The sequence below is a fragment of the Lissotriton vulgaris genome, unplaced genomic scaffold (genome assembly GCF_964263255.1).
Source record: "Lissotriton vulgaris unplaced genomic scaffold, aLisVul1.2 SCAFFOLD_1834, whole genome shotgun sequence".
Classification (NCBI taxonomy): Eukaryota; Metazoa; Chordata; class Amphibia; order Caudata; family Salamandridae; genus Lissotriton; species Lissotriton vulgaris.
This window is the reverse complement of record NW_028255546.1, coordinates 354941-499119: the sequence shown is the minus strand read 5'-3', so window position 1 is coordinate 499119 and position 144179 is coordinate 354941. Positions and strand designations below refer to the sequence as shown.

The window sequence follows — 144179 nt, the reverse complement described above, 5'->3', positions numbered from 1 at the left end:
CACAAGAGCGGGGGGCACTCAGGGATGGCCGCAGCATCACTCTGTGCGGTGGCGGCTCCCCCTGCACGACTCCGCTCTGCTCTGTGCAGTGGCTACGATGGCAAGATTGCAAGCCGGACACTCCTCTCCTTGCCGGTTTGCCGGTTTGCCGGTTTGCCTCGCCGCTGGCTCAGTCCCAGGACCAGTTTTCCCGGGTCGACTCCCAGGGACACTCTGCCAGTGTCACACGCTCGACCCCCACCGCCTCAGCCCGCAGGCTCCTGACCTCGGCGTCAGTGTTGATGTTCACTGGTTTTTGGGTCTGGCGGGTTTTGCCGTTTTTCGTTTTTCTGCGCTTCGTTTCGTCTCGTACGCTCGCTCAGCTGTGACTGCTGAGGCTCCTCTCTCAGTTCTGGCGGCTCTCTGCTGCTCTCTGCTCCATTACATTTACTTTTAATATTTTTAAAATTAATTATATACTACATTACCTAAAATAATACAACAAATATTAAATATCAGATGGAATAATACTACTATTCCAAATCCGAAAAAAAACAACAGTAGGTAAAGTGTTGGATAGCGTAGGGGTAAAAATTACTATTCCCACTCCAGAGAGTGCCACAGTAGGGAAAGTGTTGGATAACGAAATCGCTGGATGGATGCAAAAAAACTTCCTGAAATTAAACGGTGAAAAAACCGAACTTATTATTTTAGGAAGAAATAAAGAACTCTGGGGACCCCAGCACTGGCCCTCGGAAATGGGCCCTCCTCCAATTCCAACCAACCAGGCCCGGAACCTAGGCTTTGTTGTTGATGACACACTCAGTATGCACCAGCAAGCCATTAAAACATTAGCCACCTGCTTTGTCATCCTGAAGTGGCTAAAGAAAATCTGCTGGATGCTACCGGATCATACTAAAAAAACTGTCATTAACGCCCTAATAACATCAAGGTTAGACTACTACGCTAATGCGTTATATTTAGGGTCCAACAAAGCTACAGTCCGCAAACTGCAAACTGTGCAGAATGCAGCCGCAAGACTGTTAGGTAAAATTCCAATCCACGCGCCCACCACCAAACTCATACGTGAGTTGCACTGGTTAAAAATTGAGAACAGAATTAGATTCAAATCTTTATGCTTCATGCACAAAATCTCAACAAACAAAGCCCCTAAATACCTAGGAAATCTTGTACAATGCTACTTTCCATCTAGGACGCTGAGATCTGCAACAGCTAATAAATTTGTTGTTCCCAAAATAAAACTATCACGCATGGGAGGCAAATCCTTCGCATACCTTGGTCCCTCCTTGTGGAATTCCATGCCACAAGCTCTGCGCTCAGAGGCTAATTACATCAAATTCAGAAAAGCCTTAAAAACCTGGCTATTCAACATCTAAGTCAGCTGTCCGATTACTCAACACTGAATCACAGCGCCGGGAAACCCTTTGTTGGGTAGCTATTTGCGCTATACAAGATAAATAAATAAATAAAGATAAATAAATAAATAGCGTAGGGGTAAAAATTACTATTCCAACTCCAGAGAGTGCTACAGTAGGGAACGTGTTGGATAGCGTAGGGGTAAAAATTACTATTCCAACTCCATAGAGTGCAACAGTAGGGAAAATGTTGGATAGCGTAGAAGTTAAAAATAACATACTTATAAATAAAATGATTTTTTTATTAATTAATGAATTAATTATTAAATAACTCTAAACTATTTACAAATACCAATAAATAATTATGAAAAACATAATTACCAATGAATAACTAATTACCAATACATTAATATAAAACACCAATAAATAATAATTAATAAATAATAATGACCAAATCATACATATTGAACAATAACATATTTTAATAACAGAAACATATTAATTATTAAAAAGTAATTACCAATTAACAAATATTGAACAATTAGATAATTTTTTATACCCTAAAATAATAATTAGTAAACATTAATTACCAATTAATAATTACTGATTAATATATTAATTACAAATATCAATAAATAATATTTAATGATATTTAAGAACCAATTGATGATAATACAACAATAAATTAATTTTCATAATAAAATAATTATAATGTAAAATAATTACCAATTAATATTAATATCCAATAATTTAATAATCAATACCCAACGATAAATGTATTAATTACTTAATTAGATTTCAATTACTTCCAACACTATTCCCCTATAAACACACAACACACTCCAATAATGAAATAATACACTTAACATAATTATCAATTCATCAATTAATAAAAATGAATTACCAATTATTAATTAATTAACAATAATATAATTATCAATACCAATTAATGAACATAAATTATAACTTAATTACAATTAAATTAGTTCCCACCCTATTCCCCTATAAACCCACAACCTGCTACAGAACTTAAACGCAAACATTAATTTAAATTAATTTATAGTTCCTAAAAATTAATAATTAGTGAAGTATAATTAAATTACTTACCACCCTATTACCCTATAAATCCACAACCCGCTACGGTTCTAAAACACAAAATTAACTTTAAAAAACATTATTTACATATAAAAATTGTATACATATATTTTTAAACCAGTATAACACTTAACAAAACATATATAACACATACATATTAAATACATAATAACATGTATACCAATGATATAAATATCGATATTAGTAACATCGATATTAGTAACATCGATATTACTAACTTCAATATTACTTACATTGATATAAAAAAATCGATATTACTTACCTTAGGGTCGATATTCTGTCCATTGATATTCTTTACATCGATATTCCGTCCGTTCGATATAGTCACCTCGATATTAGTGTAGGTCGATATTTTAATTTCGATATTTTGACTGCTCACCGTGTGTGCTGCATTGTGGAGAGTCGCCCCTGCAGCTGTGATTTTGCTGCCCCTTATTCTTTGAGACGTGTGCCTTTGACTTCTGTGCTTCTAAAGTGCTGAGATGTTGCAGACTTGGCTAATGTTGGCTCTTGTTCTGATTTTGGACTCTTGGGCATGGTTTATCCGCAGATGTGTTGTTGACGTCAGGGGTTGTTTGTGCACGGATGTGTTCCGCACTCAGCCACCTCAGTGTCGTGGTGTGCACCATGTCTTGATAATTGGACTGCAGCCATGCTATTGGTCATGCAGTGTCACTTGCATTGTCAGTGTGGCTCACAGACATGCAGCTTTGCTGGTTTTAAAACGTGTGCATGAGTTGGTTGTGAGATTGGTGCTGTGTGGGGAGGGAGCCCTTGGTGCCCATAGTGAACGGGGGCCTACTTGCTGGTTGTATGTGTGCTGCAGTGTGTCAAGGGGATCAGGGACATGATCCAGAGTCATTGTGGGTGTGTAGTGTGCTCTACTTAATTGTGCATTCGTGCCATTGTGCCCATCTCTCCCTTCCCCCAAGTCCCTGTTCGGTATACTCACCCTGGTGCTGTTGTGTCAGGTCATGTCAAGCAGTGTCTGGACCCCCAACTCCTGCCACTGTCTCCCCACTGATGACTGTGGACACCATTTCCTCCATCTCATCCAGCTCCTGGTGTTCCGTTGGACTGCCACCTCCAGTCTGCATTGCTGCCTGATGGTTGTCAGCGAGTTTCTTCTTGGTTTTGCGCTTCGCATCATTCCAGCGCCTCTTGACCTCTCCAATTGTCCTCCTCCTCACTGCGATTGCATTCACCTTGTCCAGGATGGACTGCCATATTGCATTTTTATTTGCCAATGACACGTTGGAGGTGACGAACAGTTGTTGGTGGTGTTCTATCACCTCCGTGATGATGATCCTGTTTTCCTGTGGACTGAACCTCGTCTTCCTCGTCTTCTTCTCCTTACCCTTCTGTGACCCCAAGGTCCCAGGCTGGTCCTCCTCGGGGTTTGTGGGGTTCTGGTCATCCTCTGTACTTGCTCTGTCGTCCTCCATGGTGCTATGCAGTTTAAATTATTTTGTTTGTGATTCTCTGTGCTTTTATAGTGCCTTTTCCCTAATAATGCATGGAAATTGCAGGTCTGTCACTGGTTATCACAGATTTTTTTATCACGATTGGCCACATCGCAATTTTTTCCGCTTTCGTGTTTTGCTGTTTTTTGCCTTCACAGTAATTTTATTATGGTCATTTGACGCGTTAGCGTGAGACTATCGCATGGTACTGCTGTGTTGAGAATACAACGTTAACACTGCGTTAGTTTCCCGCAATGGACTGTGATGTAAAGTTGCGGTAAGCTAATTTTGCGTTAATTATCACATGTTCTTGAGAATATCCCCCTATTAGTGTAGAGCTTCAGCGTAGAAAGTTTTATTAATCTAAATGAAAGCATTTACATTTTGCACCAGCTTTTCAATGTCTATAGTGCATCACAATGGATGCAGGAAAAGGTGGTTCACATTCATCATAATAGCCTATAAATTGTAAATGAGGGTCAATAAAGCATAATAATGAATTGCCATACATTCATTTCATACTAATTTGTATGAATGCAGAAAAAGCATTTTATAAGTTTAATTTACCATTGTTTTAATCTTATATGAAAATCGATTGTTAGGCATGCTTGCACACAGTATATGAATTTCTTCTACGTCTAGAACACTAAGCACTCTTTTACGGTGCTGGTGCTATGTTTTTCTCAAAATCGTTGTCATTGTCTGAAACGTGTGCAAGGTGCACATTCATTTAGGTGTGTGTTTTCGTTCTCATTATTTGATTTTCGTGTCCTGTGAAGAATAAACAGCATATAAGCTGCAACACCATCTTGTGCGTTTTCTTTAGCTTGCTCTGGGCGAAAGTCAAATTGGGAAAAAATAAGTGTCTGTCCCCAAAATGAGTGGCGACTTCCTAAATGAATAAGTAAATAATACTTAGGCATATTGAAATTCAATTAAGCATTTGTGTCAAATACTCAAGGCATGGATTATTTCACGGAAATGTTTACACTCAGGTATGGATTATTGCCACAATTTCAAAGTACACACATATAAAATAGTCTTACAAAGAAATTAAGAATTGCTTTACATTCATTTCATACTAATTTGCATGAATGCAAAAATACATTTTATAAGTTCCATCCAACAGTGTTTAAATCTTATATAAAAATAAATTGTTAGGCATGTTTGCACACGGTATGTGAATTTCTTCTACTTCTAGAACACTGAGGGGTATATTCACAAGAAGGTGTGATAACTACCGCAAGAGTAGCGTAACGCACCTTTCAACATCGCAGCCCATCGCGGGAAAATAACCCAGTGTCAACGTGGAATTCACAACAAGGTGGTAGCATGTGATAGACACCAGACAACGGGGCAAATGTCAGCGTGAAATTCAACGCCACGCTGCAAAAATGCGATACACGAATGCAAAAAAAACATGCGGCCAACCGCGGTACAAAAAGTAGCAAAAACCAGCCACAGGCCTGCAAATCCCACGCGTCAGGCGGGACAATGTACCATAAAAACCACAGAAAAAAAACACCAGAGACAAGCCAAAGCATGCAGCAACATGGATGCACCCTGACCCAGCGCAGAGCCCAACTTGAACCCCACATCCCCCGCAGACTACCAGCAAGGAACAACTAGGTCGGGTAAGGCCAAGGAGAAGAGGGAGAGGAAGACGGGGTGCAGACCGCAAAAAAACAGGACTAGCTTCACAGAGGTGACAGAACACCACCAGCAACTGACCCACAAGCAGACCACCTGGAATGCAGTCGGAGTGCCGAGAAGGCCAATCCAGGAGGCCAATAGGCGACGGCATGGCATGACAACCTATACCGCGCACCAAACCGCTGCCAACGGGAAGGCATATTTACAACAAGGGGTGGTGAGGGACAGAGTCTCTGAATTAAACAGAAAGCTCTCACCCAGTCAAGAGATCAGGGCTAGATCCAACACCGTTTTTTAGCTCACTGCACCATCCCAGTTTCAGAACCTGGCTGTATGCAAATTAGTCAGTTCCTGTCCCAGTGCATGATGGGAACAGGGCAAACCAAACTACAAAAGCCAATTCTTACACTGGGAAGGAAACAAGCTCCCGGGGACCGGTTTCTGGCATTACAGCCGTCTTCGGCCCGGTTTGCTTGAATCCTGATGGTGAACGGGAAGGCAGCAACAGCGACAGAAGGTGGCACTCCAGCGCCACCGGAGAAGTTGGAGGAAACCCAGCCCACAGCCATAAGTGTGGAGGTGGTGCAAGGAGTAGGGAGTACGGACACAGCTCGAGAGGACCTGACACAACACCAAAAGGGAATGCAACGAACAGGGCCTTGGGGGGCGGGGGAGATGGGCACAATGGCACACATGCATAACGAGGAGTAGCACACTGCACACCCACAAACACCCAGGAGCATGTCCCAGATCCCCTTGGCACACTGCAGCACACACACATAGCATGAACAGCACACCCACATTGATGACGACGTGGAACTACGCCATAGCCGACACTGCAGAACAGAGGACACAACTGCCTCGGCACATGCACACAAACATGCCCACACCAGCTGACAGAGCCAGTAACAGTGAAATTGAGTGGGTGACGACGAAGCTACATGTCCAAGCCCCAACCCGCTGCCTCCGGTGACATGTCTGCATCCGATGTACACAGCATAATGTAAAGTTGTAGGGCCCAGGGCCCACATGCATACTACAAGACTACAGGGACACACGCAGAGATCATGTTGAACTAGCTAAGGGGACATGCGCCCGGCCACTTTATTGGCAGGGCCACATGTACAGTGACGCATGTGCTGGATGTGTGTGGAGTGAGTGTAAGCCAACCCGCACGGAATGTCTGGTGTTGGCAGCCACTTGTATATTGGACACCAGTGCAATGGATTCAGAAAACACATGCAACACAGGGACAACTGCTGAGCAACATGGGGTGAGCCAGATGAAGTCCAGAGGACAGCCAGAATGCAAACAGAAGTGTCCTTGAATTGCAGTGCACTGGCCTGTGGACACTAGAGGTGGGCGTGATCATGTGCAGTAAAAATCTTGGATTACGTCCCTTCGATACATTCCTGATGCAGATGCAGTGGAGTGTCAGACCTGCATCACCCTCACCATCAATGTCTCAGGGTCCCCACACTGTTCTAGGCGACATACCTGTGGAACGGATCCACAGCACAAAACACAAACAGCAACGGACAATGGCCTGTGGTGCACTGAGTCACTGGCACCTGTAGTGTTGAGCAGGGAATCAGGCCGATGATGGTATTTGGAGGTGGTCCTTGCGGTGGTGGCATGTGCCTCCTGCGGTGATGCGTCGTCCGGGCCATTCTGGACTCGCTTTGGTGTGTGAGCCCTGGTGGGACGCATTTGGGCACGAAGGCAGCGTACAGCGCAAGGCCACAGAGTCATGGCATTGATGACCCCAAGGCCTACACCTCAGGGGCCAGACTTTCAGCTAGATTCATCAAAGAGCCGTTTTGCGAGTCCTTAATAGCGATTATTAAGGAATCGCTATTAAGGACTTGCAAAACGGGATTCATGTAGGAATCGCTAAATAAATTGCGATTCCTACACATTCCTTATTTGCGATTAGCAAATTGCTAATCGCAAATAAGGAATAACTCCCCATTCATTCCTATGGGCCTAAAGGCCCATAGGAATGAAAGGGGAGTATTCCTTATTTGCGATTAGCAATTTGCTAATCGCAAATAAGATAGCGATTTCAAGGGTGCCAGGGGTGTCCAAAGGACACCCTGTAGCACCCCTGAAATGCAAATTTACACAGGTGTTTGTGTGTGTAACATGCAACAGAGAAAAATGCACTAAAGTGCATTTTTCTATTTTTTCGCTATTTACCACAAAGTCAGACTTCGTGGTAAATAGCAGCCAAATATTGCGAATTCGCAATTTAAAATTGGTTAATGAATTGCATTTAAGGAATCTCTAATAGAGATTCCTTAAATGCAATTCCTCGCAAATATGCGATTTCGCAAATAGCGATTTTTGCTTTTGGGATGATGAATCCCAGATGCAAAAATTGCGCTCGCAAAGGGCCAGATTCTCAGAATCTGGCCCTTTGCAAGCGCAATTTCCTTTCATGAATCTAGCTGTATGTCCCCAGAGAAAGGGTCCTGGACTTGACCAGCACAGAGTTGGTGGCCCTGGATGTACTGCGGCCGGCACAGGCACCCAGCCATGGGACGGTGACTTGGGGATTGTAGATATAAAAACAGATGAATTTATTTAAAAAAAACACATTACTTATTTATACATATATCATTGATAGCATTCCTCCCATTTTAGGTTAGATGTTAGATGTTAAAGGATTTCTAAAGCGCATGGCTGCCTGTAAGCGTCCCAGCGCTGACAGAATTACAGGCGAGATCAAGAGGGGAAGTTTACAGGAACAGCCAGGTCTTTAGAGATTTTCGGAATGCCAGAAGGTTGGGTTGTGCGCGGAGATCAGAGGGGAGGGAGTTCCACAATTTGGAAGCGTTGTAGGAAAAACGCCGGCCTCCCGAACACGCCTTCTTGATCCTAGGTGGCAGGGTTAGGTAGGCATTGGAGGATCGGAGGGTTCTAGAGGTGGTGTAGGGAGTGACCAGATCTTTGAGGATAGGGGGGGCACAGCTTTAATATACCATTAGAGGTATATTAAAAAATCCCTCAGAGATTTCCTAAATAGGCCCCATTAACGAGGCAATAACAGTGGTGAGATATTTAACCTCCACAGATTATGTAATTGATTAAACATAATCCACCCAAATAAAAAGATTTTATGAAACATTTCCATCCTGATGAAGGTGAAAATATAGAATTAACACCGAAACGCTGCATCGACTCTTTTTTAAAAATTGCTTTTTAAAGTTTTTTTATACACACAAATAGATTGTAACCTAAAATGGGAGGAATGCTATTAATGATATATGTATAAATACATAATGTGTTTTTTAAATAAATTCATCTTTTTTTTATGTCTACAATCTGATAGAAGAGTTTTTGAGAAACTGTATGCTGTACTGTAATACTGTAAATTGTGGTGAGATATAATGTGTTTTAGAAATAGATAATGTCAGAGTCATTGATATTTCAATAAGAGAGAATACCATAATAGCCCTTGTGGTTAGAGAGGGATTTGCCCTTTTAAATACCACGCTACAGGGATTTTGAGTCTTTCTGGCTTACTTGTATACCCTGATCCTGTGTAAATCATATAGGTATCTCCCTCCTTTTTTACGTTAAATAAGGCCACTAACACATGATAGGACCCAGCATAGGTCTTAGAAAATTATTCCTATGCTCAACCCTTGGTAACGTGGCTGCGAGCAGACAGGCTTAACTTCAAAGACAGGTATGTAAAGCATTTAAAACCACAATTTCAATAAATATTTAAGGCACAACACATAATAAAAATCCAACACCAATTTATGAAAATAGGAAATATGTGTATCTTTACAATGACACCAAAACAACAAAATTCCAATGTAGGGAACCAGAGATATGAATTTTTAAAGATTTAATAAAATATAGCACTTAGAATATTATAGCACCATATTGTGATACCTGCTCGCGATAGACCGGGGCAAAGTCAAAGTTTCAGGCTGGGCGCAATGAAGCCCTGAGTGGCTACAGCCCCCGGCAGGTCCCGGTCCAAGTTTCTACCTTCACACTTAGAAACTTTTCTGTAGCTTTTTCTCTCGAGGCCCCTTGAAGCTCCCAGGCAATCTGGATTCAGTGAGGGTTCGCCGGCTTGACTTGTGATGAGGTCCCTGTGAACTTCCCTGGAGAGGACGTAGAAAAATTTCAAGTTTTCTTCAGCTGGCCAAACCAGGAATCCAGACCCACACATGATGGAAGGCAGGCGGCTTGGCTCTCGCGGTTACTCCCGGTCGACTTTTCTACGAGCGGACTTAGAAACTTTTCTGGAGCTTTTTCTCGCGGGGTCTCTCGATGCTCCTCATGTAGCCAGATCTGGTGAGCGTTCGCCAGCTTCAGATTTTCTCTAGTCCCGGTCAATCTCTGGAAGTCAATGCTATGGAGACTTTAGCGAGACGAACCTGGATAGCTTGGCAGGCTTGCAGTTGAAGGCAGGCGGTCTTTTTTCAAAGTTAGTCCAAACTTCTTGAACTTCTTCCTGAAGTTCCTCAAGAGGTCCCAAAGTGTCTCAAACTTACTCCAAGGATCTGGAAGCTCCAAGATGGTCCTTGAAAGTTGAGGACTTCAGTTCCCGCAATCCACTGGTACAAAACCTTTACAAATCCACTGATATGCCTCCAAGGTGTAGATTTAGTTGGTGGTGTTCCAGTTGAGCTTTTTTTAACCGGTAGCTTTCAGGGAGTCCACTCTTTAGTTATTTTCCAGCAAGATAATCCAAGGGCTGCAGTTTCAGATGGTTCAGTCTTCATAGGTCAGGCCTTAGAGTTCCTTGCACAGTAAAATCTTCTCAGCAGGGCACTTCCTGCTTCATTCAGTTTCAAGCAGCAGATCTGGAGGGGTCTGCCCCTCTCAGATACGTATTCAAAATTCTCTAGGTCAAGTAGCAGGTCACTTTTGACCAATGAGAGCAGGGTAACTCCTCAAGGCGATGAGCACATCCTGTAGAGTTTGGCATTATTTTGTCCCAGAATGCATCAAATCTTCCAAATCCATAATGGCTGATTTTCCAGCAGAGAGTCAAGACCTGGCTAAACACACCCCAGGGATGAACATCACAAGAGGGCGGATTTGCTAACCAGATCTGCACATTAAAATTTGTCTCTTTCCTTTAAAAAAAAACGATACACCTGTTTATACAATTTAAATTCTCAACAATGAGTGCAACTATGGTGTGAAATGCTTATCCACCTCAAGCATTAAAGAGTGACCATCAGCCCACCAACGGTGTAGCAGATTGCTGCATCAACAAAGAACAAAAACACCTGCACGCATCTCTTAAAATCACTATTATCCTTCAGCAATCCACAAATTTATCCAACGCGTCTCATGTATGACAAAGTAGAGACCGAAACGTCGACCTACATCTTTTCTTCCATAACTTGTCGTAATTTGTAATAAGAGGAAAGGTGTCTACAAATGTTACAGTGAAGGTGCTCAATTGCCAATGTCACCTCTCTGTCACATTGTGCATTGAATGTTTACAAAAGTACCCTTTTTTTGAATAAGATAAAATCAAATATTTTTCTATATACATCCTCTCATTGTTTTTATTGATATCTGTTTTTTTTATTTCTACATTGATGATTTGAATCATATGTGAAAAGTTATGATTTCCTGATTTGTTGTCACTATCAAATTAAGGTATAAAATAGCTGGAATTTATTACCACCCAAGGTTATCATTTATTTGACCCCACCAACTTAGTATACCAATAATTTAAATCATAATACGTGAATAAATCCCTTGACGAACAGGGTTTGTGGCAGCATGGCTCGCCGGATGGCGTTGGACATGGTTTGTGGCAGGTTGGGTCCCAAGAAGCGCATATGGGACTATGCCTCACTGATCAAAGGGAGTTTGGTGCTGTGGCCGCTGTCCCGGATTTGGGGTCACTGCCATTCAGGAGCCAGGACACAGTCTCACAAATGGGACCCAGTAGGCCACAGAGGTCACAGGTAGGATATGTTAACAAGAAAGGAGTAATGTGGGCCAGCGTCGGAGGGACAGCGGTGGTCTGAAAGGTTGGCCGGGTCGCGGGCCTCGGGCTTGGAGCTTACACTGGCACGTGGTGGGCCCTCCATGACACATGCTGGTGTCGGATGCTGATCAGTGTGGCCTGGCTGCTTAGGGTCTGCCCTGACAGGTTTGTGGTCCAGCGGGCCGGGGTATGGCAGGCGCACAGGATCGCAGGCCACTCCGCTAATGAGGACGGCATCGGCCTCGTGGTGGGGTGGGAGGCACCACCCTGGCAGAGACGTTGGGCTTTCCGAAAGAGGACCATACCCAGGGCTACGTGCTTTTTATTCACACGCTTCACTGGCCTGAGGTACGCTGGAGCATCCCCCTCTGCACACGCTTACAGGGGGCGTAACAGGTAACTTTTCCACAAGCACCCCCACTGGCTGGGGTGACATGGTTGCGTCCACTGCACTCCATTCACCAGAGGTGTATGTCGCCGTGGAAATGGGTGTGTTCTGCATACTGCGGTTTGTTCTGTACTTCGCCGCCAGTCTTGGCATTGTGTACTTCCCAATCATGGTTCTACTGCATCCTTCACATATGCCTGGTTGCCAACTCTCCCAACATTCGTCTATTGTGTGGCTGAGGTGCCATGCCGTAGATTGGTCATGTTCACGGCTTGCCCAGGTTACCATTGTGAGTTGTTCTATCGTGTCTTGTGGGTGAGCATGTTGTTGTGCATCTTGGTGGTGGACTTGTGACGTGTGCATTGCCAGAGTTGTGGATTGCATGGTTGTGGATTTGAGGTGTGTGGATGTTAATTGGGAAGTTGCCATGGGGCTGTGCATTTCCCTTAATCCCATCCTAGGACGGCAGGTTGCTGTCGGACTGTCCGAGGGAGAATTTTCTGAGGCGACATTGATGAAGGTCCCACGGTGTTCGGATGTTACCTACACATTGATGTGTGACGTGTGCTTCCTGTTGCGCAGATTGCGTGCTGTGTCACCAGGGGGCACAGGTGGGACATGTGTGCACTGGATTGCCCCCTACACGTGCAGGCATCCGGCTGTGGCGTGTGGTCTTTGCTTATTCTCCAGCGGTTCCTGCGCATTGTGTTGGATGTACGGGGACTGGGGTGCCAGGATGATGGTGATGTCCAGGACAGACGTGGGGGTCTTGGATGTGGCTGGCTGCGAGACTCCGCCGACTCTGGCGGATGTTGTTTGGAGTGTGCCAGGGGCAAACAGGTGGTGCACGGCCAGCAGCTTGGTGTGGGGTGGGATGTTGGTCATCCGCTTTGTTGGTGCCGTTGGCCTGTTAGGCGATGATGGCCAGGATGCGTGGGATGGTTTTCCCATTCAGCCTGTAGTGGACAGTGACATTGTCAGATGTTGTGCCTGTGAGGCAGGTGCGTTTCCTGGGGGGGCCGCTGTAATTGTCTGCACTGCCCCTGTGGTGGTCCATGGGGGGGGCCGGGTGGGTGTTGCGGCCCTCTTGGGTGTCCGTGCTGCATGTCCAGTTGCTCCATGGCATCTGTTGCCCTTCCGATGGCTCCCTGGGCAGGGCTCCCTATTATGGTACAGGCTGCCGTCCGACTTTACACCAGGTCAGAGCAGGTGTAAAGTTCCTACTGCTAACACGCCTTATCGCGTGTTTTCTGTTCTTATCGCCGTTCTGTCTGGTCATTGTGAATGTTGAGGTATGGTGTTGTCGCAGCTTTTGTCATGGGATCTCCTACTCTGCATCTCATTAGCAATAGTTGCGGGGGGGTCCTCTGGGGCGATGTTTTTGTGGCTACCATCGCGGGAAAAGTGATCCTGTGGGCTGTTAGCACCTGCTTGTGAATGGTGGGGTAAATTTATCACGACTTTGGCTGCGATAAAGTGCAGTTAATTCTGCAATAGCTCCTTGTGAATATGCCCCTAAGCATTCTTTTACTGTGATTGTGGTATGCTTTTCTCAAAATCCCTGAAACACATGCAATGTGCATCTTGATTTTCGTGTGTTTTTTAATTCTTATTATTGGATTTTCCAGTTGTGTAAAGAATAAACAACATTTAAGCTGCAACACCATCTTGTGTGTTTTGTTTTGCTTGTTCTGGGCCAAAGTCAAGTTGGGAAAAATAAGTGTCAGTCCCCAAAAATGACTGTCGAAGGGCCCACCTGCAAGCACCAGCTCAAATTAAGCACTGTAGACACGCTTTTTTGTTGGATTGGTATTAACCTACCGCTGAATACGAAAATCTTGACTGTTAGCCACCTTTCATTGTTGTATGATGGATTTTGCTGCATACGTGTTTTCTTACAGAAGCCACATTTACCGCCGATGTACTTTACAGTAGCGCATGCTTCGTCAATAGTGACACCAGTCTCTGAAGTACAAACAGCAAGGTTGTGGCTGCTGCAAGTGCGCCACAAAAAACAAAGGGGCAGATTTATGTTAACTGGCGCATCCCCAGGGATGCGCCAGTTAACATGCGCCACAGTGTGCCACAGCTCCGCCAGCCATGGTGCGCCGCATTTATAATACGGCGCACCATGGTGCAAAAACGGCACAGATGCGTGACGCATCTGTGCCGGAAATGTGTCGCATTGCTGGAGTTGCGTCGCAAGCGCGACGCAGCTCCAGCAAGGCTCGGGGGGTGCCCCATTTTAACAATGCTGCGTCAAGACCTACGCCTGCTTCAAGCAGGCGCAGGCTTTTGACACAGCATTGGCTTAAAAGTGACTGAGTGAAATCTCATAGATTTCACTCAGCCACTTTTGCGAGGCGCACCTGCCCCGGAACGCCCACCCTGCGCCGGAACGCCCACAAGCGGCGCAGGGCTTTACAACGTGACGCATCTGCTTAGATGCGTCACGTTGTAAATCGTTCGTAGGGATGCGCCACGTTTACGCCGCCTTGCGTGACGCAACAGCGGCGTAAACGTGGCGCAAGGGCCTCATAAATCTGCCCCAAAGTACTGTGGGGCACATTATCAACAAATAGCGATATTTATTGGTAAGTAGGGTTAGCGGCAATTTTTTTATCGCCGCGCATCACAGGATTTTATCGCTGAGATAACGTGCTATTAGCAACGTTTATCTCAAAAGCGATAAAATTCCCGGCGACAGCGGCAAAATCCGTGAATATCGCTGAAAATAGAGCGATATTCACACATTATCCCTAACAGGGTCTTAGCCATTATATCCACCTCCCATTGGATATAATGGCTAAGAATTGGTCTGAGCAAGTGTTAGTTTTTGGAGATATTCGCGCTTAGCGCAAATATTTCCATCGCTACGCCTGTGTTGCTAATAGCGATAGCGATGTTAGCGACTGCTTTCAGTCGCTAACAGGTTGGGTACTCCCACTTTGCATGTCATTAGCGATAAATATCGCTGACATGCAAAGCGGGCTCCAAACTGCTCGCTATCACCTACAAGCTGTCGCTAACTGCTGTTAGCGACAGCTTGCTAATAGGGCGATAGTATTATCGCCGCTTAGCTAAAGCGGCGAAAATTACCTATCGCCCCCCTTGATAATATGCCCCTGTATTATTTATTATTCGCAACATTAACATCATCAGTGGCTATTTGCCTCCTCCTTCCCTTCGGTGTCTTCTGAAAGTGCCCTGAAGAGGCATTGCCTCTTAAATTGTAAAACTGCACTAATTCCCCGGTATTTTGAGATAATTCCATGCTGTTTGAAACATTCTTGTCATTCCTTCTCCGCTTTCCCAAACCAGAGTAAACCACTTTTTCTGGCGCGTGTTTCTTTTGCTTTTTCGGCTGTCAGCACAAAGTACCTGCCTCGGTGCCTCTTCAAATGAAGCGGAAACCGAGAGGAATTCTGCAGTCACATGGCTACCAGTACCAAACCGAAGAGAGGTGAGGGTATGAGGGCAAAGAGGGAGAGAAAAAGCGATGCCAGGATGGGGGAGGTGAACATGTTAAGTGAAAGAAGGGAAGAACATAAAGAGGGAAAGAAATTCTAGAATAGGGAAGAAAAAAAAGAGAGATAAGGTGGGGCAGATGCATTTACAGAAAACGAAAGACAAAGGGGAATAACGCGGAAATACAGGCGAAAAAGGTCGAAAGAAGAAGTACATGAAAGAAGAAAATTGCAAAATACAAGAATAATGAAAAGAAAGTAGACGAGAACAGTATAGACACGGACAGACCTAGAAAAATGGTGAAACGGTAAGGGATTAACTGCCAGATTCATCAAAGACCCGTTTTGCGAGTCTTTAATAGCGATTCATAAGGAATCGCTATTACAGACTCGCAAAACGGGATTCATGTAGGAATCGCAAAATAAAATGCGATTCCTACACATTCCTTATTTGCGATTAGCAAATTGCTAATCGCAAATAAGGAATAACTCCCCATTCATTCCTATGGGCCATAGGAATGAATGGGGAGTTATTCCTTATTTGCGATTAGCAATTTGCTAATCGCAAATAAGGATGCGATTTCAAGGGTGCTAGGGGTGTCCAAAGGACACCCTGTAGCACCCCTGAAATGTAATCTACATTGGTGTTGCGCACACACATGTCCAAAGGACATGTGTGTGAGCAACATGCAACTTAGAGAAATGCTTTTAAAAGCATTTTTCTAAGTTTTCGCTATTTACCACGAGGTTTGACCTCGCGGTAAATAGCGGCCCGAAATTGCGAATTCGCAATTTATAAATGGTTAATGAATTGCATTTAAGGAATCTCAAATAGAGATTCCTTAAATGTAATTCCTCGCAATTTAGCGAAATCGCATTTACCGATTTTTGCATTTGGGATGATGAATCCCAAATGCAAAAAGTGCGCTCGCAAAGGGCCAGATTCTCAGAAACTGGCCTTTTGCGAGCGCAATTAAGCTTCATGAATCTGGCTGTTAGGGGCATATTTATCAATCTTTCACGCAGTGCAAAGCAGCAAGCCACCTGGCTGCTCTGCGTGAAAGGGCAGGAATGCGACGCATTTTAAATTATTCAGCGCATTCCTGTCCTTTCCTAGCGCTAGCGCACTTTGTGTTGCAAGAGTGTCTGTGTTGGAGGCAGGATTGTTTCTGTGCAGGAAGGGACACCTTCCCGCACAGAAACAATCCTGAGAGGCGTGTACCTCTTTCTATGTGTGCTGCAGAATGAGGAGAAATAAACATATTTCTCCTTCTTACGCCACCCCGTGGGAGCGGTAGCATTTTGACGCATTCCCAGGTCTACCACTAATGGTAAATCTGGGAATGCGCCAAAATCCATGGGTGGATGCGTGGGAACACCCATGGAACGCTTCCCTGCCAAAGAGTAACACAAGATAGCAACTTGCCTTATTGGCATTACTCTAGATTTATCAAGCCATGCAGGGCCATGCAAGGTGGCCTTTTGTGTCACCCTTGCTACCCCTTGCGTGGCGCAAGGGCGATGCAAAGCCTTGATAAATGTGCCCCTTCATGATTAACGGAGAGAGCAAAGGAGAAGGATGGAAAGAAATACGGAAGCAGAAAGAGGAGTCGGGAAAACCAGATGGGGAAGAGAAGAGCAACAGGCACAAGGAGAGGTGGAGAAGCAGTGGAAGAAATAAAAGTGGGAAAACGAGGGCAAGAGGAATGAAAAAGAGAGGGGGAGAGTGACAATTGAAGGAAGAAAAAGAAAGACAACAAGCATTGGCAAAGCTAGTACGTCTCAGCTATGTGAGAGCTGATAGCTTTGCCAGTGTTTTTTAGCCATGTTGTAGAGCAGCATGGCAGCTGTATAGCTTGTCTAAAAGTTAAAAAGCGCTATAATAAAAAAAGCCACACAAAGAGAAACAGAACAAGCACTGGCGTTGCCAATAGGTCTCGCAGTAGGAAAGTTGGAGCTATTACAATTGCAAATAACAATGCCTTTTATTTTTGTTTTCATTTTAAAAACATAAAGGGCTTTGTCATTTACAAAACTAATAGCTTCAACTTTCCTACTGCGAGACCTATTGTGCACTGCACAGTGTGGGTGAAAGTGGCACTGCGTGGGTGTGAGTGGCTTTGAGTGAGTGGCGTTGGGTGGGTGAGTGGCGTTGCATGTGTGAGTGTTGTTGCGTGGGTGAGTGGCGTTGCGTGGGTGAGTGGCGTTGCGTGGGTGAGTGGCGTTGCGTTGGTGAGTGGCGTTGCGTGTGTGAGTTGCGTTGCGTGTGTGAGTGGCATTGCATGGGTGAGTGTGGCGTTGTGTGGGTGAGAGTGGGCTTGCGTGGGTGTGAGTGGCGTTGTGTGTCTGAAAGTGGTGCTGTGTGGGTAAAAGTGGCACTGCGTGGGTGTGAGTGGCGTTGCGTGGGTGAGTGGCGTTGCGTGGGTGAGTGAGTGGTGTTGCATGGGTGAGTGAGTGGCATTGCGTGGGTGAGTGGCGTTGCGTGTGTGAGTGGCGTTGCGTGTGTGAGTGGCGTTGCATGTGTGAGTGGCGTTGCATGTGTGAGTGGCGTTGCATGTGTGAGTGGTGTTGCATGTGTGAGTGGCATTGCGTGTGTGAATGGCGTTGCGTGTGTGAGTGGTGTTGCGTGGATGAGTGGCGTTGCGTGGGTGAGTGGCGTTGCGTGGGTGAGTGGCGTTGCGTGGGTGAGTGGCGTTGCGTGTGTGAGTGGCGTTGCATGTGTGAGTGGCGTTGCGTGTGTGAGTGGCGTTGCGTGTGTGAGTGGTGTTGCGTGTGTGAGTGGCGTTGCTTTGAGTGAGTGGCGTTGCATGTGTGAGTGGCGTTGCATGTGTGAGTGGTGTTGCATGTGTGAGTGGCATTGCATGTGTGAGTGGCGTTGCATGTGTGAGTGGCGTTGCATGTGTGAGTGGCGTTGCATGTGTGAGTGGCGTTGCATGTGTGAGTGGCGTTGCGTGGATGAGTGGTGTTGCGTGGATTAGTGACGTTGCGTGTGTGAGTGGCGTTGCGTGTGTTAGTTGCTTTTCATGTGTGAGTGGCATTGCTTTGAGTGAGTGGCGTTGCGTGGGTGAGTGGCGTTGCATGTGTGAGTTTTGTTGCGTGGGTGAGTGGCATTGCGTGGGTGAGTGGCGTTGCGTGGGTGAGTGGCGTTGCGTGGATGAGTGGTGTTGCGTGTGTTAGTAGCGTTGCATGTGTGAGTTGCGTTGCGTGTGTGAGTGGCGTTGCTTTGAGTGAGTGGCGTTGCGTGGGTGAGTGGCGTTGCATGTGTGAGTGTTGTTGCGTGGGTGAGTGGCATTGCGTGGGTGAGTGGCGTTGCGTAGGTGAGTGGCGTTGCGTGGGTGAGTGGCGTTGCATGGGTGAGTGGGGTTGCGTGGGTGAGTGGGGTTGCGTGTGTGAGTGGTGTTGCTTAGGTGAGTGGCATTGCGTGGGTGATAGTGGGCTTGCGTGGGTGAGTGTGGCATTGCGTGGGTGATAGTGGGCTTGCGTGGGTGTGAGTGGCGTTGCGTGGGTGTGAGTGGCGTTGCGTGTCTGAAAGTGGTGCTGTGTGGGTGAAAGTGGCACTGCGTGGGTGTGAGTGGCTTTGCGTGAGTGAGTGAGTGAGTGGCGTTGCGTGTGTGAGTGGCGTTGCATGTGTGAGTGGCGTTGCATGTGTGAGTGGCATTGCATGTGTGAGTGGCGTTGCATGTGTGAGTGGCGTTGCGTGGGTGAGTGGCGTTGCGTGGGTGAGTGGCGTTGCGTGGGTGAGTGGCGTTGCATGTGTGAGTGGCGTTGCATGTGTGAGTGGCCTTGCATGTGTGAGTGGCATTGCATGTGTGAGTGGCATTGCGTGGATGAGTGGGGTTGCGTGGGTGAGTTGCGTTGCATGTGTGAGTGGCGTTGCATGTGTGAGTGGTGTTGTGTGGATGAGTGGTGTTGCATGTGTGAGTGGTGTTGCGTGGGTGAGTGGCGTTGCGTGGGTGCCTTGCGTGTGTGAGTGGCATTGCATGGGTGAGTGTGGAGTTGCGTGTGTGAGAGTGGGCTTGCGTGGGTGTGAGTGGCGTTGTGTGTCTGAAAGTGGCACTGCGTGGATGTGAGTGGATTTGCGTGAGTGAGTGGCGTTGCGTGGGTGAGTGGCATTGCGTAGGTGAGTGGCGTTGCGTGGGTGAGTGGTGTTGCGTGGGTGAGTGGCGTTGCATGTGTGAGTGGTGTTGCGTGGATGAGTGGCGTTTCATGTGTGAGTGGTGTTGCGTGGGTGAGTGGCGTTGCGTGGGTGCGTTGCATGTGTGAGTGGCATTGCATGGGTGAGTGTGGAGTTGCGTGTGTGAGAGTGGGCTTGCGTGGGTGTGAGTGGCGTTGTGTGTCTGAAAGTGGTGCTGTGTGGGTAAAAGTGGCAATGCGTGGGTGTGAGTGGATTTGCGTGAGTGAGTGGCGTTGCGTGGGTGAGTGGCATTGTGTGGGTGAGTGGCGTTGCGTGGGTGAGTGGCGTTGCATGGGTGAGTGGCGTTGCGTGGGTGAGTGGCGTTGCGTGGGTGAATGGTGTTGCGTGGGAGAGTGGCGTTGCATGTGTGAGTGGTGTTGCGTGGGTGAGTGGCGTTGCGTGGGTGCGTTGCGTGTGTGAGTGGCATTGCATGGGTGAGTGTGGAGTTGCATGTGTGAGAGTGGGCTTGCATGGGTGTGAGTGGCGTTGTGTGTCTGAAAGTGGTGCTGTGTGGGTAAAAGTGGCACTGCGTGGGTGTGAGTGGATTTGCGTGAGTGAGTGGCATTGCGTGGGTGAGTGGCGTTGCGTGGATGAGTGGCGTTGCGTGGGTGAGTGGCGTTGCGTGGGTGAGTGGCGTTGCATGTGTGAGTGGCGTTGCATGTGTTAGTGGCGTTGCATTTGTGAGTGGCATTGCATGTGTGAGTGGCGTTGCGTGGATGAGTGGCGTTGCGTGGATGAGTGGCGTTGCGTGATGAGTGGCGTTGCGTGGATGAGTGGCGTTGCATGGATGAGTGGCGTTGCGTGGATGAGTGGGGTTGCGTGGATGAGTGGGGTTGCGTGGATGAGTGGGGTTGCGTGGGTGAGTTGTGTTGCGTGTGTGAGTGGTGTTGCTTGGGTGAGTGGCGTTGCTTGGGTGAGTGTGGCATTGCGTGGGTGATAGTGGGCTTGCGTGGGTGTGAGTGGCGTTGTGTTGCGTGTCTCAAAGTGGTGCTGTGTGGGTGAAAGTGGCACTGCGTGGGTGTGAGTGGCTTTGCGTGAGTGAGTGAGTGAGTGAGTGGCGTTGTGTGGGTGAGTGGCGTTGCATGTGTGAGTGGTGTTGCGTGGGTGAGTGGCGTTGCATGTGTGAGTGGCGTTGCGTGGATGAGTGGGGTTGCGTGGATGAGTGGGGTTGCGTGGATGAGTGGGGTTGCGTGGATGAGTGGGGTTGCGTGGATGAGTGGTGTTGCTTGGGTGAGTGGCATTGCGTGGGTGAGTGTGGTGTTGCATGGGTGATAGTGGGCTTGCGTGGGTGTGAGTGGCGTTGCGTGTCTGAAAGTGGTGCTGTGTGGGTGAAAGTGGCACAGAGCCTTTGATGTGGCCTGGCGCAGGAGAAATGCTGTTGCTGCTAATTAAATATAAAAAGTGTTTAGGGAGTCACGGCTGCTGAGAGTAACAAGGCAGTGCTGGGAGGGGGGCTGCGCACCAACTGAAGTGCTCTGGTTGTGTGAAGTGATAAGCCTTTGAAGTACACAGGCATGCTGTGAGGGAGGTGTGAGAGGTCTGGCAGGGAACAGATGGCCTGGCCGTGAAGCAGGGGGCGGGGCAGCGCTGGGGAAGCCTGTGGGAAGGTGATTGATGCCTTTGATGTGGGGAGGGAGGAGAGCCTTTTGCGAGCCTTGTGCAGGAGAAATGCTGCCGATGCGCGTGCATGTTTAATCACGGGATTCACGTGAACTTAAAGAAAACCGCGGCTGAAAGCCCGTGGTTTGAAGAGGATTTTGCCGACATGAGTTCTCGCTCCGCTCAATGCGCTTGCGCGCATTGATAGGTCGCGAGACCTAAAAACAAATAGTACCTCAATTATAGCGCAAGCAGCGGAAAGACCCAAATCAAGAAGAGGCTAAGTGTACTTGGTCCATGCTCCCCAGGAGAGAAGAGGAAGTGATGCCGGGGTGCGCTGCCCAATTAGGAGGCAGAAAATAAGAGTGATAATGAGGCCAACGAGTGATAAACAATAGTATGGCTCCAAGCCCCTTGTTGTATACAATATCTCTCGCAAGTGAGAGCGCATGCAGCAAATGCGATGTTGCAGGCAAGACCTACAAACTGAAAAAAAGTCACAGTGGCAGAACTGCAACAAAATGATTGAGAAAGGGAGATAAAGTGGCATTATTATTATTTCATTAAAAGGTATAGATGTTATTTCAAGCAATTAAGCTTGGGGTGATGGTATAATGGAGTAAGAGGTTCCCCAAGATGCGAAATGGCTCCTATTTGCCATTACAAGAGAGACAACATTGCCAATGTACCAGAAGATATGGCTAGTGTTGGTGGCAGGGAGGCCAAGCGCAATATAGTACGCATTTGGGGCGCAAACGAGCCCCCTCGAGTTGAAGACTGGGAATCAGAAATGGATTGGTGCCAGAGGGCGTAAGAAGTGATTTATAAAAGCTATGTCTGCCCTGGGAAATGGGAAAAGACGTGGGGCAACTGGAGCATATGCTGGGGATATTGATGTTGAAGGAGTGGGGGCGATAGGGGATGGGGTGGAAATTGATGTTGTATGGTATCAATGGCGGGCTTGACATTTTTGACAGTCACACCAAATATATCTTTATTTGCTGTCAATGTCATGTATTTGATGCTGCCCGCTCTTACTACGTGTATTGAACACTTTCTTCAACAACTATCATCACTGTACAATGAGCGCAGTTTAATAAAAAATATTTTAAACAAATTAGAATGCCTCTTTATAAATTACTACTACAGAAGGAAATTACTTCAATTCCCTTATTTTCACTTTATAATGATGCTTTTTTTCCTTAGACAACCTTAGTTTTAGCATGCAGGAATTGCCTTCGGGTGACTCTCCAATATGTATTGAGATGGTGGAGTCTTTCATTGCCCCCTTTTCTTTCTCCGATTTTATTTCTATACTAACAAAAACCTGTTTCTTTAGCTTCACCAATTTACAAACATATGTGTAGAATATATCAAACTTTTGTTTCTAACAATAAACTAGGTAATAATTATGTACTTATTTTCTCAACTATCTGGAACGATAAGTATAGTAATTTGAAGGGTAGAACTATTTTAACGGATGTTTGGCTGAAAGAGGTATGTTTGGGTACATCATCTCTTTGATAACAATGAGCTGCTCCATTATGCTCAATTACAAAATAAGTAATGTTTACTAAAATCCTGCTCAAAACAACAGAACACATTAAAATAAATGATTTCTAACTTTTTAGAAAGTGTAACTATATCAATGTTAACTAGGACTTATTAACTTATGCGTGTTTAACAGAGCTCCTATAGCTTCTGTAATGTATTTGTTATTGAATGGTAATAAGGTTGATGAAGTTAAGTGCAAAATAAAGATGAAATTGGAAAAAGGAGCTTAAAAGGTATTTTCACCATTAATATGGAATAAAATATGGACAGAGATTTTATCTACAAAGGGTGCCACCAGTGTCACCCAAATTAATTTTTTTCTTTATAGTCAAGCTTGTTTTACTGTTGTTTTCATTAATGAATGTAATGCTCTAAAACCCTCTTATTGTTGGTCGTGTCATTTGTTCCTTGTACATGTCAACATATTATCTACGACTGCAGTCTTGCTCATGGTTTTTGGAAGCCGGTTCGGAAAATATTCATTATATTTCAAACTAATGTTCCCCTATCTCTGCAAAATATTTTCCTTGGAAGCATAACTAAAGAATTTCGACTGCCCTTAAGGAAAGGTATATTACTGAATATATTTACTGAAAATGCATTACAATAAAATTCATTGAATTCGAAAGACAGTTCAAAACTTTGCTATTATGCATTTTGGAACGGCATATGTAAAGCGCAGTAATGTTAATACTATAAATTATTTGTCATTTCAATTGCTTATGAAGCATAATACCTTTGAAAGAATACGTAACAAAAACATCTATGTATTATATTTCACATACTAATATGAATAATGAAGTTGCAAAACCTCCTTGAAACCACCGTTATTTCATGTTAGCTTTGTTCATGATTAAGAAAAATTTGATGTATTGTCTCGCTGCATTGCTATTGTGATGTTGATATTGTCTTTCATTGGATTGCATGCTTTAATGGCATATCGTATTTTTTCCCTTTTTCCTGCTTTAATTCCTTTTTCTTTCTACTGCATGTAACTTGTTGCATCTTGATATTATTTAGTCTATTCTTCCATACACATATTACCGCTTTTGCACACATTCAGCGTTGGAGCAGGTGCTCCGCTGTAAATCCCCTTGCTGCCTGCTGCCTGGGACTCTTGCTACAACCTTGCCTTGCTGCCGCTGGCTCTGCCCTGTAGTCCCCCCGCCGCCGCAATTACAACCAAGCGGCCGCCGAGTGGGGGACTACCTTTCCCAGCGGGCTTAGCGGCGGACACGTCAGGCACGGGCCAGGAGGCGCTTTAAATCGCCGTCATCACCCGCGCGGGAGCGCCCGGGGCTAAGCCCGGGACAAGGGCGGGCCCGTTTAAGTCCGTTAAAGACCGGGTAAGACTGAACTGGGCCACCCTATTGACAATTGTACTTTGATCATCCACCTAGTTCTTTCTTAACCCCCTTTGTACTGTTGTTTGTTCGGAGTTATCCAGTAATTCTCCAATCCTAGCAGCATCATTCTGAGTATGTCGCCTAGAAATACTAGAAGTAGCAAGCCATCACATGCCGCCCAGACTATCAGTCCTATTGACCAATTTATTTCCAGGGCCAACGACGCAATTAATCAAGGCGTCCTTTTGCTGGAACGGAGGGTCTCTCAAGAACTGGCCATGGCCAAACGTTCTTCGTTGGGCCTTTTGGCTGCAGTTAGAACTCCTCAGCGCCTTTCAGAACATGGCGCACCAACGGACTCCCATACCGTTCCAGGCACCGTGGATTTGTCAGTATCTATTGATCTATCAGCCACCCAGCTATCCCAATCCCCCCTATCATTGGAGAGAACCCCGACTCTGTTTACAAGCCCGAGAAGGGATGACTCCAATACAACCACTGACAGGGGTCTGAGGGAGGGTGCGATACCGAAGAAAAAAGGGAAAAATAAGAAACCTCAGAAACACAACTCTCGTGTTCAGACACAAACCTTGAATCAATCTGGATCACAAATTCCATCTGCTATACAAAGTACCAGCCAACTAGCTTCACTCCAGCAAGAGCCAAATCCCTTACCACCCGATATAATAAATCTCTCCACCACTATGCCTAACCTTAGCCTTAGTAGTAACGTGGGAAGAGGGTGTGATACCTGCAGCTCAGACATCCAGCTATTGGATAGACTAGAGGCATTAATTAAGTTGTATGTGCAACCTATCGGGCTTTCCCTGGCCAAAGTTGAAAAGATGGTGGAAATGCTAATTTTAGAACTTAAATCAACCAAGGGTTCTGTTTCTACTTACCCTGCGGCCCAAAAACCCAACCCAAAAAACACCAAAGCAGGGGTGGTAGCAGCTAAACAAGCACCCAAACTGGTTACTACATCTGCAGTTGTCCACCAAAAACCATCAACCACAGCTGTGCAACAAAAATCACCACCCACAGCAGCGAAGAAAGGCCCTGTTATACCATCAGTTTCAGCCTCAGCCCCTATTACCTCCCAGGCTCCCATTCAAGCAAAAACTCTAGGGATCCAAAATGCCACCTATAAGACGAGACGGAAAGGTGGTCGTTCCTTCCACCTTCCCCCAGAAGCCACCCCGTTCGTTGTTATCATGACCCGGGTCCCTGAGTTGAATCCAAACTCAGAGGAACCAGGTTGGTCCCTAAAAAATAAAGTGTTACACTGGCTATCCGCCAATAGGCCCCTTCCTCCTTACTCTAATAATAGAGTTACAATGGTCCGTAGGGTCCCCTGGTTAGGTAAAGAGCCAAAAACAATTCAGGGTGACTGTGTCATCATCAACTTCGAAGATCCCCATACAGTTGAGCACATTTGCTCTTGGGGTTCCCACCTCACACCTGACGGAATAGGCACTAAAAGACTGTCATACTTCTACCCTCCATTAAACCACTATGCTTCAGGTCCAGAATGGAATTGGACCCAGGTTGGTAATTGGAACAGAAGACCGGACTGGTTAGACTGGGCGGGTCATGGGGGTAGAGATCCCGCGCCAGTCTTCGGTTGGAGGGGCGTCTCATTGTCTAATAGATATGACTGCCTGGAGATGGTGGTTTGACCACCATCTGATAACATCCAGGAAATCATAAATCCCCTTTACCCTGGGTCAAAATCACCAAAATTACCGATATCACTGAATTTATTTTTCAGTTCCCCGATGTCACCCAACACGGAAGGTATACCCGTTCTAGCGGAAGTGCCTCCTTCTCCACCCACAGAAGCACAATTCGCTATTGTTACCAATGATGACCATATCACATCTTATACCTCTCCCCGACCAGGAACCCCAGCTACCAACACCTTGATGAATGTCAGAAATTCAACTTCCCCTACTCTGACGCTTTCCGCACTATATTGGAACGTGGCAGGTCTCCGATCAAAGATCAATCTTAAACCATGGCTGGATTTAGTAAACACCCACCAGATAGTCTGCCTTCAGGAGACCTGGGCAATAGACCCAATACACTTAGAGGGCTATAAAACATACCATACTCCAGCCAGCATTACCACGCATGGCAGATCTAAGGGAGGTCTAGCAGTGTACATCTCAAACAATTTGCCAGTAAAGAAAATTATTGTTCTTCACACCACTATGAATTTCCAAATCATAATGGTTACTTTTAACAAATGTATGTCATACTGTTTTATTCATTTTTATAATAATCTATCCCCTGTAGACTGTGTGAAAACTGTATCTGAAATTTCTTCGCTTATTAATGAGCAACGTAATAGGCAACCATCACTTGTTTGTAACGTGATCTGGGGGGGGGGATTTCATTGTTCCCTTGTGTATTAATCATGAGAAAGGCATCTGTGGGCTTCTAGACGAAGATGATTGTCCTCTGACTCACTTTTCAAATACCCATCTAAGCGATACCCTGAACGATAGTCTTTTCTCACTAGAATTGATGTATGCAAATGATCTTGTGGACCCCCCCCGTTGAATTCAGACCTACATTCCACGGTAGGGGTTTCTCAAGTACCATTGACTTTATTTTATGTTCACATATTTTAAAGGGCAAACTCCAAAAGTTTACCACGGGTACAGACATTTCAAGTGACCACTTCCCAAACAGTATTACTCTCTTGGTTGCTACGGATGATTTTCATCCTAATAGGATTAGTTTATTGTCCCAGCAATCTTTGGCCATGGATAAAACCAATGGCTTTTCTGTGAAATGGTCAAAAATTGATCCTACAATAATCACTAACAAGGTTATATCCAAGGCTCTTCCTTGGATCAATATCTGTTTGGCAGATGAGTCCCCACCTGAGCTGATTTTATCTAGTTTTCAGGAGATCTTAAAAGTTATGAGGGCTGAATTACTCCGTCATCAAAAACCTGGTAATCAGATATCTCCCCGATGGTTCAATTCGGCCTGTCGTAAAGCGCTATCCGCCCTAAAAAAGGCATTACATAACCCAATCAGAGACAAAGCTCAGATAGCCAAACTCAGAATAGAGTATAAAAAGGGTCAACATAACTGTAAAAAGGATCTAAAGAAAAATCTATGGGCCCAATTACATGCGAGTTGCCGAAGTAAAGACGGCTCTCAGTTTTGGCGCATAGTCAAATCACCTTTTCTGGCCGACGTAAATACCCCCTAGCACCTAGATGTGGCTGTGACGGCGGATGAGTGGGTGACCCATTTCTCGAGGATCTTTGGTGGTAGCCCTGTGGACATCACAGCACGGGCCACGTCGACAGCCGACCACTCTAAGATACAAGTATACCCTATTGACCTCCATTTCAGCTTAAGCGAGGTCATATATGCTTCAACGTCCTCGAAAACCGAAGAGGCCCCAGGCCCTGACGGAGTCCCTCTTGACATCTTTGTTACCAAAATGGAACTGTGGTCTCCCATTGTCACACAGGTGATGGCGGCGGTTTCCAAAGTTGGCCTATTAGACTCCTGGTCCTCTTCCATCCTGCTCCCTATTTTTAAAAAGGGCGAACGAAAAAACCCAGCCTGTTACAGGCCCATCTCCCTCCTGGACTACCTGGGGAAGGTCGCGGGACGACTGATCCTGGAACGCCTCCAGGATTGGGCGTCGGAGAACAACGTCTTGACAGACCTTCAGCATGGATTCCGGGAGGGACTTGGTACTGTTGAGCAGGCATTGAATTTAACTCTTTTAATAGGCAAGTATGTCGGGGCAAGAGGGGGTGATCTCTATCTAGTATATGTCGACCTCAGTGCAGCGTTCGACTGCGTGATACATTCTAGGCTGTGGTCCATTCTAGGTGAACTGGGAGTTGATCCTTCCCTTATTACATTTCTTCGTGAGCTTTATTCCGATGCCACAGCTTGCGTAAGATACGGGATTGGTGGGTAACTTTCGCCCTCTTTCTCAGTATCAAGAGGAGTTAGGCAGGGCTGTGTCCTGGCTCCTTTCCTGTTTAATCTTTATACTAACGGGCTGGAAACAGCCATGTTAGAAAGGAACCAGGACCTACCATCTATTAACCATCCCCCCATACCTTCATTACTTTATGCAGACGACTCCGTCATATTAGCAAGAACGCTAGTCCAGCTACAAAAACAACTGGACAAATATTGCCAGTTTATGCTCTCCTTGGGGTTAAAAGTCAACAAAAGCAAAACCTTTGTTATGTACACTGGGCCCAAGGTAAAGAACCCCAAACCTCTCTATATTGAGCAAGTTAGATTGGAACGAGCCAGGGAATACCCATACTTAGGTATTTTAATTGACAATCAATTATCTTGGAAACGAGCCGTGGCAAGCAAGAAGTTGCTTTATCAGAGAGCAACCTCAGCTCTTGTTTCCTTTTCAAGGAAACTGGGCAAACCTGCCCCATCTGAGTTGCTTAAAATTTACCATGCTAAATGTCACAGCATAGCAACCTATGGCGCAGGCGTCTGGGGCTATGTACCAGCAGACGATTTACAAAAAGTCCAAAATGTTTTTTTTAAATACTTACTGGCACTCCCACAAAGTGCTCCAATTTACGGTTGCCATATCGAGCAAGGCATTGACTATTTAACTGATAACATCAAATGTCAACCAATTCTCCTATGGCACCGTATTTGGAACAAACCACAATGCCACTTAACTCGTTCTCTGATATCTGATTGTCTATCTATGGTGTGTTGGAAAAAAATCCCATGGTTAATGTATGTTTCCAACTTTTTAAAGGACCTGAACCGCACATCCTACTTCACGGAGCCCTCCTCATTAGCTGACATTAGCAGAGGCGCTTTAAAAAATCTTTGTCTAAATCACCTAAGGGAATTGCGCCTCTCCTGTGAAGTATCGAAGCAAACTAACGTGCAAGTATTATTGGTCCAAGTTTCCCCTGGTATTCAGCCTTATCTTACTTTTTATCTTTCCAATCATGAAAAATATGTACTAACCAGGTTTCGTTTTAATTCATTTTTCCGGCTTGTTACTTTCCCCACTGAGTCAAACTGGTCTCATGATTTGATCAAATGCCCGTGCGACTGTGTTTTTCCCCAATCGACCATCCACCTTACTTTGTTTTGCCGATATTATGAGCAATCACGTAAGCGTTGGATTATCCCTCTCCTCCGTCAAATGGGGTTGAGGACCTGTCGGCCAGATTTCCTGGCACTTCAGCTAGTAGATTCACAATATGTAGCTAAAAACGTAGCTCTCTTCCTAAAATCATGTTTGAAGGCACGTAGTAAAATTGGGCTATCGTCCCTCTGATCTCACGTTTATTAGAATCAATTTGTAAACTGGTTTTATACAAAGTTTTTTTAAATGACATTTTGCACTGTAATAACGTGTTTTTATGCAAAATTTATTCAAACTGTATGATGTACTTTTTATGATTCACCAAGTGTCAATCGAATAAAAGTTTTTGAAATTAAAAAATTACAATTGCTTATGAAGCATAATACCTTTGAAAGAATACGTAACAAAAACATCTATGTATTATATTTCACATACTAATATGAATAATGAAGTTGCAAAACCTCCTTGAAACCACCGTTATTTTATGTTAGCTTTGTTCATGATTAAGAAAGAATTTGATGTATTGTCTCGCTGCATTGCTTTTGTGATGTTGATATTGTCTTTCATTGGATTGCATGCTTTAATGGCATATCGTATTTTTTCCCTTTTTCCTGGTTTAATTCCTTTTTCTTTCTACTGCATGTAACTTGTTGCATCTTGATATTATTTAGTCTATTCTTCCATACACATATTATAATTGAGTATGTTATTAATATTTCTCTATTCACATGTTAAATTATATGGGATTGCCATCAAAGTTATGCATTGTCTACTGTGTTCCTTAATATAAAAATGTATTAAACACTTTAAAAAGTCTTTGGGCCAAATTTTGAGCTTGGTGGGTGGAATATCAGTCACATTCATGACTGAGTAACGAGTCTGCCAAACTCTAAATCAGGTGCTTTGTTTGTAAGAAACATGTTAAAAACATTGATACATTAATTATTCAACATCTGAAATCCCAAGAGTTATGTTTCACTGTGAAATGTATTACATTTTCTGAAGCTCTGCTGCGCATCTCATGTTTCCAGTACATTGATGGAGAATGTCTTTACTTTTCCTGTTTGGGTGTGCTATGTTAGTGGATGGTGCAAAATCATATGTGTGTACATTATAGGCACTGATGAAAGGGAAAATGGCTAAGGGATTAATTCAATGATGGAGGGGTTTGGCACAGGAACTTCTATGTTAAAAGGATGTTGTTAGGTAACAGTGGGAAACGTGGGATGATTCATATTTTATGGCACAGTTCAGTGGGGGAAGGGGATAGATTGGTGTTGGGGGGTTGAAGTCCTTCATTTGGGAAGGGGTTTGTGTTTGTACGGTTTCATAAGCAAAATATTTTTTGGAGACAAGATGAATCTTTAAATGTTATATAAAGGATAATGTAGTAACTGCATATTTTCTTTTAAATTGTTAATCTGCAGTTACCCCTGACGAAGGGCTGGTATAAGTCCGAAATGCATTGGTGTTAATAAAGACATGCTGTCTGGAATGAACCTTGCGTTTTGAGCGTGTTCTTGAAGAAGTCCGGATGGACACATCTAGAATATGAGGAGCAGAAAAAATGCAAGAAACCATATATGTGGGCTAAAAAGAAGAGTACAAACATTTTGGTATACAACGTGGGGAAAATATGGCTTTATATGGAGAAAAATTAAAGGTGGAACTATAAGTTGGATGGTGTATCCATTTTCGCAGTGCGACTGGGAGTGGAACGTATTTGCGCTCCCCGCTGCATCGTTTTATGACAGTGTGTCACAGGGCTAGGCACGTGTCGAGTTTACGCATTCAACTTCCTGACGATTGTTGAAATATAAGGATTAACAGTGACAAGTTACGGTGTGCATACCACCCCTTCTAATTATTTAGGTATAGAAGCTACCATGTGCTTGTTGTATATTGGGCTCCTGTTTAGAAAACCTTGCGTGTGGTGGTGGGATGTTCATGATCATTTCTAAAATATGTGACACAAGGACAGAAATCGCTGATGCACTGTGCACTGAGGTACATGCGATCGAGTGTGCCGGAGGAAGGTGGGTGCAGTACCGCAATTACCTTCACATGCATTGGTATTGCAGAGGTACTGTCTGTTCTTCGTTCAAAGGAATGGTACAATTTGTTCGAGGAATTCTGATATGGGTAGTACCTTTTAATCTATACTTCCACTTGATAATATTTCTGTAATTGTTTAGGACCTACTCAGTCTTCTGAGTAAATGTGTTTCTATTCACAGCACCACGTGTCTGTGTTGGTTAATTTACCACCACCACTGCAGCTCAATGTGGTCTGGGGGCATAGTAGAGAAGGGGGTGGATTCCATGTGACTTTCTTATGGATTTCATGATTGCCCATTGTTGACTCCTGTGTTTGGTTGGCACTAAATTTTGGCTTTTATTTTCCAACAAGTTAAGTTGTACTACTTAGGCTGACCATCACATATTTCCATTAGCATGAGTGACAATAACACTTTGAATGGCTGTCACTTAGTTACACCAGTTTGCATGCATTATAGTGATTTTGATACTGTTCGAAATGGGGGTTTCTAGTTGGCAATGGTTTACACTTTGTCCGAGTAGGGATCCCTCTTCCTACTCAGGATAAGGGAGTTACACTTCTAAAATAACTCCTGCTCACCGACTTAGTAGCTTGGCATGAACAGTCAGGCTTATCTCAGAGGTAATGTGTAAAGCATTTGCACATAACTCACAGTAATACAGTAAAAACACTACAAAAGGACACCACACCAGCTTTGGAAAAATAGGCAATATTTATCTGCGTAAAGCCAGCCCAAAACGATAAAAATCCAACTTACAGTCATTCAAAAATATCAATAATCAAAAATAGACTTTGGAAATAGTTCCTTGTAGTGGATAGCTCCATCCGGGTCTACCACAGCGGTGTGAACTAACAAACCCCATGTTTCCGGCCAACTGCAGCGGTGCAGCCTGACTGTGGAGTCGGAAGACCCTCGAACAGTACCTTTGCTTCGGTCGACCGCAGTGGTGCAGGATGGCTGGCGAGGAAGTTGAGGCTGTAGTGTGAGCAGAGCAGTGTGGCATGCAGTGCCCACAGACGGTGCAGGCAGTGGCTTGGTGGCGGTCGTCCAGCGGTATCGGTGGGACCCGAGCTGCCATGCTAAGTGGGACGGTGCTTGTTGCAGTGCTGTGCATCACAGTGCAGGCCTCGGCGTCTGTTGATAATCTGGGATCAATGGGGCTGGCGTCAGCGAGCTAAGACTGCGGTGTGGGACGGAGCAGTGCTTCGGATAACTTACGAGCGCTGCCCCCAAACCATGGTGCAGGCAGCAGTGGCAATGTCAGCTATCAGCATTGTCGTCGATGAGACCGGGGGCGGCTGAATGAAGTGAGGCGGTGCGGAGTGCAGTGCCCACAGGTCGCGGTGTTAGCAGCAGCTCAGTGCCGTACATCCTCATCGGTGGAACAAGGATTGTGGTACGAAGTGCGGCTGTGCCCTCTGCGGTGCCTTCAGGTCATACAACCGCTGGTGGTCTTGGTGACAGTGTCGGATTGCGGTTTCCCTCTGTGGCAACTGAAACACATGGTCCCAGAGGCGGTACCCATAGGAAGGTGAAGTCTTTGCTGTTCCTGGACGTATTGAACAGTGGACAAGCTCTACTTCAAACCCTTGGAGATACTCAGAAGAAGAAGTAGTTGTAGAAAGTTCAGTCCAGTCTTTTTACTGCCCAAGACAGAAGTAGCCACTGTAGGCCAACACAGTAAAGCGCGCAGAAAAGTGGTAGTCCCTCCTCACCGCTTCTCCGGCTCTCCTTCTTGGCAGGTTTCTTGATCCTAAAGAGTTCCAAAGTCATGGGGTCAGTACCCCAATATTTATAATACATTTCCCTTTGAAGTTGACACAACCAAAGTTCTACTGGCATACATAAACCAATCCTGCCTGGCTCAGGCCATGCTCACTCCAGGAGGGGGAGACAGTGTTGGAGAAGGCAGCTGATGGTGCAGGATTTCGCAAATAGAAACCTGCTGAGATGAATACCCCCATAATTCATACTAACAGTAAGTAGTGATAGAAATCTAACGTGCACCTTACATAAACACGAGGGAAATAGCTTTGTGCATGTATGCACTTACGTGAAATAATACATGAAAGGAACTAAAACTGTATTTTCATTGTGCTTTAAAAGAAACGAGAAATAATACATGACTAGGCAGCATGTGTATTTCATAGTTGCATGCTGCAGCTTGCTTTGAAATAATAAGTAATACCGCTTTTGCATAAAGCTATGCTAGGAAAAAAGCTACCAGGGAATAGTGCAAAGGTGGGTAGTAAACAGTGAAAAGTGCATTATCAAATAATTCATGAATGTCTAGGTTTCATTTGCTATAGTGAGCCGAATAAGACGCCCTTTTTCTTAACTAGGCCGGATAATGGAGGGACTGGGAAGAAAATGAGAATGTCATGATGGAACAGCCAGAAGTGCTGAGTGCTGCAAAGAAAGAACAAAGGTTCAAGGCCAATACGCTGAAGGAGCATATTGAGATACTGCCAAAGGATGTAACCGACCATGGGACCAAAGACTCTTTCCACGGACATTGCTGAATATTATTAATAAAAGTTTTTAAATGTAACATGTGCTAAAACTGTGAGAACGAGGCAAGAATTAGGCTATGGCAATGAAAGTAGAAGGTAACTAGACATAATATCGAGAAAAAAAATATAGAATGGACTTAATATCGAAGTAAAATATAGAATAGACAAAATATCGAATGGACACAATATAGTGGTTAAAAATATCGAATTTAAGGTAAGTATATCGATTGTCAAAATATAGAAGTCAAAATATCGAAGTATATAATATAGGCATTAAAATATATTGAATTTTTAATAATATCACATTTTTTAAAGTGTTTTGTATGTTAGTATATGTGTGGAAAGTGTACATTATTTTTGTAATGTATGTTTAATCTTTTTAAGTAATGACTTTTATGTTATTTAATTTTTGCGTAATTTAATTCTGTAGTGGGTTGTGGGTTTATAGGGGAATAGGGTGGGAAGTAATTTAATGATATTAAATTAAATAATATTTTTAGCAATTATTAATTATTTTTAATTTAATTTTGTTTTTTAGTTCTGTAGCGGGTTCTGGGTTTATAGGGGAATCGGGTGGGAAGTAATTTAATTGTACTTAATTAAAAAAAATTATTTATTTGTATATATTTATAATTAATTGTTAATTAATTTTTCATTGGTAATGAATTTTTATAAATTGGTAATTCATTTTTATTAATGGATTAATTGCTAATTATGTTGATTTTTTTATTTATTTTCCGTAACAGGTTGTGGGTTTATAGGGGAATATGGTGGGAAGTAATTTAATGTAATTTAGTAAATAATTTCTATTTATTTATTGATATTGATTTTTTATTTATTGTTAATTAATTTTTACTTGGTAATACATTTTTATTAATTGGTAATTAATTTGTATTAATGGATTAATTGATCATTATGATGATTTTCTTAATTTATTTTCTGTAGCGGTTGTGGGTTTATAGGGGACTAGGGTGGCAAGTAATTTAATTGTAATTAATTACATATTAAAAATACTTTTTGTCTATTGATAATCATGTTACTGTTAATTATTAATTGGTATTGATTTTTATTATTAATTAGTTTTTGTTATTGACAATTAATTAGTGGTTAATTAATTATGAATAGGTTATTAATTTTTAATAACTAATATGTATTTGTATTTCTAATTGATTCATTATTACATAATATTACATTGGTAATTATTTTTAATTATTTTTTTATTGGTATTGATATTTAATTATTTTTTATTAATATATTAAATCATCAATACTTTCCCTACTGTTGCACTCACTGGAGTGGGAATAGTAATTTTTACCCCTACGCTATCCACCTCTTTCCCTACTGTTGCACTCACTGGAGTGGGAATAGTAATTTTTACCCTCCCGCTATCCAACGCTTTCCCTACTGTTGCACTCTCTGGAGTGGGAATAGTCATTTTTACCGCTACGCTATCTTACGCTTTCCCTACTGTTGCTCTCTCTGGAGTGGGAATAGTAATTTTTACCCTCCCGCTATCCAACAGTTTCCCTACTGTTGCACTCTCTGGAGTGGGAATAGTAATTTTTACCCCTACGCTATCCAACGCTTTCCCTACTGTTGCACTCACTGGAGTGGGAATAGTAATTTTTATCCCTACGTTATCCAATGTTTTCCCTACTGTTGCACTCACTGGAGTGGGAATAGTAGATTTTACCCTCCCGCTATCCTACGGTAAAAATATTGTATATTTCTTATTAATATTACGTTAATATATATATGTATTAAAAAATAAAATGGTATGTTTATTTTTTTTATTACATTAATTATTTATTAATTTTAATGTTATTTATGTAGATTTGAGTATGTTTTAGTTCATTATATTTATTATTTCATTAATTTTAAATTACTTTTAAGACATTTAAAAAATGTCGATATTGTGACTAACTTTATTTTTTACAGCGATATTTTTGAGTCGATATTTTTGTACTTACCTGTTTGCAGATAGGAATTCGATATTTTTGCATTTTATATTTTGTCCACTATATTTTGGTAGATCGATATTTGGCATTCTATATTCTGTCAGTGATCCGAAGTAGAACAATGAATATGCCAAACCTTGAATGAAGTGACAGTGGTGTGACAGACCACCTCCTAAGTCGACCAATTAACTGTCGAGTTACGTGAAATGTTTCAACTGATGTGGGACGGACATGTAGGTTTTAGGGTATAACTGGGGTGCCTTTAGGGGTGTGGTTTAGACTTGCGAGAGAGACTTGGAAGATACTTTTTCGAGAAGAAGGGTGAATGCGTCACTGCTCGCCGGTTTGCAGAGAGGCCTAGTTGTTCCCGTCCCTGTCCTGCTCCTAGGTTCTGAAATCTTTGTTCCCTGATTTTATTCCCATATTTACCATTACTTGTAGACCTGGGAATGTGTCAAAATGCAACACCTCCCCAGGCGAGGCATAATGAGGACACATATCTTTATTTTTTATTTCATTATTTCCTCTTACTACGTGTGCTGCATTCTGCAGCACACATAAAAAGAGGAAAATTCCTCTGAGGAGTGTCTTTGTGCAGGAAGGTGTCCCTTCCTATACAAAAACAATCCTGCTACAACTAGGGTGACCAACTGGCATGGTTGCAAATTCAGGACGGCAAATGTAAAAATTCAGGACAAAGGTTCAAAATTCAGGACAAAAATTCATGACAAAAAGGTCAAAATTCATGACAAAAATTCATGACAAAAGGTAAATTTTACAGACACATCAGAGACGGTTGCACAATATTACATAACTAAATAGACAACCAACACAAGTAGAAGTCAAAATAAGTTTATATCAGGTTGACACAATTGTGCATTTCATGGTTTGTTGGTAGGCATGCAGCTTTGATCAACTGTGCAGGTCTTTTTGTGGTATTTTATATGATCATGATCTATTTATATGGTTACTGCACTGGGTTGTCCAGTCTGATATTTTGTTTACAGTTCATGGTCCTGAGCAGGCATGTTTGGTGAGAGAAGTGGTCAGGAAGATCTGCTCGGGTGGACTTGGTTACTAGCATCTCATATCTGAGTGACATTGTGAGATTGAAAGCAGCATGCATGGAATATAGCGAATTGGGACATGTAGTGCTGGACTAAAGTGCAGTTCTCCAAGTGGCCAGCCGTAGGAAACTGGGTTTCTGTTGCAGTACTCCCCCCGACAATGTGCCTGGTTTTTGATGCAGGTGTACTGGGTCCCTGCTGTCCAGGTTCTCAGTACCTGTGTTCTTTCCCTACAGTCATGGCTTAAGGTCAATAGCAGATATAAACTACCTTCCATTTTTGTCCACAGTTGAACATAAATGTGTTCCCCTGCTCTATGTCACCACTTGATGAGTGCAGTCTACGGTAGTGCACAGATGCTGTACAGCACCTTCACCCAGCTGCACATGGAGGCCCACCTTAACCACATCGCTGCGGCGGCTATTCCGCCGCAGCGCTAAGTGGGCGGGGTGGCCGCTCGGCGGCCGCATGCTGGTGACAGAACCGCTCCGTCACCAGCCGCGGTTGGGCTGTGCTTGTGACGGAGCGGTTCCGTCTTGGCCCCGCCCGCTCAATAGAACGCGCCGCGCAGGCACGGCGCCAGGCCCATGACGGAACTGCTCCGTCATCAGCACAGCCCAACCGCAGCTGATGACGGAGCGGTTCCGTCATCAGCATTGAACCGGTTAAGAAGCACAGACACAATAATTTTACGTTCTAAAACAGTCAACCTCTCTTGCCGCACCCACACCACCTCTCACCTCAGGGAACTACACTGGCTCTCAATCAACAAACAAACCTGATTCAGACTGCTCACACACATACACAAAGCACTTCACACAACCAGTTCTGCATACCTGAATATCAACATACACTGCTACACACCTCCCAGAAACCTCCTCTCAGCCAGACTGTCACTAGCAAGCCGGAGGCCTTGCCTTCTCCCATGTATCCTACAAAGCATAAAACAACCTCCCTTTCCACGTCAGAGCCTCCTCTTCAATTCTCGGGTTCCGCAAAGAGCTTAAACCTGGCTCCTAATGTCTTTGCTGTTTTTTCTTTACATCCTGGTATCTGTAGTTTACCATTATTGAAAATAAATCACAAATATAAGATTTAAATGAAAATATGTATAATTGGATTGTTTACTTGCCTTCCCTGGTTTATCTTGAGTAGTCCATTTGGTTTTCACTCTGGTTCTAAATCTAGATCTGGCCACATCAACAGGGCTGGCCTGGGACAGAAAATAGGCCCAGGCATTAAGAATAAAAGTGACTCCCATCTGCGAAGCAGATAGACAAAAAACAGTGGTCCATATTTACAAAATGGGAAAGTTTTGATCTTCTGAAGACGCATAAGAAGAACAACATGCCCACCAGACATTAAAACAGGCCAAAAAGCAGTCGAAAAACACTGACCTGTCAGGCTAGCCCTTCTCCACTGCCAGATTGCCCTATATGCCAGTTTGACACTGCACACCAATCAATGCCAGTCAGTCAGAAGTGTGCAGCTAGGAGAGTGCTGACCTAGCCCACCCTGATTGAAATCAGCCAATAGAGAATTAGTATCTCTTCCTGCTTGCGAGTGTGGGGGGCCAGGGGGATGGCTCATGTGGCATTATTGCTGCACCTTTACTGTAGTAATAGTGACATTCCTGAGATACACTTAAGTAGCACTCACAATTAGCAATACTGCTGCCTGCAGCAGTCCTTTCATGCAACATGTATGACCTTTCACAATCAGGGCAATCATGAAGGCACATTTTCTTCTTTGAAGAACAGGTGATCTATTAGAGTTCTGGTGCCGAAATTCAGCATTGCAAAGAGGTCTGTGAACTCTGAAAGTAGAAGATGCCAACCATTGTAGGACATGGACTTCCAACACTCATGTTAATAGCTGCATTTATTGCCTTTTTATGCTTTGTTTGACATACTGTATTGCTTTAACAAAGTTTGGTTTCGGAATTTTTACGCTTATACAGCAGCATGCCAAGAAAAATGTCTCCTTTCTGCTGGGCTGTTTTCAACCTGTCACTTGAAACATCCAGGAGGTTTGTGAAAAGCTGATTTTGAAATTACTTCACTAAACCAACTCTTCCTTAAACTTCCCTCTTCGGCACGGACCAAGGTGTATTAAGGGCATACTAATGTACATAACACAAGCTAACGCACCTCTTACAACCCACATGTGTCTATTTTATCATTTCAAAATGCTTCTACAGCTCGTACTGTTTCATAAATGTTGCTAAAATATTCCCCTTTTCTTTATTAGTTTGTTTTTCACTTATCCACTTTGTCATTTTAAAATGTTTCTTTATTTTCACCAGGATTTATAAATTATACCTTTTTTTTTATTCAACTGGATTTTCAATTGAAAATTAACATAATTGGTTCTATTGTACAGAGGTCTGACACCTTCGGGTAAAGTCTGCGCTATATAAAAATGCATTAAATAAATTAAATTAAACAAAATAAAAAATTGACACCAAGAAGAATGCCATGCCCCAGGCTGGGGCAGGAGGAGGCCCAGCAAATGCTGTCACCGCAGGGAGGCCCATTATCGTTCTGTATGTGATAATTAGGCCGATATACAGAATGATAATGGGCCTGATAATAATCTGTGTGGGGTTGGCGAGGGGGCACTGCAGGCCACTGATCACAGCAGGGGCGCGAGCTGACCCCTGCAGTGAGTTCCAGAACTTTCAGGCTGCTTGCAGGGGAGGGGGTGGGCGGGGGCAGCGCAGATCACTCTGATGTCCGAAATTACGGACAAAAGGCGCCTGGAAAGGAATTCCTCAAAGACAACAGACAAGTGGCTCAAAGAATGGGCGGTCCGTGAAATTTACCCTATCTACAACGCCGGCACCCATACACAATGGCACAAGGGTGACTGTATAGGCGCAAGGTAGCACAGTGTGCGACAACACAAGGAAAGAACAGGAACAATGTGAAATACAGTGCACTCCTGCCCTTTGACGCAGATCACCACAGCAAGATGGCTTGCTGCGTTGCGCTGCGTGACAGTTTGAAAACATCTGGCCCCTGGACTCTACGCATATTGAGGTTGCGTTCCTATGTGTAACTTTAGTTGATCTGACTTTGTGTGGAATCCTCTGGGTGTCAGCCCTTCTTCCACCCTGTTGCTCCTACTTTAGCAGGGATTTGACCCTACCCCATGCAGTGGAATTAAGTACTATTCTCACGTTACCTTTGCGCGCGACTGTTGAAGGCAACCGTTTGTGCCACTCCAGCACCCAGCTGAACGTTAGCAAATCGGACAGCAATGCCTCTTACTGAAAGAGCCTTACTAACATAGTGCCTCGTGACTGTTTGGGTCCTTTCATGGCGCTGCCCGCTGATACAAAGAAAGGCTTTGGAAGCGGTCGTGAGAGAGAAGCCCAGGGAAGTGCAAGTGATGGGGGTGGAGGGAGAGAGCCCGAGTCGGAGTGAAGTACAGGGGGAGGGGCCAGTAAAGATTGGGAGAGGAGCCGACAGACCAACTTGAGAAAGCAGCGTTCCCAGAACCAAGGAAACTAGTCCAGGTTGAGCGTGAGTTTGACAGGGGAGGAGGAAGCAGATCGGACCGAGCGAGGTGCAGGACCCAGCAGCACAGCGAGGCTCTCTAACCACCGCACAGGTACGTGTCGGGGACCGCATAGCAAATGTTCAAACAGTCAGTTATATCAGTACGAGGTGGAGTTACGTTTGGAGATTAAATACTTGGGGCAGATTTACAATCCCCTTGCGCCACTTTTGCGTCACTTTTCACATGGGAAAGTGACGCAAAAGTGGCGCAAGGGGCTTGTAAATCTGCCCTAGGAGGTTACACCGTGGAGTGGGTCGCCCAATCGCGCGGCAGCAGCGGAGGTTCGAGCGAGCTGTGGGGGCTAGCTAGCTAAGTTTGTCTACAAGCTTGTTCCGTCCACAACGTTTGGGTTACAGGAGGAGTGTTTTATCTTCCTTCGTTGAACTACACATGGAAATCTTTTCGATAAAAGTGCATTGCACCTGCCAGTGGATCCGCTTGGATATTTGCCTTGATGACGGCAATTTATTAAAAAGCCAAACTGGCGTTTTTTTTGTATTTTCTTTCCTTTGAGCCCGTTTATCTCAAACCCATGGGTGCTCGACTCAGGCCTGAGACAAAGTCGCCTGGTGATGCCCACCAATACATTATAAGGCTGATGACATTTCCAATATGGCAACAGTGAAAAGTTTGAGTAGAAACGGATTTGTACAAACATGGATCTATGAAAATAACTTTATTTGCAGATACTACAAGGCCAACGTGGATCAAGGAAACTTTTTTCTTTTCTTTTGGCGTTACTTCATGTTAGCAGCAAATTAATTTTGCAGCAGTTGCCAGAGCAACGTCAATATTTGCTATGACGAAGATGTTGGAAAAATGCAAACTTTATATTTTGCAGCAGAACTGGGACACTGCACTTCTTCAATCTGAAAGGGAGTGTATCTACACGTCTCAGCAGGGTTTAATGTTGGTATTCGGGCACTTATGAAAAGCAAGCTGGTGCTCAGGGACAGGGTGTACCTGGACATATATATTTTAATTTTAAGCACATAATACACTCTCTAGATGTAGTTCTAGCGTTCCTTGGCATCGATTGGTTGGACAAAGTATTATATTTGCACTGGTCAGTAGTACACTTGTTGGTGCAATGTTTTTTTTGTTTTCTTGCAGTTTTACATGGCGCAAACGCGACCCGAAGGTATCAAAGTGCTTTACACAAGCACCAGTTGCATTACAGACGGACATTTAGGCACAGAGAGATTTAGGGCCATATTATCAAGAAAGCTCGCTATATTATTGCTGCTTTTATCGGCAGGAAACTGCCGATAAAGCGGCGATAATGGGTTTGATAATATGCTCTATGGAATTCCAATCGAAGCCCATGTTAGATGTGAAGACATCTAACATGGGTACCAGAAAGAAAACAGGCATTGTCAAGCACTCTCACAAAATATGTAGAATTATTGTCATCAATCACAAGTTTTAAGATTAAAGTTCATTGACAGGAAATGGACTTCCAAAGTACGGATCCAGACCAAGTGTTAGACTTCAAATCTTTATTTCATAAACATTAAAAATATTTCCAGCTTGTGCTGCCGACACGTGTTTCGTCTCATGGAGACTTTTTCAAGGCCAAGAAGACGGAGATAGTGCACTGATATTAAACACCACGGATCTTGTTATCTAATGCAGATGAAACCGTGTTCTAAGGTCACACCGGTAATATGAGTCCGAAAAGGATATATCAGGGGGACACTAACCTTATAATCTTGTTCACTAGTATAAATTCATAAGGAACATAGAGCGATGTCCAGAGTAATTGTTCAGAGTAAAAGAAGATAGACTTAGTAAATTCACAAATCTTGCTGCGTGGAGGTGGAATCGTCTTTTCTTAAGTTTGAGCGATGACCATGATAAGTCACTCATTTAGCGCAGCGTCACCTGGACAATTACTCTGGACATCGCTCTATGTTCCTTATGAATTTATACTAGTGAACAAGATTATAAGGATTCAAATTACCGGTGTGACCTTAGAACTCGGTTTCATCTGCATTAGATAACAAGATCCGTGGTGTTTAATATCAGTGCACTATCTCCGTCTTCTTGGCCTTGAAAAAGTCTCCATGAGACGAAACACGTGTCGGCAGGACAAGCTGGAAATATTTTTAATGTTTATGAAATAAAGATTTGAAGTCTAACGCTTGGTCTGGATCCGTACTTTGGAAGTCCATTTCCTGTCAATGAACTTTAATCTTAAAACTTGTGATTGATGACAATAATTCTACATATTTTGTGAGAGTGCTTGACACTGCCTGTTTTCTTTCTGGTACTTAATATTAGCAAAAACTTTTTTTGCTAATTCAACACTCCTGGTGGTGGGTGTCTGACAGGACAACAGAGCACCTCAAATAAAGAATAGTATATAATTTCCATTACACGTATACGTGCTTAGAGAATTGTATTGCTTATATGTGCGGACGCTTTCTCATCTTGAGAAACACTACCACCACAATCCCGTATTGCACATCTAACATGGGCTTCGATTGGAATTCTTGATAATATGCCCCTAAGTGATTTGCCCAGAATCGTAGGATGTTGAGTCTTTCGCCAAGACTCCAACCAGGTTCCCCAGCTTCAAAGTCAGTCGTATTGAAGCTCATAGAAATGATGAAACTCGCTGTAGAGACACGCATTGTTTTCAAATGCGCGAGCATTGTGAGCACCCCCATTTACCGGTGATGTAGGAAGAGTTAAAAAAATAAATGTTATCAGTCCACCTTTCTTCTAAATAGAGGGGCATATTTTTGAGGGCTTTGCGTCATGCTTGCACCACTCAACATGGTACATACACAACACAAACCTCTAAGTCATTTTTATAAAGCCACACAAAGCTACTTTGCGTGGCTTTGAACAACTTCAGAATATATAGAGTAATGCAACACATCGCAAATCGATGCGTTGACTACGCTACGCAAGAGAGGCGTTCGATGGGCATTGTGGTGGGTGTTTCCATGCAAAACCCATGGGGGCATATTTACAAGCCCCTTGCATCAGTTTTGCGTCATTTTTAACATGGGAAATATGACGCAAAAGTGGCACAAGGGGCTTGTAAATCTGCCCCATGGTTTTTGACGCATTGCCAAATTTACCAAACCTAGTAAACCTGGGAATGCAACAAAAAGATGCACCTCCCCAGGTGAGGCGTGACAAGGGGAAATACCTTTATTTCTCCTTGTTTTTTCTTCTTTCTGAAGGAGAAAAACGCCTCTAAGAATTTTTTTTTTGCAGGAAGGTCGCTTTCCTGCACATTAACAATCCTGACTACAACACAGGCGCCCTTGCACCATGGTGCAAGTGTGCCTGCATTGGCACTAGGCTGTCAAAACGGTGCCAGTGCAGTGGGAAGACAGAAATGCTTGTATTGGAAAAATACAGCACTTTCCTACCATTTCCCTTTGACGCAGGGAGGCACAGCAAGGTAAATTGCTATGCTGCCCTGCGCCACAATTCCCATAAATATGCCCCAGAGTTCTTATCGGGTTGAGACACACGTTGGGATTGGAAGAAGCCGCGCTTATTAGATAAATGTTGCATTAAAACAGTTTCTTTATTGGAAACGAGCACACAGTATGAGATTTGCAAAAAATGTGTGTGTGAAGCTGAAGACTGATTTCAGTGAAAACATTACTGCTGAATATGTTCTGAGTGCGAGTTTCACAATTCGTGGACCTGTTTTGAGAAGTTATACCGTTTTATGCTGAAGCCCTGGTGCAGCTGGAGTCGGCTCACCAGTGCCAAGACTTCCGTCTCCTCACCCACGCACACAAAGCCCTCTACGACCTAGGACCTGAATGCCTCAACAAGCGCCTGTCCTTTTACACCCCCCACCCGCCAACTGCGATCGTCCAATCAAGCTCTCGCCGCAATTCCGCGCATCCATAGATCCACCATGGGGGGAAGATCCTTCTCCCACTTAGCGGCCAAAACCTGGAACTCTCTCCCCACCCACCTCCGCCTTACACAGAACCACCTCTCCTTCAGAAAGCACCTAAAAACTTGGATATTCGATAAGTAAACTACCCCTTCCCCCCGCCCTTCAAGCGCCTTGAGACCCCCTGGGTGAGTAGTGCGCTATACAAATGCTAAACTTGAACTTGAAGTACACACAACTGCCAGCTCAACATTCATTATGGCACCTTCTCACATTATCCATCAGTACTTCCTCTTTAACTTTCGCTGGTGCAAGCTTCCCACATTGAAGGAGCCCATTCTTTAAACACTCGACTCAAGTCTCAGCTTCTGCAGTTCCTAACTGCTAGCTTCTCAAAGGGACCACTAGTGATAGCTTCTCACAAAGAGGAATGCAAAAAGAACAAATGATAGACAGAATGCTGAACAAATCAACCATTGACCCCCAGTCATAGATCTGGGTTTAATCCATCATTTTTTTTGCTGACCTCACCACCCCAGTTTGGACCCAGCCATATCCAAATCAGTCTTCAACCTGCTCCCCATGAGAACAGTAAATGTGTAAATGTAAATGTAGTGTATTTTATATAGCGCACTTCTACCCGGAGGCCTTGTAGCGCTGTATTCATACCGCTGTGGAACCCATCCTGGCTTTCCTGTGAAATGTCCACTCCTGGGCACCCCCAAGGTGAAGCCAGGCATCCACAGCGCTGCTGGGGCCGTTGTGGAGATTAAGCAAGCTATTGCTCAGAGTCACAGAGTGGGACCCATGATTAGACTAGGCACCGAGGCGAGAATTATCAGGTCCGGGGAAATTGAGTCCAAGAGCCGCCGAGGCGGGAATTGAACCCTTGTCCCGGGCCAGACCTCTGCATCAGGGTCTGCCGCTCTAACCATTGAGCCACGCTTCTCCACAGAACAGTCCAGCCAAAACTGTCAGCTAGGTCCTCCCTGGACCAGAAACAAGCATCCTGGGACCAGTTTCGGGGCATCACTCCTCATCAGCCAGGCTAGCTTGAATCCAGTAGCACAGTGAGCATGGGACCCACGTCTGGGCATACCCTTTCCACGTAGGCAACAAAAGCAAAAAGAACACATTATGAACGAAATGATGAACAAATCAAACATCCACCCCAGTCACAGGTCTGAGTTTAATCCATTGTATTTTTTTACTCACCATGCCACCCCAGTTTGGACCCAGTTTGCAGTTTGGATATGCAAACCAGTCTTGACCCTGCTCCCCATGGGAACAGTCCAGCCCAAACTGCCATGCCAGGTCCTCCTTGGACCAGAAACAAGCATATTGGGAACGGTTTTGGGGTATCACCCATCATCAGCCAAGCTAGCTTGAATCCAGTGGCACAGTGAGCACAGGACCCATGAACTACCACTTAGGGTGACAAAAGAAAAAAAGAACGAATGATGGACGATCCCAGGATGCTTGTTTCTGGTCCAGGGAGAACCAGTTCAAGATTCTATTTTGTTTTAAACTATTGTTATAATTTATTTAATGAATAAACAAACAAACAATGCTGAGCATAAATGAGGTAGGTGTATGACATAGGTGTGCATTATAAATCCAAGCGATTGATGTGTCACAGTCCTTTAGATGATCACCAAAATATGGTCTTCTTATATCAGTCAATAGGTACATTGAAACCTGGGGACTTACAAGGAACAGTCAGTTTTGGCATTGGGCAGGCCACCCTGATAATTTGGTCCCTCTTTCTTGTTCACTCTCAACTACAGTCAGTTCTCTCCATTGTGCATTGCAGTCAGAGGGCATGTTAGCTAGGATGAGGGAGAGTGCCACAAACTTGTATCCTGGGTTACCCTTCTTTGGTCTCAAATATAAGCATACAATGAGGCGTTGTGGTGTACATGTCTTTAATTTACCTACAGTGTTACTTACAATTCTCGCTATTTCATTCCATTAAATCATCACCAGGCCTGGGTGAAATTTCAATTACACCAGAGTCATCGAAGGAATTTAGGTATTTTGAGTTATTCTTTGATGAAGAATTACCTATAGTTACACAATTACTCATCCTTGCATAATTAAGAGTAATTTAGGGGGGAAAATCCTACCACCAGACCACATTTAGCGAGTGCGAGAGATTGCTCGCTATTCGTGTTCTGCTGTATTCATTGCTGTTTATTAGCCAACAGATGCATCTTCTCATCCATTTTGGATGTAATGGTGCAGCACCAAGAAAATAGCACTAAATGTCGGTAATAAGTTGGGAAAAAATCTTACCACAGGAGCATGTTTAGCGAGCGGAGTAGCTTCTTGAGCTCGCTATTCATGTTCTGTTGGATTTAGTGCTATTTCTTAGCGCAAAACGTATCCTTGCATCAATTTTGGCGATCATGAGCAGCTGCTTTCGTTCTCTATTCATGTTCTGTTTTATTTAGTGCTATTTCTTAGTGCAAAATGCATCCTTGCATTCATTTTGAACGTATGGCGGAACCACGCATTCCGTTATAACGCATGCCATTACAAAGCGGCCGTTACAACGCGAGTGAAGTTACCAATCTTTACCTTTACAACAGAAATTTATCCCACTCATATGCGTTTACCATGCACGCCTTTACCACGAAAATGTAAGTATTTTACAAGTAAGTATAAACCCTTTCTATGTATACATAAAGGACTCATACGTACCTGTATAATACTTACATTTCCGTAGTAAAGGCATGCATGGTAAAGGTATACACTTGGTAAAATGGTAAAGATAGGTTCAAACCCTACTTGTGGGTGTGTGTGTGTGTGTGTGTGTATATATATATATATTCACAGAAAAAACCATAGGTTATAGACCATATATAGTTAGGAATTTGCATTTACAAAACCTTGAAAATTCACTGAAAAAACCATAGGTTATAGACCATATATAGTTAGGGATTTGCATTTACAAAACCTTATTTTACTCGCATAAAACCATTGAAATTCCATATATAGTTAGTTGCGCTAACTATATATCGCGCACCCGCAATCCACTGCTGATGATGTCACATATTACATCATTCATGACATGGTCAGTGACATCACTGATGACATCACTGATGACATCTCAAATGACATCACTGATGACATCTCAAATGACATCACTGATGACATCACTGATGACATCTCATTTGACATTACTGATCACATCACTGATGATATCATTCATGTGATAATACGATGAACCTCTTCAGACTCTAATATAACCTTAGATACAATCAGTGTAAACAGACAGTCACAGACTGTCACTCATCCATGGAGTTACTCACACACCTAGTCAGTCATGCAAAGAATCAATCACACCTCCATTTCCTCAACTATACAGTTATACAAACTTTACTTATTCAAACATATACTAACACATATTTACTCTCTTATACAATCCCTGATACAAGTTCACAATGATCCATACAGCCACTCACACATTCACTGGCTCTTATGCACAGTTATTTATATATGTCAACTCTCACATGTACTGTGTTTTACATATGTACTTACTTTGACATGTAGCACTGAGATATCCATTCACTCACCAATACACTCATGCACACAGTCAACCGCCCATACAGCTGTTTCCACATGCACTTTTGAACCCATACATCTAATGAATCCACTGCTCACACATCTATGCACAGAGTCATACACCTCCCAGCCACCCACACACACACTCAGTCTCCCATACAAATACCTGGGCTACCAATCAATAACCCATATAGTTACTCATATAGCTACTTATCAACACATGCAGCAGTTTACAGAACAACAGACATAATGATGCACAAATTAAGACAGTTTAGTCACTAACCCATGCACTCAGTGAGACATATTTAATCACTCACTCATACAGTCAGTCATGCACCTACTAAATCCTTCATCCAGACACTGATACATCCACTCATTCTTCAATATGTAAGACATATTTACACTTTACAGAAACATACAGTCACTGGATGTTGTCATCAGTGATGTCATCAGTGATGTCACTGACCATGTCATGAATGATGTAATATGTGACATCATCAGCAGTGGATTGCGGGTGCGCGATATATAGTTAGCGCAACTAACTATATATGGAATTTCAATGGTTTTATGCGAGTAAAATAAGGTTTTGTAAATGCAAATCCCTAACTATATATGGTCTATAACCTATGGTTTTTTCAGTGAATTTTCAAGGTTTTGTAAATGCAAATTCCTAACTATATATGGTCTATAACCTATGGTTTTTTCTGTGAATTTCATTGGTTTTTTAAAAGCTAACATCTGTAGCTGTAAAATGTATTCTTCTTTAAATCCCAAAATATATTTAGATGTTTATTGATAATTTTTTTTTAAATATTTTTTTTCTTCGCTTTCGGTTCGCGAACCGGGAAGCTTTCCGTTAGCTCATCTTGATGCCGCGATCTAGTCCGCGAACCGGTCAACGTTACGTTAGCGGAACTGTGACGCGTCGCGGAAGCGCGACGTATCACGTTGTCGCGTAATGCGTCTAATGACGCGGCGCGTTAGCGTTCCCGGAAGTGCTCCGGACCGCGAACCGGAAGCGATCCGGGACGCGGCGCGCGCCGCGTAACGTAAGCGGAACAGGTCATGTGACTTGTTTATCAAACTTTTCATTGGTTCATTTCACTTTTGGTTTCCAAATGATGTATGACTAGGTCATGTGACCTAAAAATAACACTTTTCATTGGTTCAGAACTTTTGCTTTTCCCAAATCATGTAAACCCCTCCTTATTTCCTCACTCTGACTTTCATCTTGGTGAGAGAAAGACCATTTACCTACAATTGAGCAATGGCTTCTGTACTTGCTGCAGCTGGTGGACCCCCACCACCACCTCAACCTCCTCATAAGAAGAGAGGACCACCTAGTCAATTTATCTCTAACAGAGAGGAGGAAGAGGAGGAAGAAGAAGAAGAAGATAGAGAGCAACCACAATTTATCCAAGAGTTGCCCCGTGTTTCAAAGAGAAAAACAAGTTTCATCTGGCAGTTTTTCTCCATCCCTCCTGGATCAAAGAAGGTGAATGCTAAATATGCCACCTGCCTCATCTGTGATTACAGATTGTCTAGAGGCACAGAGAAGAAATACAGTATGGGCAACTATACGATGCATCGACATATGAGCAGGTGGCATCCCTTAAACTACAGCCGGGCTGAGTTAAGGGACCTAGAAGACAATCCCCCGACAACTCCTGTGGCCAGATCTACCTCTACAATGTCTTTGACAGGAAGAGAGGCACAGGAAACTGTGCCAAACATCCAACCAAATTTCCAACATATCAAGTTTACTTGTATATACTGTGGTGCTATGCTGTCGTATGGCAACATGAGCGTCAACCTGATTAATATGGCGTTCAATAACCATAAATGCCCTAATGCACCCAAGAAGTAATTTTTTTTTTGCTCCTGTTGAGCCGTTTTCAATGCCTGTTTTTTGTTGTTTCCCCTCCATAAAAAACACAAAAAAAACATAAAACAGTTCTAAAAATACAAAAAAATCAAAAAATGTTCAGAAAAAATAAATAAATAAATAAAACAACAAAAACAAAAAAAAACAGTTCTTTTCAGAACTACCTCCCCTTTCAAACAAAATTGCTAGAATGTTTATCACTCTGGCAAGCTCTATTTCTTTTGGTTCGCTTCAAGTTCGCTGACCGGTTCGCGAACTGGAAGCGAACCAAAAAAAATATTTTTTTAAAAAAAAGAAGAGTTAGTATAAGGGAAGTAAACAGAGAATAATGTAAAAAGAAAGACAGCTATAGAGAGTAAATGAGAGATAGTGTCAGTGACATCATCAGCAGTGCATTGCGGGTAAAAAGAGTAGAAAACATTTACCTTATAATTCTTGTTACCTTTTTAAAATATTTTTTCATACTTTCAATCTGTAAAACAGAGAACAAACATTTCCAAAAATATTAAAACATGTATTTAAAAATTAGAAAAGACAAGGGAAAAGGTTCAAAAACAAACAGTTTTTCAACAACTTTGACATTTACAGAAGTCTCTGCTTCTCTACGTGCCCTACACAATCCTAAAGATATATATTTTAAAGAAACTGTATCTTGATGTTGATGAACTGAGGCCTATTTTGGAACATGGTGTTTTTTTTGCACTGCTAATGTCTCACAATAGTGATGCAATAGCAGCGCAAAAAAGATGTAAAGCCATCATAAAATTGTGTCTAACATTTTAAATGATTGTTTTAGGATGCAAATAAGATGTGTGCTTTCAAGAGCTTTCTTTGAGGTGAGGCCTCTTTTCTTTTTTTAAAAAAAACACTACCCAGAAGTACAGCACTGTAAGCATTAAAATTGATATTTACAGAACTCAGCTTACCCATATGTACCTCACATTTCTAAATGTATATCATAAGGACAAAAAGCATAACATTAATTATACATGTTAAATGGTTTATTTTTGCTGTTCTCAGAATGTATCAAATTTCACTTAAATCAGTGACTTGAAGGTATTCATCATGTAACAGCGGGGAAAAAAAAACACAATCAAAATGACTGTGTTTAAAAAACCCATACAACCTAAGAAATCTGATTTCAAAACTCCTTAAAATTAACTTACTTTCAATGACGTCGAACGATCTCCTATAAACAGCATCCACTCTGTTGTGCTATAAATATTTTCAGCCCGCCACTTTCTGAAAGAAAACCTCCATCGATACGTAAAATATGTTACATAGAAAAAAAACTTCTCTCATTATATCACATGTTTCCACTAGGCCAAATCATGTTGCCGCGATTCGCAAGTCTTGTAATTCTTCCAATCAAATCCCGACATTTTCTATTTTCGCAACTTTCAAAAATAAAATATTTGAGATTATTTTCACAATCCTGGACTACTAATATCTTACTCTTCTTTGTCACTCATGTTCTCCTTTTCCTATGACACTGATACTGCTTACTATGAAGCAGACTTACTTGCATCAGGTTTATATAGTTGGATTTTTAATCTAGACAGCATTGCAGACTTACATTCCCTCTACTTAAAATTTTGGTTTTAAAAACACCAGGTAAGAATTTTTAAGGTCAAACGGCAATTTTTTTTTGAAAGTTACAACGGAATCATTACAGAATGACCAGCCGTTTCCAGACTTTAAGTAAGCTGTATAATGTCCTGATGTTGTTGATGGACCATTGTGATAGATAATTGCTACAGTAACAAAAGTCCTCCCTGATATTGACAGCTGAGAAGCCACAAATTTTTTTATTAAAGTTGACAATTTTGATCCATCAGGCCTACAACGTTGGATCATTAAAATGACATACTGGCTATATCTACGTATAAATAATGTTGACATCATATCACATTTACATTGGCTACACTCCATGTTGTGATCCGCTGCATTTACTAGCTTATTAAAGGACACTGATTTACTGTCTGGCAAAGTTAAATATATAAATCTTTCTGAGTCTACACTAGTAGTACTTGATACCATACAGTTCTCGCAGTCATGCTGCCATTGATAAGAAAGCCCAAACAGGTGATCTACATCTACACCCTCATCTTGCAATACATCAAGCATATACATTAAAAACTCCTGACAATCTTGCTGATTATTTTCAGAGAAGTCTGTTTGACCTGAACATTCATCTAACAGATAACGAACTTCAGACACACTTTCTACTTTTGTTCGATCAGTGCTACATTTCTCTAACACAGAATTCAACAAGCAGCATAAACTTTGTTCTGAATTGAACACAATCTGTTCTTTTAAACTCTCTAGTGAAAAGAGAACATTAACAACTACATTTGCATAGCAGTTGACACCAGAACTGTTTTCAAATTGAAAACCAACAACATCTTCAACAGAATCCACTTTCTTTCTGCTAACAACTTTCGGTTCATTGACTTTTAGTCTTTTTGCAACAACCTCCCTACTATTACTGATATTTCTACGTTTCTGGCCTACCACACGTTTCTCAAACAAAGGATATTGAGGCAAATGTGGCGCATACTCTCTTCTTAACCTATTGTATTCCTTAACACAATCTAGATGCGCACAAATGTTTGTGACATCACAGTCAATCAAGTACAATCCCGATAAAGTTCTAACTCGTGACAATGCCACATATGCCATACCCTCCTTGAACACAGAACTGCCAATATTCACCAATGCACAGTCTACACTTAAACCTTGCGATTTATGGATTGTCACCGCATATGCCAAGCAAACAGGAAACTGTTTACGGCGAACATATAAGTCTTTAACAAGCAAAAACCTAGCAGAACAACGACCAATTTGCTGTACTTCCTCAATGCCATCAAATTTAATTCTTAAAAATTCTATTCCATCTCTATTTTTGTATTTCTCAAAATCAACAACATTACCCATTGATCCATTTACCAGACCTCTTTCTACATGTAAATTCCTTCTCAAAATGATTCGGCAATTTAAACACACATTCAAAGTCTTTTCAAAACCAGCTGTCTTAGATATAGTCTTCTCTAATGAATCCAATTTTGATTTCAAATTGTCTGACAAAATAATTGTTGATCCCATATGCTCTAATTTGTCGATAGCTTCAAGTTTCACAATCTCTTGCTTTTCTAAATTCAACATTTTGTTGTTGAAGATGGCACATTCTGCAAGAGTTGGCATGAGACATATCCCGGATTTCTTCTCAGTAATTTTCTGAAAAATATTCTCAGGCACAATCTCTTGTTTGGGATATAAATTTGACAGTAATCGTGCATTTAAAGCTTCTTTCCCATGCTCGGTCACTTTTCCAATTCTAATATCTTGTAGAATATTCTTGTAATCTTCATCCTTTGCCTGACGCATATTTTGATGCAGTTCTGCATAATTGAAGTTTAACCATATATTGACGTTGCCAATGCTCCCTAGGCACTTCCTGGTATCTTCATGCGTGAGTATTTTGAACACAGGTTGACCTTTTACTGGTGTCAGCTGCAGAAGATCTCCGAAAACAATGATGTGTTTCCCACCAAATAAGACATCATATTCAGTTTTAAGTACTTCTTGCATTCTCAAATGCACAAAGGCAAGCATGACATTGGAAACCATGCTTACTTCGTCAATGATAAGTAGTTTCATTTTCCTCAAGACTCTTGAAACTTCACAGCAAGCATCTCCAGATAACTTGTTGTATTGTAATTTGTTGTCATGCTCCACCGGCAGCATCAGTAGACGATGCAAAGTAATACCTTTAATGTTATGTGCTGCCAGTCCAGTAGGAGCGGTGACAACACAAGACAGCGATGACTCAGTCCTTTCCTGCAAATAACAAGAGATTGCTTTAATGAGGAAACTTTTTCCAGTTCCCGCTTCTCCACTCACGTACAGTCGGACAGGCTTCAACGATGTACATGAGCACTTGTTCTTCTCATGACTTAATCCGTGCTCAATTTCCTTGGTAACTTCATCATATATTTTCCTCTGCTCAACGTTGAGTTGTTTTTCCAAGTCTTCTAAGTTAACTGAATCCTCCTGAGCATGTGCCATGGCTCTTTTTACTTCATTCATAGCAGTGGCAGCTTCATTTTCGATAATAGGTCCTCCAAGTGGATCTTGACTCAATGAAACAGAACTCTGACTGTCCTGAGAACTGTCTCTGGCAATCTCGGCTGCAATCGTTGCTTCCTGCTCAATTTCCAAAGTTAGCATTTCTTGATATTTAGAAAAAGCAGGACATTCTATGGACTCCTTGGCTGCATTGAAAGAGTCTTCGTAACAGAGGAAATCTCCAAGCAGTTCCTCTTCTGCACGCCAAGGCTTGAAAAGTTGCAAAAGTGCTAAATAGAAAAACTCCTTTTTTTCTGGAGATTCACCACTCAATTTTCGATGGTTTACTAATTGGCATTTTCTTTGCTTGACCAGGCATCCCTCACTTCCAATTACAGCATACACTCCTTTCTCAATATCTTCTTTGATGTTCCTCTTGAATATATAATTTTGGAGAACCTCATATAAACAAACATTGTCAAGGTGACTGCTTCGATTTGGATAATATGTATCCAACATGTTGGTCTTCAAAATGTCGGTACTGTTTGGTTCCTTTTCTGCCAAATACTCAATTTCCCGGACAGGTTTTAGAACTCGATTTCGCGTTGCAGCAAGACCAAGACTCGCCCAAACGAGACTCCTGGATTTGGCATAGAGACTTGCTGAAGACAATCGATCAGAACATTCGTAAGCTCCGATTTCTCGATGCGACAACATCTTCAGACTGAAACTGTACAACTTCTTGCTGAGGCTCTTTTCATGGGAAATGTCCTCCCACATATCCTTCAGTTCGGTCTTTTCTTTTTTGGTGATGTAAGATGTCACATACCGAGCCACAGCCATACAGTTGTCAGCCACAAACTGTATATCCATGTTGGCATTCCACATGGACAAAATCACTGGGTTGTAGTCATTGATGTACTTGGACTCTTCATTCCTTTTCAAATTGTATGTATTCTTGGGTGATTTCCTCGTCACATTATGTCGCAGCGAAGACATCAAACTGTTCACTCTTCCTTTAGAAATCACCGGTCGTGGAAAGTTGAAACGACATTTGGTGTAGAACTTGTCCTTGTTTCTGAATTTACGACGACAGTACTTTCCACAACGATGGCTTTGGAAACATAGAACTTGTTCTCTTAGACTTTTCTTCTCCGTTGCGTTTGGAACAGCACACGTAGAATACTGTTCGATGAAATTCATCACTAAGTCATCCGGATCTGTTCCAAATTTAGGTGCATCCTTGATCCACAGCAACATATGTATATGAGGGGCACCTCTTGCTTGGTACTCCTTTCTCCAGAAGAAATCCAACACCTCTCCAAGAGGTGGATTCTTTTTATTTGTGATGAAAGACATCATAGCTTCAAATCTATGATTGAAGTACCTGCATACATTCACTGGATCCAAAGAACACAGTTCTCCAGGTGTCTTGAATTCAATGTTTTCAATATTTCCATTTGCCTCTCGTAGAAATTCAAGTAAGTCTTCCCAGCCATACTCGGCACAGCTCAGAGTGAGGAACCATGTTGGAGTTCCTAAGTTCCTCAGCATACATTTTAAATCACCATGACGACGGTACCAGTACTCATTAGTACCACGCTGACATGCCATGAGATTAATTAAGTGAGAATCCAAAATACTGTCTTGGACATTGACTTTATGCATAAAGTCACTTGCCGAGATGTTTCGCATCTGTATACCACTTTTTAAGATGTGGTTCACTGCATATGACAGTCCAGACAGATCGCTTTCAAACAGGAGATGAAACAAATAGGGAATGCATTGCCGAAACCTAGGATCTTCTGCATACAATCGTAAAGTCCGGTATTCAGACGCAGGAATTTGATGAGGTCGCTCATCATATCTTCCTCCTTGACCTGTGGGAAATAGTTGTGGGAAACACCGAGCTTCCAAACTTTCCTCCCAAACACTAATGGGACTCCCTTTGGCTTGTTTCATTTGAAACAACTCAATAGCATTCCCCATGACTTCCTTGGAATGCAAAGGATGAACACTATAATGTTCATATATTTCTTCACTTTTAGAGGCCTCTACTTTCTCAATTTGGCCAGCACACAAATCGCTATCCTCTTCATCACTTACTTCCTCTTCTGCAACATATACATTCTTATAGTACTTATTATTTTTCTTCAAATACACTGTTGCCTTTTTGACTTTCCTAACATCCACTAAATCTTGCCATATTTTCTTATTCTTTGTCGGAACCCCATTAACCAAGATAACCAGAGGTTCCTCTTCCACTTTTTCTATTCCAATTGTGTTAATGTTTTTCTTCAAATCTAGAGGCAAATAAACAACTCTTCCCTTTAATCCTCTCTGTAAATCTGCTGGAGGCAACTTCCCTGTCTTTGGCTCCATTCTTACAATAGCCTGAAAGGGATGGATACTTTGAATCAAAATAGATTCATAAGTATTTAAATCCTTCAATTCAGAAGGAATCTCAACCAATTCCAGATTATTATGAACTGCCCTAGCAGGCATCTGGTTTTGGTTTAATTTATTACAACAATAAGTACACACACGTTGATCCGATCCCAAATCAAAATAATTTTCTACCATCAAGTATGTGGCAAAATCCTTCCATTCACTATTATTTTCCCTTTTACTTTTTGCATATAAATCCACTACCTTAGTCTGATTCTTATAATAAGTGCGTCGACAACATACACAAGTGAAATTAGGCCTCTCACTTGATTTCATCTGAAACGTGGCAATTTCCTTCTGAAAATTATCTGTACTGGAAACCTGTACATTATCTTCCACATTACCCTCTACTTCAGGGTCAATTTGAACATTCTCATCTTTACTACCAAAGTAACAAAACTCAATTTCTTCACAAAGATTCTTCACATCTATTTCAGAACCATGCAAAAGAGCAGCACATAATTGTTTAAGCATAATTGCTGGACTCTTAGCATAATACAACATTCTCACTAATTTTCTCACTTTATTATGATGCACTGCTAGCATCCTGAAATGATGAAAAACACTCTGGCATACTCTCCTGGAAAGACAAGCCAGTGAATGACCACGCAAACCTGTCATTTGTCTCACTCTGCAAGGATCTAAATCTTGCAACAACTTCATTTTCTGCTTCAAACTTTTCTTATTAAATGTCCGTATAAAATCACAAAGCAAATTGATGGAAACCTGTCGCACACTGCAAATAGAACTACACTTCCAAATGTACACAGGACCCTTAGGACGTCTTCCTAAAACCTCATCACTTAGCGCCTCTTCTGTCTCTGTTGTCACAAGTTGTTCTTTTTCAACTGGACAACCATCCTTCACTTCATAAGCTCGACCACTGATGTCAACTGCATGCACCAAATCATTATCCTGAAAATAAGTCTCCTCATTAAAAAATGCCTCAGAACTTGAACTATGCATCCATTCTCCGGAAAAAACTTCACAAAAGTTAGTACGATTTACTACTCTCTTCCATCTACTTTTTGTTTTGAAATCAGAAATTACCTTGCTTAGTTTCCTAATTCTATTGATTACCAAAATAAACAACTTTCGCTTAATTTCAAAAGCATGATCAATAATTTTCTCTACATTTTTCTTCTTCCTATAAAATGCCGCTTTCTGTTGGCCTTTCTTTTTAATATTTTTCAATAAATTAACTAATATCCTATTACAGAACATTCGATTTCGAATGTCCCTAAACTGTTGTTTCCTTCTACTATCATGCACAGAGTTATCTCTTCCTCTACCAGTAACATTTGTGATGGGTCTCTCCTTTCCATTTAAATTACTTTTCTTTTTGTGAACTGAAACATTTTTTTGAGCAAAACTTTTTTTACTACAAATATTTCTTAAGAATGATTTCGTGCTCTTACCCGGACCTTTCTTGGTGTTTTGACAAGTATTTGGGGAAGAGGACTGCTGCAATAAAACATCATCCTGCTGTCTTTGACGTTTTCTAGCCTTTCGTATTCTACTTTTGGAAGGCATTTTCCAAACTATGAAAGAATCTGCAGTTGAATCTGTGGAAAAATATAATATAAAATGTTATTAACCACTATTACCAAACAGTAAATAAATAACAGTCATCTAAAACTTAATGCCGTACTAATTATTTAACATAGCAAATATTTTCCACCAGCACTGCATCACAAAAATGACACTCAATGGTACAAAACAGGCATACAACACTCATAAATCACTCCCTAATATTTTAAATCATTAATTCAGGATGACGATAAGATGTAGCCTATCTAAAGATTTGTTTAGGCCCTGATCTTTAGACTGGGGTGAATGTGTGTCATTGATCCACATTCAGTCCATCACCTGTTTTGTTTATTTGAGGTGAGGCCAACACATGGTTGCAGATAAGATTTTCACTGAAAAAAACCAAGGTAAAAAAACATGTGAAGGCCTACCAATGAAGTAAATCATTAAATGAAAACCAATACATTTCTGGAAATATGCACTACTAGTGCTTCATAAGATGTTTTGGGTCATATTTATAAGGCATTTGAGTATCTAGTATGCTATTTTACGTTCTTCATGGTGCAAATTTATTGTAAATACGCTCCCACCTGCGGTTGGCAAATTTAGATTTTGATTATGGGAGTTAGATAGGCATGTTAATAATTTCCCAAAAATGGTGTATAACCCCAAACAACCTTTGAAGCAAATGCTCTTAGCCATGTTATCCACCTCCCATTGGATAACATGGCTAAGAAGTGCTTGCAAATGTGAAAAAAAACGGCCGCAATGCATGAATATCGCAGAAAAATCAGCGATATTCATGCATTTTCCAGCAAATGCTCTTAGCCATGTTATCCACTTCCTATTAAATAACATGGCTAAGAACTGCTCAGGGCCCCATGAGGAACGCTTTCCATTTAAAAAGGGAAAAATAACATCAAAGACACTAAAATGCCTTCTAAATATGAACCCAAACAACCTATGAAGCAATGTGAAAAAAAACGGCCGCAATGCATGAATATAGCAGAAAAATCAGCGATATTCATGCATTTTCCAGCAAATGCTCTTAGCCATGTTATCCACTTCCTATTAAATAACATGGCTAAGAACTGCTCAGGGCCCCATGAGGAACGCTTTCCATTTAAAAAGGGAAAAATAACATCAAAGACACTAAAATGCCTTCTAAATATGAACCCAAACAACCTATGAAGCAATGTGAAAAAAAACGGCCGCAATGCATGAATATAGCAGAAAAATCAGCGATATTCATGCATTTTCCAGCAAATGCTCTTAGCCATGTTATCCACTTCCTATTAAATAACATGGCTAAGAACTGCTCAGGGCCCCATGAGGAACGCTTTCCATTTAAAAAGGGAAAAATAACATCAAAGACACTAAAATGCCTTCTAAATATGACCCCAAACAACCTATGAAGCTCTAACAGTACATATCCTGAAATTTAATTGATTTCAAAATTCGTTTTTAAACACAACATATAAATCAATTGTATACCTGCATTCATGAAGAAATGACTAAAAATGTCCTTGAGACACATGAAAGTGTTTTCTGGAATGCCCTAGCACCATTTTTGGGACACTATTAACATGGCTAGGTAACTCCCATAATGAAAATCTAAATTTGCCAAGCACAAGTGGGAGCGTATTTACAAGACACTTGCCCCATGAGGAACACTTTACATTTTGAAAGGTAAACATAACATCGCAGAAAAGTCAGCGATATTCATGCATTTTCCAGCAAATGCTCTTAGCCATGTTATCCACTTCCTATTAAATAACATGGCTAAGAACTGCTCAGGGCCCCATGAGGAACGCTTTCCATTTAAAAAGGGAAAAATAACATCAAAGACACTAAAATGCCTTCTAAATATGACCCCAAACAACCTATGAAGCTCTAACAGTACATATCCTGAAATTTAATTCATTTCAAAATTCGTTTTTAAACACAGCATATAAATCAATTGTATACCTGCATTCATGAAGAAATGACTAAAAATGTCCTTGAGACACATGAAAGTGTTTTCTGCAATTCCCTAGCACCATTTTTGGGACACTATTAACATGGCTAGGTAACTCCCATAATCAAAATCTAAATTTGCCAAGCACAAGTGGGAGCGTATTTACAAGACACTTGCCCCATGAGGAACACTTTACATTTTAAAAGGAAAACATAACATCTTAGACACTCAAATACCTTATAAATATGGCTCAAAACAACCTATGAAGCTCTAGCAGTACATATCCAGAAATGTAATTGATTTCTTAAATCGTTTTTAAAAGCAACATATCTGTTTCAGCTTACATAACAGACCATGAAATGGGCTCCATGTATCACAATATCTTGTGTTACTGCATGCCAGAATGTTACACCAAATATGCAATTACAATTTCTCTATGAAACTAATTCTATTAGTATATCACTAGAGACAAAACCACATTTTATAAACACAGCTTTTTTCATCATTTTCTCCTTAAATCATACTATTCTCTATCTAAATTAAATAAATCTTTTCTCACCTTAGCAAATATTTTTTGAGTTTTGAAAACAGTCTCAGAAATACACCAAATTGTCTTCAGCAGAAGAAAAAGGATGCACTCCAAAGGCTGCAGCTATTGAAAGCACAGAAATACAGATATTCATTTCACATATCTCTCATATTAGCCAATCATACCTCTTCCCTCACTTTTTTCAAATCAAAACCCTTCCCCCCTCTGCCCTGTCTGCCATGTTTCCATAGCAACCACCTCCTGGAAGACCTCTCATGTTTGCAAATTCACACAACAATGTTTCAATTGAACTCTGAACTCTCAGTGCACCTGCGTATCCAGTGCAATCTTTCATTAAATGTTTCTTCCTTGACCATTCAAATTACATGTTTCAAAGAACACATCCATGCACCCTAACTTTCTGTTTTCAGAAATGGAAATGCACCAATCACTGCTAATGAATCATTAGCATTGGAAATCCACACTTTTTTTTCTTTAGAAACTCCTACTGTTTCAACTGCCCTTTCATTACCACACTTCATCTGACTGCAGAACAACCTTCTCCCACCATGTTTAAGGTCTGGATTGTTGGACATAGTTACATCCACTGGGCTCAAAGGTATGCTGAGAACAGAAATTTACCTAACCTCAATTTACAAGATGTGGAAATTAAGTGGTTGGGCCAAAGAGGATTAAAATGTCACCAATTGATACCATTGGTGAAAACCTTTATGCATTTGCCAAAACCTGACCTGTTAATTGTGCACTGTGGAGGTAATGATTTGGGCACTTTGACAGGGGTAGGTCTGGAAATGCTTTTAAAGGACACCTTTGAGCAATTAATGGCACTTTTTCCTCAAACTGCCTTGGTATATTCCAATATATGCCAAAGACAGAAATGGAAGTGGTCCAACCAATTTTGTCCACAAATTGAGAAAGCGAGGAAGCATGTAAACAAATCTGTTTCAGCTTTCATGAGAGACCATGGAATGGGCTCTCTGTACAACAATAACTTGCGTTACTACATGCAAGATATCTACAGAGGAGATGGAGTTCACTTCTCAGATGAGGGCAACAGAATTTTCATTCTGAATTTAAGACTGTGCATTGGTACCTACTTATAAGTACCTAAATGTACCATAAACCCAAAAGCTCTTCTCAGAGCTACCCTTCATCTGATCACTCACAATTATTATTTTTTTCTAATTTTTTTCATTATTTTTCCACAAAATTCGCTCCCCGGGGCGCTACCCGGTTCGCGAACCGAAAGCTAACCTCGCGGAATTTTTAAAAAAAATGTTTTTTCCCGCACATATAAGCCTCCTCAGCCACCCTCAGAAAACCTAGAGGGTCAAGATAAGTCTACCATGACCCCTTCTACCCATTCTAAACATTATTTGCCCTCCATCTTGTATCTTAATGCGCCCGAAACACAAAATGGTGGACTCCCGTGACGCTTAAGGTTCGCGAACCGGGCCGCTTCCCGGAAAGCGGTCCAAAAAAAAAGGTGGGAAAGTAATTTACAGAAAAACGACTAGAGACACTCTCACCAAATATAGATTAGCTCATACTACATAACAATCCCTTCCATTCTCACAAATTTCATTGAAATTTCATTTAGCCATTTAGCCTGTAGACCTCTCCAAGTACCCTGAGGTAAATTACTTCACAAAACACATCTGAAGTGTTGGAATTGACAACCAATGAAAATGTTACTTTCATTTTCTACTTTTATTACCTGACATTTGATTGGTTATATACCTGAATATATATAAAGGAAGAGAAGGAAACACAGCCATTTTGACTACTACTTGTTGTTGTATATATCATTTAGAATATCACTAATAACATCAACTTGTTTCTAAAGGTAAGTTGTTATTTTTAAAACTGAAGTATATTGTGCACTATAAGTAAATATGGTAAACTTTTTCAGATAGTTATATACTATCCCTCTGTAAGAGTTAGACATTGAGAAAGGCTTCTTTATTATAATTATGGACTGTTTTAGGTTTCCGTGGTATAATTATGAATTTACTTAGGCTTCTTCACAGGCACTTTTTAATAGTACTACTTCACGCCTGAAACCATACAGTGCCCATAGATTACTTCTCTGTTATAAACTCACAAGTGCCTGTCTGAACTTAAACCCAACAGTGCCCTATCTCTACTGATATATTTATTTTTTATGCAAATTACAGCAATAAAATGGAAGGTGAGCAGAATGTTTCCTTCGAAATTGTTCTGGAGAACAACACAGAAAAAGTTAATGAGGACAATGATGACTCAGATTTCATGGATGAATCACGGGACCATGAATTAGTTCAATGTGTAGAATCTGTGGATCATTTACTTTATTATGATGACGGTCAAATGTTGGAACTTATGTTCACTGAACAAGAACACATATCAGACAGTGAAATGCTAGACGTTGTATTAAATTTTGAAAAACAATCCGAAAAATAAAATTGTATGTAATATTAAAAAATTGTTTGAGTCTTTAATCATTTTTATATTTAATTCATAAACTAGTTAAATGTTAGAAATGTTATTAAATTTTGAAACACAATCACAATAATAAATAATTGCTTAAAAAATAAAAAAATTAAAAAATAATCAACAAAACCAACAAATAATTAACATACAGTATTAGAAAAGTCTTTCATTCTTTTATCCATAAAGTTCGCTGCCCAGAACGCTTTCTGGTTCGCGAACTTGGCGCTTACCACGCAAAAAAATTTTTTTTTTTTTTTTTTTTGGACCCTCCTAGGCCCTTTTAAAACCTCCACATAAAACCTAGGGGGTCAACGAGGATCTACTATGCCCCCTTATGGTAATTTCCCCCTTTGTTTTGGCCTCCTCTTGTCTCTCGATCCTACCGAGAGACAAGATGGCGGCCGCTCCGGACTGTTTAGAATGTTGACAGACACCGGAGGGCCAATCAGCTTCGCATCGCAAAGTTCCGATACGCGAAAAGTTCGCGAACCGGATCGCTGCCCGGAGCGCTGTTACAGATATATATCTTGATTTAAACGTTAATTTCTCAAAATCCACTGAAGCACATATATTGTGACCTATCAAAGGCACATCGGGCTAACAGTCCCTACAATTTTGCCAAGTTTCGTGCAAATCCATTCAGCCGTTCGAGCTAAAAGTGAGTCCAACCGCCCTATGGAAATTAACATGGGAAAAAGGCGTTTTGGGACCCCCCTTTTTTCTCGGCCCCCCCTCCACAAAACCCCCCCAAATTTTCAAGGGCTGCTCAGAAACAAAATGTGCCATTTTCCTGAAAATTTCAGCCAATTCCGTCCACAAACGCAAAAGTTATTAGGCATAGAATTTTCAGAAATCCCATAGGGAAAAAATCCTAACTATATATACCTACTGGCGACCGCCAGTAGGTAATATATATATATATATACCTGCTTATTCCAAACTGACAAGCACGTCCCTCAGCTCCGGAACGCGACAGAAAGAAGGAACGGAAGACCCAGGATGCAGGTGAGTTTTTTTTATTGATCGCACCTCGTCAGCATAACGTTTCGGCCTACGCAGAGGCCTTGGTCACATGACGCCATGAGAGAAGTGGGCAGTTTTTAAAGTGCAAGTGCAAGGAAATTAGTGCATTTCATTGGATGACCTGACAGTGAGGCAGGGGTATGCAACAGCAGACATAGAGAACACACGTATTCATTGCGCATAATGGGATAATCCCGGGAAATTCAAAACAATCACTTTTAAAATGCATTAATTAATAATTTGATCCGATTAAAACAATATTTTTTACCCTCTCAAAATTGATGTAAAATACTTGGATAAAAGATTCATTGTTATTATTTACAAGATAAATAGTTGTAAAACATTCGGATTAAAACCACCATAAAATTAGTCGCTTCTTTACAGTAATCTGTTGGTGTTGACATTATATGCTAAGTGATGTTCGTGTTGGCTGGATAGTTTAAATTCAGACCACACTTTCCCTTAGAGAATTTTTTTAATGCTGTCTAATAGGTCACAACCATACCACCTACCCCATATGTGCAAGGTCTTTAAGTAGAACGTCAAGTTTTTCTGAGGACAAACCAATTATTTGTGAATGTGTAAAAAACAAAACAATTTTTTCAAAAATTAAAAACAAGTAATGCACGATGTTTCGTGTAGGCTACTCCTAACCTACGACAAATACTTGAGGTGACTCACAAGGTATGGGAACCAGACGAAAAAATACTTTCACTGACTAACCCAGTTGGAAATACATTTTAAGTTGGTCCAGTAAAAAGGTGTGGGTAACCATTAGAAGAAATCTCTAAATGACCCAGGCACTTTGGACATGAATACTAAGATCCTAGCTATTAGAGGCAGGTGTGGAAATCTTCTGTTGAATTAAGACCCCGCGGGGTCTTGCTGTCCATTTCTAGAATATATCTAGTTTCTAGTGCTCTTAGGATGCCCTCCCTATTGCCACTTCTTCTCAGGGGACCCACTGTGTCAACGGCATAGTATCTGAGGAGTCCACTGTTGTTGTTGTGGCACTCCTTGAAATGCCTGGCAACCGGGTACGTGGCGTCATTGGTGTTGATTGCCCTTATGTGCTGGAGTATCCTTTTGTGGACCTGCAACTTGGTGCTACCAACATATTGCAGGCCACACGGACACTCCAGCACATACACCACGTATTCACTCTTACAAGTCAGTTGTTTATTGATTTTGCGGGGTACCAGGGAGAATGCTGTCATAAATTCAGTTTTACTGATTCCATGTAAGCACGCCTTACAGCTGGAACATTTTCTAAATCCCTTGCTGGTTGCCATCCAGTTTTTGGGGGGAATCACCTCAGGGCTGGATTTTACTAAGGCATCCTGCATAGAATATGCCTTCCTGAATGTGATTGCAGGTTTGCTTGGCATATGTTCACCAATTACTGGATCAAACCGAATTAAATTCCAGTGCTTGTTCACTATTTTCCTTAGTGCCCCATGCTGCCTATTGTAGATCCAGATAAGTCTGGTTGGTTGATGTGCCTTGGTTTCAATGGGTTTTTGAGCTTTCTTGTGGACTAATGCGGCATCACGGGACATTGCATTCGCCTTGCCAATAGCTGTGTCTATTATAGCCTCTTTGTACCCCCTGGCTAGAAACCTCTTTTTGCTGGCTTCCTGAGCTAACTTGCACTGATCATTTGTGCTGCAGACCCACCTGATCCGGAGCATTTCCCCATAGGGGATGCTCCTAATCAAATGCGGTGGGTGGTGGCTATCGGCGTGGAGTACAGTATTGCCCACAGTGGGCTTTCTGTACAATTTTGTTTCCAACTTGTCCTCTTTAATTTCAATCGTGATGTCCAAAAAATGTGCCTGGGACTGGCCGATGTCTGATGTGAACGCTAGGTTAAAAGCATTGCAATTCAGGATCTCAACAAACTTAACTGCCTCTGTATGTGTACCTTGCCAGTAAGGGGTGGGATGACAATGACAATCTGATAGATGCAGGGTCAAACTGGCCTAAATGGCAATCAGCCAGCGCCTAAAAGGCTAGTCTGACAAGTCAGTGTTTGGGTCTTTTTCAGGTTCTTTGTGGGCCTTTTTGTGGTTTTCTGGGATATTTTTACCGTTGATTTAGCTGATACTGAAACTAACATTGCCTACAGCAAGCTCAAATCCATGCAACTTCTCATACTTTGCAAAAAACTTTGCAGGTTCAAAACTGCCTGAATGTGCAAACATAGGTCAGTTTTTAAACTATGGAATTCAGTAATGGGAACCACTTTTATTTTGATGCTTGGGGCAATTTTCTGTCCTAGTCCGACTCTGGACATTTATCTCTACAATCACAGTTGTCCTCATTACAACACTAGTGCTGTAAAGTTCACTAGCCCTGAACCCGATATTAACTTCCCCCGAGGTTGTCTACACAGGGCTATTGCAGGCTTTTTGGATGGGAGAGGAGCAGAGCCTAAGATTCACTTCCCTTGCCACCACTCCTGTTTATCATATCTGTAAAGTACACTAACACAAATGTTTTCTGCCACTTGAACAATAAAGGAATAAAAAAGGGCTTGATATTAGATGAACCAGAAGGTTTTCAATGCACGTCTAGATGCTGGTTGATTAGTAATGGCTCTGATGCTGAAAGGATTGAGTTCCATATGTTATGGGTAAGATAACAAATAGATCCACCGCAGCCTGTCCATATGGGTTAGGGGGCCATGCCCCCTCACCTTTTTCCAGAGAGGAAGTGTGTCTATCAGGCTTAGCAAAGGTCAGCCTGACAGGCACTCTTCTTGTTCAGGTCAGCAGCTGGGAGCGAGCCATGCGCTAAATGCGTGAGCTCCTAGTTGCCTGAGCTGAACTTTGTCATGCTGAGGATTTCACAATCTTGTGGGCATGACCACTTCAGCCTGGCAAAAGAGCCTCAAGGCTCTTACCCTCATGACGGGGGGAGCATCACCGGTTGTCTTAGACCTGGGTGCTTCAGTTTTAAGCCCTGAAGTGACCAAGATGTCAATCAGAGACACCTCGTTACAGAGTGGGGTGAGGCCAGCAACTCTCACTGAACCCACCCTACTCTGGGACAAGTGAGGGACTACTGCCTTCCCTCATTGACGGAAGGCAGCCATCCCACTCCTCCTGGGACCTCTTAGGCTTTCCTCTCCTGGAGTTGCAGGACAGGTATATTTTATGTTTTTGAAGGTTTGTTGCATGCGTGCGTGTATGTATGAATGTATGAAGTTGTGAGTGAGTGAATGGGTGCGTGGTGTGCACAGGTGTGTGAATGCATGAGTGTGAGTGAGTCTGTATGTATGTGTGCGTGGCCCAGCTGCCACCTCCCTGTCAAAATTACCGGCCGCCACTGGCAAGGATCATCCTCTACAATGTTCTTTTTTCACTCTGGGTACCCTAAGCTGATCATTGGAAAAAAGCAAGCAAATGGGGCAATATGGGGTAAGTAGAAGAAGCTTTAAGTTATATAGTTCTTGTGCTCACGGCATAGGGCATTTAACTGTATGTGTTGCTGTATTGGTATTTATTATAAAGAGGCTGCATGTATTCGAGACGTTATCATTTATGCCACTTGCAAACAGCAAAGTTCTGGGTAAGTACGAGCTTAGTTTTAGATAGCAGCATTTACCCTGGTGCCGGGTAAATAGTGTTTTTCCACTGCTTTTTACAAGGCTGCTGGCCAAATAGCAGAGATTATGCACTATTTTACAGGTGGCCATGTAAAGAGGTAGCAAATTTCATTATTTACCTGGCCACTGACTAAATAGCAGAGATTGTGTACTTGTTGGCCAGCTGTCGTGCCAACAGCAAAGAAACTCCACTGTGCCTCTAACTAAATACCAAAGTTCATGTACTATGTGGCGGCAGACATCCAAATAGTAAAAAAGCTTCACTATTTACCCAGTTACCGACTACAGAGCAGAGGTCATGTTTCATTTGGCGTTCAGCCATGCAAATAGCAAATAAAATTCACTATTTTCTGGCCGCCAACAAAATGGCAAAGATCATGTATTATTTAGTTGGCGACTGTGCAAATAGCAAAGAAACTTCACTATTTATCTGGGCACTGACAAAATAGCAGAAATTAAGTACCATTTGGTGAAGAAACCTTACAATGTATGCTATCACAGATTACATAGTAGACATTCTGAACTAGTATGCATGTTGGCTGATAACGACTCATGTTTCACTGTCGATTAAGTTCAGTTGGAGATAATGGCAGTAGTAACTAGGGGTGGAGGATGTTGCAGAAGTGTTGGGAGTCTGCCACAGGGATGGTTCTTAACATGCTGGGGCATGATGTCCATAACTGGTACCCTTTGGCTCTTCTTCCTGTTTGAGTCTCTGATCTTCCTCTGCAAGCCTCTGTCTGCCTGTGCCCCCCCCAACATCTGGTCATCCTTGTATATATTTGTGATATCTCAATCTTTCTTTATGGCAATCTTTTGTCTCTGTTTCACCTACACTCCTATACAATCTGCGCCCTATGATTGCCCCAATGTTTGTTCACTGTAATACTAATGTCGTGTTGGACGCCTTCAGGTTTCTTACTATCCCAGGCTGGCCCTAGCTGTCACTGCTTTTCTGCCAGCACAGTCCACTTCTGATCCCCCTCTGTTTCATGATTGTTTCAATTGCACCTGCTCCCCTATCTCAAACTTCAACTACCAGTTTTTGTGGTGAGGATGGGTGAGTGACGCAGGATATGACTATCACTGCAGGCAAATTGATGGCCAAAAAAGCTGGTCCAGCCTTAGATTCTTCCCAGACTGTTCAATTGACCTGGTAGTACCACTGGTTATGGAAAACATTTGATAGCGGCTATTTAGGCTGCCACCAAGTAAATAGTGAATTTACTCTGCTTTTTACTTGGCCACTGGATAAATAGAAATGATTTACTATTTGACAGGTGACCGTGCAGATAAACTTCACTATGTACCTGGCCACTGGCTAAATAGTAGAGATTCTGCACTGTTTGGCCAGCACGTTACAGAGAAGTGTATACCCACTATGTGTCGCTGGGACCTGGGTGTATGTCAGTACAAAAGGGAAGGGGTCCCAGTACACAATTATGCAAATTAATAAAAGAATCAAATGCTAATAAAATAAAACTAAAGAAACTGTAAGGTACACTGTTATTTAATCACAGTGCACCGTATGACAATGTATTACAGACAAAAATGCAAAGCGTCATCATACAACATTAGTGCCCCAGAGGATAAGGGAAGGAAGGTGTCAGTGCAAAGTGTAGTGCAGGGGTTGGGAAGTGATAAAGTGAAGGTCATGCGACCTTAATGAAAACAATTCTCAATCCTGGCTTCATCACAGAGCCAGAGTATTATACATTGAATGTTCATGAATTGTGCCCAGCCATGCTTCTGAAGTTTCTGTATACTGTTCACTCTTCTATAGTTATGTACTCACTTTTACTCACAAAGCCATGGAAATTAACCAGGGTCAAATATAGGATTACCAAAAGGCACCACGTTATCAGAAAACCATTTTTTCTGCAGTAAATTAATTAATTTTTGTTCAGTTCAATGAAACAAATCAGACTAAAACAACTGAAATAATAATTTGTACAAGCAAAGGCCAGAACCGAAAATTTTATATCCCAGGGACATAGCTATTTGATATTTAGGATGATCTCATCAAAATAAAAATAATTGCATAGGGCTTGTATGAATTCGCCAAAGCAGTATAATTGAGCGACTTCATTATAATCTCATGAGAGAAGGCTGAAAAACTATGGGGCTCATTAGGATGACGGGCGGACTTTGTCCTCCCGCCATCCTGTCGGAATTCGGAACCGCCCGCCATTAGGGCGGGGGTCCCGTGGGGGGTATTAGGATGTGCCCACCACAGTGGCGGGCACATCCTGCATTTATAGCATTGTGGCTGGCGATGCTCTCTGCACCGCCCGCCACATTGCTATAAATGCATTAATGCATTTGCATGAACAAAGCGGCAGGCACCACGCGGTGCCTGATGCTTTGTTTATGCAAATGTACCCCCCGTGTGCAGACCCCACCTCTCCTTCACTTTGAGGGCCCACAGGGGGCCCCCAGAGTGAAGACCGCATGCCTTTCCGTGGCGGCATCGCCGCCACGGAAAGGCATCTACACAAGCCTATTGTAATATGGCTGGTGGTGCCTAATAGACACCGCCACCTTATTAATCCTTTTCTGCCCCGGCCGCAAGGCGACCGGGGCGGAAAAGCGGCGGACGGTCTTTCCGTCCGCCGAGGTCCCCCCGCCATACTAATATGGCGGGGGGGGAATTCGAATGCGGATGTCGGGCGGATTGCCCCTGTCAGGCTGGCGGTAGCCACCGCCAGCCTGGCGGGGGCAATCCGCCGACATCCTAATGGGCCCCTATATATCTGGTTTCGACTTTAAGGGATGCAGTTAACTAAGTCTGGATCATGGAGGACAATACCTCTGACATCCTGAGGGACCTACGCCTGCGAAATTTTGAGTTGTCCGCCGGTCTTGTGAAAAACTCTCTACATTGACAGGAACTGCTTTCATAGCAATTCCTGTCTATGCAGAAAAAAAATAACGTACAATACAGGCAGACATTATGTCCAGCCAACAAACTTTTGAAATGTTCTATGGTTTTTAACAACAAATTCCCAAAGCCGGCACTTGTTTTTGCAACGCAAAACTAATGGTCTTCACACGCTGGTAGTTTTCCCCCAGGATGTCAGCATCATTATTTTTAGGTCTCGCCTAGCTATTGCGTAAGATATTAAGTAAGGGGCTTTTAAAGTGCCCCCAAAGGCTGCAGGGGGATCGGGTACAGTGCATGTGCGCCGGGCGCGCACACCATTTGTCAGCCTGCGTGATCACTTTCACGGCTGCTTTGATGTTCACAGTGAGCCGCGCTGTTGCACCTAAAAATGCTCAAATATAAATCAATGCGGCACCGATTTTACAAGAAGCGCCATGCTTTAATGTTATTTGCAGCCTGACCCAGTCACAACACTACAGCCCGCCCCCACCACCCCCTTTCGCTCCGAGGTTGCTACTCTCAGTTCCCTCCGTTTGAAATAGCAGCAGCAACTGCGTATGTGATCGATATGAAGCACCTTCTTTGCAGTATTCTGGAAATGTATAATGTGCCCAGGCGCACATGGTGTTCAGCCACGCCAAGATTCAAACGTCACTCCCCTGCTCCAAAGTCTGCAGGTCCGAGCCTCGGGCACCCCTTTATAACCTGCCATATCTGCTCTGATCTTCCGTAACAACCTCGCATTCCTACACTCCACTTACTACTGCACCCCTCTTAAAGTGTACCTTCGGCATCCCCTCTCGCTGCTTCCATTTCGATACTCAGTGCATCACCCCTGGCCAAAAGTGTTAACTCATGCATTATTTTACATATCACAGATACTTCAGACGTAATAGCCACATGCCTCCCAACATTTGCTTCCTGTCCTTTTGGAGAGTCTTACAATGTCGTCTCTGTCACCAGCTTTTGGTAGGGCGAGATTAGCACCCTAAAGCAAAGTGTTCTCTTCTTTTCACCACATGCTGTCACTTTTAACACCGCCTTATCACACCAGAAATGTCTTCTTATAAACGGCGCCATCTGCTTCACACTCATTTTAACATACAGTTTTAAACACAAGTTAAAGATGCCCTCTGACCATTCCTTTCACTCACTCTTACACACCCCTTTGATCCTCACAGCAGAACGCTTGCACCTACTTCACATACAACTAATCCTCAACACACCATCTCTAGCTAACCTGCGTATTTTGCACAAGCCAACTGCTATACATTTGTTATTCAAATTAGGGTCCCCTTTTTTATTACCTGTTCATGTACTTAACTGGAACAGAACAAGTTTTTGCAAACATTTCTTGAGCCAAAGCCTTACCTATACATCGCCAAAGCTGGAAGCTTCACTACTTCTGTTGCTAACATATATAGTAAATTACTATACAATACTAAGCTACATCTTGTACTTTTGCAGTTTTAATGCTTGCTTCAATACATTTTAAAATAAACCACAACATGCTTTTTTTGCGAGAATTTATTATGCTGCTTCTATTAAGCATTGCTATTATACCAAACCCTTTTTGGAGCACAATATATTATTGCTTATATTATCACGCTTGCCTAATAGTTGCGCAGCACAGCTAGTAAAATGACGACGTATGGTTTTATAGGATTATGTGTAGCTGGACGTCCGGCGTTTTCTCTTATATGTTTATGAGTACCTACATGTTGTGTTTTTATCTTGCCAATTCGCGCTTATTATTGTGGCCTTTTTTTACAGCCAAAATGGTAACACAGCAATACATGTATGGAAACGGAAAACTACACTTTTACAGATGTTAATTTCCTTTATTAATTGGGGTATTTAATGTTGCTGGGCGTGGGAGTTTCACATTGCAGTGCCTTTAATATTTATTCAGGTCCGGTTTTTATGTTACAAACCTGCGCCTTTATTGTGAGTTTTTTCTGGCGGGCCCCAACAGTAGCAAAAAACAGGAGGTACAGAAATGTAAAGGTCGGATTTCACATTGGATGAATTTCTTTTATTAATTTTGGGATTCTATGTCGCTGGACATTGGTTGTTTAGCATACGTTTAATCGTTAGAGTTCCCAGGCCCATACCAAGATGCCCTACTTAGGGGGAAGTAGAGGTGCTGTACTTTTTCTAGAATCGTGAAAAATAAACAAAAATGGAAAAAAATCTATTTTTCTTTGCTTTTCAAATAATCGCCGACGCGTCCACTATCTAATCCTCTGTTTGCCTACAAGAGGAATCAAAATGTAGGCCAACACATCATGAGGGCGGACGTCACTTTACCAAAAAAGAAAAGTGACCTTCTGAGCCAATGGAACCTTAAACCAATCACAGGGCATCACAAGTGCGGCACCTGTGTTGTATGCCCAAACACTATTGAGGGTGACGAGTTCCAACATGGAACTACCAGATGGAAGCATTCAGACTTTTCAAATTGCAAGACCAAGAATGTCGTTTACCTGGTTCAGTGCCCCTGCGATCTAATTTATATTGGCAAAACTACACAACAAGTGAACACACGCATTTGCCAACATCGATCCAGAATCAAGAATAAAATCATGACTGCCCCCATGGTGGAACACTTCATAAACGCCAGCCATGACGCTAATCATCTCAAATGGACAGTGTTGTACACACTACGCCCGGCACAAAGCAATGTGGATGTTGACAGGATGCTTTTGAAAACAGAAGCTTACTTAATATTGAAATTTAACAGTGTGCAGAGGGGCCTCAATACTTTATCTGAAGTCGCCAGACTCTGATCCAATGGTGTCTTGTTTTCCTGACGACCGACTCGGTCGCGTCTCAGTGTGTTCTAAATAAAACATGGACTTTTCCCCACTTAATACAGGACATTTGCACAAACTACAAACCCCACAATGCAAAGCAACACCTCAATGATTCATTGCCATAGTAACCACAGCAGCATCCATCTTGGGAAACTTGACAGAATGCTGTGAGCCGTCAATTGAATCACACTGAGGTAAGCAATGCTCCTGCGGCAAAGCGCCGCCACCCAGCGCGCTCCCAAGGTCTGAGGCAAGCTGTTGACTAATAATAACTCAGTTTTTCCTTAGCGGAGATGGAGCCCGTCCACTAAACTTTAAAACGTCGGCTTCGCCAAGACGTCCTTTCAGGCAAACAGGATCCCCTTTGGACCAACACAGTGATAAACGTAAAAGGTACGATTCACGCATGTTGGAAGAGAACTGTCTTAAGACCCAGACTTCAGTTCACAAGTACCGATAGACAATCATTTTTATACACAGCGCTACGGCCCCTTCCTCGACTGTGAGCACGCTGCGGAGCCCTCATCCCGCAATAAGCAGCCGTTTAGATCGACTTTGAAACCAATGACGGTACGCTTAGTGGTGATTTGTTTTCTAAGTGTTAGCATTTAAATGTCCAATTTGTGCTAAAATGTCCGTCCATTTTAATTGTAGGTGCTCCATACTTGGACCCACTTTCAAGTCTGCACTTCCATTTTCTTGCTGAAATTAGCTTCTTCCAAAAGCGGTAGGTCACAGCTGATTGTCAGAATATAAGGAGTGTCGCCTCTACGCCAAATCATTACACTGAAACCTTTTCCCCCCCTTTGTTTAAATTCACAGATAGATTAACTATGCCCTGATGAGAATCCTGACAGTTAATCTCTGGATTCGAAACGCGTCGGCGAATTAGAAAAGGACAATTCAAACTCAAGCCATTGCTGACGATAAAATAGAGTCTCGAATTCACTTTCGCGCTCCTTTTTTCTAATCTTTCCTTTCTTTTGTTAATTTTTTGCTTTAATCAAACCTTGCACTGATGTACTTTCTTTTGTTAATTTTTTGCTTTAATCAAACCTTGCACTGATGTAAATATGTGTTGCACTACGTACTTTGTCACATATGTTTAATGTTTCTATCTGTTGACCACATTCAGGTCTACGTAATTTTGACAATATGTTGCAATGAATAATTCAAACTTTGTGTAAAATTGACGTTTTGTACAGGTCTTCTCTGCTTATCATATGTTGTGTACGACAAACATTCTATAAACTTCAAAAGTAACTGGTATAAATAAAAGTACCGTGTTGAAAACGACAAATAGCGTCTTCAACCTGCCTTGACTTTTGGCTATGATTGAATAGTGAGAGGCACTCTTGTTTGATTACTATATTTAGGCCCAGCCTCCTCACTTGTCCCCTAAGGGCCAAGCTCCCCTTGTTCTATTATTTCAAATAATCGCGGCACCTGCGCTTTACTTTAGTGAAGCGCTGGTGCCGCGATTGTTAAAAAAGCAAAGAAATATTTCTATTTGTTGCTTGCGCTGCCAGACCCACCGCATCTTCCTTTGGGTGTCAAGAAGCTGGGGATCTTTGAAGCTGCAGAGCAGTCACTGCAGGCCCCTGGGTCCGCCATGGAGTCTACATCCCCCCCTCCCCACCATTTGTTCAGAGCTCAGCGAAGGTAACTCAAGGACAAGTCTTTTTCTAAGGTATAGCCCTGAATGCTCATGAATTAAACTACTCTTTTACAGTTACTGTGTTATTTTTAGTTGCACTTTGATTAAAGCTATATATAAAGCATGCTACTCACGCTTCAATGCCTCGTCATAGGTAGTAAGCACTATATAAATACAAGTACAAAGTGCTGCATGCATAGTAGGTACTTGTGCACGTTTGTTGTATCTGGAGGTGGCTCTTTCCTCAGTCACGACGCAATCACATTTATTTTCAACACAACGTGCTTTGTTTATTCCTGAGTTTTCTAATGTTGTACTTGTATTTTAATGCTGTTCCTGCGCCGTTCAAAGTGAGGAACACAGCAGTGTCCAATAGAAAACAAGCATTTACAATGCAATAGGTCTTGCATTATTAAAGTTTGAACTATTGGTGTTGCATTCTTTAACAATGCAATAGCTCAAAGTTTAATAATGCGAGACCTATTGCATTGTAAATGCTTGTTTTTCCTGTCCCTTACAGCCAGGTTCCTTAATAGAGTGAACAGTGTAAAGTCCATCCTCCAATGAACCCTACTCCATCAGGCTGCTAAAGGAAGTATTCAGTCTAGGAGCCATAAGCAAAGGAATACGACTTTAATTACTTATACTGAATGCCATGGTGATATGAATTTCCGGTAAATCAGAAAAAGACACATAGGCATCAAAGACACAGAAGAAAATAAACTCCAAGATATTTTATTCATTGTTTTTATTACAACTATTGGAAGAAATAAGACACAGAATGAACATAGACATGATGTTACCTCCATTCCTGTGACCTACACATTGATTGTTTCACACTTCCAATTTTATAGCAATTTTCCAGACTGGGGATGTAAATCCACTGTTGAGATTTCAGAAATGCTTTGGGCTGATTCTATTTTAATTTTAATTTTCTGGATGTACCTCAGACACAGCATTTGTGCTAAGTAATGGCTCTTCCAGAAGCAACACTAGTGCTGGCCCCAAGCAGGAGTATCCAAAGCAAGGGCACCATGAAGCGTGAGATCTCACCACCTGGCTGTCTTTGTCACGTTTAACAAGAGAAACTACTAACCTACCCCTCACTCCTAATGTGTACCATATGTTGTCAATCAGGAAGAACTAAATCAGCAGACCTTTGACTTACCCCTCCCTCACCACTAAAATCTACCATACGCCATCACTCAGGAAGAACTAATTAGCAGTCCTTTGATAACAAGGACCTCACAGAATTTCTCTGAGTAGCCTTTTATCCATCCTCCCTCACTTTAATGTCTGGGTCTCCACCCTCCAGCCACAGGAATGCAGTCAATATACTTCCACTGTTTAGGTAAACTCTATCCACTCTCCATCACGTCATGCAAAATGCATTCCATTGGTCCATAAACTTATCTTTCACCACACACAGTCTTACTACTTCACACGTAATAATACATATTGACCATACATATGTTCACATGGAATGTTAACTCAAAGGTCTGGGGGTCTCACAGACAATTCTATTGGTCTTGACAATCATGGCTTTTTTGCCAAACACTTCTTCCACATTTGAAGCTGGTGCTGAAGCTATCACTGCTGGTCTTGGTTTCCAGTGCTATCACAGGTGGCAATCAGAGTCCTTTATTACTCAGAATCCCTCTGTATGCCTTCTGAGATGATCTACCTGGAGCCTCCTTCAACCTCTGGTCATACTAATACTGGGTTCCCTAATCTGGTGTTTCTGGTTCTAGTCTTTCCTGGCCCTCGTCTTCCTGGTCCTTCCTTATATTAACCCTTCCTGGGCCTCCTGATCCTGGTACTACTGATCCTCACCCTGATTCTGCAGATCTGTTGGGTCCTTCTACATCCATTCCCTCTTGTCCTGGTTCTCACAGAGCTGGCACCCCTAGTCTTTGTGGTTTGGATCATCCTGATTCTGATTGCCCTGGTCCCTGTCTTTGTGGTCCACTTGGTACTGTGTCTGTTGTCCCAGGAACTCCTTATTATGTTTTCTTGGACTGTGCATGTTCAGTTTGGTCATAGGCTGGTTCCATTGGTCCTTGTGGCCCTATTTGACCTGGTCCCCTGATCCTCACCATCCTGGTGTGTATTCCCCTGTTCCTGGTCCTCCAGCTTCACTTGGTACTTCAGGTCCTGGTCCCCTTGGTTGTGACCCCACTGCTCTGCGAGCCCTGTTCCTGCTTTCTCTGATTCTTTTGGCCTACGTAATCCTCCCAATCTGGTTCCTAGATTAATCGCCTTAGTACACTTGCCCTGACTAGTTCTCCTGGTCCTCCTCAAACGTGTCAGGGTACTCTTTTTGACTGATTTTCATATTGCTATGTCCAAGCTGAGGTGGCATGATGAGCAAAGCAAAAGAACAGTGGGATGGAATGCTACCCTGAGCTATTGCCATTCGTTAGACAAATTGCAAGCATTCCTCCTATCATCTTTTGTGTGTTTCATGTACTGGCTAAGTGGCTTGGGTATTCCCAGATGAGGATCCCATTGTCACTAGAACCAAGCTGTATCCAGTTGATGAGCCCATAACTAGGGCGAAACCGATCCTGGGTTGCTCGGGTTCCGGTTTAGGGAGGACCTGGCATGGCAGTTCAGGCTGGACTGTTCCCATAAGTAGCAGGGTCATGGCTGGTTTGCAGATTTCTGGGTCCAAACTGAGGTGGCATGGTAAGCAAAAGAACAATGGGTTGAGGTGCTACCCAGAGCGACTGCAGTGCTTAGACAAAGTGCAAGCATTCCTTCCATCACCTTTTGTGTGTTTCATTTCATATGGATTTACATTTTCCCGTAATACAAAGCTCAGTTCTACCTGCGCTCCATTTTAACAAGTTGAAATTCATTCACTGACAGATTGCGATGAGAAAAGCCTTCAGTCTGACTGCAGAATTACGAGCTCAATGGTTTAGTCTACTGATGATTTATGTGTTGTCCTCGTATTATAGGGCAGTGTTTCACAAACTGTGGGTTATGACTCCCATGGCGGGTCGGGAAGCAATTTTTGGTGGCACGCAAAAGTTCACAGCCGGAGTTCGAATGTCAGTGTCTTTTGACAAATTGCTGCCCTTTTGGGAACATGGGGATTGGTGTTTACAAGCTTTTCTCACTTTACAGTCAGAGAAAGAAATGCAAAGTGAATTATGTGACACCCTTGCTGGGGTAAAGGAAGTATGAAAGGAAAGGGTGTAGGATATCATTTTTTGTGTAACACAACAACATGTAAATACTTGTAAATGAACTGTACACATTCAGCAGTTAGAAAAGCAAACATGAAGCACATTTTTTTTGTATTACTGAAATGTAATGTAAATAAAGATATTATTAGGATCAAAACAAATGAAGACACTTTACTTAGTGATGCCCAAATGATAAATATTAACCGAAACCTGATGTTCACACGTTATGAATTATGTACGGAATAGTTTTCTCAGTAAAACGGCATGTCTGTGCAAATTTAGTGGCCATTTCAATGGGAAATGTGCTGTCTGTGTGCTACAACACAATGTATTAGTTTCATTAAAATCGTGTCCACCTCATGTCCATTAAAGCTAGGTGGGTGGCGAAATTTGTTGTTTTACAAATTGGCTCATCGTTCTAAAAAGTTTGGGAAGAACTGTGATAGTGCCTAATCCCAAATGACCTTATAAACTGTTAAAGTGAGTGATTGTACATATTAAAAACGAGTGAAGACAAAGAAGGGCACTGGGCTATTCACAGTAGATGGTAGTCTTCTCTGAGAATTAGAGTGCAAGACATAATGTTTGAGAACTTTGGACAAACAAGATTGAAATTGAAATCAGACCAATGCCAGGTCCTGCAGCCTGATCTCTGTCTACAGAATAGAATGGTGTTGTCAATCGTACGGAAAGTGGTCAAGACCTCTAAAAATATTGAAACTAATGCAATTCCATCATCTTGAGTCTGGCAGATGTTCTCCAGTGGAGGGATGAGGGGTTCTACCTGTAAGTGAGAGGGCCTCTATAGTGTAGTGACGTGCAGTCAGCACACTAGTGTTTCTCAGTGTATGTACTACACTGTACACCCACCCACCACTGACGTCGCTGGTCAGGTGACGCGGTTATAATAAAAGTGGCCGAGCGCACGTGCTCATGGCCAGTTGCACCCAGTACCTCACTGTGCCGGTGTCACCATTACTTTCCAGCATGCGGGCCTAGCGCCCGACATTACATATAGCACCCCAGAGTATGGGTCGTGGATTTGAATCTGTAATTGTTTCTTTGCTCGACATGTCTGCCTCCTTTGACACAGTAAACCATAAGATCCTACTAAGGCGGTTGGCGGAGGTAGGAGTGAGAGACTCTGCACTGCAATGGTTCCACTCTTTTTTGACTGATAGGCAGCAGGCTGTTTCTATGCCACCTTACCAATCATGCCTTTCTCCAGTGCTGCACGGAGTCCCCCAGGGCTCTGCTATTAGCCCAATTCTTTTTAATGTGTACCTTAGGCCGCTAATTAGGCTTATTAAAGGATTCGGCATTAGAACTGTTAATTATGCCGATGACACGCAGTTGATCCTTTCATTGGAAGGAGAGGACTCCGTCTCCATGGAGGTCTTTCATAACTGTCTACGGAATACGTCAAGTTGGTTAAAGACTAACTCACTTCAGTTTAATGTCGGGAAAACCGAAGTGCTTTATAGCGCTGGAACGAGGATCCCCCGCCCATTTCCTAACAACTTCTGGCCCCCAGAAATAGGCTCTAACGTACAGCCTGCAGAATCTGTCCGCAACCTTGGGGTCATGCTAAACCAAGGACTCAGCATGGACACCCATGTGCAGAAAACGTCGGCTTCTTGCCTCGCTATCCTTCGCTCACTTAGGAAGGTTCTGCCCCTCTTACCCACTTACGCACGTGCCCAAGTGGTCAGATGTACTATCCTGAGCAGGTTGGACTATTGCAATGCCCTCCTGCTTGGGGCCCCTGAATATCTACTGGACAGGCTTCAAAGGGTTCAATCCGCGGCCGCGAAACTGGCCTTGGGGTGGCCTAGAAGATCTCATGGACCATTGGCCTTGGCAAAGCTACATTGGCTCCCTCTTAGACAAAGAATCCAATTTAAAGCCCTCTGTACAGTTTTTAAAGCCCTTCATGGCTGCGGTCCAGCTCCTCTACAATCCAAGTTTGTTTGGTATACCCCGACCAGAAAACTTCGTTCATCTGATGCTAGACTGGTAGTGGTTCCTAGATTTAAGAAGGTCAGAGCTGGAGGTAGATCCTTTGAGGTGGCTGCCGCCAGACTCTGGAACTCGCTCCCCATCGAGCTTAGGTCCACAAAGGAACTCTTGCAGTTCAGAAAAAAGGTGAAAACCTGGCTCTTTCCTTGCTAGCCTTCCTACTCTGTCTGTTCTTTACCCCTCGTTGGTCTCTGTCAGCGCCAGGATGCCTGTAATGGTGACGGTTGCGCTTTATAAATTCTCAAAATAAAATTCTCAAAATAAATTTGCTCCTCTCTACTGAGAACATAAATGTTCTTAATCATATGTCCGCACATGAGAAGTTCTTCTTGCAAGTTGAACCTCAATCTGGAGTATCTTAGCTCATGTCCAGCCCATGAAGCAGGTTGCTTCTTATAACCTCACTTTACTTTAGATCCTGCAAGACTGCCTTCTTTATTGCTGTTTTGTCAGCAAAGCTACCTAAAGAGCTTCACACATTCTTGTTTTTAGAATCAATACTGTCTTCGTGGCCTTCAGGCACTTTTCATTTATTCCCAAGGGCCTAATATTTCAAAATCAGTGCATTCTAGAATTCATCAACTAACTTCATTATCCCTCAGACCCATTCCAAACCGATGCCAGATTTATCATTATTTCATGCAACACACTGCAGAAAGACAACTAGCTGTGCTGCACTGCGTGAAAGGGAGAGGGAGGAATGAGTAATATTACCAATATATGGCACATTTCTGCTCTATGCTTGCGATTGTGCACAATCTGCATCAATGCAGGCATCCTTGTGCCATGGTGCATGGGTGCCTGCGTTGCAGGCAGATTGTTTTTGTGCAGGAAGGGACATCTTTCTCGCAAACAACCAATCCTTAGAGGCTGTTTCCTCTTTCTAAGTGTGGTGTGGGAAACAACAAGGAGAAATAATACAATTTCTCCTCGGTGGTCCTCCCCTGGGAAGGCAAAGCTATTTGATACATTCCCAGGTTTACCAGCCGCGGTAAATCTGGGAATGCGCTAAAAATCAATGGGTGGATACGAGGGAAAACCCACGCTCAACCCATGGAACACCATCCCGGGGCAGAGTAATGTAAGGCAGTGGCTTGCGCTGCCTTGTTTACTCCAGATTTACCAAGCAACACAGGACCACGCAAGGTGGCCTTGCGTTGCTTGGTAAATCTGAGTACGTATTTTATTGCCTTTGCAACACAATATGTGACGCTAGGGCAATGCAATAAATAATACATCCAGCCCTGGATGTCACACAGGCCTTAACGTTCGGGTTGGATTAGCATCTGCTCTTGGTCCTCGACTTTTTTTTCACTTCAGTAGGAGAGACACTGTCATATCCAGAGCAAGATCAATGAGCGCTAGGTGAATACTACAAAGTATTAGATATTTCTGAAAACCTTACAATTCTGAACTTACCAGACCTAAGGCAGTGTTGATGGTTTTCGCTATGCTTATCAGGGCTACTTACAGGCAATACTCAGCGGCGGCCGGTAGTGCGAGTACCGGCCGGGCGGTGAAGTGGGGAGGGGGTGGGGCAGGGTGGGGGGTAGTAATGTATGGATTACAGAGTTTAACTGGTAAGTAAGCATACAAATAAATAAAATAAATTTCGGTGGGTGCACTGCATCACCAAATGCGATGCTGTGAGCGCAACAAATTTCGCGTCCGGTACTCCCACTACCGGCCGCGGATGGCAATACTATTAGGATGCTTCTTCTTCTTCCGCTGATCTGTTTGACTAAGAAGTCTGGTTATCTACATCTTTCTTCTTTCAGCTAGCTTTATTGTGAGATCTTGTGAAATTGGCTGAAAATGTATCAGATCTCATTCAATAACTAAGATAAACCTTCATCTTTAGGTTGACGCCTTTATTCCTAAACTGATATTGTCTTCTATAAATAACACATACATATTGATAGAGAGCAAGCTCACCTGCTCAACATACTCACCTGGGTCCATAAAGCTAAGCATATATTTAAACAGGTAAACTTACACTCAATCAATTTTAAAATGTTACCATTCGGAATCTTTACCATTTGACTTACCAATCCAAGTCACCGATACCAAAAGTCTTAGAGGATCAAGGGAGTTAGCAACAAAATAGGTAGTAAAATAACATTCAGCATTTTATAAATAACCAAAAACTCAGGAAAGGTTTAAGTTCTTTTATCTAAGTAAAACTTTAAATGTTTGAAACCATGAAATCAATAATTTCTTGTTCTATTTTGAATAATGAAGTTTGAAACAACATATGCAATACTTTGGAAAGAAATATCGTTAAGCATTAGACAAAGGGTGGGTAGAGAAGGGGAACAGTACAATGACAAAACCACACTTTATAGTTACCTAGAATGGTGTGAAGACCAACCCTGGCCACGGGCTGAGACAAAGGATAAGAATCCCAAAGTGCAGGTGCCAGCGAGGAAGAACAGGTACAGATCAGAATCAGGACTGGTTACGGACCAAATTGAATCAGGACAGGACCACCACCGGCTAGGACCGGCACCCACAGCTAAAGTGCAACGTCAACGTCACACCCATCTCTGCAGGTAACAACCAAACCCCAATTGGTTCATTGATCTCCTTCCCAGAACCCCGGTTGGGTTATCGAATCTTCTGACAGAGAGCTCAGCCAGCACCTTTGCTCTCGATCACCTATTGAGTGCATTGGGTCAGTGACAGGTCAGCTATTCAGACAAGGTGGACAATCTAACTAACTAAACCTACCCTAGTTATACTATTTTTCAGGTCAGTGTACCACCCCCCAATGTTGCAAATGTGTGAATCCCACAATTTTATTGGTCAGAAGAAGAGAAGAAGTCATCACACCATATTAATATGAGGTAACTTGTCAATCATGTATTAACATGTTCCCTCCCATGGCTTTATCTTCCCATGTACTTTTATTCCACCCGGCAGTGAATGTAACAATAACATACAATGTTTTAACAAATTAATCAATTCAGCTTCCTCTGTCAGGGTGAGGAGGTCACTTTTCTCTTAGTTTCTCAGTCCATGTCAGATTCTGGCACTGGTTCAATGCCATTGGCTTCAGTGGCTTGAGTTTCTTTGCGCAGGCGCAGTTCCTCAAAGATGGAGTTCAGAAGTACAGTTCAGGCCCAAATGCAATACATGCAAAAATGGAAGAGAAACAGTTTTAGAGACACAGAATAAATGAATGCACTGTATACCACTTATCTCTATTCTATTCCCATTGTTTATTTTAACTATTGCATGAAAGATTAAGCAGAACAAACAGCTTAGCAAAAGCAGCGATGCAAGCTTCTTACACGTTAGGACACAAAACAGCCATCTTAGTTCTAGTGCGCAGAAGCAAAAGTTTTCCCACCAAGCGAAATAACACGTCATGCACGTGAGTATGACAGACGCATGCACAGTAGAAAATCCCGAATAGCAGCAGCCATTTTAATGCAAGCAGATTATGGTTAGTAAAAGCACATTGTCAAGCTTCCCCTAGATACTAAATATGTTGTGTAATGTAATATTAATATAACGAAACGTGTTAGTTAGTCCATTAATATTATTTTCGAGAGGGCTAAATACAAGCATGTCACTTTATGTGTGCAACCTTGCTCCATCACTGTGCTCATCACTGGCCAGGCATGTCAAAAAAGATGGAAAATTAGCTGAAATTAAAACATGATCAACTGATCTAAGGACAGGAAGTGGCTGCATGCCTGCAAAATAGTATCCATGATTTGTAATAGTTTATGAAGCAGTTGTACCATATCCTTTTGCTTATTAATGACAGACATAATAAAACTAGTAGTACCGAAAAGAACATGAAGATAAAAGTATCCTACATTTTATGAAAAAAACTGTCAAATCTATGTCATTCTATAACATTGGCTTAATAATATCGTAGTATGACTATTTGTCCTTCCCTTTTTTGCAGAATGCCTCTCTATGAAATCGGGAGCAAACAATGGGCTCTACTGACGTTAACCCTTTGTTTTCTGGTGATAGAAGTCATCTTAAGCCGTATGTGTGATTCCCTGACTACCCTTGTTGACTCCTTCCATACTCTTTCTGTTTGCCTCTCGTTGGCAATGCCAGTTGTCCTCAGGATAGCGGTTGGTAGGCCTTGCCCTGCCTGGCTCACCTTCAGCTGGAATCGACTGCCTCATCTCTGGACCCTGACCTCAACTGTGCTTTTGTCGTCTCTGTGCTTCTCAGTCACCCTTAATGCCCTGGGGCGCTTTGTCAATACACATCCACCGCACAGACCTCACCTCTCCATGGGAGTTGGAGTAGGTGGTATTGTCATGAATCTGGTCGTGATAGCTGCTTCTTCAAGACAGGGATGGACAATTTGGGAGGATCCAGATTCACGAGAATGCGCAAGCAGTGTTTTGATAGGTACAGGTGAGTGTTAACCTTTTTTTTACGTAATCTACAGTTGAAATGCTGTACTTCTGAGGCAGGGCTGTGCAGCGTCACTAGAAACACCAGCCTGAATATTCTTCCTGCTTAACTGCGATGCTTGTTATCATCAGAATTCCACTGCCGGTACCTACCTGAACATCATAATTTTTCTTTGTACCACAGTGTCAATCAGAATCTTTCTACTTCCTCCAATGTATAAGAAATTTACTCCACCCTACAGCAGCCTACATCACAATCACTAGTCATACATTTTAATTAAATAATACCTCTATCTTTCTTACGACTGTCGCCATGCCTCTGCGATGATTTAAACTAAGGAGCTTGTCTACTAAAACTTAGAGAACAAACCTTGAGGTATCTTTTCTAGCACTTGTAGGACGCAGCCTTTTTAATCCAGTGAGAAGTAAGGAGGGACTTAGCAATGGGCACTGTACATACCTAAGTCTGAAGCTTAGAATCAATAATGCATCCATAAATTATATAGTTGCAAATGTTGGTTATGGAAAGATAATTATTTACATCTGGTATGGTAAGTGCGAACACCTGATCAAAGGCCGCCACTATTTTTCCCCAATATCAACCCTTTATCATAGCCTTTTAGAAATTATTTCCTGCTTATGAATCGCCCACTGTACTGCAAGAAATTTAAATGTCTTTGTGTGAAAAAAGAGACCCCAAAGTTATTTCTGAGCCCATCCTCTCTACAGTCTCATCTGTAGACCTGAAGTGTTCTTCCTTGAAAACTATCCCTCCATCTGTCTTTTTGTTGCCTCTGTAGGATTTAAAATGTTTCTCTCATATGCCGGAGCCCCACCAATTTCCTCCAGTTCACACATGTGTAAAATCTTCAACCTCTCTTTGCAGGACTTGGGCTTCAAAGCATGCACTGTTGTGTTTGGCTTTCTATGGCCTTGCCTGGTTCTCAATTCACAGACTTCACCAGTGGCACACTCAGTGGCAACATATCTTCAGTTTGCTAACAGCTTTCATTATGCATATACAACAGCTCTGTGGTTAACTGCACCATCTTGGCAGACTATTTGTCCAATCCATGTGATCTCATCCTGGTTAATTCTATTCTCTTCTATTCTATTCTCATGGATTTCATAAGCTCATAGCTACCAAGAAGGGCCTCCCAGCCCTATAACAACCAGGTATCATGCAGATTGGTTGTGAGTTAGAAAAGGAATGTTTTTAAAAGTTTCCTAAATGCTAGTTCTGATTTGGTTTACCTTAGGTTCTGAGGGAGTCTGTTCCAGAGTTTTTGGTACCAGGAAATCGAAGGATCTTTCTTCACTCCTGGTCCTCATTATCCTGGGTAATACCTTCAGTGGCTGAGTCTTAGATCCAGTAGTGGCTCCTGGAGGGAGTGCTGCCGGGCGGTGATGCAGGGCGGGGGAGGGGTAGGGTGGGGGGGGGTAGTAAACTCCAGAATATGGCCTAACGGAGGTAAGTATACAAATAAATAAATAAATAAATAAAACAAATGTTATTGCCACGCTGCATCACCAAATGCGATGCAGCGCACGCAAAAGAAATTAGTTTTATTTATTTATTTGTATACTTACCTCCGTTAGGCCATAATCCGGAGTTTACTACTCCCCACCCGGCCCCTACCCCGCCCTGCGTCAGAGCCCGGCAGCACTCCCTTCAGGAGCCGCTACTGGTTAGATCGCAGCATTCTTGTGTTCAGTCAAATTTTTATCAATTTAGGACCCCTTTTTTGCATTGCTTTATGGGCATGTACAGTACCTGAAAGTGTACCCTTTTAAGCACTGGAAACCAATGAAGGATTGCAGGGCAGTGGTGGCAGAGAGACATTTGGGCGTTTTCAGTAGGATGTGTGCTGTGGCATTTTGAATGACTTGAAGTCTTTTTATAATGGACTTTGGGCTGCCCAAGTACAAAGAATTCCTGTAGTCTAGTCTGGAAATGACCAAACCTTGTACTACTATCTTACGCAACGATTCAGATAACCAACCATCTGAGCAGTTTCCTCAAGGTTCTTAGCGTGCCGAACAGGTTGCCGCTAGTTTTTTTTGGCTGGAGTTGTCATTGTAATTTTATCATCAAGCCAGAAACCAAGAATTTTGACTTCTGTTTTTGGAATTGGACGTTTACAAAGAATTCAGGCCATTCAGTTCCATCCATCTAGAGGGGTTGATTCCTATGTCCAACACTCAATTTTCTCCCAGTTAAGTTTAAGGCTGCTTGACATGTTTAAGGGAGTTGAGGTTTTTCTGTTTGGTGGGAACCTACTAGCAGGGATGTTTCAGTACTGCTGCCTGAACAGAAACCGGTCTGTACCTGATGTAGGATATTGTTAGTTTCCAGATAAGATGAGACCTTGAATGCATACGAAGGGCCCTAACCGCTCTTCAGGATAACTATGCCCTGACTTTTTTACTGTGTAGCCCTTTGAATCCAAGAGGACATCTTCCAAATAGCTTTTCCAATGTACACTTCGTTTTTAGGTTTCGCCTATTATCATTCGCTTGCGAATGTAATAGGCGAAAATTCAAGTGCTCCATTCGACTCGTCAAACCACTGCGGTTTTTTCACAGTGCATGTGAGTCACGTGACCACAAAAGCGGGTCACGTGACCACACAAGCAGGCGCATCTCCCTAATCCGCCTGCCACACTTCTCCTCCCCTCGCTCGCATTCCCGCCCCCCCACCAGGCTCTCCTGCCCCCATCCGGCTTCCCTCCGCGCATCTCCCTAATCCGCCTGCCACACTTCTCCTCCCCTCGCTCGCATTCCCGCCCCCCACCAGGCTTTCTCGCCCCCATCCGGCTTCCCTACGGCCATTTGCCAGCATATCAACACTCTTACAAACACTACAGTACGTGATGCACACAGAGTTTACTGTGCTTCACCCTTTTAGCCGGCGTTCATCAGCCTTGGTGGTAGGCCCGCAGTTTGTGCAGCTTGTGCTAACCAGTGGAGAATTCAAACAACCCCTACAGTCCGTGCTGACCCGTACAGCTCTCTTACACCACTTTCTGTCTGTGGTCACCGGCTTTCTTACAACCCCTCTCTCTCCTGCTCTCGCCTTCCTTCTGAGGCGCTGCATGTGTCAGCAGGTCACTTTCTTGTGCCCCCTTCCTTTTGAGGCGCTTTATGCGCAGCATGTCGCTACTCCTTCTCCTTTCGAGGCGCTGTATGTGACTGCACCTCTCTTCCTCTTCCTCTCTCCTTCCTTTCACCCCTCTCTCTCCTGCTCTCGCCTTCCTTCTGAGGCGCTGCATGTGTCAGCAGGTCTCTTTCTTGTGCCCCCTTCCTTTCGAGGCGCTTTATGCACAGCATGTCGCACACTCCCTCTCCTTTCGAGGCGCTTTATGCGCAGCATGTCGCCACTCCCTCTCCTTTCGAGGCGCTGTATGTGACTGCACCCCTGCCCCTAACTGGTGCAAAGAGCGCGACCTCGGCGTGTCATCAAGTGTGCAGCATACACCAATGTCAGCGTTTTGTACTTTGTATTCCTGCACATGAAACTTATTATGTCTGCTGTGTTAGTGACCACAATTTTGTTACTGCAGGATATGAGTATTTTATGCAGATCTTTGCATTGTGATTGGATAACCAGTTGGCTTCGTGGACATAGCTCTCTTGTGCCCTCTCGACCTTCATTGCTGCCTTTCTGCCAGCTGTTCATCGTTTACAAGCCCAAGGACGGGTATAGCGCCTGGTGCGGTACATCTCTGCCAGGCACAGACCCCATTTCCCGCCACCCGTTCTCACAATCCGTTTAGGCAACCTCTCTGCCTGGAGGGGACAACTCAGCTGCTTATCCTTTCGAGGTCAATACCGCGTTTACAATTATTCTTCGGTAATAATGTCTGTGGTCAGTGATCTTAGACATAGCATGGTTCCGCTCTACATTATAGATCCGCGAATAATGTATGGAAGTAGGTCTACTTCTCCTACGTTGCGGGCATCTTAGAGAAATGGCGTACACCGAGCACTGCATCGCAGACTGTCTGTGGCCACAGGGCCTCGCTCCAGGGCCGTTAATTCAATAGGAGCCCTCGACAAACAGTGCAGGTCGCCTGTCATCCAGGAAAACCGTAGTGCCGTGGTACAGACAAGCTACAATTTATAAAAGAAAGGTTAAAACCCCAGGAAGTTATTTCTCGACAAGTTACTGCATTTTTCAAAAAATCTCTTGAATCTGTAGCTCCTTGAGTCGGGTGTTCTTTGGGACGCTGCCCTGAGTCGGCCACAGCAACCGTCAGTGACACGTCACCACCAATGGACGGTCTGCTGAGTCAGGGCTTGCCGACAGTGCAGGACTAGCAAATATGCAAAGTAGGCACGGCCTATGGGCCCCAATCCTTTTAGGGGCCCTGTGACAACGGATCAAAATAATATTGATTTGCTTTTGAAAGGAAATTCCAATCAAGCTTTCTTAAATATTGTTCCTAAAAGATAGAAAAAATATAATCAACTCAGAGAAATGAAAACGTCACATTAAAGACCCTATAGAGAAAATATTGTATTAATGTAATCTACCCATTAACAACGTAAAGTACATAAAATAGAGACATCAGATTCACATAACAGTTTGTCTCTTAAAAGCTCAACTCTCCTAAACAAGCACTGGCGTTGCCAATAGGTTTCGCATTTGGAAAGTTGGAGCTATTGGTTTTGTAAATGACATTTTATATTTATATATTGTTATTGACAATGCCAATAACGATATATAAATATAAAATGTCATTTACAAAAACCAATAGCTCCAACTTTCCAAATGCGAAACCTATTGGTAACGCCAGTGCTTGTATACTACCTCTTTATTAGTCCATGAAACTTAGTCCATGAAACATATTGTTGTCTCCAGGAAAGAAGCATACCTTATTCCTCCTCAGTGTCACCAGTGAAAGCTGTAAAGGATTCAGAGCTAGTAGGTGAATGCGTGATCAATCCCCATCTCACTCCCCTTTCTAGGTCTGGCTTAGACACATACTTAACTGCATGCTCTCTGCATTCATCGGTCGGTACAAGTGTCATTCACATTTTGCGTCCATTCACTCAGCGTGGGATAACAGATCAGCCCACTTGAGAAAATTGCAATTTTTTTTTGTGAGAGGTGGCATTTTTACTCATGCAAAAGTGCACATTTGCCTGTAAAGTTGCCCACTTCTGTGCATGGGTTGGTAGATCAATCTCGACGTTCATTCTGCTTCCATTCTGCTTTTCACACTGCGTTTTCGCAGAGGTCTTAAAACCTTTTTGTTTCCCGCTTGAGTGCGTTAATCTTGCCGTCTGTACCATCTGATGTCGTCTGGAAAAGCGCTGGGATGCCCAAGGGTAACTGAGCGCTATATAAAATTTTAAATAATAATAATAATTTAAATGTTTTCAATTCATTTTTTTAAAAGGGTCATTTTTGACTTATTTTCTTTACAAAAATATGCAAGACTAGAGGAGAAGGTGGTATTTATACATTTTAATGTCAGAAAAGTTATGTGTTGGGAGCTACCCTTTCTGTCAGGAAAAGGACTGGGTCAATCACTAAGAAAAAAACAGGTTGCCTTTTCCTGAATGTTGTACCTTTCTAGGTGTGCCTCTTCCACTGGAGGTGGCCACCCCTGTATTCACCAGAATTGTGCACTCTTATCTAGGTTACCAAATTTACAGCATAGGTTATCAAACTTTCAATATCATGTGGGACCATGTATGACGCTTAGATTAGTTTAAAAATATATAATTCATTTATTCAAGATAAAGTTTTTGTTTAAAAAGTCATAATGTTACAAAGCTGTTGCAATTAAAAACCGTTCCACGATATATGTTCAATGTATATAGACAATATTACTTGCACATTTTAAAAAAACAATACCTCATAAATTTTTTAAAAAAATTTTCTTATATAACATAATTTTTCAAAAACATATTCATAGAAAACACAAATGTTAGGAACAAAACTGTCGACGCGGCGTTTCGGTGCCCCTGATGTTCTTGCACCTTCTTCAGGACTTGTTCCCTGATTGGTCACATCCAGGTTGTGTTCCCTGGGCCCTTTTGGTTATATGAGGCTGTTTAACATCTGCTCATATCCTCTTTCCCTTCTTTTAATATGGGACTTCTTATCACTCAATTTTGTTTGGATGTTCTGTGGAGAGTGTGGAAATTTAACCACTTCAGTACGGTTTTTATTTCCACTTGTTACTTTATGTTTCAGGAGGATGCCTCTGGGAGCTCCCTTTCTTATTGGTTGGGTTCTTCCTGCCCCTGCTCCGTCTTATAAGATCTTTTGAGTGATTCTTAGTTTACTTCACTCAGGTGGCTGATGATCTTTGGATAGATGCCTTTATCTTGGCTTGAGTTTTTGCTGAAGGGAGCTGAACTCACGAGAGCAGGAGGACGCCACGCAGTTCAGCTCCCTTCAGCAAAAACTCAAGCCAAGATAAAGGCATCTATCCAAAGATCATCAGCCACCTGAGTGAAGTAAACTAAGAATCACTCAAAAGATCTTATAAGACGGAGCAGGGGCAGGAAGAACCCAACCAATAAGAAAGGGAGCTCCCAGAGGCATCCTCCTGAAACATAAAGTAACAAGTGGAAATAAAAACCGTACTGAAGTGGTTAAATTTCCACACTCTCCACAGAACATCCAAACAAAATTGAGTGATAAGAAGTCCCATATTAAAAGAAGGGAAAGAGGATATGAGCAGATGTTAAACAGCCTCATATAACCAAAAGGGCCCAGGGAACACAACCTGGATGTGACCAATCAGGGAACAAGTCCTGAAGAAGGTGCAAGAACATCAGGGGCACCGAAACGCCGCGTCGACAGTTTTGTTCCTAACATTTGTGTTTTCTATGAATATGTTTTTGAAAAATTATGTTATATAAGAAAAATTTTTTAAAAAATTTATGAGGTATTGTTTTTTTAAAATGTGCAAGTAATATTGTCTATATACATTGAACATATATCGTGGAACGGTTTTTAATTGCAACAGCTTTGTAACATTATGACTTTTTAAACAAAAACTTTATCTTGAATAAATGAATTATATATTTTTAAACTAATCTAAGCGTCATACATGGTCCCACATGATATTGAAAGTTTGATAACCTATGCTGTAAATTTGGTAACCTAGATAAGAGTGCACAATTCTGGTGAATACAGGGGTGGCCACCTCCAGTGGAAGAGGCACACCTAGAAAGGTACAACATTCAGGAAAAGGCAACCTGTTTTTTTCTTATTTATACATTTTAATACATTGTTCGTTTAAGGCCTATTTGTAAAAAAAATAGAAATACATTTTAAAAAGCGCAGGCTTGCCAAGACCAAATGTAGCCAATGCCTATTCTTAAAATGGTCTGCGTACAGTGTGCTGGCTATGATTCGGCCATCTCCTGACCCAATCAACAAAACAATCATTTATACAAAGGAAATCAAACGTGCTAGCGAGATGAAACTATGCAGTTGAGCCAAGTTTGGGTCACTCTTTTAAGATATTTAACTTTTTTTATTTTATTTCTTCTTTGCAATTATCCAGTCACTTTCCATCATGCTATACAGGGTTCTTGCAGAAGGATGCATCATCCCCCGTGTCCCTGCACTTTTCCTGTAGATTAATTCTACCTTTCACCAGTGGTATTTGAGGAAACTCATGTCACCATAGTGGTTTCTTTGCTTTTTTGAGGAAAACGTCCTTTAGGACGAAGCCAGAATCATGCTGTGCTTTCACGTCGTCTGCAATAGAACAAACATGTCGTTAGCATGCATTTGTTCTGCACACAAGTCATCACAACGACTTTCTTTAGAGGGAGCACATTGGTGGAATGGTGTTGGATTTACAGTCCAACACTTTCCCTACTGTTGCGCAGACTGGAGTTGAAATAGTGAATGATCCTATTCCAAAGTCCACCGCCCCTCTAAGGTAAATCGTTATAACGACTTGTTATTCAAAAGTCCAGCGCCCCTCTAAGGCAAGTCGTTATAACGACTAGTTATTCAAAAGTCCAGCGCCCCTCTAAGGTAAGTCGTTATAACGACTTGTTATTCCAAAGTCCAGCGCCCCTCTAAGGCCAGTCGATATTGTTATTCCAATGTCCAGCGCCCCTCTAAGGCAAGTCGTTATAACGACTTGTGTGCTGAATGAATGCGTACTAATGACGCGTTCATTCTGAGGATGGCGTGCTAAAGGCATGCTTACTAAACGCATGCAGGATCCATTGTACATTCCATTATGTTGTTGACAGTATTGCAGAAAGGTTGATTTTCAGTAACAGTTGCTATTTCTGCTCTTTTTCAGAAAACAAAGGGGCATATTACCAAGGGCCATTATCGCCGCCTTAGCGGGACTTTTTCCCGCTAAAGCAGCGATAATTTTATCGCCCTATTACCTAGCTGTCGCTAACACCAGTTAGCGACAGCTAGTAGGAGACAGCGATCATCTTGGGGCCCACTTTGCATGTCAGCGATATTTATCGCTAATGACATGCAAAGTGGGCCTGCCAAGATGTTAGCGACTGGAAACAGTCGCTCAAATCGCTATCTCCAATTATCAACAAAGCCGTACTTTTGGAAATATTCGCGCTAAGCCCGAATATCCCCAAAAGTTAACGCCTGGCCAGAGCAGTTCTTAGCCATGTTATCCAATGGAAGGTGGATAACATGGCTAAGAGCATTGTCACTGGGCCCGTTTGGTCCTACGAATTCACCAGTTCTTCTTCCTAGGTTGTACCTGGCCCTTGGGACTGTGAGATCATTGCCAGTGACTGCTAAACGTGTAGATAGGCACAGACAGCCAAGAAATGCGCGGCCGGCCCTTTTGGGTTGTAGGCATTCCAGTATGCTTGAAGAACTGCTTTATTACGCGCTCCTACTATGTTTATGTGCACTCCTTGCAACGCGGCCGGCCCGGGCAGGGTTGTAGGCTTATCGCTGTGTTTATGTCACTATCAGAATTACCCCACTTATGGGGCCGCAATAAAAAGATTTGAACATAAGAGCATTGTCACGATAATGCATGAATATCGCAGATTTTTCATCGATATTCATGCTTTTCGCAGGATTTTTACCGCTTTTGAGATAAACCTTGATAATATCAAGGTGTCTCAGCGGTAAAAATCGTCGGAGCGCGACGATATAATTTTAGCCGCTAACCATGCATAGCGATAATTATCGCTATTGCTTGGTAATATGCCCCACAATGTCCAGTTTAGGTGATTTAGCCTTCTCGTGTGTTTTAAACGGAGCTAATGCTACTGAGTCATTAAGTGTATTCCTTTGACTTGTCTTTTCTCTACTTATTTCTGTGCAGCATGTTCGGAGCAAGAAGAACAATGGGACAGACAAGGAGAGACCCCAAACTTGAAACTCCAGAAGAATCTAAAGACAGGGGCCACCTGTGACCTTCAAATTGGGATGGAGCCCAGGAACACTCAGAATAACCCCGCCTCATATGAAGCAGGTGATGGGACTCCATCGACAGTAGGAGCTGACAAACTGGCCACCTCGGGCCGCTCCGGTGGCAATAGGCCAGAGAAGCCTCGTGCAGATGAAAAATCTCAGGAAGGGCAGGCGGCTCCTGTCCTCGGACCTGCAGCCGGTGACGAGTGTTTGGGTAACACATTCAAGAGCAGCTCCCCTATCTCAGATGGAAAAGAGCCAACAGAGTGCCTTGTACTCCATAATGCTGGTGCCGAGACACTCGAAACAACTGCAGCATCAACACCCACTGGTGTGGAGAAGGTGAACGGTGAGCAATGTTTATGTACAGATTAAATGGCACTATAGTAAAATTTCAATATAACAGGCATGATTATGTTGTCTTAATTTTTCTGTTTTCCTGTTGAATAGGACACCTTTATTCCCTGTAAATGATTCCTTTTACAGTAACAGAACTTGTTCAGAGCTGGCCCATCAGAGAAGCCAAACTCTGAATGCACAGTTTTCCACGAGTAGTTGGCTGATATGATGAAAGGGGAACAGTATAAAGAGGGTGCCCTACTTGCATGCACCACCTATAGATGGGCCCGAACAGAAAGAGAACCCGTTGGCATTACAGGTCTTATTTTAAGAAGAACGCAATTCGCCATTGATGCAGCCTTCTGTGCAGGTGGATGGTCACTGAGTAGCAGAACCTGAGCATGGAGACATACAATCCATATGGTAAACATTGTTTCCTCCGCGGTGTTTACACCGCACAACCTTTACCACGCTGCCATTACAACGCAAGTCGTTAATACGACTTGCGCTGGATGGCGCTGTTGGTTAAGGAATATTGTAATTTTATATTCCAACACCTTCCCTACTGTTACGTGGACTGGTATTGAAATATAAAAATATATTATTCCTCAATCCGCGCCCTCCAACGCAAGTCGTTGGAACGAGTTGCGTTGTAAAATACACAAAGTAAAGTACCGCAATCAAAATGATCGCGTTGTACTGACATACATACATCCATACAATGGGGTGAATTAAAAGATGGTTACAATAGGTTAAGCTACTTCCAAACCCATAATTCTTCTAGTGAAGTAATGCATGCAGTGCATCCAGCAGCTGTCCTCCCCTTTTTATTTCTACAGTTTACAAGTAATCATTTTACATAAACAAAGAAGAGAAAGGCAGGTGGGTGCGGTCAGGGTAATAGTTACCAACTTATGTGCCAAACATGGGTGGAAACACAATGAGAGAAAGGATACAGAAAGTACAAACTCGGAGCATCAAGTTAAAGCTGACACAGCAGCTCTTGGTGTTGCCCCGGTTCAAGGTGTGAAATTGAGGACATAAGCCAAGAACAACCCACAGCGGACCTCTGCCACACGCAACACCCAGACCTGCCGCAAACAAGCAAATACAATTCACTCTGCAGGGTCCTCCCCCACTTGAATATTGACAGTAGGGGCAAGGAATTGCAGCGTTACACCTGCTTCCAGTGAGGGCACCACAGAGTCCACCACCTCAGGCAAGAACTGCCCGAGCATCCAATCTTGGGCACGCCACCACTATTGCATCCCAAGAAGGCAAAATTGGGACCCTACCTACTCCCCTGGTCTCTTCCCGCTGAAGCACCTCCCTTTCACAATCTGCCAAGTTAGCCAATTTTTTCCCCTATTTACCCAGGCCCCCAATGGAGGATTTCCAGCTCATCGTCCATTGCCGCCGGGCAATTGTGAGCGCCAAATCCATAAACCTGTCTGTTGTCTTCTGGGTTGCACTTCGAGCTTAGAGACCTAGTAAACACAGCAGCAGAGAGCAGTTAAGGTGTCTATCTGTGGCCTGACCAATAACTTGCAGTATGTTGGCCCAGTATGGAGCCAGTCCCCGGCGGGTCCAGACCAATGGGAAGAACGCTACCTCAATCTCGTGACAGCGGGGACCCGCTGATGAAGCCTCAGGAAACATGGTGTGAAGACGTTGAGGGGTGAGATACGCCCGGTGCAAGAAATAAAACTGAAGACTTTTAACTCTAGTATTTCAGAACACCTTGGGGGTAAAAACCAGGATTCTCTTTCAGGCAGAATCACTGAGCACAGGTCCCGGGTCTGAAGACCGGCATTGGTGTAGTTGTGACAGGTCCATTTGAGGCCCCCTCAACAGGGCTCAATAGAGTAGTATGGCCGCCTTTATCGTCCCCATAATGAGTAGCAGATAGCGGAGGCACTCATGCTCTGAAGGCTCAGTGGAACCCACCCTACAATAGGCACAAATATTGCCCATCAGGGCTCCCTGCAACAGGAATTGTCCTGCCAGATCATCATATGTCTCCACTTTAAATTGGCCAATACGTTATAGTGCTTAGAGGGCGTGGAAAGGCCCAGCACATTCCAGGTAATCAACCAGATTATATCAGCCATTCAGATGAACACTCATGTGATCCAGGGTCCCACCGTCCCCGTTGCCAACCACACAACCGGAGCGCCAACCGCAGTACTCAACCACATCTGCCATAACAGCACCACAAGAAACCCGAAGAATAAAATCAATCAAAAGAAACCCAGAAAACTCCTGCACTCCTCAGACTGTGAAATCTGCTCTCCCTGTCCAAACAAATTGATGCAAGTAGCCTACAAGCTAGTGCACATCAACAAGGCCCACCCAAGTCTGTGTCGGAATGCTCCATAGGGAGAAAGCCCAGCCATTCCAGTCTGATAGTCAAATAGTGTGCAGTACAATGAAGCATGGTGCATTCGCCACAAGCCCCTGCATGGGCCATGCACTCCCCGGCCAGTAGAAAGAAAGTAAAGTCAAGGAAACTCAGAAGGATGCAATGTAGCTACCACACTGCAGCACCACTGAGGTGAACGCCTCACTGTAGAAAGGTCAAATAATGCTGTCTGCCGTGCCCATGGCGAACCCTCGGAGAATGTCCTACAGTCCTAGCACCTTGGAGCTCACTGTGCTCGAAGTAGACCCCGTGCAGGAATGGGTCTCAGGGTATGGTGAGCTCCCATCAGACCTCAGCGAAACTGTTGTCTCCACCATCCTCGTCCGTTCATCGGCCACCTGTTGTTCAGTAGGCTGGTTCACTCTCAATGCGAAGAGTGTCAGCCGGCGAGGTGCCACAGGCTCTGGGCATACCGTTCCCCTTGTCATAGCTATCCAGTCAATCCCATGCCACAGTGGAATCCAGCAAGAAATGCATCTTGTCTTCCACCTGTAATCTCAAGCGGGCCGGGAAGCCAGGAAGTAGGACAACCCCAGCTCATGGATCCTTCTCTTAACTGTGATGATTGGAGAATGCTGAGTTTGCACCTGCAGGGTAAAGTCAGGATAAAGTGACACCTTAGCGTTCTCTACTATGAAGGGGTCATGGTTAAGGGCTTGCTGAAGGAGGAAGTCCCTATCACGGAAATACAGGAGAAGGGCCACCACTGGGCGAGATGGGGCCCTTGGCTTAGGAGGTAAAGTAGGGACTCTGTGCACTCCATTTGCAGGGCACAGAACTTAGACAGACCCTGGAGGAGGACAAAACCTCCTGGAGCCGATCCTCCAGGAAACGAATCACAGAATCACCCTCCAATCTCTCCGGTAGCCCAATGACCCTTAAGTTGTTACGGGGGGCCCTCCCTTCCTGATCGTCAGCCAGGCAGCTAGCTGCAGTGTATGTGCCTCCAACTCTGTGAGGCAGCGTTCCATGGTTTGAGCCTAGGGTGCCAAGGCTTGAACTGAAGCCTCCAAGGCAGAAACCATTCCTGTCCTTTATTAAAGTCCATGTGAATGAGACCTAGCTTGCTCTCAATAGAGTCCATCTTGCCCTCCAGGCATTCCCCGGTAGCGTTAACCGTGGTCAGTAACTTACCAAGCTTGTTGTCCATGGGAGAAATGTCCCCGCCCCCAGCACCCTGCTTGATCCCTCCTGGGTGGTGCCCATTGGGGCATCATCCTTATGTGACTCATGTCCAGAGTAGGTAAGGGAGAGTGAGGCTCCCCCCCAAGTTCAGTATGTCAGACCAGTACCAGTAATACCAGGAGGCACTGCAAGGTCCTTCAAGACGGTGGTAGCGACAATACACGGGTGCAATGCAGTAAGGAGGAACCAAGGCCATGCTCAGCATGAAAAAAAAGAGGGGGGAACCACCTCTCCGCCACTCCACAAGCGATACTGCAGTCCTGAAAGGCCTTTTTGGGCAATAGGTGCGGTCCCCAGCCAACTATGACCCCCAGCTTAAGACAGAGCAATCCTAGCTAGGAACCACTATTTGTTATGTGGTGAGTTGTGAGATGACCTATTCAATTGTGTACCTTCAGTAGGGCTTACATAAATACATTTCACACATTATATTTCACATTTTGATACATTCTTTTCATGGTTAATTATTAAGATAGGATCGCTCAGTACTAATGTTGCGTATGCACAGATCACAACTTTTAAAAGTTGCAGATACAGTTTTTTATCCAAGCCAGCAAGTGGTAGCCATTCGAAAATAGTTGAATCCTGGTGTTGTAGTACATTAGCCCACTTCAAGCCATGCTAAGGGTTATTTGCTAGTATGAGTCATGGAGCGTAATTAGGGAGGTCTTGGCTAATGATGGAATATTTAAGCTATTATTGTTTAGGAGATGGACTCCTCCATGTCACACCTGTGTTGCTGGAGTATGTGAGAGCACACTTACAACGTAATTCATGTGGCAAAGAGTTGAATAATATGTTGTTTAAATATAATCTAGGAAAGGCAGAAGGAGACACCTTCCAGGAGATTTGGCAACCTTTCCTCACACTTCTTTCACAAGAAATTACTGAACTTATCTGTCCCCTATATCTTAGGTTATTGCATCTAACAGAGGCTCCCACCAATTAGACATGTTCATAGATCCAGGGATTCATGAAGGTCCATAATTCGTCAGGGCAGAAAGCCCGGCAGGCACCCGAGGGGGGTGGTGGGGTGTTTCGTTTCTCTTGTGTTTTCTCTTTTCTTTATGTTGTATGATAAAAGTTGCATTAATTCTGACGAGGCCGAATGTTGATGCCGAGGCAGATAACAGAAATGTAACAGATATTTACTGCAACAAATAAAAGAATTTAAACCTAAATATAATCAGACCCTATTGGAAGCCACATATAACCCTGCATCTTCCAGATTGCCAACAGTAATTGGAAGGCGAGCAGTGAGTACAGTTGCTCATATAACGATGTCAACAAATATTGTGGTGAATCTTTTAAACTTTGCCATAAATTCAAATAAAACTATACTACATTTTATTTAAGTACTCTAAAACATACTGAGCTCTTGTTGAGGCAGAAAGATCAAACAGGGTGAGACTAAAGTGGTCCGGGGCGGACCCAAGTACATTTATTGCAACTGTAGTTATGACAAATAAACAAGGTCTGTTTGTACGGACCATCTCAAGGAGAGTAGCCGAATTAGGGAAGCTCACGAGAACATTCCTAAATCAATTATTTCTTTATTAATAAGGACACTGGGGCTAATAGATCCTGTAAGAATAAATCGAAAGGTTGGTTTGACCGCAAATGCACAGTAACTCATAGAAGGCTAAAAGAGTTACTGCACACAAAAACAAGAGATGAAGATGCAATTCGACAAGTGAGATTAAATTACAAACAGGTGCTCACAAATAGAAAATGGGAATTACAAGCTCAGGCCTGGTAGTGCAAACGGCCAAGACAAATGATGATTACTTATTCAGGAAGGCCATAAATGTGCCCTTTTTAGGTCAAGTTATTTATAACTCGAAACCTATTGGGGCTAAACTAAGAGCTAAACTAAGCTCTCAAAAAATGCGGATTTCCAGAAGTGCATGTGTCCCGTGCACACGCTTCTATCCGCCTGCCTGCCTGCCTGGCATCACCACATCAAAACCAGCCATTTGTTGCTTCCCCAGTGTGGTGCCGCCAGCAGCTTCACTTCAAAGGGATCCGCTCCGCCCCCTGCTGCATCAAAGGCTTTCATTTCGCGGCCGCGTTTATTTACTTTCATTTTGCGGCCGCTTTTTTTCTGCCCCAGTTAGGCTCGTTTTTTTTGTGCCTTTCTGCCCCTATTAGACTCGTTGTTGCTTGTTGCTGTTGGGGTTGAATGTTATTAAGCTTTGATGACAGTGGGGGGATGTCATAACTCGTCTCTATTTCATGACGTATTTAGCCCACATGTTCAGACCGCCTCAAACAAACGGTGTCCTCTTGCAGCCTTTTATATCGAGTTTTGACACGGAGCAGCGGAACTAACACAACATCAGAACCATCCATTAGTGTCTTCAGCATGACCGTGAGATGCTGTCCATGCAGATTATGCATAAACAGTGGTGCAGATGCAACCCCTTCCCTAAATAACATTTTCCTAGAATTGGTGCACGATTTAACTCTCCAACCTTTGAATCCTTTACCCCACAATAAATTGTTTGGAGTACGATATGCGATCACACGCATAAATGAGGCGCACCCTGCAAGCTAATGGCGCAATTGCGCCACCTACAGGACACGGCGAAAGTAGTTGTCAATGCTCCACAGTTCAATGATATCGACATTTGATCTTTGGTATGACTTTGTCGTAGCTGGACGCGCCGTTTGCAGTTTAATTAGAAACTGTTTAGTTAACCAGTTCAACAATTAAAATGTTAATTGTCATTTATTTTGGGGGCGTAACTTTAATCCTCAGAATACATTTACAGTGGCTGGAAATTGACCAGTCCTTACTCTGCCAGGCATATTTTTGGGTCCTGGTAGCCATACAAATCTGCCCCATCCAATCTCTCTATGTTTTGCCCCCACTATGTCCTGTCATATGCTAATGATTACATTTAGCATCTAAAACACTGAATTTCAGAGCATAAACGTTTGCTCCCAACTTTGATTATCCAAAGTTGTAGTCCTAGAAGAAAGTTTCACAGTGATCTTGGGAGGGGGTGCCTCTGTTACTCGCTTAATTCAATAAGAATTGGGAGCAGAAAGGCATTTTGAGACTTCTTGCATTTGGTATGGGAATTATATTAGTAGGGTGATTTTTGTGTCTTTTTGCAGGTGTACCATATAGCACTGAATTACCTCCTACGTGCAGCATATTTTTTTAATGTGTCAAGCGAAGTGTAGTAGTGGGTTAGTATTCTTGTATCAGTAATAAAGCTGGTTTCTCCTTTAATAGAATTTTGATTGTAGAAGTGTATGAAGTAGCTTGTATATGTAGCGACGTTATGGAATGTGGATGGGTGGACGAAGCAGGTTCACATCGGGAGGCTGTGAACATCCCTCTGTGCACGGAGCAAGTCCAATAACGGGTATTCTAAATTTGGGCTCTGTGTACTGAGATACTACATGGAGCCCAGACATTTTGTTCTCTACATAGAGCACCATTATCGGTCCAGAAGAGACCGAATGTCATGAGCTAGAACGTGAGGAGTGGTTGGGCTTCAAAACATGCAGTTGTGTTGGTCCACTCTGCAGTTGTTTTTATACGGTTACATTTCACATAACCTTTAACGTGGGGTTAGGATTGCAGGTTAGTGGGTTTGCTACGAATTTGGAGCACGTTTACAAACTGTAATTAAAACCCAGTTATTAAAGCTAGCAACCTAGATGCTAGCCTGCATCTCAGACCTGTGCTTATCAATTAAGTTAAATTCATTTCATGTAAAAACTGATCACAGAGAAGAGTGAAGTGCATATGCTGCTCGCATCATTAATGTAAATAATATAAAGGATAACATTGGAAACCGGTGTTCAGTAAATGACTCGAGACTTGACTTTGGTAATAAAACAGAGAGTTTGAATTGTATTAATGAGCCTAAAAGGGGTGCACTATAATATGACATGAAGTTCAAAGGAACATATATCTTTAAATGGCGAGAACAATCTATATCCACCATCAGCTACATTGTATCAATGTTGCACAAGAAAGCTGCATTGACACAACCACTGTGGTTATATACTGCAAGGTGAGATCTTCGACAGGTGAACCACCAGAATATTGACAGTATATGGACAGTCTGTCACACAAGCAGTACTGATTTGAGGCCTGCAATAATTAGTGCATCTATTGGATAGCTACCTGAAGATCTAATTGAGGGAGTGCAGTGTTGGGAGAAACTCGAAAGTGCTGCCAAGCAAGGCCTTTCATACGAATCGGTACCTCCACGCAAGTGACACGAGCCGCAGGACAGCCCTAGATGGACTGCAGTTACCAAAGTTACATAGCATTGCTAGGGGAGATCGAGTTTGGACAAACTTTATTTAGTCCACAATTAGTTTGAAGTAGTATATGTAGCAACATCTTGTAAAGAATGGGTGCACACAGGAGCTGTGGCACAAAGTGTGGGCCCGAAAAAACACTTAAGTTCACAAGTCTTTGCTAAATAAGCTTAAAAATGAAACTGAGTAAAGTAAGTCTCATAAACTTGAAGCAGTGTTGTACCTCTCTGGCATTGGAGCTGGTACATAAACTGTGACATTAAATGGAAATAAGTCCTGCACTGTATTGTAAAGCAAAGTTATATGTAATCAGTCTGAGTGCTATCATGACCAATATTTGCTTGTTTCTGATGAGCTATGCTTGAATGCTAAATGGCAACGAATCCCTTGTTTTTTTCTTTTTGCAGTTTTCATAGTACAAACTTATTTGCAATGCAATAGGTCTCGCATTATTAAAGTTTGAGCATTGGTGTTGCATTATTATTAGCAAAGCCAATAGCTCAAACTTTAATAATGCAAGACCTATTGCATTGCAAATGCTTGTTGAGGGATTATGCAGCACCGTAAATGGAGTTGTTGGTAGCAGCCTGTTAAAGTCTAGGTCCATATACAGAATTTCTCTCCAGATGGAATATGTCTTTCAAGTAGAGTGAGCAGTGAAAGGAATCAAATTACTGGTTATCATTTCAATACAGTGCAACCAATGTGGCTATACAGTAATCCACTCAACTCTTTGATCTGAGTTTAGGAGGTTTAATTACAAATACAGAAAAAAGTCAATGTAGATCATTCTCAATACAATCGTATAAAAGTACAAACAAATCTGAGCAAGTCCAAATCTCCTTAACCACCAATGCCCCAATGTAAATGGGTGTGGTCATGACGGAACTGTTCCGTCATGAGCACAGCTCGACCGATGCTCATGACGGAACCGTTCCGTCATTAGCATCGAAAGGGTTAAGAGATGTACCCCATACAGTACAAAGCAAATGACTAACTCTAAGAAAATGACGCCTGTAATCAGAAAGAAAAAATTAAGGTTAAATTGCATCAGACGAGTCTCCTTAACAAGCAGGAGTGACCTAACTCACCTTACACAACCTATTTTTTAAAAATTAACAATTTTATTGGTTTTAACCAACAGCACAATAATTCATTACACTTTGGCATGTAGAACAATCTCAGTTTTGCCCGGGTTTGCTGCCCTGTCTTTGTACATCTGGAGTGACCATGTCTTAAGTCCCAAGGGTCACATTTGCCCGCCTGGGGTCTCTTTAATTTGCAAGGCCCAAACCACTTGCCCCACAAAATATTGTATTTGGCGGGACACCCTCTTGCCTCATACACTGGTTTCTCTTCCATGGCACACCAGTCAAGTCCCCTGCACCAGCGGGAAATAGTAATGGTGGTAGATTATTTCCAGGTGGCCGCTATATGTCTTTTGACCACCAAGGTGGCTGTCTCCAAAAAGGCTTTGTCGGTGCGGGAACCATCTAACCCCTCCATGAATCCCTGGATAAGGGCCAATGGGTTAAGTGGGACCTCCATCCCTGTGTGACGCTCAGTTCACTTGCTACTGCTGTCCAATACTGAGTGAGAGGTACAGGACCAGACCATATGGTAACATTTTGTGGCATTTGAGAGCTGGGAGAAAGCCAGCATGGTGCAGTCGGACTGGGGTGAGGTAAGTGCAGTGGAGGTAGTACATTTGAATTAGATGGAGCTTGGCTGAGATGGTAATCACTCGGGCCATAAGGGTGTCTCTCCAGTCCTCCTCCTCCAGGGGGCCCATCCTTTGCGCCCACCAGTTTCAAAGATACTGCAAGGTAGATGGGGAATTGTTAACCAGAGAGCAATAGACCTGAGATACCCCTCCCTTCCCTAGATTTCCTACTAGGACTTTGGATTCTGGAGGTGTAGTGTCTGCGGGAACATAGAGGGTGATGGTGTGCCGGAGCTGCAGGTATTTATAGAACTAGGGGAGTGTACAGAATAAGCCCTACACTACCTTAATAAGGGCAACCCTAACTTAAGGCTTTAAGTAAGGATGTAATCAAATAAGGAAAAATAAAGCTGTCAGCCATCAGAGTCTTCAGAAGAACCACTCTGTGTGGCTTTAAGCTACTCAACCCATTGTCAAGCAGTAGCATACATGTGTTATCGAAGGAAACCCAAGATGGACTCTCTCCCTTACTAAAACACAGCACATAATATTATCTGCCGTCGACTCATGTGGCTCCTCCTCAGAGGATTTCCATAGCTCGGGTACAACTGGTTTAGACAGATAGCACATTATCTCTTTTCATCCTTGGCCATTCCTTTCCCATGAGAACTCCTCTCCTCGCATGCTACTGCAATTTCCTTGGCCAATTCTACTTTCTCCTCTCTATTAGCAAAAATGTCTTTATTCTAACTAATGAGGCCTATCCACAACTGTAATAGAAACAACTTAGCAACGTACATTCCATGCTTGAAGGTTAAACGTGAATTTAACATGATTATGTGAGCAACAACAGAACACACTTTTTTAGGCCTAGTTTTGCTCAATTATCATGTGCACAGAGTTACTGAAGATATGTGCACCTTTCGACACATAAAATAATCGCAACTGCTTAAACCACGAATAAAAGCAATGAATCATACATTTATTGGTGTAAATGCATTTGCATATGATTAATTCAAATCATGCTTATAAATGTTATACAGCTGTAAACATCTTAATTAGGAATTTCAAAACACGACATTCCAGGTTATTTCCTACTGTCACGTTAATGCAGAAATTGTCATGTAACAATATTAATCACATTCTAAATACCTATATTTCAACCAAACACCCTTTAGTATAAACTGTTCCACCCCTTTTAGTACATTAGTTACAGCAGAGTATATTTGAGTGCTGCCTCTGTGTGAGTATGATGCACTCCTACATTATTCCCAAATGGGGCCAAGATTACACTTCTTCAAGCCCCAGCTTAGATTGACCGTTTTAAATCAGTTTACAATCCTACAATGAGTGTGCTATTGGAAGTAACAATGAGCTTTTATTTTTAGCCCCTATGGTGGGAAATGTTTATATTACTTTCAATAAAATGACTGCACAATTAATAAACATGCAAAAGAGACGGCAGCAGGCTCAGATGGGCTACCGGTAAATGAATAAAAGAGTTTACCACCCTATGGGCCCTAGTACTAACACTGGTCTTAAATGTGATGGGGTGGGGAGTATCCCAGCTACCTGGTTGACATCAATAATTGTCCCGATTTATAAGAAAGGTAAGAAGAGGTACCCCAAATGCTACCATTCAATATCTCTTCTGGATTAGTTTGTAAAACTTATGGGAATAGTTATCTTGAAAAAGGCTAGAAATTTGGGCAAAAGAGAACTCTATAATCACTGAGATGCAATACACATTTAAGAGGGGCATCAGATCTGTTGAGCAGTGTCTAGGGCTTAATCTTATAATAGGGAAATATAGTTGGGCTAAAGTAGGACATCTGCATCTCTGTTTTGTGGACTCTAGCAGTGCCTTGGATTTGGTCAACAATCACAAATTATGACAAACTCTGACTTCTCTGGGTGCCCAATAAGACACAGTGATACTCCTGGCATGAACATATGGGAATCTAACTACCAGGCTGTGCTATGGTCCTAATGGAGATAACACCTCCCCTTCCACGGTAACAAGAGGGGTTAGGCAGGCCTCTGTTCTTGCCCTTCCTCAATATATGAAGGATAGGTACCTGAAAGTTAACTTTTTACAATGATTTGTGGTTGGGGAACACCGAGAATGAGTTGCTAATGCATTAAAAGTGTCGGGCCATATTATCAAGAACGGGGATCACATTATCTCCGCTTTAGCGGCAGGAAACTGCTGCTAAAGCGGCGATAAAGGGCTTGATAATGTGCCCTTGTGAATTCCCACAGAAGCCCAGGTTCTGGTGTGAACCTGGACTTCTATAGGAATTCACAAGGGCATATTATCAAGCACCTTATCGCTGCTTTAGCTGCAGTTTCCTGCCGCTAAAACGGCGATAATGTTATCGCCGTTCTTGATAATATGGCCCCTCCCTCTTTTTGTTTAGTAATACAGTTTACTCCTAATGAAAACATACGATAAACTGAGTCAAATTTGCTTTTAAACTTGATGCGCACTATTGAAGTAGCATTGAGGTTTGTGACAAAGTTAGGTTGTAAACCAAGGTTGGCAATCTATAAAAGCAAATGTCAGTCTGTGGCTGTGTACAGGTGTGGTCCATGGGGTTTTGGCGATACTGTGATTTTGCAAATGCAGGACAAAAACTTACTTTATCGCTGACATGCAGACCCAGAATATACACCTGGAATTATTATACATAAAGAGCTGGAATTGCCATAAATTGAAGATTATATATATATGAAGCATGTCCTCATATGGCACGCTCTTTGGAACAAGCAAACGTACAGCCTATTTTAAAAAAGACCCACAGCTGAGCAGACTCCTGGACAATTAAGTTGTTGAAGATATAACAGGACCACCCTAAACTTACTAATAGAGAACCGCAGCCTTAAGGCCAGGCGGCGCAGGGTACGCCTAAGATCCCCGGGATTCACCTGCCTTGTCAAATACAGAGACACGGACTCTTCGTCTGGCGTAGAAGATTGTATTTATTAGCTGCAGCTAGTACAGTGGTCTTAGAAGTCGTCGATATAACGAGGTTCAAAAGAGACTGCCACTTAACTCCGTGGCGCACAGGCTTATATACGGTACAATACAATGCAAAAATATAAACACACAAGAGCATGAGGCATAGGCAAATGTTTTAGACAATGCTTAAGTCTAAAGTAACCCAAGTTCCCGGTTATATTTGTCACTCGACCCCTTAAGTAAATTACAAACGAATCCACACAATTCAGTTTACAAGCAGAGAAAAACACAGCTGTGTACTCTGGAAGGAGTCGTGAAACAGGAGAATGCATGAGACATGTAGCGAAGGACAGCAGATAAGATAACCCACAGGAAAGAATGGTGCGAACCAACAAATAGTCCGGACGGGGATTAATCAGCTCAGACAGGAATTAGTGTACTCGGCCAGGCCCTGACACTCGTTAGTAAACAAGGGCAAATAAGCCACCTGACACGCAAATGCAGAAACGACAAAAACATCGCCGTGCTGCCTGAGTGAGGGCAGCACAAAATGGCGGCGGTTACAAAATGGAGGCTGAGCACTAACGAATTCGCGATTTACAGAACCTCACTAAGATTGCACTTCCGAATGGAAGACATTAACCCCTCCCATGCTCATGACAGAACCGTTCCGTCGCTGTGCTGGTGACGGAACGGTTCCGTCATGGCCCGCTCGCCGCGCCTGCGCGGCGTGATTTCTGCGCCTGCGCTGACGTTCTAAAGAGCGAGCGGGCAGTGACGGAACCGTTCCGTCACAAGCACAGCTCACCCGCCGGCCGTGACGGAGCAGTTCCGTCACAAGCACAGGAGCGCCGCGCGGCCCCGCCTCCCCCTTATTGCTGCGGAATAGCCGCCGCAGCGAAGGGGTTAAAAAACGTTTAGTGGAAGATTCATAAAATATACCAAAAAAATAAAGTGCAACAAAGTCTGGAGGGATACCTCATTACAAGAGCATATGCTAGGTGCCCCATTTTGTCCCTAAGAAAAACAAAGTATCCACCTAAAAGATCCCAGCTTAAACCGGGTCAATAACATCCACTCCCATGTGCCCAGTACCAGGTCCAAGTAAGGTTCACTGTTGTTTGTACCATATGGAATTCTCTCACAGAAGTCTCCATAATTTTTTTACCCTCCCTCTTTGCCCACCTCTCAGACATAAAACACTCACTGAGTCATCCTTTGACCTTCTTGCTAAGTTTAGTGGGGGTTCTCAAAGACGGAGAAGCAGCCAAGGCTGCTGTTAAATCTTTTTGTGCAATTAAACCAGGTTATTCTGTTCATATAGTCACAAGAGAAGCAATCTAACATTATCTCGTGTTTAAAGCAGCTTGCTCGTTGCACCAGATCGAACACCACAATTGCAGGGGTGCTAAATTAATCAGGTCTTCAACGTACTTCAATCCCAATTCTTGGTGGATAGAAAAATGTGATGTTGTTAGCGGGACCACCAGGATGCTACGCCTCTTTTGGAAAATGTCCCTGTTGCATTTATAAGTTATGATGTTAGTTTGAATGGTTAGAGCCCAGAGCCACATATTATATCAAACTGCTAGGGCTTCTTCCGAATAGGTGGTGACCTCTAATCTAGTAATATGTTATTACAACTAGCTTTCTTTTGTCCTGTATAATGATTTATAGCCGTACCAAAACAAGTTCTTGCCCGCATCAACATTTCGGTGCATTAAGTGTTTGCAAGTGAAAGATGATCAACACTTCTGTTCACATCACTTCATGCCGTGCACGCACGAACATGCTGTGCATTCAAGAACAGCATATCTGGGCCTTACTTTGTAGATATGATGAAACTAACACTAAATTGACCTGTGAATCACATGGAAATCCTATGCATCTTTCATAGATGGGCATAACATGCTATATAAAACGTTATGCACAACACGTACAGAATTAAAAAACGCAGCACATTTCTTTTCTGCATAATGTTCTCACGTTTTTAAGCAGCCTGGAACAAAGGGCCTGATTATGATGACGGTCGGACCACCACCGATTGGGCATCAGTGGGGGTCCAACTGCCAACAGCCCTTTGGTCCGACCACTGGATTACAATGCTGGCGGTTGGACCCCCAGCTGCCGGAGGGAAGACTGCCGCCTCCACCAGGATCAGCGATACCGACAGGGCGGCGGTCGGAGTCGTTTGCCTGAATAGCGGCAGTGCCAAGGCAGGCACCATCAAGGGGTTATGGTATACCTTTCCAACGGATGTATGACATTACAACGCATGCTTTCACCACGCATGCTGTTACATCGCAAGTTTTACAACGCATGCCTTTACAACGCATAGTGTTGAGGGGTGCTGGATAGTGAATAGTTTAATTTACTATTCCAACTCCAGTCCCCGTGGATAGTAGGGAAGGTGTTGGATAGTAAATTAAATCTATTCCCTATCCTAGAGCACCCCCCAGCATTGGGGGCATTGGGGGCACATGCAATGCCCCCACTCACCTACATGCACCGGTCCATGGACGTGCAGGAGGTGCTTCATAGCATGGCGGCTTAAGCTATGACTCTTTTCCTTGGCCACAGCACAAGCTGCCGTGATACGGAGAACTTTCCGACAGTCAGCGTGGTGGTCATATCGAAATGAGCCAGTCAGACCTCCGTCTGCTTATCCGGCATTGACGGCTGCAATAGCGGATGGTGGTCATAATCCTAATCAGGCCCAAAGTAACTACCTTGGGTGTGATTTGCTCGTAAAAGAAACTGATACCAGTGATATCCTGCAGGTATAAAATGACTTTGTTGTAATAACCCCCTGTAACCAATGAGGTTGTCTGGAATGTTGCTAGAATTAGTAATACTTGGGTATGTTTAGATGAAGGACCTTTAAAATAAGTGAATTGGGTTTGCATAGTATAATGCTTTAATCGAAAAATTTGTACAACCAATTTAAAATACATGTTTAAAAAATCTTGTATATCAGAAGTACTGCGGTGCTCACAGGATTGGTACAGTTTGTTAAAGTCTGTACTTTCGGTGGCAGGAAACCCTGAAGTATGTAGTCCCACCTGGCTCAGGCAATGCTTGTGTAGACCAATGAAGCAGTGCACGAAAAGGATTTTAACACCAGCAGTTGATGTAAGTTGATGCATTGTTTTGCGTAGTGCGACGCCCCCAATAAACTCAGCAAAGTGGGTGTAATAGAGCGGCAACCGTACACACTCCTCGGGAATGCCATGCAAACCCATATTAACTAAAGTAGTCCTGGCTTTGCGTGGCTTTCCACCAGCACCAAATGAAACCAGGCCCACACGATCAACTGAAGCAAGCTGATTATCACCAGATATTACCATGCATGGCATGCTCTCCTTTGTACTGTAATTCTCTGCTTTAGAGTTGCGGAGTGCAGTAATTTTAGAACAATATCGATAAGTGACATCACAGGCACCCGCCCTTACAGCATTGCACAGTTATCTCCTGTTTGCACAAATGTAGTACATTTTAAAGTAATGCTGCATGGTCCAATTTTCAATACTTTCGGGCTTCTGCCTGCCTTGCTTTGCAAAGCTCTGCACCTCCGGAGTCTTGGTGACATTAGCAAGCTATTCTCCCAGGGACAGTTGGTCTGACACCTAGGTTGGCCTCTTAAACATGCCCCCCTTCTTAAAGACACTGCATTGGCTTCGACTTTGCGAGATAATCTCTCTGTTCCTAGTTTATAGTACACTCAATAACCAGCATTTGCAATGCAATAGGTTTCGCATTACTGAAAGTTTGCGTTATTTGCGTTGCATTAATATTTGCAATGGCAAGAGCTCAAACTTTCAGTAATGCGAGACCTACCAGTGGGGGGAGCCAATTGTAAATATGGGCGAAAAATGGGCGGAGCTCAAAGTCCATACCTGAATTGAATACATAGCGGCAAACGGCATGGCTCGTGGGTGGTGGGCCGGGGGGTGGGGGGTAGCGTGGGGGGGTGTCGATTGGGCGGCATCGCACATATTTTAAAACAAATTATAAAATAAACTTATCATTGTCCGGCACCTCTGCTCCTGCTTTTCTCCGTCTCGGACAGAAGCACAGCGAAGGCCCCACTGACCAATCAAAATGCTGCAATGCAGCGTTGTGATTGGTTTTCAGCATCCTGGTTGGGCTCTCAACCAGGTAATGGGAGCCTGGGCTTGTTCTCTATACAGGCTGTAATGCAGCCTGCATGGAGAATGGAGAAGGTGCGCATGATTGGTTTAGGCACCCGAGAGGGCCAACCAAAAAGTCACTGCGCTCTTAGGAGCGGGCAAACCACTCCTCCCCTGCCCTTCTCCAAGAGCAGGAAAGCCCTGCCTGCTCACACGCTCGTAAAGTAGCAGGAAGCATAAAATGATAATAACTTAAAGTTATCATTTTAGGCTTCCCCTTCAGACTGCTTAAAAGCAGTGGGGAGATACTCCATTGCCATTGCGGTGGAGCCGCCACTTTGAATGCAGCATGTCTCAAAGAGACAGCGCAAGCACTGCCTAGGTGAGACCTAAAAAAGGACAAAGGGGCATATTACCAAGCAATAGCGATAATTATCGCTATTGCTTGGTTAGCGTGACAAAATTATCGCCGAGCTGCGGCGATTTTTATCGCAAATAAACCTTGGTATTACCAAGGTTTATCGCAAATGCGATAAAAATCGGCCGCAATGCATGAATATCGCTGAAAAGTCCGCGATATTCATGCATTAGCGAGCTAATGCTCTTAGCCATGTTATCCACCTCCCATTGAATAACATGGCTAAGAACTGCTTAGGGCAGGTGTTAGCTTTTGGAGATATTCGCGCTTAGCGCGAATATCTCCAAAAGTTGGTAATAGGAGATAGCGATGTAAGCAACTGTTTCCAGTCGCTAACATCTTGGCATGCCCACTTTGCATGTCATTAGTGATAAATATCACTTACATGCAAAGTGGGGACCAAGATGGGAACGGCACTGTATATCACACATACCCCTTGTGTGTGTGTATGTGTCTCTCTCTCCCTCTCATATTCATAATTGTTGTACTGGAAGGGTCGTCTTACAGTACAAAACCTATGCTAGGCGCATGGCAGCCAAAAGTGTGCCAGTACAGGGGGAGAGAAAAACAGCACCATATCTTTGGAGATATGGTGCTGGATTTGTCTCTCATTGAGACACGACAGCAAAGCAACTCTGGTTACAGTGCTGCATTGTGCTAAAAATTAGTTCTGTTTAGCTTACCGCATTTGCTGATTGTGGACCGGACCTGAGGACCTGCTTCTGCCTTTGTTTGCCCACGAAACCAGTTAGCGCCCTGCACAGCGAGTCCTCCCGCCGCCGCTACCTTCACCGTAGCAGCCGCCAAGCGGAGGACTCGCTATCCCTACATGACATGCGGCGGCGCACTCTGACGCCGTCACTAGAGCGCCCGGAGGCGCATTAAAAGACCTCTGACCCCTGTGGAAGCGGGCTTAGCTTACCGCATTTGCTGATTGTGGACCGGACCTGAGGACCTGCTTCTGCCTTTGTTTGCCCACGGAACCAGTTAGCGCCCTGCACAGCGAGTCCTCCCGCCGCCGCTACCTTCACCGTAGCGGCCGCCGAGCGGAGGACTCACTATCCCTACATGACATGCGGCGGCGCACTCTGACGCCGTCTCTAGAGCGCCCGGAGGCGCATTAAAAGACCTCTGACCCCTGTGGAAGCGGGCTTAGCTTACCGCATTTGCTGATTGTGGACCGGACCTGAGGTCCTGCTTCTGCCTTTCTTTGCCCACGGAACCAGTTAGCGCCCTGCACAGCGAGTCCTCCCACCGCCGCTACCTTCACCTTAGCGGCCGCCGAGCAGAGGACTTGCTATCCCTACATGACCTGCGGCGGCGCACTCTGACTCCGTCACTAGAGCGCCCAAAGGCGCATTAACCCTTTCTATGCTCATGACGAGCTCAGCTCGTCATGATGCACAGTTGAGCTGTGCTGATGACGAGCTGAGCTCGTCATGAATAAAGCCAAAGTGCAGTTTCCAGCACAGGAGGGGAAAACACCTAGCAGCCAAGGTGTTAAAAGACCTCTGACCCCTGTGGAAGCGGGCTTAGCTTACCGCATTTGCTGATTGTGGACCGGACCTGAGGACCTGCTTCTGCCTTTGTTTGCCCACGGAACCAGTTAGCGCCCTGCACAGCGAGTCCTCCCGCCGCCGCTACCTTCACCTTAGCGGCCGCCGAGCGGAGGACTCGCTATCCCTACATGACCTGCGGCGGCGCACTCTGACGCCGTCACTAGAGCGCCCGGAGGCGCATTAAAAGACCTCTGACCCCTGTGGAAGCGGGCTTAGCTTACCGCATTTGCTGATTGTGGACCGGACCTGAGGTCCTGCTTCTGCCTTTGTTTGCCCACGGAACCAGTTAGCGCCCTGCACAGCGAGTCCTCCCGCCGCCGCTACCTTCACCTTAGCGGCCGTCGAGTGGAGGACTCGCTATCCCTACATGACCTGCGGCGGCGCACTCTGACGCCGTCACTAGAGCGCCCGAGGCGCATTAAAAGACCTCTAACCCCCGCGTCGCGGGAGCGCACGGGAGCGCCCGGGGCGAAGCCCAGGCAAAGGGCGGGCCATCTGTGGCCGTCCGGGGCTGGCCGAGGCTGGGCTGGGCCACCCCCCCTTCGATCTATAATGCCACCAGCCTCAGTTTGTGGCTAAGCCAGAAGTAACTATTTCCTATTCACCATTTTTCGTAATAATTTATTTTTGTTTTGATTCTGTAAATACTTATTCGATGCAATCATTGTACTAACTTGTTTTTTATTCGTATAAGGTTTTAGACATAATCTCCTTAGTGTATTGCTTTGTATATAAACCTAGATCAACCACCCGAAAAGATGGGGAAAAATACTCCTATTACTGGAAAGACTAAAGCTACCGTCAACCCCCCTTTACCGACACTTACAGCAATTGATCGAATGTTGCAGCAGACAATTGGGGTGGTCGCTTCTGCAATTGAAAGCAGAGAAAGACGTTTGTCTTTGCCACCTGGCCCTCACCTCCACCCCCTTTTACCTAACCCTAATATGTCTATGTTAACTACTAATTCCCAGGAATTCCTGTTAGCTCCATCTTTTGTTGCTCTGCCCAGGAGAAATAGCATAACACCGACGATAGATAGGCCTATTAGTGACTCAACAGATGTCAATATTCTATTCCCTCAACTACCCGACTATCTGTAACTCCTTCTTTTCATTCCAGCACCCATAACAACGATGATTCTACTCCCTTGAATGAGGAGAACTTAGAAAATGAGGGACACGACATTATAGAGAGTCCAACCTCTATCCTAAATATTAGTGATAGTCCATGTGTAAGAACGAGAGGACAGAAGGCCAGATCTAAGCAAAAACACTCTGCTAGAGCAAGGCAACATAGAAAACCCAACAAAACTCATAAAAAGAACACTAAAGCGAAAGAGAGCAAAGTCCCGGAAAATCTAAACGGGATCAGTGTAAGTGAAGATAATGGTCAGTCAATGACTGTCCCCCACTTAGACGCCAATAGGGACCTAATTGATGAATCCTTTTGGCAAAGAATGGAAACTCTTCTAATGACTTTCCTGGAACCAATTACCTCAAAGGTTACAAATATAGAACTGAGGCTAACCAATATTGAGGGTAAGTTTGCCAAACAGTTGTCACCAAGCAAGACCAAGCCCCAACCTCACTCTAGTGCTACTTGCTCCAAAACCAGCACCCCAGCCTCAACTAAATAGCCAGTCCCACCTAAAGTGGTTGCTCAGGTTAAAACATCAATTCCATCTAAAGTGCTAGCCAAAACTAAAAATATTAATTCAAAATCCATTGATCGACCTGATCACAGCATTGTAAGAGGAGATAATATTACTCATGATAAGGGGCCTGTCGATTCACCCTCTGTAGCCCCGAATGCATCTTCGCTTATACCACCTCATAAACATAGAACACCAGAAGATCATTTCGAGGAAGGAGTAACGCCAAACCTCTTTAATTTAAATCTCCCACCAGAAGCAACACCGTATACTGTGATCTTGGCAAACGTACCTCCACTCTCATCTAATACTGACGAAAACTGGGCAACTCTGAAAAATAAATCCCTTCACTTTTTGTCATCTAGGGTAGGACTTAAAAGCCATCTCTTTCCAGAGTTTAAAATGGTTAGACGAGCAAGATGGATAGGCACCTCAACTAAAACACTGAGAGGTGACTGTATAGTCTTATCATTTTGTTCCCCTCAATTGGTTAACACTGTGATGGAGAGAGCGGCCATGTCAATTTATGACCCACATCTTGTCAACATTCTTCCCCTTGGCTACTTTTACCCTCCTCCTCGACCAAATAGACGCATTGCCCCTGTCAGCTACCCGATTAGAAACTTTGAAGAGCCATGGGCTAGAAGCTATGGGATCCCTACGTTTAATTATTTTGACACACTTAGTGGTTTAGAAAACATTGACTGACTGAGGTCAACTACTGCTAATCCCACTGTCAAAGGTATAGATAAAGACTCCTATTACGAACCTTGTACGAGGGAAAGCATAGCTATATCTGGGGAGAATACACCGCTATTAGTGTCAATTATGTGTAAAGATGGGGAGTTCGGGGGGGGGGAGGTCTGGCGACAGAGGAGCATATGGGGGAGGAGCATATGGGGTGGGAGGACAATCAGTTAGCCCCCACTCTACACGCTACCCATATGACTCTGTCCCCAACAGTTCTGTCTACTACAGTAGTCCTGTCTACCTCCTTGAAAGATCTACCGGTTCTTAACATTTCATCTTGGAACATTGCTGGTATTAGATCTAAAATTGATCACCCCATTTGGAGGGACTTTACTGAATCACAATGATTTGCTATGCTTTCAAGAAACATGGACCTTGGACCCAGTGCATTTGAACGGCTATAGAACATTTTGTACCCCAGCTGTAGCCGTCCCTCATGGGAGACCTAAAGGTGGTCAGAGTATCTATTTATCCAACAAACTAAAGTGTGGGAAAATTATTGAACCTGTTAAAGATATATATTTTCAAATGCTGGTTCTTGACATGGGTTGTGATTCTCCGATTGCTGTGGTTAATATATATAACAACATTCCTGTTGACGATGTTATGAGTATTTTGAGGAAAATGACCAAGGTTTTACTTAAGCAAGAAAAAATCTTTAAGCAGAAACTGATGGTAATCATGTTGGGAGATTTTAATTGCAATTTGTGTAAATCAACTATGGACAGCAGGTGTGGCCTAGCTCAGGATGAAGGTGAGGGACATCTTCATTTTAAGCACAACTTTCTAGGGGATCAATTGAATAATCTGTTAGCCACTTTTGATTTAGGCTTTGTTAATGAAATGTGCACTTCTGCTCCAATAGTAGTCCCAACATTTTATGGTAGAGGTTTCTCCACAACTATAGATTTTATTACTATTTCCAATAACAGTAGGAACAGAATTAACACCTTTAATGTTCTTGATATAACGTTGAGTGACCACTTTCCATTATGTCTGTCTATTTTCCTACCCACTGCCCCACCATTAACTAACAATAGAGAATGCAATAGCTTAGATTCTGATTTGATAATTGGTAAAACCAATAGTTATTCTCTAAAATGGGCTATGAAAAATGAGGCTGAGATAATCAAAACAGTGGTTGAAAAATGCTCCCGGGAAATTAAAAAGTGTCTAGAGACAGATTTATCACCTGATATTTGCCTCGCATCCTTCCTAATAATATCGAATGAAATCAAAAACTCCCTAACTAGACAATTTAAGAACAGGAAGAAGGAGGGAGGATGGTTTGATTCTAGATGCACTAAGGCTTATGCAACGCTAAAAAAGGCTTTGCATAATAACCCTAGATCAGCCGAGGAAATCCGTAGACTTAGGAAAGATTATAAAGAGGCAATTAAAGCTGGGAAAAAAACGCTGAAAGCCGAAGCTTCGGAAGCTCTCCATACAGCCTCAATAACTAACGACAGTGTGAATTTCTGGAAAATCGTGAGAACTCCTTTCCTCACCGAAGAGACTGGTCCGAAAATAGATATTGCTATTTGCAACTCAGACTGGGTCAGACACTTCGAAAAAGCTTACGAAGGAGAAGAACATAAAGAAGGCCAAGTGGAGTCATTGAGCTCCCTTGACAACTATCCCTTTAATAGTGATTTGTATTTTACATTGGAGGAGGTGGAAAAGGCGCTGAGTAAAAGCAAGGGCGCAAAGGCGCCTGGGCCAGATGGGGTCCCCATAGTCCTTTTCAAGAGTATCCCAGCCCTGTGGGCGCCCCTTCTGGTACAGGTGCTCAATGCTAGCTGTGTTGCTGAATTCTTGCCCACATGGGTGGAATCTGTAATTGTCCCGATTTATAAAAAGGGAAATAGACAGGATCCTGCCTGTTATAGGCCTATTTCCCTACTGGATTCCTTTACAAAAATAGCGGGCAGAATTATCCTAGACCGACTTCTGGAATGGGCTGAGGAAAACTCTGTCCTGTCCGACCTCCAGTATGGCTTTCGCTCAGGTCTGGGGACAGTAGAATGTTTTTGACCTTTGTGGATCTCTCGTCCGCTTTTGATTGTGTGGTACATTCCTAATTGTGGTCTATACTGGAACAACTTGGGGTTGAATCCAATATTATTTATTATCTTAAACGTTTTTGTAGCAATGCGACGGTCCGCGTACGCTTTGGTCTAAACGGAGAACGCACTGACACAATACCCATCAGGAGCGGGGTCAGGCAGGGTTGTGTCCTGGCCCCCTTCCTTTTTAACTTATACATTAACGGGCTGGAAGGTGTCTTGTGCAAAGATAGTTCGGATCCCCCCTTCGTAGTCGGCCGCCCAATACCAGCACTTTTGTACGCTGACGACGCTGTTCTTATGTCACGTACTCAGGTGGGCCTACAGCGTGTGGTCGACAGTTTCTGCCGCTTTATGAAAGAGTTGGGCCTGAAAGTCAATACATCAAAAACTTTTACTATGTATTGTGGTAAGCAAAATAAATCCAAGAGACCAATCTTTATAGCAGGGCAAAAATTGGAATTTGCTAAACATTTTTCCTATCTTGGGATACATTTTGCTCAAAATGAGACGTGGTCTCAAGCTATTACTGTTAAAAAGCTCGAGCATTTAAGATCTACTGCCGCTCTCAAAATCTTTTCCAGTAAGTTAGGAATAAGACCCCCTGTGGAATTGATCAAAATCTACAAAGCTAAGTGTGTAACCGGCACTATATATGGCAGTGGGGTCTGGGGTTTCGCTAACCCTGCACCCATCCAGGTGCCTGAAAATTCTTTCTTAAAATACATACTGGCACTTCCTAAAAGCTCTTCCAATTTCAGTTGTCACTCAGAACTTGGCTTATCCTATATTACTGATCTTATTAAAATAGAGCCAGTTCTACTATGGCATAGAGTCTGGACCCAAGAAGCGACACACTTAAATAGAGATGTCCTGACAGATATTTTGAAATTGGATGGTGCCACAAAAATCCCATGGGTGAAGTATGTTTATAACTTTCTTAAAGATATCGGGAGAGAAGAATACTTACAGAATCCCTCTGATATCTCAGCAATTTCTCGAAAAGATTTGAAGAAAGAGTGTTTAGCCCTTCTGGATTCCAATAGGACTGCTGCGGAGGTCCTAAAATCCTCTATTCAGCAGCATCAACTGGTTTTAGTAACTTTTAAGATTGAGCCCTATTTAATTTATGTAACAAGTACCTATTAGAGATTTCTGCTCACACGTTTCAGATTCAACATCATCCACAGACTGGTTAGCTTTCCCACGATCAACAACTGGACACACGAGATACCTCTCTGTCCCTGTGATAACACCTCCCCCCAGAGTACGATTCATGTATTTCTTTTTTGTAAATTTTATGATGAAATGAGGAAAATTGTTTTATTACCTTTATTGAGAGAGCTAGGACTTCGTCATTGTCGTGCGGCGATGATTAGCACTCAAGCTCTAGATAATCATGTATCTGCATCAAGAACAACTTTGTTCCTAAAAAATGTCATAACTATCAGGAAACGTAGGGACACCTAATCTGCACTTTATATATGAAACTGTTTTTACCTTTTTAATTAACTGGTTTTAAATGAATATAATGAAATTCTGTATTTTTATGTAACTATGTATTTATGATATTTTATCTGTACTTTTATGATTGCACCAAACAATCGAATAAAGATATTTTGAATTGTATTACATATTCATATAGCTCTTACTATGACTATGTGGTGCCCTGAAGCTTTTGTCTACATGGGTAGCACACTATATTGTGCAGGGTGAGTCGTTCAAAGTGCTTTGTCTTTGTGTTGATCCTATGTGACAGTGCTCATCATGCAGAACATGGGAGCACTTGAGATGTGGGTATTATGTGATGGGATGCAGCACTTAGCAGTGTGATGGACGTAGAGAGAGGTGCACAGTTCCTGGTTTCCAGCAAGCTGGCAGCTTTGAACAGCTCTGCAGATCACTTTATGGTATTTCTTATTATCATAGTTCACTTAACAGGTTACTGTACTGGGTTGTCCATTCTGAGAGATTTTGTTTAAAGGTTATGATTATGAGCAGCCATACGTTGGAGGTAGAAATGGCGGGGAGGATAGCTTCGAGATGGGCGGCAACACGAGGAAGAACTTATGAGTGTGGGGAACAGATAGGGCATCAGCTGGCACTTTCAATTAGACAACAGTCTACTATAAACACAATCACCGCAATTAACACCAATTTGGAAAAGCCCACTAAAGATCAGGAGAAGATACAGGAAGCCTTTGAAGGATTCTATAGGGAACTATATACTGAAGAGGATTTGAGACCAATTGAGGATAAAATAATAGACTTTGCAAACTATCTTGACCCTATACCTATGCCCGAACTCTCACAACAAGATCAAGAGCAGCTTGAGCACCTCCCAAATTGGGAGGAGATTTCGGGTGCAATCAAGGCCCTGCCGGATGGTAAAGTCACGGGCCTAGATGGCATACCAGCCGAATTCTATAAAGTATTTGAGCCACAGATTAAGGAAGTTTTCACTTTAGTTATCAATTCAATATTTGGCGGCACCGATCCTCCTCCTTCATGGTCACTGGCAAAAATTGAAATTTTTCCCAAAAAAGACAAATCTCCACTCGAAATGTCATCTTACAGGCCAATTACTCTTATAAATACAGATTCCAAGATATTTTCCAAAATCCTAGCCAATAGAATTTCCCAAAAAATACAGAGCCTAGTTTCCCAATGGCAACACGGGTTCATCCCAAAAAAAGGAACAACTGAGCATGTACGAAGAACGATCATGCTTCTCGATGCAGCAAAAGTAACAGGAGACCCGATAGCTCTAATTTTGCTGGATGCCGAAAAGGCTTTTGACCGGGTCTCCTGGTCCTTTCTCTGGGAAGTACTAAAACAGGCGGGATTCGGCCCCATCATGCTACAAGCAATTCAGGCACTGTATAAAACTCCAAGAGCCAAAATTATGGTAAACAGGAAGTTAACCGAATCTATAGAAATTACCCGTGGAACCAGGCAGGGATGCCCATGCTCCCCCCTGCTGTTTGCCCTCTATATAAATCCTCTTATTACAAGAATAGAACTGAATCTTGAAATTACCGCGGAAGTTAGACATGGCATAAGTACGAAAATTATGGCATATGCAGATGATTTGGCCATTATAACTCCTGATCCCAAAAGAGCCATAAACGCCTTGGAGTGGGAGGCCCAGGAGTTTGGGAAACTCTCAGGGTACGCTCTAAACAAAAATAAAACACAGATTGTTCTGAACAATAGTATAATCTGGGCAGACAGTCGAGTTACCATGAAAGCTAAATATTTAGGGGTAACCATTGGGGCCAACACTGACGTAATAGTGGAAGATAATCTGATTCCTTTGTCTATAGATACCAAGAAGGCACTTAGGAAAATTAATAATTTACATTTGACCATTGTAGGGCGGTGCAATGTAGTTAAAATGACATATTTTCCGAAGCTCCTATACTTTTTCAGAACGATTCCATTGGAATTTAATAGTAAAATACTCCATCTATTTGAACAAAGTTTTTGCCAATTTATTTGGTCTTATTCAAACACAAGAAGGTCATATAAACTGCTCTCGTTACCTAAAGAGAGAGGAGAATGGGCGCTGCCAAACCTTAAGCTATATTGCTGGGCTACATGGTTGCAGTATAGCTCATTTTTACTTTTTGAGGATAGGGATCAAGACCAGGTAGGATTATCATCCCCCTACAAAGTCTTACTAGGAGAAAATAGCAAGAGTTGCCTTTGGAGACAGCTTGAATATAGCTACTACAAGCGTGTCCGGTTTAAGTCATTAATAAATGCTTATCATGTCTTTTCGAACTTGCGGAAACTCTTCGGCCTTGGTAGACTAAATTACTGTACCCTGACCAAGAATAATCCTTTACTACCTGCATTATTTAGTAACACATACTTTCAGAAATGGCATAATGCGGGGGTGGTGAAACTAGGAGACCTGGTAACCCCAAACGGGATTCGGCCCTTTTTGGAGCTTAAAAATCAATTCTTGCTTGAGGGAAATCAGGTTTTCAATTATATAGCAGTAAAAAGCTTCCTGGATCATAAAACTGGTGGCCTAGTGGGCTTTGATAAAATTGAACTGCTGGATCAAATCCAGGGAGTAAATCCTCTACGGATTGGGGCGATCTATACTACCCTGAACGATAAAATGCCCAACGATCTGGCAAAGATAGACATCAAATGGCAAACTAAGTTAAATACTGACCAAAATCTTTTTGGCTGGGCCTTGAATTCCGCTCACAAATATTTACTATCCACGAAGCTACAGGCTCAGTTTTATAAAACAGGGTTTTTTCTTTATATCACACCAGACAAAATAGCAAAGTGGGGCTCCGGTAATGGAACCTTTTGTCCTAGATGTCGGAAGCTAGCTGCAGACCAGATCCACATGTTTGCCACATGCCCAAATCTTGCACCACTGATAAACCAAATACAGATTTTTTTGGGTGTGATATTGGGAAAAAATATTCATTTAAACCCCTCACTAATTTTACTAGGGCATGATGACACCACTCAGGCCGGGGGACCTCTAATATTTTTCGCTATGACAATATACCGGATCTGCATAGCCGCACATTGGAAGGACCCGAACCCCCCGTCATTCTCACAATGGCAGGGAAGATTATTGGCAACCTGTAAGTTAGAAATGGCGATTTATTCTAAAAGGGGGAAACACGTCAAAAGAACGGGGTTGATAGTCTGGGAATCCCTGGGTAAATGGATCAAGGGAGTATAGGAGTAACATAATTCAGGGCTCGGAGTTAGGACAACCTCCAGGCAGGATATACTGACACGCAGGAAACAGCCAGTTGGCATGTATTTAATCTAAATTACTTATGTGGTATCTAAACGAAAATGTGCTGACTTGTATACTAGAACGTTCTTCCCTTCCTCTCTTCTCTTCTCTCTAATGTTTCATCAAGCTAGGTCTTTTTACTTTCCTCTCACGCTACACTCCGTCTATCTTTCTTCGTTTCTCTTGCCTACAAGTATCCTCGATTAGAACTGTATAAAGTCGCCGGAGTGGGGTAGGCAGCTATATGTATGTGTTTATGTATTTGTGTTCCCGACCTGAACGACAAGGACTATTATCATGTTTAAATCTTCTGCCTTACCTCAATCTCTACATTAATGGTCGCTCTCTTCTTAGTTAATCCGATTCTTTTTCCTTATGGTGCCGGGGGGGGGGGGGGCTCCGGTTAAAGTTGTCGTTGATTTGTATGGTGGTATATTGTAAACAATCAAAAAAATAAATAAAAAAATTTAAAAAAATAGAAGAAATGGCGGGGAGATCTGTTGGGGTGTGGTTTCTTAATATCATCCCATAGCTGGTTGTCATTGTGAGATGCCAAAAAGCAGTCATAGAAAGCAGCCTGTTGGAACCCAGTGCTTAGTTTGTCAAAATAAAAAAAAGGAAGTGGCGGGACCCTCGTCAGGAGACCACTGCATCTTGCACCACCTGTTGCCTCTGGCAAGCTGACAATGACAAATGCACAAAGAATGATTGATGGACAGAATGCAGAACAATGTCATACATTCACCCCAGTACAGAGATCTGGGCCTAAATCCTTTGTTTTTTTGCTCACCATGCCATTCTAGTTTGGACCCAGCCATATGCAAATCAGTCTTGACCCTGAGTCCAATGGTAACAGTCAAGCCCGAACTGCCAGGCCAGGTCCTCCTTGGACTGGAAACAAGCATCCTAGGACCGGTTTTGAGCTTTCAGACCTCATCAGCCAGGATAGCTTGGCTCCAGTGGCATGGAGAGCACATGACCCACTTTTGGGCATACCCGTCCCACTCTGGGTGACAAATGCAAAAAGAACGTTTGATGGACAGAATGCAGAACAATGTCATACATTCATCCCAGTACAGAGATTTGGGCCTAAATCCATTGTTTTTTTGCTCACCTTGCCATTCCACTTTGGACCCAGCCATATGCAAATCAGTCTCGACCCAACGCCCATAGGGAACAGTCCAGCCCGAACTGCCAGACCACGTCCCCCATGGACTGGAAACAAGCATCGTAGAACTGGTTTCTGGCTTTCAGCCCTTATCAGCCAGGATAGCTTGACTCCAGTGGCATGGAGAGCACGGGACCCACGTCTAGGCATACCCGTCCCACTCTGGATGACTAATGCAAAAAGAACGATTGATGGACAGAATGCAGAATAATATTATACATTCACCCCAGCACAGAGATCTGGGCCTAAATCCATCATTTTTTTCTCACCATGCCATTTCAGTTTGTACCCAGCCATATGCAGATCAGTGTTGACCCTGCGCCCAATGGGAAAAGTCTAGCCCGAACTGCCAGGCCAGGTCCTCCATCCTAGGACTTGTTTTGGGCTTTCAGCCCTCATCAGCGCTGATAGCTTGGCTCCAGTGGCATGGAGAGCACGGGACACACGTCTGGGCATACCCGTCCCACTCGGGGTGACAAATGCAAAAAGAACGATTTATGGACAGAATGCAAAACAATGTCATACATTCATCCCAGTACAGAGATCTGGGCCTAAGTCCATAGTTTTTTTGCTCACCATGCCATTCCAGTTTGGACCCAGCCATATGCAAATCAGTCTTGACCCTGCGCCCAATGGGAACAGTCAAGCCCGAACTGCCAGGCCAGGTCCTCATGGACTGGAAACAAGCATCCTAGGACCGGTTTCAGGCTTTCAACCCTCATCAGCCAGGATAGCTTGACTCCAGTGGCATGGAGAGCACGGGACCCACGTCTGGGCATACCCGTCCCACTCGGGGTGACAAATGCAAAAAGAACGATTCATGGACAGAATATATAGGTATTAGCGTAGGACGGGGCAGCACAGTTTCCCATGGCCATCCCAGAGAGTTGTAAAAACCACTGATTGTCAACCTTAAAGTAGCTGTGATAGAGCGTAAATATCATTAATTCCATCAGGAATGTTTGCATGTCTGGGTGAATGTCGCTTCTGAGAAGACTTTGCTCTATTGCCTCGATGCCCCCCGCGTGGGGTATTGATGTATATAGTGAGCTCACATCAGCTGTGCAGAACACTAAAGGTTCATTGTTAGGGGTTTGAAACTCAGACAATTTTAGGAGAAATTCGGTGGTGTCTTTGATGTAGCTCAATGATTGGTGCACTAGAGGTTGTAAATATTTGTCCAGGAATTTGCCGGTAGTTTCGTGGATTGAACGTTTGGTAGACACTATGGGTCTGAATGGAGGGTCCATGAGATTCTTATGGATTTTTGGGCACATATGTATCGTGGGGCTTTTTGGAAATTCCACTAGCAAGTACTTTTTAGTGCGTTCTTCGATGATTCCCAATTGAAATGCTTTATTGACAATTTCCTTCAGTTGGTTGTGGTATTCATTGGTGGGGTTACAGTTCAGTGCCATATAGGTGTCAGTGTCTTGGATATGTTCCCTGAGTTTGTTGGTGTACATTTCACTGTCCAATATGACAAGGGCTCCACCTTTGTCTGCTTTGGTGAGTTTTATATTAGTATTGTTAGCTAAAGATTTCAGTGTATCACGGTCTTTGATGGTTAGATTGTGGGTTTTTCTAGGTGCCTTGAAATTGATGTTGGCGAAGTCTTTTCGGACCAGTGTCTCAAACATGTCGATACACTTGTGGCTGGTAGGTGCCTGGTAGGTACTTGGAGGTCGTAGGCCCTTGAGTTCATCTGATTTCTCCATGGTGGAAGGAGGCAGGACGTTATCGAAGAAATGTCTTAGTCTGAGTTTCCGTGTAAACTTGAAGGTACTGACCTCCAGTTCCAGGAGATTAGTTGTAGTCGTGGGGATGAAGGACGTTCCTTTTTCTAACAATTCCATTTGGTGGTTGGATATCTGGGTTTTGGAAATGTTGATCACGAGGCTGCTTTCTTTGGTTTTTGGTCTTTCTTGGCTACTGTACTCCTTGTGGCCGGTGGACTTAGATCTCGCTCTTTTGATCTTGCTCCGCCTGGGTCTTCTTGGGGATCTGGGCTGATCTCTAAAAAAGGACGGCTAGATGTTGTTTGTTCTCCACTGGTGCTAGGAATGGTGGCATTAGTACTGGTGCTCATCTGTTGTCGGTCAGTTGTATTTCTGCTGTTAGGAGGTTTTCTTGTTGACCGGGTGGTCGAGTCAGTGTCCGATGAGGAAGTATCCGTTTGGGGGTTGAATGGTCGGTTGCGCCGTCTTTGGGCGTAAACATCAGCCCACGAGTAGACCTCGTCGAGCTTGTAGTCAAGCATGTCGCGGCGGAACTTCCTCACTTTGCGCTCGTGTATTTCTTTCTGATACTTGTCCAGTGTAAGTTTGGTTTCATCTAGCATAGTTGTGAGTTCATCCGCTGTCAACAGGTTCTTAATTTCATTATCGATTTCTTTTATTTCCGACTCCAGCTCCTTAAGGATCCCAGCAAGTTCCTCGACTATTAGTAAAATGAGGTCGAGGCTACATTTGTTTAAGATTCCATTCCACTTCTCAAGGAAGGTCTTGGAATTTTTGCAGAGAGATGGTTTCAAAGAGATGCGTAATCCGCGTGGGATTCTGAGTGCCCTGTGGTAACGCAATAGTGTGCTCGCATGGAGCTTCTGGTTTATGTGTCTTTTTGACAGGTAGATGAGCTGCTTAATACATTGCTCTTTATTTCTGGTGGTGGTAGAAGGGCTAATGTCTTCCTCGATTAGCGAGTATATTCGTTCTTTCTCCGATTCATCGAAGGCCAATGTATGTGCTCTGGCTTCTGTGCTTTTACTGATGTCGTCAAACTGCATGGTGAATGGGTGCTACCCCGTGGTAGACGGAGTTGTGAACGAACGAATAGTGGAGATAGCGGGGTGCACAACGTCAAGTTGGATAAGTTACTCAGTGAGGTATGAGGTATTGTAGGTTTTGGGTGCTCACTTAGGGTGGTGTTATCCGTCGCAGAACACCTTCAAATATCAAGATTGTTGTGTATGCGGAGCCCCGCAAGAACATCCCCTGGTGGAGCACACCAATTGAGATCACACAAAGGTGCTTCTGTATTGAACTATAAGTCTTTATTACTTCATTTATGTAGTAATTTTAGGTTTTTGCACGGCTTCGATATTTAACAGCATATCGAGAATATTATAATCCATTTACACATGAACATTATGCTCCAATGCATTTCGGGCGTAGGCGCCCTTGATCACGGAGAGCTAAAAGAGGAAGCAGAGAAAAAACAGGTGGTGAGGGAAGGTGTTCTATTTGAAGGGTAAAAGGGGTCTATCGGCGTGCTCTTAAGTGTGGGGCTGCTAGGCTTGAGATTGCGCAAATGAAGTGCAGGGTAGGGGGTTGGTGGGAGAATTACCGCCGGTGAAATGCGATAGATTTCTGAGTAATCAAAAGAAAAAAACCGATGAGGGCGTGCTCTTAAGTGTGGGGCTACTAGGCTAAGTGCGCGTAAAAAAAGGTGCAGGGTAGGAAGGTGGTGGAAGTTTTACCGTCGGTGAGCTAAGTCGATGGCAAGTCTCTGAGAATACAGTAATTCACTCCTTACTTCAGTGTGAAAACGTGATGTCCTTAGATATGTTCCTGCGGTCATCTGTTTACCGTCAGAGCCGCGTGTAAAACAACCGGCTTAATGAGTTAAGTTAACAGAGATGACGGACTCACGTCCGTGTATGCGGGGGCCATCTTGGAGTGGGGCGATCCACTTCAAACACCGAGTGGTGTATACATGCGTGTATGAATGATGGTAAGGGAATAGGCTTGGTAAAAGAAATTAGCGGTAAACACAGGTGAATGGAAGGGGTAAAGAAAGTAAACGACATTACACCAGTATGTAAACATGGATGAAAAGTGAAAGAATACACATAGTGAGATAAATGAAAATAGACAAAGGTTAGGACAGGGTGAAAATAGCGATAAAGAGAATGGACAAGCAGCGGTATTAGGTAGGGTTGAAGGAATGCGGGTGAGGGAATACACATGATGAGAGGAATTGAAGGTGAACACAAGGTGGAATAGGGTGAATGAATGGGGGTAAGTAGATAACATTAAACCAGTATGTTAACATGAATAACAGTGAAAGAATAAACATAGTAAGAGAAATGGAAGTGAATAAGGTTAGGATGGGGTAAATACAGCGATAAAGAGAATGGAGAAGCAGCAACATTACAGTGATATTTTATAGGTAACAGCTAAATTCTGTGCGATCATTGAGCCCGTGGGGCTTGAGAGTCTGTAAGAGATAAATCCACTCAAGTTCTCTCTTCAATAACAATTTGGTATTGTCTATGCCTTCTTTTCTGGATACGATCTCTAGGACCATAAATTTTAGTTGTGCGATGGTGTGGTGTGCTTCCATAAAGTGAAGAGCAATGTTAGATTTTTCAGTTTTGAGTCTGATGTTAGACTTGTGCTCATTCAGGCGGGTTTTGATTTTTCGTTCAGTCTTCCCTATGTATAATTTGCCACATGGGCATTTGAGGGCGTAGATCAGGTTGGTGGAGTCACATGTGGCATCTACATGGAGCTTGATGTTATGTCCTTTCATAGGGTGTTGTATTTGATTGCCTCGGATTACACTGTTACAGTGTCCGCAGTTGAGGCACGGTTGGGTGCCACGGTGTCTTTTAGTAGATTCAGTGGGTTTAGCCAATATTTCCTTGATGTTTCGATTCCTGGTGTGAGCAAATATGGGGGGCTCATTGAAGATGCCTTGGAAATCCGGTTCATTTTGTAATATTGGCCAGTGCTTCCAGATGATCTTTTTAAATGCTGCACTAACAGTGGAATATTTAGACACGAGGACCATGCGTTGCTCTGTGTTCCTATGAGTTTTTTTTAGACAATCCTGTCTCGATGTGTTAGCCACACGGTTCTTGGCGTCTTGCAAGATGTTTTCTGGGTAACCACGTGCCCGGAATCTGATAGACATTTCCGTCATCCGTTGATGAACCATGGTTTCGTCAGATACTATGCGTTTGACGCGCAACATTTGGGAAAACGGAAGGTGCTTTTTCAGGGAACCTTGATGGAAGCTGGTGTAATGGAGGGCATGATTTCGGTCTGTGTTCTTTCTGTAAAGATCCGTCACAATACCATCGGTTGTATTCTTGATGTGAACATCTAAGAAGGCAATGTCTGTGTTGCTGATTTGCCACGTGAGTTTAATCCGTGGGTCTTTGGTGTTAGTTTCTGTCAAAAGGTTATGGAGCGATTCTTTGGTGTCTGCCCATAGGAAAAATAGGTCGTCAATGTATCGTAGAAATAGTTTAGTGTGTTTCTGGAAACTTGGATGAGTGTACAAGAATTTGGTTTCAAAATTCTCCATATAGGTATTAGCGTAGGACGGGGCAGCACAGTTTCCCATGGCCATCCCAGAGAGTTGTAAAAACCACTGATTGTCAACCTTAAAGTAGCTGTGATAGAGCGTAAATATCATTAATTCCATCAGGAATGTTTGCATGTCTGGGTGAATGTCGCTTCTGAGAAGACTTTGCTCTATTGCCTCGATGCCCCCCGCGTGGGGTATTGATGTATATAGTGAGCTCACATCAGCTGTGCAGAACACTAAAGGTTCATTGTTAGGGGTTTGAAACTCAGACAATTTTAGGAGAAATTCGGTGGTGTCTTTGATGTAGCTCAATGATTGGTGCACTAGAGGTTGTAAATATTTGTCCAGGAATTTGCCGGTAGTTTCGTGGATTGAACGTTTGGTAGACACTATGGGTCTGAATGGAGGGTCCATGAGATTCTTATGGATTTTTGGGCACATATGTATCGTGGGGCTTTTTGGAAATTCCACTAGCAAGTACTTTTTAGTGCGTTCTTCGATGATTCCCAATTGAAATGCTTTATTGACAATTTCCTTCAGTTGGTTGTGGTATTCATTGGTGGGGTTACAGTTCAGTGCCATATAGGTGTCAGTGTCTTGGATATGTTCCCTGAGTTTGTTGGTGTACATTTCACTGTCCAATATGACAAGGGCTCCACCTTTGTCTGCTTGGAGGTGGAGCCCTTGTCATATTGGACAGTGAAATGTACACCAACAAACTCAGGGAACATATCCAAGACACTGACACCTATATGGCACTGAACTGTAACCCCACCAATGAATACCACAACCAACTGAAGGAAATTGTCAATAAAGCATTTCAATTGGGAATCATCGAAGAACGCACTAAAAAGTACTTGCTAGTGGAATTTCCAAAAAGCCCCACGATACATATGTGCCCAAAAATCCATAAGAATCTCATGGACCCTCCATTCAGACCCATAGTGTCTACCAAACGTTCAATCCACGAAACTACCGGCAAATTCCTGGACAAATATTTACAACCTCTAGTGCACCAATCATTGAGCTACATCAAAGACACCACCGAATTTCTCCTAAAATTGTCTGAGTTTCAAACCCCTAACAATGAACCTTTAGTGTTCTGCACAGCTGATGCGAGCTCACTATATACATCAATACCCCACGCGGGGGGCATCGAGGCAATAGAGCAAAGTCTTCTCAGAAGCGACATTCACCCAGACATGCAAACATTCCTGATGGAATTAATGATATTTACGCTCTATCACAGCTACTTTAAGGTTGACAATCAGTGGTTTTTACAACTCTCTGGGATGGCCATGGGAAACTGTGCTGCCCCGTCCTACGCTAATACCTATATGGAGAATTTTGAAACCAAATTCTTGTACACTCATCCAAGTTTCCAGAAACACACTAAACTATTTCTACGATACATTGACGACCTATTTTTCCTATGGGCAGACACCAAAGAATCGCTCCATAACCTTTTGACAGAAACTAACACCAAAGACCCACGGATTAAACTCACGTGGCAAATCAGCAACACAGACATTGCCTTCTTAGATGTTCACATCAAGAATACAACCGATGGTATTGTGACGGATCTTTACAGAAAGAACACAGACCGAAATAATGCCCTCCATTACACCAGCTTCCATCAAGGTTCCCTGAAAAAGCACCTTCCGTTTTCCCAAATGTTGCGCGTCAAACGCATAGTATCTGACGAAACCATGGTTCATCAACGGATGACGGAAATGTCTATCAGATTCCGGGCACGTGGTTACCCAGAAAACATCTTGCAAGACGCCAAGAACCGTGTGGCTAACACATCGAGACAGGATTGTCTAAAAAAAACTCATAGGAACACAGAGCAACGCATGGTCCTCGTGTCTAAATATTCCACTGTTAGCGCAGCATTTAAAAAGATCATCTGGAAGCACTGGCCAATATTACAAAATGAACCGGATTTCCAAGGCATCTTCAATGAGCCCCCCATATTTGCTCACACCAGGAATCGAAACATCAAGGAAATATTGGCTAAACCCACTGAATCTACTAAAAGACACCGTGGCACCCAACCGTGCCTCAACTGCGGACACTGTAACAGTGTAATCCGAGGCAATCAAATACAACACCCTATGAAAGGACATAACATCAAGCTCCATGTAGATGCCACATGTGACTCCACCAACCTGATCTACGCCCTCAAATGCCCATGTGGCAAATTATACATAGGGAAGACTGAACGAAAAATCAAAACCCGCCTGAATGAGCACAAGTCTAACATCAGACTCAAAACTGAAAAATCTAACATTGCTCTTCACTTTATGGAAGCACACCACACCATCGCACAACTAAAATTTATGGTCCTAGAGATCGTATCCAGAAAAGAAGGCATAGACAATACCAAATTGTTATTGAAGAGAGAACTTGAGTGGATTTATCTCTTACAGACTCTCAAGCCCCACGGGCTCAATGATCGCACAGAATTTAGCTGTTACCTATAAAATATCACTGTAATGTTGCTGCTTCTCCATTCTCTTTATCGCTGTATTTACCCCATCCTAACCTTATTCACTTCCATTTCTCTTACTATGTTTATTCTTTCACTGTTATTCATGTTAACATACTGGTTTAATGTTATCTACTTACCCCCATTCATTCACCCTATTCCACCTTGTGTTCACCTTCAATTCCTCTCATCATGTGTATTCCCTCACCCGCATTCCTTCAACCCTACCTAATACCGCTGCTTGTCCATTCTCTTTATCGCTATTTTCACCCTGTCCTAACCTTTGTCTATTTTCATTTATCTCACTATGTGTATTCTTTCACTTTTCATCCATGTTTACATACTGGTGTAATGTCGTTTACTTTCTTTACCCCTTCCATTCACCTGTGTTTACCGCTAATTTCTTTTACCAAGCCTATTCCCTTACCATCATTCATACACGCATGTATACACCACTCGGTGTTTGAAGTGGATCGCCCCACTCCAAGATGGCCCCCGCATACACGGACGTGAGTCCGTCATCTCTGTTAACTTAACTCATTAAGCCGGTTGTTTTACACGCGGCTCTGACGGTAAACAGATGACCGCAGGAACATATCTAAGGACATCACGTTTTCACACTGAAGTAAGGAGTGAATTACTGTATTCTCAGAGACTTGCCATCGACTTAGCTCACCGACGGTAAAACTTCCACCACCTTCCTACCCTGCACCTTATTTACGCGCACTTAGCCTAGTAGCCCCACACTTAAGAGCACGCCCTCATCAGTTTTTTTCTTTTGATTACTCAGAAATCTATCGCATTTCACCGGCGGTAATTCTCCCACCAACCCCCTACCCTGCACTTCATTTGCGCAATCTCAAGCCTAGCAGCCCCACACTTAAGAGCACGCCGATAGACCCCTTTTACCCTTCAAATAGAACACCTTCCCTCACCACCTGTTTTTTCTCTGCTTCCTCTTTTAGCTCTCCGTGATCAAGGGCGCCTACGCCCGAAATGCATTGGAGCATAATGTTCATGTGTAAATGGATTATAATATTCTCGATATGCTGTTAAATATCGAAGCCGTGCAAAAACCTAAAATTACTACATAAATGAAGTAATAAAGACTTATAGTTCAATACAGAAGCACCTTTGTGTGATCTCAATTGGTGTGCTCCACCAGGGGATGTTCTTGCGGGGCTCCGCATACACAACAATCTTGATATTTGAAGGTGTTCTGCGACGGATAACACCACCCTAAGTGAGCACCCAAAACCTACAATACCTCATACCTCACTGAGTAACTTATCCAACTTGACGTTGTGCACCCCGCTATCTCCACTATTCGTTCGTTAAAAAAAATCTTACCAACTACTACCCCGATCACCCCTAAGCCCCCACCCCCTAAAAACTAATTCCCCCACCCTGCAAATAAACATGATCACCCACAACCCCTTAAAACTAACTCAACCCCATAAAAACGAACCCCTCCGCACCTTATAAACAAACACCATCACCCATACCCCCTAAGAACTAACCCGAAACCCCCACCCCCTAAAAACAAACTCAACTCCCTAAAAACTAATTCCCCCACCCTAAAAATAAATAAACAAACACGATCACCCATACCCCCTAAAAACTAAGCCCAACCCCCTAACCTCTAAAAACTAGCCCCAAATCCCCCAACCCCTGAATACTAACCCCAAACCCAACCCCTTAAAAGCTAACTCCAAACCCCTCTCACCCCCTTAAAATTAACTCCAATACCTGCACCCCTAAAAACGAACCCCAACCCCTCCCACCCCTTAAAACTAACCCCGACACCCCCACCCCCTAAAAACTAACCATGAACCCCTCTTACCTGTTCCTGTGCGACGCTCCTCCGAACTCTGCCCTGCCCGAACACTAGACCGAATCAGCCTTAGGCTGAGTCGTTGTTTGGGCAAGTCGCTGTTCGGCTTGCGTGACTCTGACACTCATTGTTCCGGAGTTGCGGCAAAGGTCATTTCACATTGGGACCTGCAGTGGTGGACTAAATTAAAGTTCTGTGTTGGCCAGCGGCATGTGGCAGATTGTTTCAGTTACCACTTACCCCACAGTCTGCACATCAGTTGTGTGATGCCCTGGATCTGGCTCTGGGAAAGGATTAAATGGCAACAAGATGTATATGTACTGTAGTGATTGTCATTCTCATGAATTTTAAATGTAACCTAGTTCTTTCTTTTTCAGAGATTGAGAAAACTTTTGACTCCTCAAGAATAAAAGCTGAAGAAATGGTTGGCTCCCAAGGTTGCTGGTGGCGTGGCTGTGTGCGCAGCTGGCTCCGGGGCTTGTTTTGCTCCTCTCTGGTTCTCATCAACAGTCTTCTGTACCATTTCATGGACCACGAGTGCCTTCATGCTCGGACATGCCTGTTCTTCTTTTACCTCGATCCTCTCTTTTGCTTGGCAGCTCTCACGTTCCTACTGGTGGATGCCCTCCCACAGGCGAGGAGAGCAGGATTTGTGCTTCTCCAGGGTGTGCCAGGACATGTCAGTGTCACTAAATTATACAACACCTTGAACAGCCTACCTGGGATGGTAGGAACGCATGAGCTGCATGTGTGGCACTTGAGTCGTGGGCACACAATGGCATCACTTCATATGAAATGTGCCAGTCTGGAGACCTACCTGGCTCTGTCCTGTCAGATGCAGGCAGTCTTCCTGACCCATGGCGTACACTCCTTCACCATCCAGCCTGAATTTGCTTGTGCCAATGAGACCACCCTGCTCTGTAGCTTATCATGTGGCAAAGCTTGCTCCAAGCACCTGTGCTGTACCGGGACCGGCGCTTCATTGGAGGCTGACCTCCCTTTGGAAGGAAGCCCGTCGCGGAGAGAGAGGCAGGAGCTGGTGATCACCAACATCAACGTGTAAGAAGCCTGACCCATGAGAGTGTTCCTAAGTGTCTAAGACATCAGTATGTACCACTGAAAGACAATGGACCTTCCATTTTAACGTGCAAAAGTGGGTGAAGCCAACACGTCTTTTAATCCCAACGGAGGGAGTAAGGCAAACTTCTGCCCTGCAGAGTCGTTGGGCACACTCTTCTACTCAAGTACTTCCAGGCACTTGAGTATGTACAAGCTTCGCTGCTTAGTGAAGTTCAGAATCCTCCTGTGTCATTTATGTGCAATGCTTGCACGTGCCTGCAGGCTAGGTACAAAGTAATGGACAGATGTGTCTCCTGTGTAGGGTCTAGGGTGTATCTGTGTGTGCCTCTTGTAAATTCCACTTAACCTTTGTGTGTCCCTACTTTGCCAGATACAGAGGATAATTGTGTGTTCTTGTTGTATAGCAACATCCCTGTGTCTGCTGAGTAAGTTCCAAGAGTTAATACTTAGGGGGGGGGGGCTGTTCTGTTGTCTACAAGAACAATCTGAGTATGCCTGCTGGCTCACGTCTGTGTAACATGTGGATGTTCCTGAAGTGTAGCTTCAAGTTAATGCAAATCTACGCCATGTGAGATTCTGGTTGAACTCGTGTGTGCCTCATGCGAATTCCATGTAAGGTCTGTAGATCTCATCATCCATGTCAGTTTCAGAGGACATCTGTATGTTTCTGCTGTACGGATTCCAGGCAATACTTGCGCCTGCCTGCTGGGTAAATTGCAGTGAGTAACGCCTGTGTTTGCCCGTTCAGATAATTCCAGGTACACATCTCTGTGTTCCTTGGTAGTTTATGACAGATATTACCCTGTGTGCTTCTGGAAGGACTGCCTCTCCATACCAGTCAAGCACCAGGCACCATACCAGGGAACGCCCAGGGCTCAGGTCTAGTCGGGTTAGAATTTCACAGACCATACCATACTTTAGCTGTTTGATTGCAACACCTGTTTATTCATGCAGTCATCCAGTCTGAGCAATGCTGTGGCAAGGCCAGTAGTCTCAATTCTCCCAACATACCTATTTGTACTGAAATCGACCACACCGCCCACCAGTATCCACCATTCACTGCCTGCATGACTCAAACACATTTTTTTCCTAGGCATGTTCCCTCTTTCTTTCTATCGGGCCCTTTCCCAAGGATGTGTTAGTCTGCTGTTATTATTCAGCTCCGCCTGGGCGTCATGTTGCCATTATTAAATTAGGATGGAAGAGTCCAGGCTTCGTTATGAGGGGATACCTCTTTTTGAAGACATAGCTTCATGGTACATTTCCTGCGTCCTGCCAACCGAAAGTTGCCAATGTCGTCCATTTTATGATGCCACATTATGCTCGACTAATTAGGTCCCCCGAAATCCCGTATATTTAGGGCTGTCCTTAGTCAAAGTAGTTTGATCTACACACGCCTGATTCTCGTCTAAGAGAAGAGGCCCACTCTGTCGCCTTATAAATACCAATGTTTAAGGTGACTGTGGGCCTCTTCTTCTCTTAGACAAGGATCAGGCGTGTGTGGATCAAACTCCATTGGCTAAAGAGAGAACTAAAGATACGGGATTTCTAGGTACATAATTAGTCATCTTCTCTTTCTTTGCCAGTGATTCACCAAGCAGGCCAGAAACAAGTTTCAATGGTGGTTGACTCATAGAAGCTCCTAGTGAAAAATATCGTGGTGCATTTGCAACCTCCTCTGTTATCTCAGCAGCCTTTCACTTTCTTGCAACTCTGCTTGAGCTTTCATGAAGTACAATCTAGCGACTCAAGTCTGCGCAGTCATCTCAAGTGTCTCAGGACAAAGGTTGAAAAATAGGCATGGCTACAGGGCCGCTGGAATTATGTGGCAGAGGAGGGCCAAAATGTGGGGCAAGGTTGATTAAATTATGCAGAAAGAAAAGGCAAATTATGCGGCATAATGTGGTACATTGTACAGTTATCACTGTCTGGGGAAAGGTTTCACCTCATTGACACCCAAATACCGCAATAAGAAACAGAAAGGGGAAGGCCTCACGGTAGTCAAACGAATTTTAGAGTTTTTCGCTACCAGGACATGTAAAACTTAAAAGCAAATGTCCTTCTTTTTAATTACATAGCACCATGCTCCATGGGCCACCTAGGGCCTAATTTAGGAGTAACCTATATGTAAAAAGGGGAGTTTAAGGCTTGGTAAGGGGTTTTAAATGCCAAGCCTCCTTAGCAGTGTAAACTGCACCCACAGGCTCTGCAATGGCAGGTCTGAGACACGTTTAAAGGGCTACACACATAGTTGGCACAATCAGTGCTGCAGGCCACTAGTGCTATTTAATTTACAAGCCCTGGATACATATAGTGCACTTTACTAGGGATTCATGAGTAAATTAAATACGCCAGCTGTGGATAATCTAATGTTACTACATTTTAGGGAGAGAGCACAAGAACGTTAGCACTGGTTAGCAGCGGTAAAGTGCACAGAGTCCTAAAGACAACCATAATGAATTCAGCAAAAAGGGGAGAAGAAGGCTAAACGTTTGGGGGTGACCCTGCAGAAATTTCCAACACAGCCCCCTCCAGCCTAAAGCGAGGGTAGACTAATCAATACCTTGATAGACTTCCGAGTTTAGGTGATTGAACTTGGACACAGGCCCACTACTGCAGGGGCACTTGTCAGTTCTACACCTCACTGAACTCAGTTGGATCCCTCTGTCTATACTCTCCTGAGCCACTAAACTGACCCATGGGTAACCCTTCTCCTCACCTGTGGACCTCATCTGTGCAGCACCTAACCTTAATTTACTCACAGATGTATCCCAGTAGGCAGACAGTACCACAATGGCCATCAAAGTGATGTGGCCCATTCCACCCCTTGGGTCTGACTTCTGTCTCCAACCCAGGAAAAACTCTGTCCATAAGGAAAAGAACCAACAAGTGCCACTGGTAGCTGTCAGTGTGAAGATCCAGGCCCCAAGCCTTCCAGGGGTCTCTGACCTTTGTGGTTTCTCAGGGTGGGGGGCAGTAGCCACAGGTGCCTTGTAATCTTTTTCCACTCCACCTCCCATCAGTTCAGTGGTGGTTTCATGAAACTAGTCATTCAGCCCAAGGTCTGTACCCTTAGAATAAACATGTGCCTGGTGAGCCAGGATTTCAAAGGGAGTACCGCTACCCCCTCAAAGAAGAGGAGACCCACTCTGTGTGTGTCATGCCAGAGTCTGCCTGGCGTAGGTCCCCATCACTCTGTCCCTTTGACAGTGCATGGAGTCCCTCCGGCGAGAAGTGGCCTCACCATGCTCAGTCTTGCGGCGCTCTGTTCTCAGAACTGTTCCGATGGGGGAATTGCAGACCTTGACTTCCACAGCAATAGTATTACACCAGAGACAGAAGAAAACTTCTCAAATGAGTGCATTCCAGCTTTGATTCAGATGCTTCAGAAATAGTGTTTGACAACATTGATTGGCCATACTTGTTCGCTGTACTGGAAAGGTTTAGATTTGGCCCTAAATGTTGTGCTTGAGTTCAAGTCCTGTACACAAATCCACTAGCTAGGGTGCGGGTGAATGTTGTGGTATCAACGACAGTCATTCTACACAAAAGTACGAGATAGGGATGTCCACTCTCCCCAATGCTCTGTGCCTTAGCATTAGAGCCCTTGGTGGCATGGGTCAGAACAGACCCACGAATCCAGGGAATTGTGGGAGGAAACGAGTGGGAGGAAAACATATTGCTAAATGCCGACGACATCCTGCTATATGCCACTGATCCAAAATCCTCGATTTGTCTAGTGCTCCACATATTCCAATTGTTCGGATGTTATTCAGGATATAGGATAAATTGGAACAAATCCCTCCTCTATGTATTGGCAGGGGAGGTATCAAGCCTACCAACCAGTGCACGAGCACTAGTGATAAAAGATACATTTAAGTACCTGGGCATAATAATCTTAAAGACTGATAACAAGTTTTTTGAAAGACAATGAAAATTTTCCTAGCCACAGGTGCTAGTAAGTTTCAATTCTATTAAGACTCGGAGGTGGGGATTATGCCTTTCTTCCTTCGCTCTTTATTTTTTTCAGCAGCAAGAAACCATCATCAAAAACTACATTTCCCATGAATAGTTGGGAAGAAAAACGAGTCCGAACACAGTCCTTTGTTAGTCTCCGCACTCTTGCTGGCTCTCATCATGCCCCACTGCAGCTTCCTCTTCCTCTTTCTTCGCGCGAAACAACCAATCCAGCATATTCAGGCATCCTGTTTGGCACCGTCATTCCCTGCAAAAGGTCGCAGTGTCAGAACAGAACTACAGCCAGCAGTAGGCAATTGCATACATGGAACAGTGCAAGACATCCACATTGCAATCAGCATAAGAAAGGCATGAAAGACGTACGTCCAGTACGGGAAGGGTCCACTTCTTGGAAGTTATTGGGAGAGATAATCCTTGCCTCCGAGTCCTTAATAGAATTGAAACTTACTAGCACCGGTGGCTGGGGAAATTTTCATTCTATGTCAAGACCGGAGGCTTCGGATTATGTCAGTTCAAAGCTTGTCGACGACTAACCGTGCCACATCCAGAGCCGGTTTGAAATCGAACTGCTTAAAAGTGGAATCTGATACCAATCGGCCGCACGCATCAGATCCTCCAATCGAACCCCGAGGGCGAAAGCTTTAGAGGCCATTGTCCCTCTCACTGAATGAGCACCAAATTGCTTAGTATCAATCCCCGCCTCCTGCATCACCCACCGGACCCATCGAGCGATTGTTGGGGAGGAAACAGCCTTGTACGGTTTACGTAGGGCAATGAGAAGTTGTCTTTCACCTGGAGGGCAGGTATCATCAGTCATATCTTCATATGCACGGAGGCACTGCACCACACACAGCTTAGGGGAATCCGAAAAAGCCGGGTATGAGATAACCCTCGTGTTGGACTTAGTCCGCCGATTAAGCGTAAAAGACACCCCTTCTGGGGAAAAAACTCTGGCCGAGATATCCAATGCTCGTACATCCGAGACTCGCCTGCAAGAAACCAAGGCAAAGCAGCATGGTCAACTTGGCGGTGAGTTCCTTCCGCGATAGAAATCTATTCGGCTGCCATGATAGAAACAAGTTCAGAACCCTGTTCAAGTCCCATAGGACAAAGTAGCGCGGTTCCGGAGGCAACAAGAGGCGAATTCCCCTCAGAAGCCTACACACCAAAGGGCGCTCCCCAACCGGGGAAACCTGCACCAGCGCATGACCCGCCGATATCGCCGAACGAAAGGTATTTATTGAACGATAGGCAAGGCCATCCTCCACCAAGCCTGCCAGAAAATTAAGCATGTGAACTACATCTGTCCCTACGGGATCAAAACCCCATCGCACACACCAACGGCACCATCTACGCCATGCTGACCGATACCTCTTGATCGTGCTCTCAGCCCATGCACTGGAGAGCAAGTCCTCAGCCTTTCCCGAAAGGCCTGGGAGCGACCAGCGACACCGGAGATCCTCCATGCCATCAGTCGCAGCGACCCCTCCTGGACTAACCGGTGGGGAACCCTGACCGGATTGAGCAGAATGTGAGGATAATGGGGGAGTAGGATTGGAAAATGCCAGGAAAGATCCAGAAGAACCGGAAACCAAACTTGAGACCTCCACCATAGCGTGATCATCACCACCTCCGTCAACTGGCGGCGCAGCAGCGCTGACACCCGCGTTATCATTGAAAACGGAGGAAACGCATACCCCTGTTCGCTCGACCAATCCTGCAGGAACGCATCCGACACAGCTGACCCTAACAGATCCGGGTGTCAGCTGAAGAACCGCGGAAGTTGGTGGTCTAGGCGTGAGGCAAACAGATCCACCGTGAAAGGACCTCACTTCTCCGCTAGCAAGGAGAACACCTGAGGGTCCAGCTTCCACACGCTGGCATCCAGGAGATGCCGGGAGTGCCAATCGGCCACCTCGTTCTGCCGACCTGGCAAATACCCTGCCATGACTGACACCTGATGATCCAGACAAAAGTGCCAGAACTCCTGCGCGAGGTCCGCTAGCATCTTGGATCTGGTACCCCCCAGATGGTTGATGTACCTGATAGCGGAAACGTTGTCCATCCGAAGGAGGACACAAGACTGTCCTTCATCCAGCACTGGACCGCAAAGCACCCCGCCAGCAATTCCAAGCAGTGGATGTGTAACGACTGCTCGAGATTGGACCAGGTGCCACCTGTGGAAAACTCCCCGCACCTGGCCCCCCAGCCGGAACGACTGGCATCCAACTCGATGATGATGTCCGGTGCTGAGCCAAAAATTGCACGCCCATTCCAAGCCTCCAAGTGCGTCAGCCACCACTGTATCTCGCCTCTCACTTCCTCTGACACAGAATCAGCTGAGAATACATCAAACCCTTCCTGAGATGGTAAGCCTTCAGACGTTGCATGGCCCGATAATGCAAAAGGCCCGGGAAGATGGCCTGGATGGACGAGGATAGCAGACCCACCAACCAAGCCAACTGGCGGAGGGAAATCTGCAGTCTTGTCAGAGTCTGGCGCAACTCGTGTCTGATCTTTGCCATTTTCCTGTCCGGAAGACTGAGCGTCGAAGCCACCGAGTCTATATTGAACCCCAGAAAGGTGGCACATTGGACGGGAACCAAAAGGGATTTTTTCTCATTGGTGACGAAACCCAGCCCTTGAAGGAGGTCGACCACTACCTGTAACTGGGAGGACAGCCGCCTCGGGCACTGGTCAATGAACAACATGTTGTCCAGGTAAACGATCATTTGCATTCCTTGGGCCCGCAAAGCCTCCACCGCCGGGCGCAGCACCTTTGTGAAGCACCACGAAGACAAAAGGAAGCGTGGTGAACTCGTAAACTTGACCGTCCCACCTGAACTGGAGGATACGCCGATGAGGAAGAAAAACCAGCACCGTAAGATAAGCGTCTTTTAAGTCGAGTCTGACCATCCAATCGGACGGGCGTAGCACATCCCTCAGGAGGTGAATCCCCTCCATCTTGAAATGTCGGCACACCAGCCACTCGTTGAATTACTTCAAGTTGATGACTGGGCACCTGCCACCGTCGACCTTGTCGACCAAAAAGAGATTGCTGAGGAAACTCTCCGGGTGCTCGCGAGCGCAACAGATCACCCCTTTTGAAAGGAGGGCGGAAACCTCATCTTGCACCAACTCTGCATCGCGCTGCGAGAACACAATGGGACGGGGACGATGTAGCTGAACCGTCTGCAGCACCCAAGCATCGCTTGTAAGGGAAACCCACGCCGGGTAACACAGCGCCAAGCGCCCCTACCCCCAAACTCACTGAAGGCAGCACACTCACCTCTCCCAGCACCTTGCTGCTGGCCTCTCTGGCCCCCACAGCCACAGAACCGTTGTCCTCTCGTGGGGTAGAAGTTGTTGAAGCAGCCATTGTCCTGGAACTGGCCGCGGCCGGAGCCTTGCCCCCTCTCGGAGCTGGTGCCACGACCGAACGAGCGGCCCCTGCCACGTCCGGTCTTCTCAAAAACCCAAGGGGCAAAAACCTTTTTGATATTAGACTGTGCCCTATCTAGGGAAGTGAAACTGGCCACGAATTTGACCAATTCTTTAATGAACGGTTCTCCAAACAGCCATCCTTGCGCCACCGCGCCAGCCTCAGAAGAGGCGAGGTCACCCAGTTTAGGGTCGATCTTAATGAGCAGTGACCTCCTCCTCTCCATTGAGAGGGTGCAGTTGGCATTTCCAACAAAAACTATGGCCCACTGAGCCCAGTTAGAGAGGACCTCCGGGGAAATAAGATCTCCCGAAACCTTAGCCTCCTCGACAATGTCCAGGATCTTCGTCATGGGCCCTACAGCGTCCAACAACTTGTCCTGGCACGTACGCCAGGACCTATCTATACCCTTCTGAGGGTCCTTCACAAATTTCGCTAGAAACGTGGCCATCTTGGGATCGATATCTGGAGTCATGGCCACCTTACCCTCCAAGGAGGGGCGAGGGCATTCCGCACGGAGTCTGCTACGGGCCACCAGCTAACGCAAGCGGTTCGGGACATATTGGGCAACCTTCTCCCCGGGAACCCAGTCCGAAGACCGGGGATGGACGATATCGTCCGGGTCCAGCATGTCTGAGGGACCTGCCGAGGATGAAGCCTGGGACGGGAGCCACGAGCGAGAGGAGCACGCCTCCTCGTCCGTGTCAGGTGAATCCTCATCATCCTGTGGGTCTGGCATCACAGTCCGAAGGGTCGGCGGGGGAACCTCCGTCGGGGTCCCTGGGGCGGGTGGGAGCCCTCGTGCGCCATAAAGACGCTGTTGACCTTCGCGTAAGCCTCGGGATCCACCCCCTCCGTACAGGGCTTCTTCGGGGGAGGGGGGAATGGGAAGGCGCTGGGCCCAGTGCCGGGGACGGCGAGGGAATAAGGGCCGCCAACTTGGTGTACGCCTCGTCCAACCAAGCTGTAAGGCGTTGCTCCAAGGGCAACATAGACTGCCCTATAAATAGAGTCATCAATCACCTGGTAGAAGTCCTCATCCCAGGCGGCGTAACTCAGAGGGTCTTCCTCTGCATACTGGTCCTGCTCTCTCTGCATTGCGAGGTAAATTAGGCTCAGCAGCGGCACCAGCACCACTATCGGACCCTCACGGGCACCAAATTAAAGCTGGGAGGGAGCCCAGGTAGATATGGGGGCACAAGGCACACAATGTAAGGGACTAGCCCTGGGGATACTGCAGCCCACTCTTTCACAGGGCACCACCCGGCACACAAGCGTCCCACAGCACTAGACCAATGCTAATTACGACCCCGCAGGGTGTTCCAGCAGCCCACTACAGACCCAACAGGGCGCTCAAAGAATAGAAACACGGAAGAATTGCGACCCCAAAGGGTGTCAGGCCGGGTGGCAGGGGGCAAAAAGAGCTATCTGCGCCAACGCGCGCAAAAAAACGCTTTGAAAAGTGCTCTACGTTCGCGCTAGTCACAGAAAGGAGCATGCCCCCCCTAGCGGTGTGAGGACGCCACCGCACCTCGCTGGGATCGAAAATCGCGTGAGGAGCGCAAAACTCGTCCCGCGATTGCCAAGGTGTATCTGAAAAACAAATACAGACAGCGCTCTAACAAAATGCACAAACGCTGTCCCCACAAGCCCCCAAACCCAGGAGAAACTAAAAGAAGCACTTAACTTAGCGAAGAAAGAGGAAGAGGAAGCTGCAGGGGGGCATGATGGGAGCCAGCAAGAGTGCGGAGACTAACAAAGGACTGTGTTCAGACTCTTTTTTCTTCCCAACTGTTCATGGGAAATGTCGTTTTTGATGATGGTTTCTTGCTGCTGTAAAAAATAAAGAGCAAAGGAAGAAAGGCATAATCCGAAGCCTCCGGTCCTGACATAGAATGTATTCCTGCAGCTAGATAGACTGCGTAGGGAAGTCATGCATTAGAGGAAGTTACCGCTGTCCTTAACTGGGCGGGCTGCCTTATTCAAAATGATCGATTCAGAAAAGGGGGGTTGTTGTAAATATTATTGAAAATGATGGCATTGCCCAGATTTTAATATATTCCCCAAAACACCCCCTGTAGAATACCACCTAGGTTTTTAAAGAAAATCAACAGCGAACTTAGACAGCTATTATGGGATGGAGGACAACCTAAAATAGCCCTACACAAGCTACACTGGAGTGTATTTGAGGGTGGGCTGGCAATACCTGATATCGGGAAATATTACTGCGCAGTGCAGTTAGTAACTATTAATGATTGGGTGTTCATGGGATGGGAGGATCCAGAATACAGGGTTGACCACCACTTGATGCACTGTACCATAGGCAAACAGGGAATGTGCTACCTCTGCACACACAAAAACTATAAATATATGGAGGGCACCAACACTATTTCTGGCTGAAAAAGGAAACTGACTGGAAGGACTCTGCTGTGAAACTGTGATCTCTTATGTGAGGTTGGCCAATTGAAGGGCTTTCGTAAATGGGGAGTTATAGGGATCGAATACTTGGTGGTTGTATGGAGGGGACAAAAGCTAACAGATTTTGATGACCTAAAACTGGAATACCAGATGGCTGACTCTGATCATTTTCGATTTCTACAGCTCAAACATGTCCTGAGGCGGCACATTCCAACTGATGGACAGTTAGCGAAATATGAACCACTTGAGGACAGACTACTTATAGACCCCATGAGAGCCAAAGCTACTTCCCTAGTATACAGAAAGATAATGAACAACTCCCCAGACCCACTAGGGACTCTAGGAGAAGCCTGGACAGTCGAACTGGATGCAATTGATGATGACAGGATAGAAGCACTACAGAGACCTGGAGAGGTGGCTACTAAAGCAAGGCTTCGCCTAATACAATTGCGTATATTACATAGATCATACACTTCAAGGAGACTACAACACCGAATAGGACGTAGTGACACAGACCAGTGCATAAGGG

At 43.7% G+C, this 144179-nt stretch overlaps 1 protein-coding gene across 1 annotated transcript; it reads left to right on the top strand.

Annotated features, from left to right (window-relative positions):
• The first annotated feature begins 40292 nt into the window (after nucleotides 1-40292).
• LOC147659087 (proton-coupled zinc antiporter SLC30A1-like) lies at nucleotides 40293-133841 on the top strand. Its single transcript, XM_086951980.1, has 4 exons — nucleotides 40293-40426; nucleotides 83849-84318; nucleotides 93620-94057; nucleotides 133110-133841. The coding sequence occupies exons 2-4, from the start codon at nucleotides 83850-83852 to the stop codon at nucleotides 133793-133795; spliced, it is 1593 nt and encodes a 530-aa protein (XP_086808106.1). The 5' UTR covers nucleotides 40293-40426; nucleotide 83849; the 3' UTR covers nucleotides 133796-133841.
• Nucleotides 133842-144179: the final 10338 nt, after the last annotated feature.

What these genes read in the sequence shown, in the direction of transcription:
- LOC147659087 (XM_086951980.1), top strand. Translation starts at nt 83,850, where the DNA reads ATGCCTCTCTATGAAATCGGGAGCAAACAATGGGCTCTACTGACGTTA. An exon ending in CAGTGTTTTGATAGGTACAG is followed by an intron (nt 84,319 to 93,619) that starts GTGAGTGTTAAC and finishes ATTTCTGTGCAG; the next exon opens with CATGTTCGGAGCAAGAAGAA. An exon ending in TGGTGTGGAGAAGGTGAACG is followed by an intron (nt 94,058 to 133,109) that starts GTGAGCAATGTT and finishes TTTCTTTTTCAG; the next exon opens with AGATTGAGAAAACTTTTGAC.